At 44.9% G+C, this 106,779-nt stretch overlaps 1 protein-coding gene across 1 annotated transcript; it reads left to right on the top strand.

Moving 5' to 3' along the window:
• Nucleotides 1–5,223: 5,223 nt before the first annotated feature.
• On the top strand, nucleotides 5,224–84,402 carry LOC124024433 (aminopeptidase N-like). The gene is made up of 21 exons (XM_046338326.1): nucleotides 5,224–5,971; nucleotides 12,445–12,587; nucleotides 14,029–14,171; nucleotides 29,193–29,319; nucleotides 30,358–30,512; nucleotides 33,382–33,495; nucleotides 36,029–36,172; nucleotides 50,354–50,419; nucleotides 53,483–53,548; nucleotides 56,783–56,958; nucleotides 66,990–67,066; nucleotides 74,557–74,690; nucleotides 74,786–74,841; nucleotides 74,945–74,986; nucleotides 75,500–75,605; nucleotides 76,411–76,502; nucleotides 76,744–76,854; nucleotides 77,103–77,270; nucleotides 79,342–79,482; nucleotides 82,453–82,534; nucleotides 83,921–84,402. The coding sequence occupies exons 1-21, from the start codon at nucleotides 5,361–5,363 to the stop codon at nucleotides 84,071–84,073; spliced, it is 2,907 nt and encodes a 968-aa protein (XP_046194282.1). The 5' UTR covers nucleotides 5,224–5,360; the 3' UTR covers nucleotides 84,074–84,402.
• The last annotated feature ends 22,377 nt before the right edge of the window (nucleotides 84,403–106,779 follow it).

Below are 106,779 nucleotides of genomic sequence, written 5' to 3'. Positions count from 1 at the left end.
TCTATAGCCAGACTGTCCTCTCTGGGCAGCCAGACTGTCCTCTCTGGGCAGCCAGGTATGTCTGTGACGACCGGTCTCTATAGCCAGACTGTCCTCTCTGGGCAGCCAGACTGTCCTCTCTGGGCAGCCAGGTTTGTCTGTGACGACTGGTCTCTATAGCTAGACTGTCCTCTCTGGGCAGCCAGACTGTCCTCTCTGGGCAGCAGCCAGTTTGTCTGTGACGACGATAGCCAGACTGTCTCTATGGGCAGCCAGACTGTCCTCTCTGGGCAGCCAGTTTTGTCTGGACGACCGGTCTCTATAGCCAGACTGTCCTCTCTGGGCTGCCAGGTTTGTCTGTGATGACCGGTCTCTATAGCCAGACTGTCCTCACTGAGCAGCCAGGTTTGTCTGTGACGACTGGTCTCTATAGCCAGACTGTCCTATCTGGGCAGCCAGACTGTCCTCTCTGGGCAGCCAGATTGTCCTCTCTGGGCAGCCAGACTGTCCTCTCTGGGCAGCCAGGTTTGTCTGTGACGACTGGTCTCTATAGCCAGACTGTCCTCTCTGGGCAGCCAGGTTTGTCTGTGACGACCGGTCTCTACAGCCAGCCTGTCCACTCTGGGCAGCCAGGTTTGTCTGTGACGACCGCTCTCTATATCCAGACTGTCCTCTCTGGGCAGCCAGACTGTTCTCTCTGGGCAGCCAGGTTTGTCTGTGATGACCGGTCTCTATAGCCAGACTCTCCTCTCTGGGCAGCCAGGTTTGTCTGTGACGACCGGTCTCTATATCCAGACTGTCCTCTCTGGGTAGCCAGGTTTGTCTGTGATGACCGGTCTCTATAGCCAGACTCTCCTCTCTGGGCAGCCAGGTTTGTCTGTGACGACCGGTCTCTATATCCAGACTGTCCTCTCTGGGCAGCCAGGTTTGTCTGTAACGACTGGTCTCTATAGCCAGACTGTCCTCTCTGGGCAGCCAGACTGTCCTCTCTGAGCAGCCAGACTGTCCTCTCTGGGCAGCCAGGTTTGCCTGTGATGACCGGTCTCTATAGCCAGACTGTGCTCACTGAGTCTGTACCTAGTCATTGTTTTCTATCAGTCACAGTGGTGAGATAGCCTGACACCATGTACCGTCTGTTTAGAGACAAATAGCATTGAAGTTTACTTCGATTTTTTGTGTGTCTTTCCAAAATTATATATTTTTCATTTTGCTCTATGGGGTTGGTTTGGGTTTGTGAACTGAGCCTCAGAACCAACTGGCTGAGTTCTGTCCTGAGGCTCTATGGGGTTGGTTTGGGTTTGTGAACTGAGCCTCAGAACCAACTGGCTGAGGGGACTCTTCTCTGGTTTCATCTCTTGACATTGTAGAGCTGTGTGATGGATGTTTTGGGGTCACTTGTTTTTAGATGGTTCTACAAATTAATGTCTCTTTTTTATATTTGAATGAGGAGGGCCCAGTTCTGCTCTACATGAGTAATGTTGAGTTTTTCTTTGCACATGCAATTCAGTCTTGCAAAACTCTGCATGGAGTATTTCGATTGGATGTTTGTCCCATTTGGTAAATTCGTTATGTGACGCCCCCCACTCTGTGAAGATCCTCCCACTCTGTGATGCCCCTCCCACTCTGCGATGCCCCTCCCACTCTGTGACACACCTCCCACTCTGTGACGCCCCTCCCACTCTGTGACGCCCCTCCCACTCTGAAGATCCTCCCACTCTGTGAAGATCCTCCCACTCTGTGACGATCCTCCCACTCTGTGACGATCCTCCCACTCTGTGACGATCCTCCCACTCTGTGACGCCCCTCCCACTCTGACGCCCCTCCCACTCTGTGACGCTCCTCCCACTCTCTCTTTTGCTCTTGTTTTCCTGAATAGGAAAATGCAGCTGTTCCCCATTCATTGAGGAGACTCTCCATGCAGACAGACAAATTATGCTCTTCTTGCTTTCTCTCAGCTCGTTCACAGCCATGTGAAAGCTACCTGTGTTGCTGATATTTAGTCCTACATACGTGTAGTTTGTGTGTTCTAATAGAACTGTGTCCAAATATAATTTATTTTTCTAATCCTGATTTCTGGAACATTTTTTTATTTTTAGATTAACGTTCAGAGCCCAGGTCTGACAGACCCTCCTTAGTGGGAGACAGCAGCACCAGGTCATCTGTCTACAACGGACACTTGATTTCAGGGTTGTGTAGGGTGATACCAGGTGACAGTCTTCTGTTTCACAATTTTTATTTTATGTTTAACCTTTATTTAACTAGGCAAGTCAGTTAAGATCAAATGATTATTTTCAATGACGGCCTAGGAACAGTTAACTGCCTTTTTCAGGGGCAGAACGACAGATTTTTACTTTGTCAGCTCGGGGATTTGATCTAGCAACCTTTTGGTTACTGGCCCAACACTATAATCACTAGGCTACCCTGCCGCCTCAAAATGTCGATCTTAAATAGTGTTGGACATATTGCGCAGCCCTGTTTCACTCCACTTCCCTGAGGGAAGAAGTCTGTTTGCTTGTTGCCAATTTGAACCACACATTTGTTTTTAGTGTACATTGATTTAATAACATATGTTTTCCCTCCAATACCACTTTCTGTTAGTTTATAAAAAGAGCCTTGTGCCAAATTGAATCAAATTCTTCAAAGTCAAAGTATTCAAAGTCTAAGTCGCTCTGGATAAGAGCGTCTGCTAAATGACTTAAATGTAAATGTAATGATCACAGTAATACACATTACAGGTCTGATCACATTACAGGTCTGTAAGTCGCTCTGGATAAGAGCGTCTGCTAAATGACTTAAATGTAAATGTAATGATCACAGTAATACACATTACAGGTCTGTAAGTCGCTCTGGATAAGAGCGTCTGCTAAATGACTTAAATGTAAATGTAAATGTACAGATCACGTGTAGATTGTGCCTTTGTTTTGGTTTGTTTGTCAGTTAGTGTGGAGGGTGGAAATGTGGTCTGTTGTACCATCGGTTTCTACAAATCCAATCTGGATCAGTTAGTGTGGAGGGTGGAAATGTGGTCTGCTGTACCATCGGTTTCTACAAATCCAATCTGGATCAGTTAGTGTGGAGGGTGGAAATGTGGTCTGTCGTACCATCGGTTTCTACAAATCCAATCTGGCGTCTGCGTAGGACGTTGTGTTCATTAAGACAATTATGTAGTCTGCTATTTATGATACTGCAGAGAATTTTCCCCAAGTTGCTGTTCATGCAAATTCCTCAAATTATTTAAGTCAAATTTGTCTACATTTTTATTGATTGGTGTGATCTCTCTCAATTCAATTTCAATTGAAGGGGCTTTATTAGCATGGGAATCATATGTTAACACTGCCAAAGCAAGTGAAATAGATAAACAAAAAGTGAAATAAACAATAACAAATTATCAGTGAACATTATACTCACTAAAGTTCCAAAAGAATATAGACATTTCAAATGCCAGTGTTTATGGGTCTGTGTAATCTGAGATAGTCAGGTATTCTATCACGGTGTACTCTGTTTAGGGTCAAATAGCATTCTTGTTTTCTCCTTTTGTTTTGTAAATTCTTTGTAATGTGTCAAGTAATGATCTTTTTGTTTTCTCATGATTTGGTTGGGTCTTATTGTGTTGCTGTCCTGGGGCTCTGTGGGGTCTGTTTGTGTTTGTGAACTGAGCCCCAGGACCAGCTTGCTTAGGGGACTCTTCTCCAGGTTCATCTCTCTGTAGGTGGTGGCTTTGTTACGGAAGGTTTGGGAATCGTTTCCTTTTAGGTGGTTGTAGAATTAACAGCTTTTTTACAGATTTTGATAGCTGGTATCTGCCTAATTCTGCTCTGCATTATTTGATGTTTTACGTTGTACATTTATAATACAGGATATTTTTGTAGAATTCTGCATGCAGTCTCTCAATTTGGTGTTTGTCACATTTAGTGAATTCTTGATTGGTGAGCGGACCCCAGACCCCACACCTCATAAAGGACAGTTATTTAACTCATTCAATTATTTTTAGCCAGATCCTAATTGGTATGTCACATTTAATGTTCCTTTTGATGGCATAGAAGACCCTTCTTGCTTTGTGTCTCAGATCGCTCATAGCTTTTTGGAAGTTACCCGTGGTGCTGATGTTTAGGCCAAGGTATATATCGTTTTTTTGTGTGCTCTAGGGCAATGTTGTCTAGATGGAATTTGTATTTGTGGTCTTGGCGACTGTACCTTTTCTGGAACACAATTATTTGTTATCTTACTGTGATTTACTGTCAGGGCCCAGGTCTGACAGAATCTGTGCAGAAGATCTAGGTGCTGCTGTATGCCCTCCTTGGTTGGGGACAGAAGCACCAGATCATCAGCAAACAGTAGACAATTGACTTGAGATTCTAGTAGGGTGAGGCCGGGTGCTGCCGACTTTTCTAGTGCCCACGCCAATTCATTGATATATTTGTTGAAGAGGGTGGGGCTCAAGCTGCATCCCTGTCTCACCCCACGGCCCTTTGGGAAGAAATGTGTTTTTTTGCCAATTTTAACCAAACAGTTGTTGTTGTGTACGTTCATTTTATAATGTTGTTCCCCCAACAACACTTTCCATCAAATTGTATGGCAGGACCTTATTCCAAATTGAGTCAAAAGCTTTATTGAAATCAACAAAGCATGATAAGTCTTTGCCTATGTTTGAATTTGTTTGTTAATTAGGGTGTGCAGGGTGAATACGTGGTCTGTCATACGGTAATTTCGTAAAAAGCAATTTTACATTTGCTCATTGTTTTCACTTTTTCGCTGAAGAAATGTATGAGTCTGCTGTTAATGATTACGCAGAGGATTTTCCCAAGGTTGCTGTTGACGCATATCCCACAGTAGTTAATGGGGTCAAGTTTGTCTCCACTTTTGTGGATTGGGGTGATCAGCCTTACTTCCAAATATTAGGGAAGAGGCCAGAGCTGAGGATGATGTTAAACAGTTTGGATGTGGAATTTGTGATCTGTATGTTTTATCATTTCATTTAGGATACCATCAACTCCACAGGCCGTTTTGAGTTGGAGACTTTGTATTTTGTCCTGTAGTTCATTTAATGTAATTGGAGAATCCAGTGGGTTCTGGTAGTCTTTAATAGTTCACTTTCTCTCTCTCTCTCTCTCCCTGTCTCTCTCTCTCTCTCTCTCTCTTTCTCTCTCTCTCTCTCTCTCTCCCTCTCTCTCTCTCTCTCTCTCTCTCTCTCTCTCTCTCTCTCTCTCTCTCTCTCTCTCTCTCTCTCTCTCTCTGTCTCTCTAAACTAACACCACAGGTCCACAGACAGGCTAATTGTTGATCCTTTGACAGAGGAGTGAAAAGACAGAGCCTAGCCGAGTCCCGGAGACCACAGGTTGCCCTGCCATCTCCCTGTTACCACCTCCAGCAAGGCATCATCCATGGCTAAAGGCTTCTACATCAGTAAGAACATGGGGCTAGCAGGTCTTCTGATGGGGGCTGTAGCAGTGGTCATCATCATAGCCCTGGCAGCAGTCTACGATAAAGAAAAGACCAAGAACCAGAATAAACCTGTGGATGGTGTGGCCATGTTGACCACTGCCTCTCCAACCACCTCCTCCACCCTCTCCACTCCTAAAGACCCCTGGGAACACTACAGACTGCCTGACTCCCTGTCTCCTGTCTCCTACAACATCACCCTCTGGCCTCGACTGGTTGTCAATGCCTCTACTGGCCTCTACATCTTCACAGGACAGTCAGCTGTGGTGTTCCAGTGTAAGAAGGACACAGATCTGATCATCATCCACTGTAACAAGCTGAACTTGACTCTGCTCAACGGCCACCATGCTAGACTGACTGGCCTGGATGGAGCGACTGCTCCCACCGTAAAGACTAGCTGGCTGCAGGTGAAGACGGAGTACCTGGTCATTCAGCTGAATGGGAAGCTAACTGCTGGGAAGTCCTATAGACTTTCCACAGACTTCCAGGGAGAGCTGGCTGATGACCTGAAAGGATTCTATAGGAGTGAATATACAGAAGATGGTGGTAAAAAGTAAGTACCAACTGATACTAGATACAGTAGACCCCTGGTCCTTCCTCTCTGATACTGGATACAGTAGACCCCTGGATGATACTAGACACAGTAGACCCCTGGTCCTTCCTCTCTGATACTAGATACAGTAGACCCCTGGATGCTACTAGACACAGTAGACCCCTGGATGATACTAGATACAGTAGACCCCTGGATGCTACTAGATACAGTAGACCCCTGGATGATACTAGATACAGTAGACCCCTGGTCCTTCCTCTCTGATACTAGATACAGTAGACCCCTGGATGATACTAGATACAGTAGACCCCTGGATGATACTAGATACAGTAGACCCCTGGATGCTACTAGATACAGTAGACCCCTGGATGCTACTAGATACAGTAGACCCCTGGATGATACTAGATACAGTAGACCCCTGGATGATACTAGATACAGTAGACCCCTGGTCCTTCCTCTCTGATACTGGATACAGTAGACCCCTGGATGATACTAGATACAGTAGACCCCTGGATGATACTAGATACAGTAGACCCCTGGATGATACTAGATACAGTAGACCCCTGGATGATACTAGATACAGTAGACCCCTGGATGATACTAGATACAGTAGACCCCTGGATGATACTAGATACAGTAGACCCCTGGATGATACTGGATACAGTAGACCCCTGGATGATACTGGATACAGTAGACCCCTGGTCCTTCCTCTCTGATACTAGATACAGTAGACCCATGGATGATACTAGATACAGTAGACCCCTGGATGATACTAGATACAGTAGACCCCTGGATGATACTATATACAGTAGACCCCTGGATGATACTAGATACAGTAGACCCCTGGTCCTTCCTCTCTGATACTAGATACAGTAGACCCATGGATGATACTAGATACAGTAGACCCCTGGTCCTTCCTCTCTGATACTGGATACAGTAGACCCATGGATGATACTAGATACAGTAGACCCCTGGATGATACTAGATACAGTAGACCCCTGGATGATACTAGATACGGTAGACCCCTGGATGATACTAGATACAGTAGACCCCTGGATGATACTAGATACAGTAGACCCCTGGATGCTACTAGATACAGTAGACCCCTGGATGATACTAGATACAGTAGACCCCTGGATGATACTAGATACAGTAGACCCCTGGATGATACTAGATACAGTAGACCCCTGGATGATACTAGATACAGTGGACCCCTGGTCCTTCCTCTCTGATACTAGATACAGTAGACCCCTGGTCCTTCCTCTCTGATACTAGATACAGTAGACCCCTGGATGATACTAGATACAGTAGACCCCTGGATGATACTAGATACAGTAGACCCCTGGATGATACTAGATACAGTAGACCCCTGGTCCTTCCTCTCTGATACTAGACACAGTAGACCCCTGGATAATACTAGATACAGTAGACCCCTGGATGATACTAGACACAGTAGACCCCTGGATGATACTAGATACAGTAGACCCCTGGATGATACTAGATACAGTAGACCCCTGGATGATACTAGATACAGTAGACCCCTGGTCCTTCCTCTCTGATACTAGACACAGTAGACCCCTGGATAATACTAGATACAGTAGACCCCTGGATGATACTAGATACAGTAGACCCCTGGATGATACTAGATACAGTAGACCCCTGGATGATACTAGATACAGTAGACCCCTGGATAATACTAGATACAGTAGACCCCTGGATGATACTAGATACAGTAGACCCCTGGATGATACTAGATACAGTAGACCCCTGGATGATACTAGATACAGTAGACCCCTGGATGATACTAGATACAGTAGACCCCTGGATAATACTAGATACAGTAGACCCCTGGATGATACTGGATACAGTAGACCCCTGGATGATACTAGATACAGTAGACCCCTGGATGCTACTAGATACAGTAGACCCCTGGTCCTTCCTCTCTGATACTAGACACAGTAGACCCCTGGATAATACTAGATACAGTAGACCCCTGGATGATACTAGATACAGTAGACCCCTGGATGATACTAGATACAGTAGACCCCTGGTCCTTCCTCTCTGATACTAGATACAGTAGACCCCTGGTCCTTCCTCTCTGATACTAGATACAGTAGACCCCTGGATGATACTAGATACAGTAGACCCCTGGATGATACTAGACACAGTAGACCCCTGGATGATACTAGATACAGTAGACCCCTGGATGATACTAGATACAGTAGACCCCTGGATGATACTAGATACAGTAGACCCCTGGTCCTTCCTCTCTGATACTAGATACAGTAGACCCCTGGATGATACTAGATACAGTAGACCCCTGGATGATACTAGATACAGTAGACCCCTGGATGATACTAGATACAGTAGACCCCTGGATGATACTAGATACAGTAGACCCCTGGTCCTTCCTCTCTGATACTAGATACAGTAGACCCATGGATGATACTAGATACAGTAGACCCCTGGTCCTTCCTCTCTGATACTGGATACAGTAGACCCCTGGATGATACTAGATACAGTAGACCCCTGGATGATACTAGATACAGTAGACCCCTGGATGATACTAGATACAGTAGACCCCTGGATGATACTAGATACAGTAGACCCCTGGATGATACTAGATACAGTAGACCCCTGGATGATACTAGATACAGTAGACCCCTGGTCCTTCCTCTCTGATACTAGATACAGTAGACCCCTGGATGATACTAGATACAGTAGACCCCTGGATGATACTAGATACAGTAGACCCCTGGATGATACTAGATACAGTAGACCCCTGGTCCTTCCTCTCTGATACTAGACACAGTAGACCCCTGGATAATACTAGATACAGTAGACCCCTGGATGATACTAGATACAGTAGACCCCTGGATGATACTAGATACAGTAGACCCCTGGATGATACTAGATACAGTAGACCCCTGGATAATACTAGATACAGTAGACCCTGGATGATACTAGATACAGTAGACCCCTGGATGATACTAGATACAGTAGACCCCTGGATGATACTAGATACAGTAGACCCCTGGATGATACTAGATACAGTAGACCCCTGGATAATACTAGATACAGTAGACCCCTGGATGATACTGGATACAGTAGACCCCTGGATGATACTAGATACAGTAGACCCCTGGATGCTACTAGATACAGTAGACCCCTGGTCCTTCCTCTCTGATACTAGACACAGTAGACCCCTGGATAATACTAGATACAGTAGACCCCTGGATGATACTAGATACAGTAGACCCCTGGATGATACTAGATACAGTAGACCCCTGGTCCTTCCTCTCTGATACTAGATACAGTAGACCCCTGGTCCTTCCTCTCTGATACTAGATACAGTAGACCCCTGGATGATACTAGATACAGTAGACCCCTGGATGATACTAGACACAGTAGACCCCTGGATGATACTAGATACAGTAGACCCCTGGATGATACTAGATACAGTAGACCCCTGGTCCTTCCTCTCTGATACTAGATACAGTAGACCCCTGGATGATACTAGATACAGTAGACCCCTGGATGATACTAGATACAGTAGACCCCTGGATGATACTAGATACAGTAGACCCCTGGATGATACTAGATACAGTAGACCCCTGGTCCTTCCTCTCTGATACTAGATACAGTAGACCCATGGATGATACTAGATACAGTAGACCCCTGGTCCTTCCTCTCTGATACTGGATACAGTAGACCCCTGGATGATACTAGATACAGTAGACCCCTGGATGATACTAGATACAGTAGACCCCTGGATGATACTAGATACAGTAGACCCCTGGATGATACTAGATACAGTAGACCCCTGGATGATACTAGATACAGTAGACCCCTGGATGATACTAGATACAGTAGACCCCTGGTCCTTCCTCTCTGATACTAGATACAGTAGACCCCTGGATGATACTAGATACAGTAGACCCCTGGATGATACTAGATACAGTAGACCCCTGGATGATACTAGATACAGTAGACCCCTGGTCCTTCCTCTCTGATACTAGACACAGTAGACCCCTGGATAATACTAGATACAGTAGACCCCTGGATGATACTAGATACAGTAGACCCCTGGATGCTACTAGATACAGTAGACCCCTGGTCCTTCCTCTCTGATACTAGATACAGTAGACCCTGGATGATACTAGATACAGTAGACCCCTGGATGATACTAGATACAGTAGACCCCTGGATGATACTAGATACAGTAGACCCCTGGATGATACTAGATACAGTAGACCCCTGGATGCTACTAGATACAGTAGACCCCTGGATGATACTAGATACAGTAGACCCCTGGATGATACTAGATACAGTAGACCCCTGGATGATACTAGATACAGTAGACCCCTGGTCCTTCCTCTCTGATACTAGATACAGTAGACCCCTGGATGATACTATATTTACATTACATTTAAGTCATTTAGCAGACGCTCTTATCCAGAGCGACTTACAAATTGGTGCATTCACCTTATGACATCCAGTGGAACAGTCACTTTACAATAGTGCATCTAAATCTTAAAGGGGGGTGAGAGGGATTACTTATCCTATCCTAGGTATTCCTTAAAGAGGTGGGGTTTCAGGTGTCTCCGGAAGGTGGTGATTGACTCCGCTGTCCTGGCGTCGTGAGGGAGTTTGTTCCACCATTGGGGGGCCAGAGCAGCGAACAGTTTTGACTGGGCTGAGCGGGAGCTGTACTTCCTCAGTGGTAGGGAGGCGAGCAGGCCAGAGGTGGATGAATGCAGTACCCTTGTTTGGGTGTAGGGCCTGATCAGAGCCTGGAGGTACTGAGGTGCCGTTCCCCTCACAGCTCCGTAGGCAAGCACCATGGTCTTGTAGCGGATGCGAGCTTCAACTGGAAGCCAGTGGAGAGAACGGAGGAGCGGGGTGACGTGAGAGAACTTGGGAAGGTTGAACACCAGACGGGCTGCGGCGTTCTGGATGAGTTGAAGGGGTTTAATGGCACAGGCAGGGAGCCCAGCCAACAGCAAGTTGCAGTAGTCCAGACGGGAGATGACAAGTGCCCGGATTAGGACCTGCGCCGATTCCTGTGTGAGGCAGGGTCGTACTCTGCGGATGTTGTAGAGCATGAACCTACAGGAACGGGCCACCGCCTTGATGTTGGTTGAGAATGACAGGGTGTTGTCCAGGATCACGCCAAGGTTCTTAGCGCTCTTGGAGGAGGACACAATGGAGTTGTCCACCGTGATGGCGAGATCATGGAACGGGCAGTCCTTCCCCGGGAGGGAGAGCAGCTCCGTCTTGCCGAGGTTCAGCTTGAGGTGGTGATCCGTCATCCACACTGATATGTCTGCCAGACATGCAGAGATGCGATTCGCCACCTGGTCATCAGAAGGGGGAAAGGAGATGATTAATTGTGTGTCGTCTGCATAGCAATGATAGGAGAGACCATGTGAGGTTATGACAGAGCCAAGTGACTTGGTGTATAGCGAGAATAGGAGAGGGCCTAGAACAGAGCCCTGGGGGACACCAGTGGTGAGAGCGCGTGGTGAGGAGACAGATTCTCGCCAGGCCACCTGGTAGGAGCGACCTGTCAGGTAGGACGCAATCCAAGCGTGGGCCGCGCCGGAGATGCCCAACTCGGAGAGGGTGGAGAGGAGGATCTGATGGTTCACAGTATCGAAGGCAGCCGATAGATCTAGAAGGATGAGAGCAGAGGAGAGAGAGTTAGCTTTAGCAGTGCGGAGCGCCTCCGTGATACAGAGGAGAGCAGTCTCAGTTGAATGACTAGTCTTGAAACCTGACTACTAGATACAGTAGACCCTGGATGATACTAGATACAGTAGACCCCTGGATGATACTAGATACAGTAGACCCCTGGATGATACTAGATACAGTAGACCCCTGGATGATACTAGATACAGTAGACCCCTGGATGATACTAGATACAGTAGACCCCTGGATGATACTAGATACAGTAGACCCCTGGATGATACTAGATACAGTAGACCCCTGGTCCTTCCTCTCTGATACTAGATACAGTAGACCCCTGGATGATACTAGATACAGTAGACCCCTGGATGATACTAGATACAGTAGACCCCTGGATGATACTAGATACAGTAGACCCCTGGATGATACTAGATACAGTAGACCCTGGATGATACTAGATACAGTAGACCCCTGGATGATACTAGATACAGTAGACCCCTGGTCCTTCCTCTCTGATACTAGATACAGTAGACCCCTGGATGATACTAGATACAGTAGACCCCTGGATGATACTAGATACAGTAGACCCCTGGTCCTTCCTCTCTGATACTAGATACAGTAGACCCCTGGATGATACTAAATACAGCATATCAGCTGATGTAAGACGGGCTATATAAATACATTTGATTTGATACATACAGTAGACTCCTGGTTTGTATGAATCCTCTCAGTAGCCTGAACAGTTCTTTTCATCCTGTAACATGATATTGAATCTGATCTGTTTCCAGAGTTGTAGCCACGTCTCAGATGCAGGCTACGTTCGCCAGGAAAGCCTTCCCCTGTTTTGATGAACCTGTCATGAAGGCCGTCTTCCACATAACGCTCATCCACCAACGAGGAACTGTAGCTCTGTCCAACGGCCGGGACGTTGGTTAGTTCACAGCCTATACACTACCCTCTTTGGGCTACCTCACCATTCTCCACCCTTTCCCAAAAGTGTTCACTGATACGCTTCCTGTCATGGATTTAACAATGGTGGAAATACCTCCAGCCAATGGTGGGAATACCTCCAGCCAATGGTGGGAATACCTCCAGCCAATGGTGGGAATACCTCCAGCCAATGGTGGGAATACCTCCAGCCAATGGTGGGAATACCTCCAGACAATGGTGGAAATACCTCCAGCCAATGGTGGGAATATCTCCAGCCAATGGTGGAAATACCTCCAGACAATGGTGGAAATACCTCCAGCCAATGCTTATTTCAATCTCAAGGCTTTTCAGTCCTGGAGTGGAAGTGCAAGCTTTGGCAGAAGGGTGGAGAACATGGCTGAAGCCTTGTTATTGATATGTACAGCCCTACTATACATGGACTGGGGAGTTGAAGACATCTCAGAAAGAATGAGTACGCTTGACAACATGTAATGAGAAAATCAACTACAGAATGCTGTTAATGGTTCATGTCTGGTAACATAACACTCTCCCTTTCTCTCTCTCTCTTTCTCCCTCTGCCTCTCTCCCTCACCCTCTATCTGCTCTCCTCTCTCTCTCTCTCTCTCTCTCTCTCTCTCTCTCTCTCTCTCTCTCTCTCTCTCTCTCTCTCTCTCTCTCTCTTTATCTCTCTCTCTCTCTCTCTCTCTCTCTCTCTCTCTCTCTCTCTCTCTCTCTCTCTCTCTCTCTCTCTCTCTCTTTTTATCTCTCCCTCTCTCACTCCCTCTCTCCCTCTTTCTCTGTCTCTGCTCTTCCCTCTCTCCCTCTCTTTATCTCTCCCTCACTCTCTCTGCTCTCCTCTCTCTCTCTCTCTCTCTCTCTCTCTCTCTCTCTCTCTCTCTCTCTCTCTCTCTCTCTCTCTCTCTCTCTCTCTCTCTCTCTCTCTCCCCCTCTCTCTCTCTCTCTCTCTGTCTCTCTCTCTCTCTCTCTCTCTCTCTCTCTCTCTCTCTCTCTCTCTCTCTCTCTCTCTCTCTCTCTCTCTCTGTCTCTCTCTCTCTATCTCTCTCTCTATCTCTCTCTCTATCTCCCCTCTCTCTCTCTTTCTCCCCCTCTCTCTCTCTCTCTCTCTCTCTCTCTCTCTCTCTCTCTCTCTCTCTCTCTCTCTCTCTCTCTCTCTCTCTCTCTCTCTCTCTCTCTCTCTCTCTCTCTCTCTCTCTCTCTCTCTCTCTCTCTCTCTCTCTCTCTCTCTCTCTCTCTCTCTCTCTCTCTCTCTCTCTCTCTCTCTCTCTCTCTCTCTCTCTCTCTCTCTCTCCCTCTCTCTTTCTCTCTCTCTCTCGTTGCTCTTCTCGTCTCTCCCTCTGTCTCTCTTTTTCTCTCTATCTGTCACTGCTCTTCTCTCACCCCTCTCTTTTCCTTCCTTCTCTTCTCTCTCTCCAATGTTTTAGAGACCGTCAACAGCACCATAGACAGCACTGAAGTCACCATCACCAGATTTGAGCCCACTAAAAGAATGTCAACATACCTCCTGGCATTTATCGTCAGTGACTTCGATCATATCACTGGATCGATAGAGAACAACAATGTTTTGGTAATTCAATCCACCACAGAGTGCCTATATAGTACACCACATATCACTCTGGTTATTCCCTATATAGTACACCACATATCACTCTGGTTATTCCCTATATAGTACACCACAGAGGACTCTGGTTATTCCCTATATAGTACACCACATATCACTCTGGTTATTCCCTATATAGTACACCACAGAGGACTCTGGTTATTCCCCATATAGTACACCACATATCACTCTGGTTATTCCCTATATAGTACACAACATATCACTCTGGTTATTCCCTATAAAGTACACCTCAGAGGACTCTGGTTATTCCCTATATAGTACACCACAGAGGACTTTGGTTATTCCCTATATAGTACACCACAAAGGACTCTGGTTATTCCCTATATAGTACACCACAGAGGACTCTGTTATTCCCTATATAGTACACCACATATCACTCTGGGTATTCCCTATATAGTACACCACAGAGGACTTTGGTTATTCCCTATAAAGTACACCACAGAGGACTCTGGTTATTCCCTATAAAGTACACCACAGAGGACTCTGGTTATTCCCTATATAGTACACCACATATCACTCTGGTTATTCCCTATATAGTACACAACATATCACTCTGGTTATTCCCTATATAGTACACCACATATCACTCTGGTTATTCCCTATATAGTACACCACATATCACTCTGGTTATTCCCTATAAAGTACACCACATATCACTCTGGTTATTCCCTATATAGTACACCACATATCACTCTGGTTATTCCCTATATAGTACACCACATATCACTCTGGTTATTCCCTATATAGTACACCACAGAGGACTCTGGTTATTCCCTGTATAGTACACCACAGAGGACTCTGGTTATTCCCTATATAGTACACCACATATCACTCTGGTTATTCCCTATATAGTACACCACATATCACTCTGGTTATTCTCTATATAGTACACCACATATCACTCTGGTTATTCCCTATATAGTACACCACATATCACTCTGGTTATTCCCTATATAGTACACCACATATCACTCTGGTTATTCCCTATATAGTACACCACAGAGGACTCTGGTTATTCCCTGTATAGTACACCACAGAGGACTCTGGTTATTCCCTATAAAGTACACCACATATCACTCTGGTTATTCCCTATATAGTACACCACATATCACTCTGGTTATTCCCTATATAGTACACCACAGAGGACTCTGGTTATTCCCTGTATAGTACACCACAGAGGACTCTGGTTATTCCCTATATAGTACACCACATATCACTCCAGTTATTCCCTATAAAGTACACCACATATCACTCTGGTTATTCCCTATATAGTACACCACATATCACTCTGGTTATTCCCTATATAGTACACCACAGAGGACTCTGGTTATTCCCTATATAGTACACCACATATCACTCTGGTTATTCCCTATATAGTACACCACATATCACTCTGGTTATTCCCTATATAGTACACCACAGAGGACTCTGGTTATTCCCTGTATAGTACACCACAGAGGACTCTGGTTATTCCCTATATAGTACACCACATATCACTCCAGTTATTCCCTATAAAGTACACCACATATCACTCTGGTTATTTCCTATATAGTACACCACAGAGGACTCTGGTTATTCCCTATAAAGTACACCACATATCACTCTGGTTATTCCCTATATAGTACACCACAGAGGACTCTGGTTATTCCCTATATAGTACACCAAAGAGGACTCTGGTTATTCCCTATATAGTACACCACATATCACTCTGGTTATTCCCTATATAGTACACAACATATCACTCTGGCTATTCCCTATAAAGTACACCTCAGAGGACTCTGGTTATTCCCTATATAGTACACCACAGATGACTTTGGTTATTCCCTATATAGTACACCACAAAGGACTCTGGTTATTCCCTATATAGTACACCACAGAGGACTCTGGTTATTCCCTATATAGTACACCACATATCACTCTGGGTATTCCCTATATAGTACACCACAGATGACTTTGGTTATTCCCTATAAAGTACACCACAGAGGACTCTGGTTATTCCCTATAAAGTACACCACAGAGGACTCTGGTTATTCCCTATATAGTACACCACATATCACTCTGGTTATTCCCTATATAGTACACCACATATCACTCTGGTTATTCCCTATATAGTACACCACAGAGGACTCTGGTTATTCCCTGTATAGTACACCACAGAGGACTCTGGTTATTCCCTATAAAGTACACCACATATCACTCTGGTTATTCCCTATATAGTACACCACATATCACTCTGGTTATTCCCTATATAGTACACCACAGAGGACTCTGGTTATTCCCTGTATAGTACACCACAGAGGACTCTGGTTATTCCCTATATAGTACACCACATATCACTCCAGTTATTCCCTATAAAGTACACCACATATCACTCTGGTTATTTCCTATATAGTACACCACAGAGGACTCTGGTTATTCCCTATAAAGTACACCACATATCACTCTGGTTATTCCCTATATAGTACACCACAGAGGACTCTGGTTATTCCCTGTATAGTACACCACAGAGGACTCTGGTTATTCCCTATATAGTACACCACATATCACTCCAGTTATTCCCTATAAAGTACACCACATATCACTCTGGTTATTCCCTATATAGTACACCACAGAGGACTCTGGTTATTCCCTGTATAGTACACCACAGAGGACTCTGGTTATTCCCTATATAGTACACCACATATCACTCCAGTTATTCCCTATAAAGTACACCACATATCACTCTGGTTATTTCCTATATAGTACACCACAGAGGACTCTGGTTATTCCCTATAAAGTACACCACATATCACTCTGGTTATTCCCTATATAGTACACCACAGAGGACTCTGGTTATTCCCTGTATAGTACACCACAGAGGACTCTGGTTATTCCCTATATAGTACACCACATATCACTCTGGTTATTCCCTATATAGTACACCACATATCACTCTGGTTATTCTCTATATAGTACACCACATATCACTCTGGTTATTCCCTATATAGTACACCACATATCACTCTGGTTATTCCCTATATAGTACACCACATATCACTCTGGTTATTCCCTATATAGTACACCACAGAGGACTCTGGTTATTCCCTGTATAGTACACCACAGAGGACTCTGGTTATTCCCTATAAAGTACACCACATATCACTCTGGTTATTCCCTATATAGTACACCACATATCACTCTGGTTATTCCCTATATAGTACACCACAGAGGACTCTGGTTATTCCCTGTATAGTACACCACAGAGGACTCTGGTTATTCCCTATATAGTACACCACATATCACTCCAGTTATTCCCTATAAAGTACACCACATATCACTCTGGTTATTTCCTATATAGTACACCACAGAGGACTCTGGTTATTCCCTATAAAGTACACCACATATCACTCTGGTTATTCCCTATATAGTACACCACAGAGGAATCTGGTTATTCCCTGTATAGTACACCACAGAGGACTCTGGTTATTCCTTATATAGTACACCACATATCACTCCAGTTATTCCCTATAAAGTACACCACATATCACTCTGGTTATTTCCTATATAGTACACCACAGAGGACTCTGGTTATTCCCTATAAAGTACACCACATATCACTCTGGTTATTCCCTATATAGTACACCACAGAGGACTCTGGTTATTCCCTATATAGTACACCACAGAGGACTCTGGTTATTCCCTATATAGTACACCACATATCACTCTGGTTATTCCCTATATAGTACACCACATATCACTCTGGTTATTCCCTATATAGTACACCACATATCACTCTGGTTATTCCCTATAAAGTACACCACATATCACTCTGGTTATTCCCTATATAGTACACCACAGAGGACTCTGGTTATTCCCTGTATAGTACACCACAGAGGACTCTGGTTATTCCCTATATAGTACACCACATATCACTCCAGTTATTCCCTATAAAGTACACCACATATCACTCTGGTTATTCCCTATATAGTACACCACAGAGGACTCTGGTTATTCCCTGTATAGTACACCACAGAGGACTCTGGTTATTCCCTATATAGTACACCACATATCACTCCAGTTATTCCCTATAAAGTACACCACATATCACTCTGGTTATTTCCTATATAGTACACCACAGAGGACTCTGGTTATTCCCTATAAAGTACACCACATATCACTCTGGTTATTCCCTATATAGTACACCACAGAGGACTCTGGTTATTCCCTGTATAGTACACCACAGAGGACTCTGGTTATTCCCTATATAGTACACCACATATCACTCTGGTTATTCCCTATATAGTACACCACATATCACTCTGGTTATTCTCTATATAGTACACCACATATCACTCTGGTTATTCCCTATATAGTACACCACATATCACTCTGGTTATTCCCTATATAGTACACCACATATCACTCTGGTTATTCCCTATATAGTACACCACAGAGGACTCTGGTTATTCCCTGTATAGTACACCACAGAGGACTCTGGTTATTCCCTATAAAGTACACCACATATCACTCTGGTTATTCCCTATATAGTACACCACATATCACTCTGGTTATTCCCTATATAGTACACCACAGAGGACTCTGGTTATTCCCTGTATAGTACACCACAGAGGACTCTGGTTATTCCCTATATAGTACACCACATATCACTCCAGTTATTCCCTATAAAGTACACCACATATCACTCTGGTTATTTCCTATATAGTACACCACAGAGGACTCTGGTTATTCCCTATAAAGTACACCACATATCACTCTGGTTATTCCCTATATAGTACACCACAGAGGAATCTGGTTATTCCCTGTATAGTACACCACAGAGGACTCTGGTTATTCCTTATATAGTACACCACATATCACTCCAGTTATTCCCTATAAAGTACACCACATATCACTCTGGTTATTTCCTATATAGTACACCACAGAGGACTCTGGTTATTCCCTATAAAGTACACCACATATCACTCTGGTTATTCCCTATATAGTACACCACAGAGGACTCTGGTTATTCCCTATATAGTACACCACAGAGGACTCTGGTTATTCCCTATATAGTACACCACATATCACTCTGGTTATTCCCTATATAGTACACCACATATCACTCTGGTTATTCCCTATATAGTACACCACATATCACTCTGGTTATTCCCTATATAGTACACCACATATCACTCTGGTTATTCCCTATATAGTACACCACATATCACTCTGGTTATTCCCTATATAGTACACCACAGAGGACTCTGGTTATTCCCTGTATAGTACACCACAGAGGACTCTGGTTATTCCCTATATAGTACACCACATATCACTCTGGTTATTCCCTATATAGTACACCACATATCACTCTGGTTATTCTCTATATAGTACACCACATATCACTCTGGTTATTCCCTATATAGTACACCACATATCACTCTGGTTATTCCCTATATAGTACACCACATATCACTCTGGTTATTCCCTATATAGTACACCACAGAGGACTCTGGTTATTCCCTGTATAGTACACCACAGAGGACTCTGGTTATTCCCTATAAAGTACACCACATATCACTCTGGTTATTCCCTATATAGTACACCACATATCACTCTGGTTATTCCCTATATAGTACACCACAGAGGACTCTGGTTATTCCCTATAAAGTACACCACATATCACTCTGGTTATTCCCTATATAGTACACCACAGAGGACTCTGGTTATTCCCTATATAGTACACCACAGAGGACTCTGGTTATTCCCTATATAGTACACCACATATCACTCTGGTTATTCCCTATATAGTACACAACATATCACTCTGGTTATTCCCTATAAAGTACACCTCAGAGGACTCTGGTTATTCCCTATATAGTACACCACAGATGACTTTGGTTATTCCCTATATAGTACACCACAAAGGACTCTGGTTATTCCCTATATAGTACACCACAGAGGACTCTGGTTATTCCCTATATAGTACACCACATATCACTCTGGGTATTCCCTATATAGTACACCACAGAGGACTTTGGTTATTCCCTATAAAGTACACCACAGAGGACTCTGGTTATTCCCTATAAAGTACACCACAGAGGACTCTGGTTATTCCCTATATAGTACACCACATATCACTCTGGTTATTCCCTATATAGGACACAACATATCACTCTGGTTATTCCCTATATAGTACACCACATATCACTCTGGTTATTCCCTATATAGTACACCACATATCACTCTGGTTATTCCCTATAAAGTACACCACATATCACTCTGGTTATTCCCTATATAGTACACCACATATCACTCTGGTTATTCCCTATATAGTACACCACATATCACTCTGGTTATTCCCTATATAGTACACCACATATCACTCTGGTTATTCCCTATTTAGTACACCACAGAGGACTCTGGTTATTCCCTGTATAGTACACCACAGAGGACTCTGGTTATTCCCTATATAGTACACCACATATCACTCTGGTTATTCCCTATATAGTACACCACATATCACTCTGGTTATTCCCTATATAGTACACCACATATCACTCTGGTTATTCCCTATATAGTACACCACAGAGGACTCTGGTTATTCCCTGTATAGTACACCACAGAGGACTCTGGTTATTCCCTATAAAGTACACCACATATCACTCTGGTTATTCCCTATATAGTACACCACATATCACTCTGGTTATTCCCTATATAGTACACCACAGAGGACTCTGGTTATTCCCTGTATAGTACACCACAGAGGACTCTGGTTATTCCCTATATAGTACACCACATATCACTCCAGTTATTCCCTATAAAGTACACCACATATCACTCTGGTTATTCCCTATATAGTACACCACAGAGGACTCTGGTTATTCCCTGTATAGTACACCACAGAGGACTCTGGTTATTCCCTATATAGTACACCACATATCACTCCAGTTATTCCCTATAAAGTACACCACATATCACTCTGGTTATTCCCTATATAGTACACCACAGAGGACTCTGGTTATTCCCTGTATAGTACACCACAGAGGACTCTGGTTATTCCCTATATAGTACACCACATATCATTCCAGTTATTCCCTATAAAGTACACCACATATCACTCTGGTTATTCCCTGTATAGTACACCACATATCACTCTGGTTATTCCCTATATAGTACACCACAGAGGACTCTGGTTATTCCCTATAAAGTACACCACATATCACTCTGGTTATTCCCTATATAGTACACCACAGAGGACTCTGGTTATTCCCTATATAGTACACCACAGAGGACTCTGGTTATTCCCTATAAAGTACACCACATATCACTCCAGTTATTCCCTATAAAGTACACCACAGAGGACTCTGGTTATTCCCTGTATAGTACACCACAGAGGACTCTGGTTATTCCCTATATAGTACACCACAGAGGACTCTGGTTATTCCCTATATAGTACACCACATATCACTCTGGTTATTCCCTATAAAGTACACCACATATCACTCCGGTTATTCCCTATATAGTACACCACAGAGGACTCTGGTTATTCCCTATATAGTACACCACATATCACTCTGGTTATTCCCTATATAGTACACCACATATCACTCTGGTTATTCCCTATATAGTACACCACAGAGGACTCTGGTTATTCCCTATAAAGTACACCAAAGAGGACTCTGGTTATTCCCTATATAGTACACAACATATCACTCTGGTTATTCCCTATATAGGACACAACATATCACTCTGGTTATTCCCTATATAGTACACCACATATCACTCTGGTTATTCCCTATATAGTACACCACATATCACTCTGGTTATTCCCTATAAAGTACACCACATATCACTCTGGTTATTCCCTATATAGTACACCACATATCACTCTGGTTATTCCCTATATAGTACACCACATATCACTCTGGTTATTCCCTATATAGTACACCACATATCACTCTGGTTATTCCCTATTTAGTACACCACAGAGGACTCTGGTTATTCCCTGTATAGTACACCACAGAGGACTCTGGTTATTCCCTATATAGTACACCACATATCACTCTGGTTATTCCCTATATAGTACACCACATATCACTCTGGTTATTCCCTATATAGTACACCACATATCACTCTGGTTATTCCCTATATAGTACACCACAGAGGACTCTGGTTATTCCCTGTATAGTACACCACAGAGGACTCTGGTTATTCCCTATAAAGTACACCACATATCACTCTGGTTATTCCCTATATAGTACACCACATATCACTCTGGTTATTCCCTATATAGTACACCACAGAGGACTCTGGTTATTCCCTGTATAGTACACCACAGAGGACTCTGGTTATTCCCTATATAGTACACCACATATCACTCCAGTTATTCCCTATAAAGTACACCACATATCACTCTGGTTATTCCCTATATAGTACACCACAGAGGACTCTGGTTATTCCCTGTATAGTACACCACAGAGGACTCTGGTTATTCCCTATATAGTACACCACATATCACTCCAGTTATTCCCTATAAAGTACACCACATATCACTCTGGTTATTCCCTATATAGTACACCACAGAGGACTCTGGTTATTCCCTGTATAGTACACCACAGAGGACTCTGGTTATTCCCTATATAGTACACCACATATCATTCCAGTTATTCCCTATAAAGTACACCACATATCACTCTGGTTATTCCCTGTATAGTACACCACATATCACTCTGGTTATTCCCTATATAGTACACCACAGAGGACTCTGGTTATTCCCTATAAAGTACACCACATATCACTCTGGTTATTCCCTATATAGTACACCACAGAGGACTCTGGTTATTCCCTATATAGTACACCACAGAGGACTCTGGTTATTCCCTATAAAGTACACCACATATCACTCCAGTTATTCCCTATAAAGTACACCACAGAGGACTCTGGTTATTCCCTGTATAGTACACCACAGAGGACTCTGGTTATTCCCTATATAGTACACCACAGAGGACTCTGGTTATTCCCTATATAGTACACCACATATCACTCTGGTTATTCCCTATAAAGTACACCACATATCACTCCGGTTATTCCCTATATAGTACACCACAGAGGACTCTGGTTATTCCCTATATAGTACACCACATATCACTCTGGTTATTCCCTATATAGTACACCACATATCACTCTGGTTATTCCCTATATAGTACACCACAGAGGACTCTGGTTATTCCCTATAAAGTACACCAAAGAGGACTCTGGTTATTCCCTATATAGTACACCACATATCACTCTGGTTATTCCCTATATAGTACACCACATATCACTCCGGTTATTCCCTATATAGTACACCACAGAGGACTCCGGTTATTCCCTATAAAGTACACCACATATCACTCCGGTTATTCCCTATATAGTACACCACATATCACTCTGGTTATTCCCTATATAGTACACCACATAGGAATTTGGTCCATATCAGTGCACTATATACAGTTGAAGTCAGAAGTTTACATACACCTTAGCCAAATACATTTAAAGTTTTTCACAATTACTGACATTTAATCCTAGTAAACATTCCCTGTCTTAGGTCAGTTAGGATCACCACTTTATTTTAAGAATGTGACATGTTAGAATAATAGTAGAGAGAATGATTTATTTCAGCTTTTATATCTTTCATCACATTCCCAGTGGGTCAGAAGTTCACATACACTCAATTAGTATTTGGTAGCATTGCCTTATAGTTGTTTAGCTTGGGTCAAACGTTTCGGGGAGCCTTCCACAAGCTTCCCACATTAAGTTGGGTGAATTTTGGCCCATTCCTCCTGACAGAGCTAGTGTAACTGAGTCAGGTTTGTAGGGCTCCTTGATCGCACACACTTTTTCAGTTCTGACCACAAATGTTCTATAGGATTGAGGTCAGGGATTTGTGATGGCCACTCCAATGCCTTGACTTTGTTGTCCTTAAGCCATTTTGTCACAACTTTGGAAGTATGTTTGGGGTCATTGTTAATTTGGAAGACCCATTTGTGACCAAGCTTTAACTTCCTGACTGATGTCTTGAGATTTTGCTTCAATATATCCACATACTTTTCCCCGCCTCATGATGCCATCTATTTTGTGAAGTGCACCAGTCCCTCCAGCAGCAAAGCATCCCACAACATGATGATGCCACCCCTGTGTTTCATGGTTGGGATGGTGTTCTTCGGCTCGCAAGCCTCCCCCTTTTTCCTCCAAACATAATGATGGTCATTATGGCCAAACAGTTCTATTTTTGTTTCATCAGACCAGAGGACATTTCTTCAAAAAGTACGATCTTTGTCCCCATGTGCAGTTGCAAACCGTAGTCTGGCTTTTCTTTTCTGGACTCGTTTTACTGTGGATATAGATACTTTTGTACCTGCTTCCTCCAGAATCTTCACAAGGTCCTTTGCTGTTGTTCTGGGATTGATTTACACTTTTCACACCAAAGTACGTTCATCTCTAGGAGACAGAATGTGTCTCCTTCCTGAGCGGTAGGACGGCTGCTTGGTCCCATGGTGTTTATACTTGCGTACTATTGTTTGTACAGATGAACGTGGTACCTTCAGGCATTTGGAAATTGCTCCCAAGGATGAACCAGACTTGTGGAGGTCTACAATTTATTTTCTGAGGTCTTAGCTGATTTCTTTTGATTTTCCCATGATGTCAAACAAAGAGGCACTGAGTTTGAAGGTAGGCCTTGAAATACATTCACAGGTACACCTCCAATTGACTCAAATTATGTCAATTTCTTGGAATTTTCCAAGTTGTTTAAAGACACATTCAACTTAGTGTATATAAACTGACCCAAGGGAATTGTGATACAGTGAAATAATATGTCTGTAAACAATTGTTGGAAATATGACTTGTGTCAGGCACAAAGTAGATGTCCTAACCGACTTGTCAAAACTATAGTTTGTTAACAATTTATTTGTGGAGTGGTTGAAAAACGAGTTTTAATGACTCCAACCTAAGTGTATGTAAACTTCCGACTTCAACTGTAGGTAATAGGGTGCTACAGTTTCCTCTCATTCAGATTCATGACTGATACTGCTGTGGTTAAACTGTAGTGATGACTGATGCTGCTATGGTTAGACTGTAGTGATGACTGATGCTGCTGTGGTTAAACTGTAGTGATGACTGAGTGCTGTGGTTAGACTGTAGTGATGACTGATACTGCTGTGGTTAAACTGTAGTGATGACTGATACTGCTGTGGTTAGACTGTAGTGATGACTGATACTGCTGTGGTTAAACTGTAGTGATGACTGATACTGCTGTGGTTAAACTGTAGTGATGACTGATACTGCTGTGGTTAGATTGTAGTGATGACTGATACTGCTGTGGTTAGACTGTAGTGATGACTGCTACTGCTGTGGTTAGACTGTAGTGATGACTGATGCTGCTGTGGTTAGACTGTAGTGATGACTGATACTGCTGTGGTTAGACTGTAGTGATGACTGATACTGCTGTGGTTAAACTGTAGTGATGACTGATACTGCTGTGGTTAGACTGTAGTGATGACTGATACTGCTGTGGTTAGACTGTAGTGATGACTGATGCTGCTGTGGTTGAACTGTAGTGATGACTGATACTGCTGTGGTTAGACTGTAGTGATGACTGATACTGCTGTGGTTAGACTGTAGTGATGACTGATGCTGCTGTGGTTAGACTGTAGTGATGACTGATACTGCTGTGGTTAAACTGTAGTGATGACTGATACTGCTGTGGTTAGACTGTAGTGATGACTGATACTGCTGTGGTTAAACTGTAGTGATGACTGATACTGCTGTGGTTAAACTGTAGTGATGACTGATACTGCTGTGGTTAAACTGTAGTGATGACTGATACTGCTGTGGTTAGATTGTAGTGATGACTGATACTGCTGTGGTTAGACTGTAGTGATGACTGCTACTGCTGTGGTTAGACTGTAGTGATGACTGATGCTGCTGTGGTTAGACTGTAGTGATGACTGATACTGCTGTGGTTAGACTGTAGTGATGACTGATACTGCTGTGGTTAAACTGTAGTGATGACTGATACTGCTGTGGTTAGACTGTAGTGATGACTGATACTGCTGTGGTTAGACTGTAGTGATGACTGATGCTGCTGTGGTTGAACTGTAGTGATGACTGATACTGCTGTGGTTAGACTGTAGTGATGACTGAGTGCTGTGGTTAGACTGTAGTGATGACTGATGCTGCTGTGGTTAGACTGTAGTGATGACTGATACTGCTGTGGTTAGACTGTAGTGATGACTGATACTGCTGTGGTTAGACTGTAGTGATGACTGATGCTGCTGTGGTTAAACTGTAGTGATGACTGATACTGCTGTGGTTAGACTGTAGTGATGACTGATGCTGCTGTGGTTAAACTGTAGTGATGACTGAGTGCTGTGGTTAGACTGTAGTGATGACTGATACTGCTGTGGTTAGACTGTAGTGATGACTGATGCTGCTGTGGTTAGACTGTAGTGATGACTGATGCTGCTGTGGTTAGACTGTAGTGATGACTGATACTGCTGTGGTTAGACTGTAGTGATGACTGATACTGCTGTGGTTAGACTGTAGTGATGACTGATGCTGCTGTGGTTAGACTGTAGTGATGACTGATACTGCTGTGGTTAGACTGTAGTGATGACTGATACTGCTGTGGTTAAACTGTAGTGATGACTGATACTGCTGTGGTTAGACTGTAGTGATGACTGAGTGCTGTGGTTAGACTGTAGTGATGACTGAGTGCTGTGGTTAAACTGTAGTGATGACTGATGCTGCTGTGGTTAGACTGTAGTGATGACTGAGTGCTGTGGTTAGATTGTAGTGATGACTGATGCTGCTGTGGTTAGACTGTAGTGATGACTGAGTGCCGTGGTTAGACTGTAGTGATGACTGATACTGCTGTGGTTAGACTGTAGTGATGACTGAGTGCTGTGGTTAAACTGTAGTGATGACTGATGCTGCTGTGGTTAGACTGTAGTGATGACTGAGTGCTGTGGTTAGACTGTAGTGATGACTGATGCTGCTGTGGTTAAACTGTAGTGATGACTGATGCTGCTGTGGTTAGACTGTAGTGATGACTGATACTGCTGTGGTTAGACTGTAGTGATGACTGATGCTGCTGTGGTTAGACTGTAGTGATGACTGATACTGCTGTGGTTAGACTGTAGTGATGACTGATACTGCTGTGGTTAGACTGTAGTGATGACTGATGCTGCTGTGGTTAGACTGTAGTGATGACTGATACTGCTGTGGTTAGACTGTAGTGATGACTGATACTGCTGTGGTTAGACTGTAGTGATGACTGAGTGCTGTGGTTAGACTGTAGTGATGACTGATGCTGCTGTGGTTAGACTGTAGTGATGACTGAGTGCTGTGGTTAAACTGTAGTGATGACTGATACTGCTGTGGTTAGACTGTAGTGATGACTGATGCTGCTGTGGTTAGACTGTAGTGATGACTGATACTGCTGTGGTTAGACTGTAGTGATGACTGATGCTGCTGTGGTTAGACTGTAGTGATGACTGAGTGCTGTGGTTAGACTGTAGTGATGACTGATGCTGCTGTGGTTAGACTGTAGTGATGACTGATACTGCTGTGGTTAGACTGTAGTGATGACTGATACTGCTGTGGTTAGACTGTAGTGATGACTGATGCTGCTGTGGTTAGACTGTAGTGATGACTGAGTGCTGTGGTTAGACTGTAGTGATGACTGATGCTGCTGTGGTTAGACTGTAGTGATGACTGATACTGCTGTGGTTAGACTGTAGTGATGACTGATGCTGCTGTGGTTAGACTGTAGTGATGACTGATGCTGCTGTGGTTAGACTGTAGTGATGACTGATACTGCTGTGGTTAGACTGTAGTGATGACTGATGCTGCTGTGGTTAGACTGTAGTGATGACTGATGCTGCTGTGGTTAAACTGTAGTGATGACTGATACTGCTGTGGTTAGACTGTAGTGATGACTGAGTGCTGTGGTTAGACTGTAGTGATGACTGATACTGCTGTGGTTAGACTGTAGTGATGACTGATACTGCTGTGGTTAGACTGTAGTGATGACTGAGTGCTGTGGTTAGACTGTAGTGATGACTGATGCTGCTGTGGTTAGACTGTAGTGATGACTGAGTGCTGTGGTTAAACTGTAGTGATGACTGATACTGCTGTGGTTAGACTGTAGTGATGACTGATGCTGCTGTGGTTAGACTGTAGTGATGACTGATACTGCTGTGGTTAGACTGTAGTGATGACTGATGCTGCTGTGGTTAGACTGTAGTGATGACTGAGTGCTGTGGTTAGACTGTAGTGATGACTGATGCTGCTGTGGTTAGACTGTAGTGATGACTGATACTGCTGTGGTTAGACTGTAGTGATGACTGATACTGCTGTGGTTAGACTGTAGTGATGACTGATGCTGCTGTGGTTAGACTGTAGTGATGACTGATGCTGCTGTGGTTAAACTGTAGTGATGACTGATACTGCTGTGGTTAGACTGTAGTGATGACTGAGTGCTGTGGTTAGACTGTAGTGATGACTGATACTGCTGTGGTTAAACTGTAGTGATGACTGATGCTGCTGTGGTTGGACTGTAGTGATGACTGATGCTGCTGTGGTTAGACTGTAGTGATGACTGATACTGCTGTGGTTAGACTGTAGTGATGACTGATACTGCTGTGGTTAAACTGTAGTGATGACTGATGCTGCTGTGGTTAGACTGTAGTGATGACTGATGCTGCTGTGGTTAAACTGTAGTGATGACTGATACTGCTGTGGTTAGACTGTAGTGATGACTGATACTGCTGTGGTTAGACTGTAGTGATGACTGATACTGCTGTGGTTAGACTGTAGTGATGACTGATGCTGCTGTGGTTAGACTGTAGTGATGACTGATACTGCTGTGGTTAGACTGTAGTGATGACTGATGCTGCTGTGGTTAGACTGTAGTCATGATTGATAGTTGATACTAATTGTTTGCAGGTCCGTATCTGGGCTCGGAGGAAAGCTATAGCTGAGGGACACGGAAACTATGCTCTCAATGTTACAGGACCAATGCTCAAGTTTTTTGAACGATACTACAATGCCAGCTACCCACTGTCCAAGTCAGGTAAGTTAGCTTAGCATTCAGACCTGTCAGGTAAGTTAGCTTAGCATTCAGACCTGTCAGGTAAGTTAGCTTAGCATTCAGACCTGTCAGGTAAGTTAGCTTAGCATTCAGACCTGTCAGGTAAGTTAGCTTAGCATTCCGACCTGTCAGGTAAGTTAGCTTAGCATTCAGACCTGTCAGGTAAATTAGCTTAGCATTCCGACCTGTCAGGTAAGTTAGCTTAGCATTCAGACCTGTCAGGTAAGTTAGCGTTGTATTCAGACCTGTCAGGTAAGTTAGCGTTGTATTCAGACCTGTCAGGTAAGTTAGCGTTGTATTCAGGCCTGTCAGGTAAGTTAGCTTAGCATTCCGACCTGTCAGGTAAGTTAGCTTAGCATGCAGACCTGTCAGGTAAGTCAGCGTTGTATTCCGACCTGTCAGGTAAGTTAGCTTAGCATTCAGACCTGTCAGGTAAGTTAGCTTAGCATGCAGACCTGTCAGGTAAGTTAGCTTAGCATGCAGACCTGTCAGGTAAGTTAGCTTAGCATGCAGACCTGTCAGGTAAGTTAGCTTAGCATTCAGACCTGTCAGGTAAGTTAGCTTAGCATTCAGACCTGTCAGGTAAGTTAGCTTTGCTTTGCATGCAGACCTGTCAGGTAAGTTAGCTTAGCATTCAGACCTGTCAGGTAAGTTAGCTTAGCATTCAGACCTGTCAGGTAAGTTAGCTTAGCATTCAGACCTGTCAGGTAAGTTAGCTTAGCATTCAGACCTGTCAGGTAAGTTAGCTTAGCATTCAGACCTCAGCTCCATGAGTGCATGTGTACACATGTAGGCCTACACTTATATTAAGTCGCTCTGGATAAGAGCGTCTGCTAAATGACTTAAATGTAATGTAAATGTATTATACTCTGTGAAACTAAGTCTCCCAACAGATTGTTGGTTACGTTCCAAATGGCTCCCTATTTCCTATAAAGTGCACTAAGGCTCTGGTCAAGAGTAGTGCACTATAAAGGGAATAGGGTACCATTTAGGCCTCCTTTATTGTCTTTTCCCCTGTAGACCAGATAGCTCTCCCTGACTTCAATGCTGGAGCCATGGAGAACTGGGGTCTGATCACCTACAGAGAGACAGCCCTCCTGTACGATCCAGCCATCTCCTCTGTTGGAAACAAAGAGAGAGTCTTGACTGTGGTGGCTCACGAACTGGCTCATATGGTAGTGTGTTCTCTATGTCATCCCTGTACTTCCTGTCCAACCTATGACATCCCTGTACTTCCTGTCCAACCTATGACATCCCTGTACTTCCTGTCCAACCTATGACATCCCTGTACTTCCTGTCCAACCTATGACATTACTGTACTTCCTGTCCAACCTATGACATTACTGTACTTCCTGTCCAACCTATGACATCCCTGTACTTCCTGTCCAACCTATGACATCCCTGTACTTCTTGTCAAACCAATGACATCACTGTACTGCCTGTCCGACCTATGACATTAATGTACCTAGTGTCCAACCTATGACATCACTATACTTCCTGTCCAACCTATGACATTACTGTACTTCCTGTCCAACCTATGACATCACATCCTGCAAGGAGAAACATTGCTCGAGAGGATGACTAAGGTCCACAACATGAGCGCCAGGTAATGAGAGGAAGCCCAGTTGCCAGTTGCCGGGAGAAGATGGAACGAGATGGATTTTGGCCAGACACAATTTACATTTAAAAAAATAATAATTTTGTTCCCAAAACTAGATTATGTTACTAACAGAGTGGACTAAGTTTAGCAGACTTTAATCTTTGCCAAAGCTTTAAAAAATGGTGTTGTTTAGAAGGAGTGCAAATGGAGTTATTGCACACTCACTTCACAGAGAAGGCGTTCCCTAATGGAAATATGCGCATACATGCTAGAACGCGCTAATAGGATCTCGCTAGCTCCTGCTTGGCTCTGCCCACCTCCTTGCTTGTTCTGCCCACTATGACTAATTGCTTCCCATTTGAAACGACGGGCTAAGGTCTATCTTGGTTTAGATATAAAAATGTTTGGTTAGAGTTTTGGGCTAGTAACCGGCAGGTAGCATAGAGGTTAGAGTGTTGGGCTAATAACCGGCAGGTAGCCTAGTGGTTAGAGTGTTGGGCTAGTAACCGGCAGGTAGCCTAGTGGTTAGTGTTGGGCTAGTTACCGGCAGGTAGCCTAGCGGTTAGAGTGTTGTGCTAGTAACTGGCAGGTAGCCTTGTGGTTAGAGCGTTGGACTAGTAACTGGCAGGTAGCCTAGTGGTTAGAGCGTTGGGCTAGTAACCGGCAGGTAGCATAAATCAAATCAAATCAAATTTATTCATATAGCCCTTCGTACATCAGCTGATATCTCAAAGTGCTGTACAGAAACCCAGCCTAAAACCCCAAACAGCAAGCAATGCAGGTGTAGAAGCACGGTGGCTAGGAAAAACTCCCTAGAAAGGCCAAAACCTAGGAAGAAACCTAGAGAGGAACCAGGCTATGTGGGGTGGCCAGTCCTCTTCTGGCTGTGCCGGGTGGAGATTATAACAGAACATGGCCAAGATGTTCAAATGTTCATAAATGACCAGCATGGTCGAATAATAACAAGGCAGAACAGTTGAAACTGGAGCAGCAGCACAGTCAGGTGGACCGGGGACAGCAAGGAGTCATCATGTCAGGTAGTCCTGGGGCACGGTCCTAGGGCTTAGGTCCTCCGAGAGAGAGAAAGAAAGAGAGAGCATATGTGGGGTGGCCCGTCCTCTTCTGGCTGTGCCGGGTGGAGATTATAACAGAACATGGCCAAGATGTTCAAATGTTCATAAATGACCAGCATGGTCGAATAATAGTAAGGCAGAGCGGTTAGAGCGTTGGGCTAGAAACCAGCAGGTAGCCTAGTGTTTAAAGCGTTGGGCTAGTAACCGGCAGGTAGCATAGCAGTTAGAGTGTTGGGCTAGTAACTGGCAGGTAGCCTTGTGGTTAGAGCATTGGACTAGTAACCGGCAGGTAGCCTAGTGGTTAGAGTGTTGGGCTAGTAACCGGCAGGTAGCCTAGTTGTTAGAGCGTTGGACTAGTAACCGACAGGTAGCCTAGTGGTTAGAGTGTTGGGCTAGTAACCGGCAGGTAGCCTAGCGGTTAGAGTGTTGGGCTAGTAACCGACAGGTAGCCTAGCGGTTAGAGTGTTGGGCTAATCACCGGCAGGTAGCCTAGCGGTTAGAGCGTTGGGCTAGTAACCGGCAGGTAGCCTAGTGGTTAAAGCGTTGGGCTAGTAACCGGCAGGTAGCCTAGTTGTTAGAGCGTTGGACTAGTAACCGGCAGGTAGCCTAGCGGTTAGAACGTTGGGCTAGTAACCAGCAGGTAGCCTAGTGGTTAGAACGTTGGACTAGTAACCGGTAGGTAGCCTAGCGGTTAGAGTGTTGGACTAGTAACCAGCAGGTAGCCTAGTGGTTAGAGTGTTTGGCTAGTAACCGGCAGGTAGCCTAGCGGTTAGAGTGTTGGGCTAGTAACCGGTAGGTAGCTTAGTGGTTAAAGCGTTGGGCTAGTAACCGGCAGGTATTCTTGTGGTTAGAGCGTTGGACTAGTAACCGGCAGATAGCCTAACGGTTAGAGTGTTGGGCTAGTAACTGGCAGGTAGCCTAGTGGTTAGAGTGTTTGGCTAGTAACCGGCAGGTAGCCTAGCGGTTAGAGTGTTGGGCCAGTAACCGAAAGGTCTCTAGTTCAAATCCCCAAGTTTACAAGGTGAAAAATCTGTTGATGTGCCCTTAAACAAGCCACTTAATCCTAATTGCCCCAGGATCACCGTTGATTATGGCAGATCTTGGCCTTGATCACATTCTCCTAGGGTGTCTCAAGGTGAGTTGGGGTATCAAATGTTTTAGTCACAAGCAGCGAATACAGCAGGTGATGAATTTATAATGAAATACGAAAAACATGTTTTCAATTCATACCTTTGTATTAATACGTACTTAACCCACCTAATTATTAATATTGGTCAGAGCTGGCGAAAGGTAATGCACTGCTTCATAGGGAACAGACGGCCATTTTGGATGTGATTGTTCCCGAAGTGTGACATGATCCTGTGTCCACAGTGGTTTGGGAACCTGGTGACTCTGAGATGGTGGAATGACCTGTGGCTGAACGAGGGCTTTGCCAGCTACGTGGAGTATCTAGGAGCTGACTACGCTGAACCCACGTGGAACATCGTAAGACTGATCACCCTCACAGGAGGATTAATCTGATCATATAGAGTACAGTAAGACTGATCTCCCTCACAGGAGGATTAATCTGATCATATAGAGTACAGTAAGACTGATCACCCTCACAGGAGGATTAATCTGATCATATAGAGTACAGTAAGACTGATCACTCTTTCAGGAGGATTAATCTGATCATATAGAGTACAGTAAGACTGATCACCCTTTCAGGAGGATTAATCTGATCATATAGAGTACAGTAAGACTGATCACTAATTCAGGAGGATTAATCTGATCATATAGAGTACAGTAAGACTGATCACCCTCACAGGAGGATTAATCTGATCATATAGAGTACAGTAAGACTGATCACTCTTTCAGGAGGATTAATCTGATCATATAGAGTACAGTAAGACTGATCACTCTTTCAGGAGGATTAATCTGATCATATAGAGTACAGTAAGACTGATCACCCCCACAGGAGGATTAATCTGATCATATAGAGTACAGTAAGACTGATCACTCTTTCAGGAGGATTAATCTGATCATATAGAGTACAGTAAGACTGATCACCCTCACAGGAGGATTAATCTGATCATATAGAGTACAGTAAGACTGATCACCCTCACAGGAGGATTAATCTGATCATATAGAGTACAGTAAGACTGATCACCCTCACAGGAGGATTAATCTGATCATATAGAGTACAGTAAGACTGATCACTAATTCAGGAGGATTAATCTGATCATATAGAGTACAGTAAGACTGATCACTAATTCAGGAGGATTAATCTGATCATATAGAGTACAGTAAGACTGATCACCCTCACAGGAGGATTAATCTGATCATATAGAGTACAGTAAGACTGATCACTAATTCAGGAGGATTAATCTGATCATATAGAGTACAGTAAGACTGATCACTAATTCAGGAGGATTAATCTGATCATATAGAGTACAGTAAGACTGATCACCCTTACAGGAGGATTAATCTGATCATATAGAGTACAGTAAGACTGATCACTCTTTCAGGAGGATTAATCTGATCATATAGAGTACAGTAAGACTGATCACTCTTTCAGGAGGATTAATCTGATCATATAGAGTACAGTAAGACTGATCACCCTCACAGGAGGATTAATCTGATCATATAGAGTACAGTAAGACTGACCACTCTTTCAGGAGGATTAATCTGATCATATAGAGTACAGTAAGACTGATCACCCTCACAGGAGGATTAATCTGATCATATAGAGTACAGTAAGACTGACCACCCTTTCAGGAGGATTAATCTGATCATATAGAGTACAGTAAGACTGATCACCCTCACAGGAGGATTAATCTGATCATATAGAGTACAGTAAGACTGATCACTCTTTCAGGAGGATTAATCTGATCATATAGAGTACAGTAAGACTGATCACCCTTTCAGGAGGATTAATCTGATCATATAGAGTACAGTAAGACTGATCACTAATTCAGGAGGATTAATCTGATCATATAGAGTACAGTAAGACTGATCACCCTCACAGGAGGATTAATCTGATCATATAGAGTACAGTAAGACTGATCACTCTTTCAGGAGGATTAATCTGATCATATAGAGTACAGTAAGACTGATCACTCTTTCAGGAGGATTAATCTGATCATATAGAGTACAGTAAGACTGATCACCCCCACAGGAGGATTAATCTGATCATATAGAGTACAGTAAGACTGATCACTCTTTCAGGAGGATTAATCTGATCATATAGAGTACAGTAAGACTGATCACCCTCACAGGAGGATTAATCTGATCATATAGAGTACAGTAAGACTGATCACCCTCACAGGAGGATTAATCTGATCATATAGAGTACAGTAAGACTGATCACCCTCACAGGAGGATTAATCTGATCATATAGAGTACAGTAAGACTGATCACTAATTCAGGAGGATTAATCTGATCATATAGAGTACAGTAAGACTGATCACTAATTCAGGAGGATTAATCTGATCATATAGAGTACAGTAAGACTGATCACTAATTCAGGAGGATTAATCTGATCATATAGAGTACAGTAAGACTGATCACCCTCACAGGAGGATTAATCTGATCATATAGAGTACAGTAAGACTGATCACTAATTCAGGAGGATTAATCTGATCATATAGAGTACAGTAAGACTGATCACTAATTCAGGAGGATTAATCTGATCATATAGAGTACAGTAAGACTGATCACCCTTACAGGAGGATTAATCTGATCATATAGAGTACAGTAAGACTGATCACCCTTTCAGGAGGATTAATCTGATCATATAGAGTACAGTAAGACTGATCACTCTTTCAGGAGGATTAATCTGATCATATAGAGTACAGTAAGACTGATCACCCTCACAGGAGGATTAATCTGATCATATAGAGTACAGTAAGACTGATCACTCTTTCAGGAGGATTAATCTGATCATATAGAGTACAGTAAGACTGATCACCCTCACAGGAGGATTAATCTGATCATATAGAGTACAGTAAGACTGATCACTCTCCCTCTCTCTCCCTAGAAAGAGCAGACCATCCTGAATGATGTCCACAAGGTGTTTGCTGTGGACGCCCTGGCCTCATCTCATCCTCTGTCCCGGAAAGAGGAGGAAGTCAACCAGCCTGACGAGATCAGTGAGATGTTCAACACCATCTCCTACAGCAAGGTTCTCTATGTTCTAGAACATCTCCTACAGCAAGGTTCTCTATGTTGTAGACCATCTCCTACAGCAAGGTTCTCTATGTTCTAGACCATCTCCTACAGCAATGTTCTCTATTGTTCTCCATGTTCTAGACCATCTCCTACAGCAAGGTTCTCTATGTTCTAGACCATCTCCTGCAGCAATGTTCTCTATTGTTCTCCATGTTCTAGACCATCTCCTACAGCAAGGTTCTCTATGTTCGAGAACATCTCCTACAGCAAGGTTTTCTATGTTGTAGACCATCTATTACAGTAAGGTTCTCTATGTTCGAGAACATCTCCTACAGCAAGGTTCTCTATGTTCTAGACCATCTCCTACAGCAATGTTCTCTATTGTTCTCCATGTTCTAGACCATCTCCTACAGCAAGGTTCTCTATGGTTCTCCATGTTCTGGACCATCTTCTACAGCAAGGTTCACAGCAAGGTTCTCCATGTTTTAGGCCATCTCGTACAGCAAGGTTCTCCATGGTTCTCCATGTTCTAGACCATCTCCTACAGCAAAGTTCTCCATGGTTCTCAACGTTTAAAGACCCGAAGAAAGCATGCCTCCCACCCCTTCCCATCCCACCCAGAAACGAATCAGTGCCCCTCCAACCCATCCATCCCCTGATTCAACCAGTAGATTCCCTCCAATCGCCCCCTCCCTCCCCCACAGTGACCAGACCCCCCCACCCCCCACACACCTTCCCCGTGGGCCTGGAATCAAAGAACATAATAAAAGTTGTAATAAATATCTGTATCTGTTGGGCTTTAGCTGTAATTATTCTTCAAGACACTCCCATTATTCTTCAAGACACTCCCATTATTCTTCAAGACACTCCCATTATTCTTCAAGACACTCCCATTATTCTTCAAGACACTCCCATTATTCTTCAAGACACTCCCATTATTCTTCAAGACACTCCCATTATTCTTCAAGACACTCCCATTATTCTTCAAGACACTCCCATTATTCTTCAAGACACTCCCATTATTCTTCAAGACACTCCCATTATTCTTCAAGACACTCCCATTATTCTTCAAGACACTCCCACATCATATGGAGGAATGTGCCGACCTGATTCAGGGGACACAGTGAACAGTCGGGGACAATTTCCTCGTACCATATTTCCGTGGTGTTAAATACATTCTGTGAACAAACTTAAAATGTATATGTTGATGGTTCGGATTACGGGATGCCAAAATCACATTTTTCCCATGTCCTGTTCCAGTTAAAGGGTGGTTCAGATTAAATTAAATCTGTGGACCAGGTAGAATAGAGTGTTTGTTGAGAACGCGCTAACACAATTAACAAGATGTTCAACACCATCACCTACTGCAAGGTTTTTCTCTGTTCTAGACCACATATACAACAGAGACTCAGAGTATCTCACTGTAAAACACAAGCTGGGAGATGAGTATCTCACTGTAAAACACAAGCTGGGAGATGAGTATCTCACTGTAAAACACAAGCTGGGAGATGAGTATCTCACTGTAAAACACAAGCTGGGAGATGAGTATCTCACTGTAAAACACAAGCTGGGAGATGAGTATCTCACTGTAAAACACAAGCTGGGAGATGAGTATCTCACTGTAAAACACAAGCTGGGAGATGAGTATCTCACTGTAAAACACAAGCTGGGAGATGAGTATCTCACTGTAAAACACAAGCTGGGAGATGATTATCTCACTGTAAAACACAAGCTGGGAGATGAGTATCTCACTGTAAAACACAAGCTGGGAGATGAGTATCTCACTGTAAAACACAAGCTGGGAGATGAGTATCTCACTGTAAAACACAAGCTGGGAGATGAGTATCTCACTGTAAAACACAAGCTGGGAGATGAGTATCTCACTGTAAAACACAAGCTGGGAGATGAGTATCTCACTGTAAAACACAAGCTGGGAGATGAGTATCTCACTGTAAAACACAAGCTGGGAGATGAGTATCTCACTGTAAAACACAAGCTGGGAGATGAGTATCTCACTGTAAAACACAAGCTGGGAGATGAGTATCTCACTGTAAAACACAAGCTGGGAGATGAGTATCTCACTGTAAAACACAAGCTGGGAGATGAGTATCTCACTGTAAAACACAAGCTGGGAGATACATGGTTACACCTTCTCTCTAGTGTAGTAGAGAGCTCCATGGTTACACCTTCTCTCTCTGGTGTAGTAGGGAGATCCATGGTTACACCTTCTCTCTAGTGTAGTAGAGAGCTCCATGGTTACACCTTCTCTCTAGTGTAGTAGAGAGCTCCATGGTTACACCTTCTCTCTCTAGTGTAGTAGGGAGATCCATGGTTACACCTTCTCTCTCTGGTGTAGTAGGGAGATCCATGGTTACACCTTCTCTCTCTGGCGTAGTAGAGAGCTCCATGGTTACACCTTCTCTCTCTGGTGTAGTAGGGAACTCCATGGTTACACCTTCTCTCTGGTGTAGTAGAGAGCTCCATGGTTACACCTTCTCTCTAGTGTAGTAGGGAGATACATGGTTACACCTTCTCTCTCTGGTGTAGTAGGGAGATCCATGGTTACACCTTCTCTCTCTGGTGTAGTAGGGAGAAACATGGTTACACCTTCTCTCTCTGGTGTAGTAGAGAGCTCCATGGTTACACATTCTCTCTCTGGTGTAGTAGGGAGATCCATGGTTACACCTTCTCTCTCTAGTGTAGTAGGGAGCTCCATGGTTACACCTTCTCTCTAGTGTAGTAGAGGGCTCCATGGTTACACCTTCTCTCTCTGGTGTAGTAGGGAGCTCCATGGTTACACCTTCTCTCTAGTGTAGTAGAGGGCTCCATGGTTACACCTTCTCTCTCTAGTGTAGTAGGGAGCTCCATGGTTACACCTTCTCTCTAGTGTAGTAGAGGGCTCCATGGTTACACCTTCTCTCTCTGGTGTAGTAGAGAGCTCCATGGTTACACCTTCTCTCTCTGGTGTAGTAGGGAGATCCATGGTTACACCTTCTCTCTCTGGTGTAGTAGGGAGATCCATGGTTACACCTTCTCTCTCTGGTGTAGTAGGGAGATCCATGGTTACACCTTCTCTCTCTGGTGTAGTAGGGAGATCCATGGTTACACCTTCTCTCTCTGGTGTAGTAGGGAGATCCATGGTTACACCTTCTCTCTCTGGTGTAGTAGGGAGATCCATGGTTACACCTTCTCTCTCTGGTGTAGTAGAGAGATCCATGGTTACACCTTCTCTCTCTGGTGTAGTAGAGAGATCCATGGTTACACCTTCTCTCTCTGGTGTAGTAGAGAGATCCATGGTTACACCTTCTCTCTCTGGTGTAGTAGAGAGATCCATGGTTACACCTTCTCTCTCTGGTGTAGTAGAGAGCTCCATGGTTACACCTTCTCTCTCTAGTGTAGTAGGGAGATCCATGTTTACACCTTCTCTCTAGTGTAGTAGGGAGATCCATGGTTACACATTCTCTCTCTAGTGTAGTAGGGAGATCCATGGTTACACCTTCTCTCTCTAGTGTAGTAGGGAGATCCATGGTTACACCTTCTCTCTAGTGTAGTTGGGAGCTCCATGGTTACACCTTCTCTCTCTGGTGTAGTAGGGAGATCCATGGTTACACCTTCTCTCTCTGGTGTAGTAGGGAGATCCATGGTTACACCTTCTCTCTAGTGTAGTAGGGAGATCCATGGTTACACCTTCTCTCTAGTGTAGTAGGGAGATCCATGGTTACACCTTCTCTCTCTAGTGTAGTAGGGAGATCCATGGTTACACCTTCACTCTCTGGTGTAGTAGGGAGATCCATGGTTACACCTTCTCTCTAGTGTAGTTGGGAGCTCCATGGTTACACCTTCTCTCTCTGGTGTAGTAGGGAGATCCATGGTTACACCTTCTCTCTCTGGTGTAGTAGAGAGCTCCATGGTTACACCTTCTCTCTCTGGTGTAGTAGGGAGATCCATGGTTACACCTTCTCTCTAGTGTAGTAGAGAGCTCCATGGTTACACCTTCTCTCTAGTGTAGTAGAGAGCTCCATGGTTACACCTTCTCTCTCTAGTGTAGTAGGGAGATCCATGGTTACACCTTCTCTCTCTGGTGTAGTAGGGAGATCCATGGTTACACCTTCTCTCTCTGGCGTAGTAGAGAGCTCCATGGTTACACCTTCTCTCTCTGGTGTAGTAGGGAACTCCATGGTTACACCTTCTCTCTGGTGTAGTAGAGAGCTCCATGGTTACACCTTCTCTCTAGTGTAGTAGGGAGATACATGGTTACACCTTCTCTCTCTGGTGTAGTAGGGAGATCCATGGTTACACCTTCTCTCTCTGGTGTAGTAGGGAGAAACATGGTTACACCTTCTCTCTCTGGTGTAGTAGAGAGCTCCATGGTTACACATTCTCTCTCTGGTGTAGTAGGGAGATCCATGGTTACACCTTCTCTCTCTAGTGTAGTAGGGAGCTCCATGGTTACACCTTCTCTCTAGTGTAGTAGAGGGCTCCATGGTTACACCTTCTCTCTCTGGTGTAGTAGGGAGCTCCATGGTTACACCTTCTCTCTAGTGTAGTAGAGGGCTCCATGGTTACACCTTCTCTCTCTAGTGTAGTAGGGAGCTCCATGGTTACACCTTCTCTCTAGTGTAGTAGAGGGCTCCATGGTTACACCTTCTCTCTCTGGTGTAGTAGAGAGCTCCATGGTTACACCTTCTCTCTCTGGTGTAGTAGGGAGATCCATGGTTACACCTTCTCTCTCTGGTGTAGTAGGGAGATCCATGGTTACACCTTCTCTCTCTGGTGTAGTAGGGAGATCCATGGTTACACCTTCTCTCTGGTGTAGTAGGGAGATCCATGGTTACACCTTCTCTCTCTGGTGTAGTAGGGAGATCCATGGTTACACCTTCTCTCTCTGGTGTAGTAGGGAGATCCATGGTTACACCTTCTCTCTCTGGTGTAGTAGAGAGATCCATGGTTACACCTTCTCTCTCTGGTGTAGTAGAGAGATCCATGGTTACACCTTCTCTCTGGTGTAGTAGAGAGATCCATGGTTACACCTTCTCTCTCTGGTGTAGTAGAGAGATCCATGGTTACACCTTCTCTCTCTGGTGTAGTAGAGAGCTCCATGGTTACACCTTCTCTCTCTAGTGTAGTAGGGAGATCCATGTTTACACCTTCTCTCTAGTGTAGTAGGGAGATCCATGGTTACACATTCTCTCTCTAGTGTAGTAGGGAGATCCATGGTTACACCTTCTCTCTCTAGTGTAGTAGGGAGATCCATGGTTACACCTTCTCTCTAGTGTAGTTGGGAGCTCCATGGTTACACCTTCTCTCTCTGGTGTAGTAGGGAGATCCATGGTTACACCTTCTCTCTCTGGTGTAGTAGGGAGATCCATGGTTACACCTTCTCTCTAGTGTAGTAGGGAGATCCATGGTTACACCTTCTCTCTAGTGTAGTAGGGAGATCCATGGTTACACCTTCTCTCTCTAGTGTAGTAGGGAGATCCATGGTTACACCTTCACTCTCTGGTGTAGTAGGGAGATCCATGGTTACACCTTCTCTCTAGTGTAGTTGGGAGCTCCATGGTTACACCTTCTCTCTCTGGTGTAGTAGGGAGATCCATGGTTACACCTTCTCTCTCTGGTGTAGTAGGGAGATCCATGGTTACACCTTCTCTCTCTGGTGTAGTAGGGAGATCCATGGTTACACCTTCTCTCTAGTGTAGTTGGGAGCTCCATGGTTACACCTTCTCTCTCTGGTGTAGTAGGGAGATCCATGGTTACACCTTCTCTCTCTGGTGTAGTAGGGAGATCCATGGTTACACCTTCTCTCTAGTGTAGTTGGGAGATCCATGGTTACACCTTCTCTCTCTGGTGTAGTAGGGAGATCCATGGTTACACCTTCTCTCTCTAGTGTAGTTGGGAGATCCATGGTTACACCTTCTCTCTCTGGTGTAGTAGGGAGATCCATGGTTACACCTTCTCTCTCTAGTGTAGTTGGGAGATCCATGGTTACACATTATCTCTCTGGTGTAGTTGGGAGATCCATGGTTACACCTTCTCTCTCTGGTGTAGTAGGGAGATACATGGTTACACCTTCTCTCTCTGGTGTAGTTGGGAGATCCATGGTTACACCTTCTCTCTCTGGTGTAGTAGAGAGCTCCATGGTTACACCTTCTCTCTCTGGTGTAGTAGGGAGCTCCATGGTTACACCTTCTCTCTAGTGTAGTAGAGAGCTCCATGGTTACACATTCTCTCTCTGGTGTAGTAAAGAGCTCCATGGTTACACCTTCTCTCTCTGGTGTAGTAGGGAGATCCATGGTTACACCTTCTCTCTCTGGTGTAGTAGGGAGCTCCATGGTTACACCTTCTCTCTAGTGTAGTAGAGAGCTCCATGGTTACACCTTCTCTCTAGTGTAGTAGAGGGCTCCATGGTTACACCTTCTCTATAGTGTAGTAGAGAGCTCCATGGTTACACCTTCTCTCTCTGGTGTAGTAGGGAGATCCATGGTTACACCTTCTCTCTCTGGTGTAGTAGGGAGCTCCATGGTTACACCTTCTCTCTAGTGTAGTAGAGAGCTCCATGGTTACACCTTCTCTCTCTGGTGTAGTAGGGAGATCCATGGTTACACCTTCTCTCTCTGGTGTAGTAGGGAGATCCATGGTTACACCTTCTCTCTAGTGTAGTAGGGAGATCCATGGTTACACCTTCTCTCTAGTGTAGTAGGGAGATCCATGGTTACACCTTCTCTCTCTAGTGTAGTAGGGAGATCCATGGTTACACCTTCTCTCTCTGGTGTAGTAGGGAGATCCATGGTTACACCTTCTCTCTAGTGTAGTTGGGAGCTCCATGGTTACACCTTCTCTCTCTGGTGTAGTAGGGAGATCCATGGTTACACCTTCTCTCTCTGGTGTAGTAGGGAGATCCATGGATACACCTTCTCTCTAGTGTAGTAGGGAGATCCATGGTTACACCTTCTCTCTCTGGTGTAGTAGGGAGCTTCATGGTTACACCTTCTCTCTCTGGTGTAGTAGGGAGCTTCATGGTTACACCTTCTCTCTAGTGTAGTAGAGAGCTCCATGGTTACACCTTCTCTCTCTGGTGTAGTAGAGAGCTCCATGGTTACACCTTCTCTCTCTGGTGTAGTAGAGAGCTCCATGGTTACACCTTCTCTCTCTGGTGTAGTAGAGAGCTCCATGGTTACACCTTCTCTCTCTGGTGTAGTAGAGAGCTCCATGGTTACACATTCTCTCTCTGGTGTAGTAGGGAGATCCATGGTTACACCTTCTCTCTCTAGTGTAGTAGGGAGCTCCATGGTTACACCTTCTCTCTAGTGTAGTAGAGGGCTCCATGGTTACACCTTCTCTCTCTGGTGTAGAAGGGAGCTCCATGGTTACACCTTCTCTCTAGTGTAGTAGAGGGCTCCATGGTTACACCTTCTCTCTCTAGTGTAGTAGGGAGCTCCATGGTTACACCTTCTCTCTAGTGTAGTAGAGGGCTCCATGGTTACACCTTCTCTCTCTGGTGTAGTAGAGAGCTCCATGGTTACACCTTCTCTCTCTGGTGTAGTAGGGAGATCCATGGTTACACCTTCTCTCTCTGGTGTAGTAGGGAGATCCATGGTTACACCTTCTCTCTGGTGTAGTAGGGAGATCCATGGTTACACCTTCTCTCTCTGGTGTAGTAGGGAGATCCATGGTTACACCTTCTCTCTCTGGTGTAGTAGGGAGATCCATGGTTACACCTTCTCTCTCTGGTGTAGTAGGGAGATCCATGGTTACACCTTCTCTCTCTGGTGTAGTAGAGAGATCCATGGTTACACCTTCTCTCTCTGGTGTAGTAGAGAGATCCATGGTTACACCTTCTCTCTCTGGTGTAGTAGAGAGATCCATGGTTACACCTTCTCTCTCTGGTGTAGTAGAGAGATCCATGGTTACACCTTCTCTCTCTGGTGTAGTAGAGAGCTCCATGGTTACACCTTCTCTCTCTAGTGTAGTAGGGAGATCCATGTTTACACCTTCTCTCTAGTGTAGTAGGGAGATCCATGGTTACACATTCTCTCTCTAGTGTAGTAGGGAGATCCATGGTTACACCTTCTCTCTCTAGTGTAGTAGGGAGATCCATGGTTACACCTTCTCTCTCTGGTGTAGTAGGGAGATCCATGGTTACACCTTCTCTCTAGTGTAGTAGGGAGATCCATGGTTACACCTTCTCTCTCTAGTGTAGTAGGGAGATCCATGGTTACACCTTCACTCTCTGGTGTAGTAGGGAGATCCATGGTTACACCTTCTCTCTAGTGTAGTAGGGAGATCCATGGTTACACCTTCTCTCTCTAGTGTAGTAGGGAGATCCATGGTTACACCTTCACTCTCTGGTGTAGTAGGGAGATCCATGGTTACACCTTCTCTCTAGTGTAGTTGGGAGCTCCATGGTTACACCTTCTCTCTCTGGTGTAGTAGGGAGATCCATGGTTACACCTTCTCTCTCTGGTGTAGTAGGGAGATCCATGGTTACACCTTCTCTCTAGTGTAGTAGGGAGATCCATGGTTACACCTTCTCTCTCTGGTGTAGTAGGGAGATCCATGGTTACACCTTCTCTCTAGTGTAGTTGGGAGCTCCATGGTTACACCTTCTCTCTCTGGTGTAGTAGGGAGATCCATGGTTACACCTTCTCTCTCTGGTGTAGTAGGGAGATCCATGGTTACACCTTCTCTCTCTGGTGTAGTAGGGAGATCCATGGTTACACCTTCTCTCTAGTGTAGTTGGGAGATCCATGGTTACACCTTCTCTCTCTGGTGTAGTAGGGAGATCCATGGTTACACCTTCTCTCTCTAGTGTAGTTGGGAGATCCATGGTTACACCTTCTCTCTAGTGTAGTAGGGAGCTCCATGGTTACACCTTCTCTCTAGTGTAGTAGAGGGCTCCATGGTTACACCTTCTCTCTCTAGTGTAGTAGGGAGCTCCATGGTTACACCTTCTCTCTAGTGTAGTAGAGGGCTCCATGGTTACACCTTCTCTCTCTGGTGTAGTAGAGAGCTCCATGGTTACACCTTCTCTCTCTGGTGTAGTAGGGAGATCCATGGTTACACCTTCTCTCTCTCGGTGTAGTAGGGAGATCCATGGTTACACCTTCTCTCTCTGGTGTAGTAGGGAGATCCATGGTTACACCTTCTCTCTCTGGTGTAGTAGGGAGATCCATGGTTACACCTTCTCTCTCTGGTGTAGTAGGGAGATCCATGGTTACACCTTCTCTCTCTGGTGTAGTAGAGAGATCCATGGTTACACCTTCTCTCTGGTGTAGTAGAGAGATCCATGGTTACACCTTCTCTCTCTGGTGTAGTAGAGAGATCCATGGTTACACCTTCTCTCTCTGGTGTAGTAGAGAGATCCATGGTTACACCTTCTCTCTCTGGTGTAGTAGAGAGCTCCATGGTTACACCTTCTCTCTCTAGTGTAGTAGGGAGATCCATGTTTACACCTTCTCTCTAGTGTAGTAGGGAGATCCATGGTTACACATTCTCTCTCTAGTGTAGTAGGGAGATCCATGGTTACACCTTCTCTCTCTGGTGTAGTAGGGAGATCCATGGTTACACCTTCTCTCTAGTGTAGTTGGGAGCTCCATGGTTACACCTTCTCTCTCTGGTGTAGTAGGGAGATCCATGGTTACACCTTCTCTCTAGTGTAGTAGGGAGATCCATGGTTACACCTTCTCTCTCTAGTGTAGTAGGGAGATCCATGGTTACACCTTCTCTCTCTGGTGTAGTAGGGAGATCCATGGTTACACCTTCTCTCTAGTGTAGTTGGGAGCTCCATGGTTACACCTTCTCTCTCTGGTGTAGTAGGGAGATCCATGGTTACACCTTCTCTCTCTGGTGTAGTAGGGAGATCCATGGATACACCTTCTCTCTAGTGTAGTAGGGAGATCCATGGTTACACCTTCTCTCTCTGGTGTAGTAGGGAGCTTCATGGTTACACCTTCTCTCTCTGGTGTAGTAGGGAGCTTCATGGTTACACCTTCTCTCTAGTGTAGTAGAGAGCTCCATGGTTACACCTTCTCTCTCTGGTGTAGTAGAGAGCTCCATGGTTACACCTTCTCTCTCTGGTGTAGTAGAGAGCTCCATGGTTACACCTTCTCTCTCTGGTGTAGTAGAGAGCTCCATGGTTACACCTTCTCTCTCTGGTGTAGTAGAGAGCTCCATGGTTACACATTCTCTCTCTGGTGTAGTAGGGAGATCCATGGTTACACCTTCTCTCTCTAGTGTAGTAGGGAGCTCCATGGTTACACCTTCTCTCTAGTGTAGTAGAGGGCTCCATGGTTACACCTTCTCTCTGGTGTAGAAGGGAGCTCCATGGTTACACCTTCTCTCTAGTGTAGTAGAGGGCTCCATGGTTACACCTTCTCTCTCTAGTGTAGTAGGGAGCTCCATGGTTACACCTTCTCTCTAGTGTAGTAGAGGGCTCCATGGTTACACCTTCTCTCTCTGGTGTAGTAGAGAGCTCCATGGTTACACCTTCTCTCTCTGGTGTAGTAGGGAGATCCATGGTTACACCTTCTCTCTCTGGTGTAGTAGGGAGATCCATGGTTACACCTTCTCTCTCTGGTGTAGTAGGGAGATCCATGGTTACACCTTCTCTCTCTGGTGTAGTAGGGAGATCCATGGTTACACCTTCTCTCTCTGGTGTAGTAGGGAGATCCATGGTTACACCTTCTCTCTCTGGTGTAGTAGGGAGATCCATGGTTACACCTTCTCTCTCTGGTGTAGTAGAGAGATCCATGGTTACACCTTCTCTCTCTGGTGTAGTAGAGAGATCCATGGTTACACCTTCTCTCTCTGGTGTAGTAGAGAGATCCATGGTTACACCTTCTCTCTCTGGTGTAGTAGAGAGATCCATGGTTACACCTTCTCTCTGGTGTAGTAGAGAGCTCCATGGTTACACCTTCTCTCTCTAGTGTAGTAGGGAGATCCATGTTTACACCTTCTCTCTAGTGTAGTAGGGAGATCCATGGTTACACATTCTCTCTCTAGTGTAGTAGGGAGATCCATGGTTACACCTTCTCTCTAGTGTAGTAGGGAGATCCATGGTTACACCTTCTCTCTCTGGTGTAGTAGGGAGATCCATGGTTACACCTTCTCTCTAGTGTAGTAGGGAGATCCATGGTTACACCTTCTCTCTCTAGTGTAGTAGGGAGATCCATGGTTACACCTTCACTCTCTGGTGTAGTAGGGAGATCCATGGTTACACCTTCTCTCTAGTGTAGTAGGGAGATCCATGGTTACACCTTCTCTCTCTAGTGTAGTAGGGAGATCCATGGTTACACCTTCACTCTCTGGTGTAGTAGGGAGATCCATGGTTACACCTTCTCTCTAGTGTAGTTGGGAGCTCCATGGTTACACCTTCTCTCTCTGGTGTAGTAGGGAGATCCATGGTTACACCTTCTCTCTCTGGTGTAGTAGGGAGATCCATGGTTACACCTTCTCTCTAGTGTAGTAGGGAGATCCATGGTTACACCTTCTCTCTCTGGTGTAGTAGGGAGATCCATGGTTACACCTTCTCTCTAGTGTAGTTGGGAGCTCCATGGTTACACCTTCTCTCTCTGGTGTAGTAGGGAGATCCATGGTTACACCTTCTCTCTCTGGTGTAGTAGGGAGATCCATGGTTACACCTTCTCTCTCTGGTGTAGTAGGGAGATCCATGGTTACACCTTCTCTCTAGTGTAGTTGGGAGATCCATGGTTACACCTTCTCTCTCTGGTGTAGTAGGGAGATCCATGGTTACACCTTCTCTCTCTAGTGTAGTTGGGAGATCCATGGTTACACCTTCTCTCTAGTGTAGTAGGGAGCTCCATGGTTACACCTTCTCTCTAGTGTAGTAGAGGGCTCCATGGTTACACCTTCTCTCTCTAGTGTAGTAGGGAGCTCCATGGTTACACCTTCTCTCTAGTGTAGTAGAGGGCTCCATGGTTACACCTTCTCTCTCTGGTGTAGTAGAGAGCTCCATGGTTACACCTTCTCTCTCTGGTGTAGTAGGGAGATCCATGGTTACACCTTCTCTCTCTGGTGTAGTAGGGAGATCCATGGTTACACCTTCTCTCTCTGGTGTAGTAGGGAGATCCATGGTTACACCTTCTCTCTCTGGTGTAGTAGGGAGATCCATGGTTACACCTTCTCTCTCTGGTGTAGTAGGGAGATCCATGGTTACACCTTCTCTCTCTGGTGTAGTAGAGAGATCCATGGTTACACCTTCTCTCTCTGGTGTAGTAGAGAGATCCATGGTTACACCTTCTCTCTCTGGTGTAGTAGAGAGATCCATGGTTACACCTTCTCTCTCTGGTGTAGTAGAGAGATCCATGGTTACACCTTCTCTCTCTGGTGTAGTAGAGAGCTCCATGGTTACACCTTCTCTCTCTAGTGTAGTAGGGAGATCCATGTTTACACCTTCTCTCTAGTGTAGTAGGGAGATCCATGGTTACACATTCTCTCTCTAGTGTAGTAGGGAGATCCATGGTTACACCTTCTCTCTCTGGTGTAGTAGGGAGATCCATGGTTACACCTTCTCTCTAGTGTAGTTGGGAGCTCCATGGTTACACCTTCTCTCTCTGGTGTAGTAGGGAGATCCATGGTTACACCTTCTCTCTCTGGTGTAGTAGGGAGATCCATGGTTACACCTTCTCTCTAGTGTAGTAGGGAGATCCATGGTTACACCTTCTCTCTCTAGTGTAGTAGGGAGATCCATGGTTACACCTTCACTCTCTGGTGTAGTAGGGAGATCCATGGTTACACCTTCTCTCTAGTGTAGTAGGGAGATCCATGGTTACACCTTCTCTCTCTAGTGTAGTAGGGAGATCCATGGTTACACCTTCACTCTCTGGTGTAGTAGGGAGATCCATGGTTACACCTTCTCTCTAGTGTAGTAGGGAGCTCCATGGTTACACCTTCTCTCTGGTGTAGTAGGGAGATCCATGGTTACACCTTCTCTCTCTGGTGTAGTAGGGAGATCCATGGTTACACCTTCTCTCTAGTGTAGTAGGGAGATCCATGGTTACACCTTCTCTCTCTGGTGTAGTAGGGAGATCCATGGTTACACCTTCTCTCTAGTGTAGTTGGGAGCTCCATGGTTACACCTTCTCTCTCTGGTGTAGTAGGGAGATCCATGGTTACACCTTCTCTCTCTGGTGTAGTAGGGAGATCCATGGTTACACCTTCTCTCTAGTGTAGTTGGGAGATCCATGGTTACACCTTCTCTCTCTGGTGTAGTAGGGAGATCCATGGTTACACCTTCTCTCTCTAGTGTAGTTGGGAGATCCATGGTTACACCTTCTCTCTCTGGTGTAGTAGGGAGATCCATGGTTACACCTTCTCTCTCTAGTGTAGTTGGGAGATCCATGGTTACACATTATCTCTCTGGTGTAGTTGGGAGATCCATGGTTACACCTTCTCTCTCTGGTGTAGTAGGGAGATACATGGTTACACCTTCTCTCTCTGGTGTAGTTGGGAGATCCATGGTTACACCTTCTCTCTCTGGTGTAGTAGAGAGCTCCATGGTTACACCTTCTCTCTCTGGTGTAGTAGGGAGCTCCATGGTTACACCTTCTCTCTAGTGTAGTAGAGAGCTCCATGGTTACACATTCTCTCTCTGGTGTAGTAAAGAGCTCCATGGTTACACCTTCTCTCTCTGGTGTAGTAGGGAGATCCATGGTTACACCTTCTCTCTCTGGTGTAGTAGGGAGCTCCATGGTTACACCTTCTCTCTAGTGTAGTAGAGAGCTCCATGGTTACACCTTCTCTCTAGTGTAGTAGAGGGCTCCATGGTTACACCTTCTCTATAGTGTAGTAGAGAGTTCCATGGTTACACCTTCTCTCTCTAGTGTAGTAGGGAGATCCATGGTTACACCTTCTCTCTCTGGTGTAGTAGGGAGATCCATGGTTACACCTTCTCTCTCTAGTGTAGTAGGGAGATCCATGGTTACACCTTCTCTCTAGTGTAGTAGGGAGATCCATGGTTACACCTTCTCTCTAGTGTAGTAGAGAGCTCCATGGTTACACCTTCTCTCTCTGGTGTAGTAGGGAGATCCATGGTTACACCTTCTCTCTCTGGTGTAGTAGGGAGATCCATGGTTACATCATGTGACTGTTTTTCTCTTTCTCAAATCCTATGATCTCTTCCACCATGACAAGTCAGACGTTTTATTTCTTATATCCTGTGTTCTCTTCCTCCTAGGGTGCTGCAGTTCTGAGGATGCTTTCTGAGTTCCTGACAGAGCCGGTCTTCGCCAGAGGACTTAGTGTGAGTAATGTTTATGATTATGTACATGTCTAATTACTATATTCTGTTCCACATCATTTTGCTTAGATTTATATACACTGCTCCAAAAAATAAAGGGAACACTAAAATAACACATCCTAGATCTGAATGAATTAAATATTCTTATTGAGCATAAGTTACAGTATATTAACCAGAGGACTTAGTGTGAGTATAGTCACAGTATATTAACCAGAGGACTCACTGTGAGTATAGTCACAGTATATTAACCAGAGGACTCACTGTGAGTATAGTTACAGTATATTAACCAGAGGACTAGCTGTGAGTATAGTTACAGTATATTAACCAGAGGACTCACTGTGAGTATAGTTACAGTATATTAACCAGAGGACTCACTGTGAGTATAGTTACAGTATATTAACCAGAGGACTAGCTGTGAGTGTAGTTACAGTATATTAACCAGAGGTCTCACTGTGAGTGTAGTTACAGTATATTAACCAGAGGACTAGCTGTGAGTATAGTTACAGTATATTAACCAGAGGACTGACTGTTAGTATCGTTACAGTATATTAACCAGAGGACTCACTGTGAGTATATTAACCAGAGGACTAACTGTAAGTATAGAGGACTGGTTAATATCAACCGACATCATGACACTTCCACCACTTCTCTCTCTCGCCCCCTGCCTCTCTCCTCTCTCTCTCTCTCTCTCTCTCTCTCTCTCTCTCTCTCTCTGCCTCTCTCTCCCCTGCCTCTCTCTCTCTCTCTCTCTGCCTCTCTCTCCCTCTGCCTCTCTCTCCCCCTGCCTCTCTCTCTCCCTGCCTCTCTCCCCCTGCCTCTCTCTCCCCCTGCCTCTCTCTCCCCTGCCTCTCTCTCCCCCTGCCTCTCTCCCCCTGCCTCTCTCTCCCCCTGCCTCTCTCTCCCCTGCCTCTCTCTCTCTCTCTCTCTCTGCCTCTCTCTCCCCCTGCCTCTCTCTCTCCCTGCCTCTCTCTCCCCCTGCCTCTCTCCCCCTGCCTCTCTCTCCCCTGCCTCTCTCTCCCCCTGCCTCTCTCCCCCTGCCTCTCTCTCTCCCTGCCTCTCTCTCTCCCTGCCTCTCTCTCCCCTGCCTCTCTCTCCCCTGCCTCTCTCTCTCTGCCTCTCTCTCCCTGCCTCTCTCTCTCCCCCTGCCTCTCTCCCCCTGCCTCTCTCTCTCTGCCTCTCTCTCTCCCCCTGCCTCTCTCCCCCTGCCTCTCTCTCCCCCTGCCTCTCTCTCTCCCTGCCTCTCTCTATCCCTTCCTCTCTCTCCCCCTGCCTCTCTCTCCCTCCCTGCCTCTCTCTCTCCCTGCCTCTCTCTCTCCCTGCCTCTCTCTCTCTCTCTCTCTCTCTCTCTCTCTCTCTCTCTCTCTCTCTCTCTCTCTCTCTCTCTCTCTCTCTCTCGCTCACTCTCACTCTCTCTCTCTCTCCCCTGCCTCTCTCTCTCCCTGCCTCTCTCTCTCTCTCCCTGCCTCTCTCTCTCTCTCTCTCTCTCTCTCTCTCTCTCTCTCTCTCTCTCTCTCTCTCTCTCTCTCTCTCGCTCACTCTCACTCTCTCTCTCTCTCTCTCTCTCTCTCTCTCTCTCTCTCTCCCCCTGCCTCTCTCCCCTGCCTCTCTCTCTCCCTGCCTCTCTCTCTCCCTGCCTCTCTCCCCCTCTCTCTCCCTGCCTCTCTCCCCCTGCCTCTCTCTCCCCTGCCTCTCTCTCTCCCTGCCTCTCTCTCTCTCCCTGCCTCTCTCTCTCCCCCTGCCTCTCTCTGTCCCTGCCTCTCTCTCCCCCTGCCTCTCTCTCTCTCTCTCTCGCTCACTCTCTCTCCCTGCCTCTCTCTCCCCTGCCTCTCTCTCCCCTGCCTCTCTCTCTCTCTCCTCTCTCTCTCTCTCTCTCTCTCTCTCTCTCTCTCTCTCTCTCTCTCTCTCTCTCTCTCTCTCTCTCTCTCCCTCCTCACTCTCTCTCTCTCTCCCCCCTGCCTCTCTCTCTCCCTGCCTCTCTCTCTCTCCTGCCTCTCTCTCTCTCTCTCTCTCTCTCTCTCTCTCTCTCTCTCTCTCTCTCTCTCTCTCTCTCTCTCTCTCTCTCTCTCTCTCCCCCTCTCCTCTCTCCCCCTGCCTCTCTCTCTCTCCCTGCCTCTCTCTCTCCCCTGCCTCTCTCCCCTCCTCTCTCTCCCTCCCTGCCTCTCTCCCCCTGCCTCTCTCTCCCCCTGCCTCTCTCTCTCCCTGCCTCTCTCTCTCTCCCTGCCTCTCTCTCTCCCCTGCCTCTCTCTGTCCCTGCCTCTCTCTCCCCTGCCTCTCTCTCTCTCCTCTCTCGCTCACTCTCTCTCTCCCTGCCTCTCTCTCCCTGCCTCTCTCTCTCCTCTCTCTCTCCCCCTGCCTCTCTCTCCCCCTGCCTATCTCTCTCCCACCTCTCTCTTTCCCTCCCTCTGCCTCTTTACCCTCTCACCCCTCTCTCTCTCCTCTCTCTCTCCCCCCTCTCTCTCTCCTCTCTCTCTCTCCCCCTGCCTCTCTCTCTCCCACCTCTCTCTTTCCCTCCCGCTGCCTCTTCCCCCCTCTCACCCCTCTCTCTCTCCTCTCTCTCCTGTCTCTCTCTCCCCCTGCCTATATTCTGTAGCTCAGTTGGTAGAGCATGGCGCTTGTAACGCCAGGGTAGTGGGTTCGATCCCCGGGACCACCCATACGTAGAATGTATGCACACATGACTGTAAGTCGCTTTGGATAAAAGCGTCTGCTAAATGGCATATATTATTATTCCCTCCCTCTGCCTCTTTACCCCTCTCCCCCCTCTCTCTCTCCTCTCTCTCTCCCCCTGCCTATCTCTCTCCCACCTCTCTCTTTCCCTCCCTCTGCCTCTTTCCCCCTCTCCCCTCTCTCTCTCTCTCTCTCTCTCCCCTGCCTATCTATCCCCCTGCCTATCTCTCTCCCTGCCTCTCTCTCTCCCACCTCTCTCTTTCCCTCCCTCTGCCTCTTTACCCCTCTCCCCCCTCTCTCTCTCCTCTCTCTCTCCCCTGCCTCTCTCTCTCCCACCTCCCTCTTTCCCTCCCTCTGCCTCTTTACCCCTCTCACCCCTCTCTCTCCTCTCTCTCTCAGTCATACCTGAATGAGTTTGCCTTCAACAACACAGTGTATTCAGATCTCTGGGATCATCTTCAGAAAGTAAGTCCTATTCTACCATTTATACAGTATGATAAATAGACCTCGATACTCTCTATGATCTGTATACTATCTCTATGATCTGTCTACTATCTCTATGATCTGTCTACTATCTCTATGATCTGTATACTATCTCTATGATCTGTCTACTATCTCTATGATCTGTCTACTATCTCTATGATCTGTATACTATCTCTATGATCTGTCTACTATCTCTATGATCTGTATACTGTCTCTATGGTCTGTATACTATCTCTATGATCTGTATACTGTCTCTATGATCTGTCTACTATCTCTATGATCTGTATACTATCTCTATGATCTGTCTACTATCTCTATGACCTGTCTACTATCTCTATGATCTGTCTACTATCTCTATGATCTGTCTACTATCTCTATGATCTGTCTACTATCTCTATGATCTGTATACTATCTCTATGATCTGTCTACTATCTCTATGACCTGTCTACTATCTCTATGATCTGTCTACTATCTCTATGATCTGTATACTGTCTCTATGATCTGTCTACTATCTCTATGATCTGTCTACTATCGCTATGGTCTCCCTCTCTCCTCTCTGGGATCATCTTCACCATGGATACAGTATGATAAATAGACCTCTATACTCTCTCTATGATCTGTATACTATCTCTATGATCTGTCTACTATCTCTATGATCTGTCTACTATCTCTATGATCTGTCTACTATCTCTATGATCTGTATACTATCTCTATGATCTGTATACTATCTCTATGATCTGTCTACTATCTCTATGATCTGTCTACTATCTCTATGATCTGTATACTATCTCTATGATCTGTCTACTATCTCTATGATCTGTATACTGTCTCTATGATCTGTCTACTATCTCTATGATCTCCCTCTCTCCTCTCTGGGATCATCTTCACCATGGATACAGTATGATAAATAGACCTCTATACTCTCTCTATGACCTGTCTACTATCTCAATGACCTGTCTACTATCTCTATGATCTGTATACTATCTCTATGATCTGTCTACTATTTCTATGATCTGTCTACTATCTCGATGATCTGTCTACTATCTCTATGATCTGTATACTGTCTCTATGATCTGTCTACTATCTCTATGATCTGTCTACTATCTCTATGATCTGTCTACTATCTCTATGATCTGTATACTATCTCTATGATCTGTATACTATCTCTATGATCTGTCTACTATCTCTATGATCTGTATACTATCTCTATGATCTGTATACTGTCTCTATGATCTGTCTACTATCTCTATGATCTGTATACTATCTCTATGATCTGTATACTGTCTCTATGATCTGTCTACTATCTCTATGATCTGTCTACTATCTCTATGATCTCCCTCTCTCCTCTCTGGGATCATCTTCACCATGGATACAGTATGATAAATAGACCTCTATACTCTCTCTATGACCTGTCTACTATCTCAATGACCTGTCTACTATCTCTATGATCTGTATACTATCTCTATGATCTGTCTACTATTTCTATGATCTGTCTACTATCTCGATGATCTGTCTACTATCTCTATGATCTGTATACTGTCTCTATGATCTGTCTACTATCTCTATGATCTGTCTACTATCTCTATGATCTGTCTACTATCTCTATGATCTGTATACTATCTCTATGATCTGTATACTATCTCTATGATCTGTCTACTATCTCTATGATCTGTCTACTATCTCTATGACCTGTCTACTATCTCTATGATCTGTATACTATCTCTATGATCTGTCTACTATCTCTATGATCTGTCTACTATCTCTATGATCTCCCTCTCTCCTCTCTGGGATCATCTTCACCATGGATACAGTATGATAAATAGACCTCTATACTCTCTCTATGATCTGTCTACTGTCTCTATGATCTGTCTACTATCTCTATGATCTGTATACTATCTCTATGATCTGTCTACTATCTCTATGATCTGTCTACTGTCTCTATGATCTGTCTACTATCTCTATGATCTGTATACTGTCTCTATGATCTGTCTACTGTCTCTATGATCTGTCTACTATCTCTATGATCTGTATACTATCTCTATGATCTGTCTACTCTCTCTATGATCTGTCTCTCTATTATCTCATTTTCAATCTACAATTAGCTTTCTACTAAAATGAGTATGAAATATAATAGGGTATTGTGTGTGGAAAACCCCCTGTGGTTGAAATCTGTTCTGAACGACCCTAGAGATGGTGCCGTTGTACTCTCTATCATTAAATCTGTTCTGAACGACCCTAGAGATGGTGCCGTTGTACTCTCTATCATTAAATCTGTTCTGAACGACCCTAGAGATGGTGCCGTTGTACTCTCTATCATTAAATCTGTTCTGAACGACCCTAGAGCTGGTGCCGTTGTACTCTCTATCATTAAATCTGTTCTGAACGACCCTAGAGATGGTGCCGTTGTACTCTCTATCATTAAATCTGTTCTGAACGACCCTAGAGATGGTGCCGTTGTACTCTCTATCATTAAATCTGTTCTGAACGACCCTAGAGATGGTGCCGTTGTACTCTCTATCATTAAATCTGTTCTGAACCCACCCTAGAGATGGTGCCGTTGTACTCTCTATCATTAAATCTGTTCTGAACGACCCTAGAGATGGTGCCGTTGTACTCTCTATCATTAAATCTGTTCTGAACGACCCTAGAGATGGTGCCGTTGTACTCTCTATCATTAAATCTGTTCTGAACGACCCTAGAGATGGTGCCGTTGTACTCTCTATCATTAAATCTGTTCTGAACGACCCTAGAGATGGTGCCGTTGTACTCTCTATCATTAAATCTGTTCTGAACGACCCTAGAGATGGTGCCGTTGTACTCTCTATCATTAAATCTGTTCTGAACGACCCTAGAGATGGTGCCGTTGTACTCTATCATTAAATCTGTTCTGAACGACCCTAGAGATGGTGCCGTTGTACTCTCTATCATTAAATCTGTTCTGAACGACCCTAGAGATGGTGCCGTTGTACTCTCTATCATTAAATCTGTTCTGAACGACCCTAGAGATGGTGCCGTTGTACTCTCTATCATTAAATCTGTTCTGAACGACCCTAGAGATGGTGCCGTTGTACTCTCTATCATTAAATCTGTTCTGAACGACCCTAGAGATGGTGCCGTTGTACTCTCTATCATTAAATCTGTTCTGAACGACCCTAGAGATGGTGCCGTTGTACTCTCTATCATTAAGGTGTTGTTATGTGTTCCATCCTCTGACAGGCAGTCCTCAGCACTCCAGGGATGAGTCTACCTCACACAGTGCATGACATCATGAACCGCTGGATCCTTCAGATGGGCTTCCCAGTGGTTACCATAGATACGGCCACGGGACACATTACCCAGAAGCACTTCCTCCTGGACCCTGACTCTGTAGTGGACAGACCCTCTCCATACAAGTAAATATTCTTCTTGAGCTCATTTCTGTGATGCTGCTTTACCATAGACAAGGGGTGGCAGGTAGCATAGAGGTTAAGGGGCGTTGGGCCAGTGACTGAAAGGTTGCTGTTTGTAATCCCTGAGCCGTTCTGCCCAGTTAACCCCTAACAACAAGGCAGTTAACCCTCAACAACAAGGCAGTTAACCCCCAACGACAAGGCAGTTAACCCCAAAGACAAGGCAGTTAACCCCAACGACAAGGCAGTTAACCCCAACGACAAGGCAGTTAACCCCAACGACAAGGCAGTTAACCCCCAACGACAAGGCAGTTAACCCCCAACGACAAGGCAAATAACCCCCAGCAGCAAGGCAGTTAACCCCCAACGACAAGGCAGTTAATCCCCAACGACAAGGCAGTTAACCCCCAACGACAAGGGAGTTAACCCCCAACGAAAAGGCAAATAACCCCCAGCAGCAAGGCAGTTAACCCCCAACGACAAGGCAGTTAACCCTGAACAACAAGGCAGTTAACCCCCAACGACAAGGCAGTTAACCCCCAACTACAAGGCAGTTAACCCCCAACGACAAGGCAGTTAACCCCCAACTACAAGGCAGTTAACCCCCCAACTACAAGGCAGTTAACCCTGAACAACAAGGCAGTTAATTCCCAACTACAAGGCAGTTAACCCTGAACAACAAGGCAGTTAACCCCCAACGACAAGGCAAATAACCCCCAGCAGCAAGGCAGTTTGTTAACCCCCAACAACAAGGCAATTGGTTAACCCCCAACAACAAGGCAATTAGTTAACCCCCAACAACAAGGCAATTAGTTAACCCCCAACAAGGCAGTTAACCCCCAACAACAAATCAAATCCAATTTTATTTGTCACATACACATGGTTAGCAGATGTTAATGCGAGTGTAGCGAAATGCTTGTGCTTCTAGTTCCAACAATGCAGTAATAACCAACAAGTAATCTAACGAACAATTCCAAAACTACTGTCTTATACACACACAAGTGTAAGGGGATAATGAATATGTACATAAGGATATATGAATGAGTAATGGTACAGAGCGGCATAGGCAAGATACAGTAGATGGTATCGAGTACAGTATATACATATAAGATGAGTATGTAAACAAAGTGGCATAGTTAAAGTGGCTTGTGATACATGTATTACATAAAGATGCAGTAGATGATATAGAGTACAGTATGTACGTATACATATGAGATGAATAATGTAGGGTATGTAAACATTATATTAGGTAGCATTGTTTAAAGTGGCTAGTGATATATTTTACATCATTTCCCATCAATTCCCATTATTAAAGTGGCTGGAGTTGGGTCAGTGTCAATGACAGTGTGTTGGCAGCAGCCACTCAATGTTAGTGGTGGCTGTTTAACAGTCTGATGGCCTTGAGATAGAAGCTGTTTTTCAGTCTCTCGGTCCCAGCTTTGATGCACCTGTACTGAACTTGCCTTCTGGATGATAGTGGGGTGAACAGGCAGTGGCTCGGGTGGTTGTTGTCCTTGATGATTTTTATGGCCTTCCTGTAACATCGGGTGGTGTAGGTGTCCTGGAGGGCAGGTAGTTTGCCCCCGGTGATGCGTTGTGCAGACCTCACTACCCTCTGGAGAGCCTTACGGTTGTGGGCGGAGCAGTTGCCGTACCAGGCGGTGATACAGCCCGCCAGGATGCTCTCGATTGTGCATCTGTAGAAGTTTGTGAGTGCTTTTGGTGACAAGCCAAATTTCTTCAGCCTCCTGAGGTTGAAGAGGCACTGCTGCGCCTTCTTCACGATGCTGTCTGTGTGGGTGGACCAATTCAGTTTGTCTGTGATGTGTATGCCGAGGAACTTAAAACTTGCTACCCTCTCCACTACTGTTCCATCGATGTGGATAGGGGGGTGTTCCCTCTGCTGTTTCCTGAAGTCCACAATCATCTCCTTAGTTTTGTTGACGTTGAGTGTGAGGTTATTTTCCTGACACCACACTCCAAGGGCCCTCACCTCATCCCTGTAGGCCGTCTCGTCATTGTTGGTAATCAAGCCTACCACTGTTGTGTCGTCCGCAAACTTGATGATTGAGTTGGAGGCGTGCGTGGCCACGCAGTCGTGGGTGAACAGGGAGTACAGGAGAGGGCTCGGAACCAACCCTTGTGGGGCCCCAGTGTTGAGGATCAGCGGGGTGGAGATGTTGTTGCCTACCCTCACCACCTGGGGGCGGCCCGTTAGGAAGTCCAGTACCCAGTTGCACAGAGCGGGGTCGAGACCCAGGGTCTCGAGCTTGATGACGAGCTTGGAGGGTACTATGGTGTTAAATGCCGAGCTGTAGTCGATGAACAGCATTCTCACATAGGTATTCCTCTTGTCCAGATGATTAAAAGCAGTTGTTTGCGCTTTCAGTTTCATGCGAATGCTGCCATCAATCCACGGTTTCAGGTTTGGGAATGTTTTAATCGTTGCTACGGGAACACAGGATCCTCTTCGCAAAAGTCATATTCTTGGTCGTACTGATGGTGAGTTGACGCTGCTCTTATATTCAGTAGTTCTTCTCGACTGTATGTAATGAAACCTAAGATGACCTGGGGTACTAATGTAAGAAAAAACACGTAAAAAAACAAAAAACTGCATAGTTTCCTAGAAACGCGAAGCGAAGCGGCCATTTCTGTCGGCGCCGGAAGTTCAGTTAAACCCCAACAGCAAGGCAGTTAACCCCTAACAGCAAGGCAAATAACCCCCAACACCAAGCCAGCTAAACCCCAACAGCAAGGCAAATAACCCCCAACACCAAGCCAGCTAAACCCCAACAGCAAGGCAGTTAACCAACCACCTGCAGCAAGGGAGTTAGTTAACCCCCTGCAGCAAGGCAGTTAGTTAACCCCCTGCAGAAAGGCAGTTAGTTAACCCCCTGCAGCAAGGCAGTTAACCCCCTGCAGCAAGGCAGTTAGTTAACCCCCTGCAGAAAGGCAGTTAGTTAACCCCCTGCAGAAAGGCAGTTAGTTAACCCCCTGCAGCAAGGCAGTTAGTTAACCCCCTGCAGAAAGGCAGTTAGTTAACCCCCTGCAGCAAGGCAGTTAACCCCCTGCAGCAAGGCAGTTAGTTAACCCCCTGCAGAAAGGCAGTTAGTTAACCCCCTGCAGCAAGGCAGTTAACCCCCTGCAGCAAGGCAGTTAGTTAACCCCCTGCAGCAAGGCAGTTAGTTAACCCCCTGCAGCAAGGCAGTTAGTTCACCCCTGCAGCAAGGCAGTTAGTTCACCCCCTGAAGCAAGGCAGTTAGTTAACCCCCTGCAGCAAGGCAGTTAACCAACCCCCTGCAGCAAGGCAGTTAGTTAACCCCCTGCAGCAAGGCAGTTAGTTAACCCCCTGCAGCAAGGCAGTTAACCAACCCCCTGCAGCAAGGCAGTTAACCAACCCCCTGCAGCAAGGCAGTTAGTTAACCCCCTGCAGCAAGGCAGTTAGTTAACCCCCTGCAGCAAGGCAGTTAGTTAACCCCCTGCAGCAAGGCAGTTAGTTAACCCCCTGCAGCAAGGCAAATAACCCCCAACACCAAGCCAGCTAAACCCCAACAGCAAGGCAGTTAATTAACCCCCTGCAGCAAGGCAGTTAGTTAACCCCCTGCAGCAAGGCAGTTAATTAACCCCCTGCAGCAAGGCAGTTAGTTAACCCCCTGCAGCAAGGCAGTTAGTTAACCCCCTGCAGCAAGGCAGTTAGTTAACCCCCTGCAGCAAGGCAGTTAGTTAACCCCCTGCAGCAAGGCAGTTAGTTAACCCCCTGCAGCAAGGCAGTTAACCAACCCCCTGCAGCAAGGCAGTTAACCAACCCCCTGCAGCAAGGCAGTTAGTTAACCCCCTGCAGCAAGGCAGTTAACCAACCCCCTGCAGCAAGGCAGTTAGTTAACCCCCTGCAGCAAGGCAGTTAGTTAACCCCCTGCAGCAAGGCAGTTAGTTAACCCCCTGCAGCAAGGCAGTTAGTTAACCCCCTGCAGCAAGGCAGTTAGTTAACCCCCTGCAGCAAGGCAGTTAATTAACCCCCTGCAGCAAGGCAGTTAGTTAACCCCCTGCAGCAAGGCAGTTAATTAACCCCCTGCAGCAAGGCAGTTAATTCACCCCCTGCAGCAAGGCAGTTAGTTAACCCCCTGCAGCAAGGCAGTTAGTTCACCCACTGCAGCAAGGCAGATAACCAACCCCATGCAGCAAGGCAGTTAGTTCACCCCTGCAACAAGGCAGTTAGTTCACCCCCTGCAGCAAGGCAGTTAGTTCACCCCCTGCAGCAAGGCAGGTAGTTCACCCCCAACAGCAAGGCAGTTAACCCCCAACAGCAAGGCAAATAACCCCCAACACCAAGCCAGCTAAACCCCAACAGCAAGGCAGTTAACCAACCACCTGCAGCAAGGGAGTTTGTTAACCCCCTGCAGCAAGGCAGGTAGTTCACCCCCAACAGCAAGGCAAATAACCCCCAACACCAAGCCAGCTAAACCCCAACAGCAAGGCAGTTAACCAACCACCTGCAGCAAGGCAGTTAGTTAACCCCCTGCAGCAAGGCAGTTAACCAACCACCTGCAGCAAGGCAGTTAGTTAACCCCCTGCAGCAAGGCAGTTAGTTAACCCCCTGCAGAAAGGCAGTTAACCAACCCCCTGCAGCAAGGCAGTTAGTTAACCCCCTGCAACAAGGCAGTTAGTTAACCCCCTGCAGCAGGGCAGTTAATTAACCCCCTGCAGCAAGGCAGTTAGTTAACCCCCTGCAGCAAGGCAGTTAGTTAACCCCTGCAGCAAGGCAGTTAATTAACCCACCCCCTGCAGCAAGGCAGTTAGTTAACCCCCTGCAGCAAGGCAGTTAATTAACCCCCTGCAGCAAGGCAGTTAGTTCACCCCCTGCAGCAAGGCAGTTAGTTAGTTAACCCCCTGCAGCAAGGCAGTTAACCAACCCCCTGCAGCAAGGCAGTTAGTTAACCCCCTGCAGCAAGGCAGTTAGTTAACCCCCTGCAGCAAGGCAGTTAGTTAACCCCCTGTAGCAAGACTGTAGTACAGTCTGGTGTTAAGGAGGGGTTAGTACAGCCTGGGGTTAGTACAGCCTGGGGTTAAGGAGGGTTGTAGTACAGCCTGGGGTTAAGGAGGGGTTAGTACAGTCTGGGGTTAAGGAGGGGTTAGTACAGTCTGGGGTTAAGGAGGGGTTAGTACAGCCTGGGGTTAAGGAGGGGTTAGTACAGCCTGGGGTTAAGGAGGGGTTAGTACAGCCTGGTGTTAAGGAGGGGTTAGTACAGCCTGGGGTTAAGGAGGGGTTAGTACAGCCTGGGGTTAGTACAGCCTGGGGTTAAGGAGGGGTTAGTACAGCCTGGGGTTAGTACAGCCTGGTGTTAAGGAGGGGGTTAGTACAGCCTGGGGTTAGTACAGTCTGGGGTTAAGGAGGGGTTAGTACAGCCTGGGGTTAAGGAGGGGTTAGTACAGCCTGGGGTTAGTACAGCCTGGGGTTAGTACAGCCTGGGGTTAGTACAGCCTGGTGTTAAGGAGGGGTTAGTACAGCCTGGGGTTAGTACAGCCTGGGGTTAAGGAGGGGTTAGTACAGCCTGGGGTTAGTACAGCCTGGGGTTAAGGAGGGTTAGTACAGCCTGGGGTTAAGGAGGGGTTAGTACAGCCTGGGGTTAGTATAGTCTGGGGTTAAGGAGGGGTTAGTACAGCCTGGGTTAAGGAGGGGTTAGTACAGCCTGGGGTTAGTACAGCCTGGGGTTAAGGAGGGGTTAGTACAGCCTGGTGTTAAGGAGGGGTTAGTACAGCCTGGGGTTAAGGAGGGGTTAGTACAGCCTGGGGTTAAGGAGGGGTTAGTACAGCCTGGGGTTAGTACAGCCTGGGGTTAGTACAGCCTGGTGTTAAGGAGGGGTTAGTACAGTCTGGGGTTAAGGAGGGGTTAGTACAGCCTGGGGTTAAGGAGGGGTTAGTACAGCCTGGGGATAAGGAGGGGTTAGTACAGCCTGGGGTGAAGGAGGGGTTAGTACAGCCTGGTGTTAAGGAGGGGTTAGTACAGCCTCGGCTTAGTACTACCTGGGGTTAGTACAGCCTGGGTATAAGGAGGGGTTAGTACAGCCTGGGGTTAAGGAGGGGTTAGTACAGCCTGGGGTTAGTACAGCCTGGGGTTAAGGAGGGGTTAGTACAGCCTGGGGTTAGTACAGCCTGGGGTTAGTACAGCCTGGGGATAAGGAGGGGTTAGTACAGCCTGGGGTTAAGGAGGGGTTAGTACAGCCTAGGGTTAGTACAGCCTGGGGTTAGTACAGCCTGGGGATAAGGAGGGGTTAGTACAGCCTGGGGTTAGTACAGCCTGGGGATAAGGAGGGGTTAGTACAGCCTGGGGTTAAGGAGGGGTTAGTACAGCCTGGGGTTAAGGAGGGGTTAGTACAGCCTGGGGATAAGGAGCGGTTAGTACAGTCTGGGGTTAGTACAGCCTGGGGTTAGTACAGCCTGGGGTTAAGGAGGGGTTAGTACAGCCTGGGGTTAAGGAGGGGTTAGTACAGCCTGGGTTAAGGAGGGGTTAGTACAGCCTGGGGTTAGTACAGCCTGGGGTTAAGGAGGGGTTAGTACAGCCTGGGGTTAGTACAGCCTGGGGTTAAGGAGGGGTTAGTACAGCCTGGGGTTAAGGAGGGGTTAGTACAGCCTGGGGTTAGTACAGCCTGGGGTTAAGGAGGGGTTAGTACAGCCTGGGGTTAAGGAGGGGTTAGTACAGCCTGGGGTTAGTATAGTCTGGGGTTAAGGAGGGGTTAGTACAGCCTGGGTTAAGGAGGGGTTAGTACAGCCTGGGGTTAGTACAGCCTGGGGTTAAGGAGGGGTTAGTACAGCCTGGTGTTAAGGAGGGGTTAGTACAGCCTGGGGTTAAGGAGGGGTTAGTACAGCCTGGGGTTAAGGAGGGGTTAGTACAGCCTGGGGTTAGTACAGCCTGGGGTTAGTACAGCCTGGTGTTAAGGAGGGGTTAGTACAGTCTGGGGTTAAGGAGGGGTTAGTACAGCCTGGGGTTAAGGAGGGGTTAGTACAGCCTCGGCTTAGTACTACCTGGGGTTAGTACAGCCTGGGGATAAGGAGGGGTTAGTACAGCCTGGGGTTAAGGAGGGGTTAGTACAGCCTGGGGTTAGTACAGCCTGGGGTTAAGGAGGGGTTAGTACAGCCTGGGGTTAGTACAGCCTGGGGTTAGTACAGCCTGGGGATAAGGAGGGGTTAGTACAGCCTGGGGTTAAGGAGGGGTTAGTACAGCCTGGGGTTAGTACAGCCTGGGGTTAGTACAGCCTGGGGATAAGGAGGGGTTAGTACAGCCTGGGGTTAGTACAGCCTGGGGATAAGGAGGGGTTAGTACAGCCTGGGGTTAAGGAGGGGTTAGTACAGCCTGGGGTTAAGGAGGGGTTAGTACAGCCTGGGGATAAGGAGCGGTTAGTACAGTCTGGGGTTAGTACAGTCTGGGGTTAGTACAGCCTGGGGTTAGTACAGCCTGGGGTTAAGGAGGGGTTAGTACAGCCTGGGGTTAAGGAGGGGTTAGTACAGCCTGGGGTTAAGGAGGGGTTAGTACAGCCTGGGGTTAAGGAGGGGTTAGTACAGCCTGGGTTAAGGAGGGGTTAGTACAGCCTGGGGTTAGTACAGCCTGGGGTTAAGGAGGGGTTAGTACAGCCTGGGGTTAGTACAGCCTGGGGTTAAGGAGGGGTTAGTACAGCCTGGGGTTAAGGAGGGGTTAGTACAGCCTGGGGTTAGTATAGTCTGGGGTTAAGGAGGGGTTAGTACAGCCTGGGTTAAGGAGGGGTTAGTACAGCCTGGGGTTAGTACAGCCTGGGGTTAAGGAGGGGTTAGTACAGCCTGGTGTTAAGGAGGGGTTAGTACAGCATGGGGTTAAGGAGGGGTTAGTACAGCCTGGGGTTAAGGAGGGGTTAGTACAGCCTGGGGTTAGTACAGCCTGGGGTTAGTACAGCCTGGTGTTAAGGAGGGGTTAGTACAGTCTGGGGTTAAGGAGGGGTTAGTACAGCCTGGGGTTAAGGAGGGGTTAGTACAGCCTGGGGATAAGGAGGGGTTAGTACAGCCTGGGGTGAAGGAGGGGTTAGTACAGCCTGGTGTTAAGGAGGGTTAGTACAGCCTCGGCTTAGTACTACCTGGGGTTAGTACAGCCTGGGGATAAGGAGGGGTTAGTACAGCCTGGGGTTAAGGAGGGGTTAGTACAGCCTGGGGTTAGTACAGCCTGGGGTTAGTACAGCCTGGGGATAAGGAGGGATTAGTACAGCCTGGGGTTAGTACAGCCTGGGGTTAGTACAGCCTGGGGTTAGTACAGCCTGGGGATAAGGAGGGGTTAGTACAGCCTGGGGTTAAGGAGGGGTTAGTACAGCCTGGGGTTAAGGAGGGGTTAGTACAGCCTGGGGATAAGGAGGGGTTAGTACAGTCTGGGGTTAGTACAGTCTGGGGTTAGTACAGCCTGGGGTTAGTACAGCCTGGGGTTAAGGAGGGGTTAGTACAGCCTGGGGTTAGTACAGCCTGGGGTTAAGGAGGGGTTAGTACAGCCTGGGGTTAGTACAGCCTGGGGTTAAGGAGGGGTTAGTACAGCCTGGGGTTAAGGAGGGGTTAGTACAGCCTGGGGTTAAGGAGGGGTTAGTACAGCCTGGGTTAAGGAGGGGTTAGTACAGCCTGGGGTTAAGGAAGGGTTAGTACAGCCTGGGGTTAAGGAGGGGTTAGTACAGCCTGGGGTTAAGGAGGGGTTAGTACAGCCTGGGGTTAAGGAGGGGTTAGTACAGCCTGGGTTAAGGAGGGGTTAGTACAGCCTGGGGTTAGTACAGCCTGGGGTTAAGGAGGGGTTAGTACAGCCTGGGGTTAGTACAGCCTGGGGTTAAGGAGGGGTTAGTACAGCCTGGGGTTAAGGAGGGGTTAGTACAGCCTGGGGTTAGTATAGTCTGGGGTTAAGGAGGGGTTAGTACAGCCTGGGTTAAGGAGGGGTTAGTACAGCCTGGGGTTAGTACAGCCTGGGGTTAAGGAGGGGTTAGTACAGCCTGGTGTTAAGGAGGGGTTAGTACAGCATGGGGTTAAGGAGGGGTTAGTACAGCCTGGGGTTAAGGAGGGGTTAGTACAGCCTGGGGTTAGTACAGCCTGGGGTTAGTACAGCCTGGTGTTAAGGAGGGGTTAGTACAGTCTGGGGTTAAGGAGGGGTTAGTACAGCCTGGGGTTAAGGAGGGGTTAGTACAGCCTGGGGATAAGGAGGGGTTAGTACAGCCTGGGGTGAAGGAGGGGTTAGTACAGCCTGGTGTTAAGGAGGGGTTAGTACAGCCTCGGCTTAGTACTACCTGGGGTTAGTACAGCCTGGGGATAAGGAGGGGTTAGTACAGCCTGGGGTTAAGGAGGGGTTAGTACAGCCTGGGGTTAGTACAGCCTGGGGTTAGTACAGCCTGGGGATAAGGAGGGATTAGTACAGCCTGGGGTTAGTACAGCCTGGGGTTAGTACAGCCTGGGGTTAGTACAGCCTGGGGATAAGGAGGGGTTAGTACAGCCTGGGGTTAAGGAGGGGTTAGTACAGCCTGGGGTTAAGGAGGGGTTAGTACAGCCTGGGGATAAGGAGGGGTTAGTACAGTCTGGGGTTAGTACAGTCTGGGGTTAGTACAGCCTGGGGTTAGTACAGCCTGGGGTTAAGGAGGGGTTAGTACAGCCTGGGGTTAGTACAGCCTGGGGTTAAGGAGGGGTTAGTACAGCCTGGGGTTAGTACAGCCTGGGGTTAAGGAGGGGTTAGTACAGCCTGGGGTTAAGGAGGGGTTAGTACAGCCTGGGGTTAAGGAGGGGTTAGTACAGCCTGGGTTAAGGAGGGGTTAGTACAGCCTGGGGTTAAGGAAGGGTTAGTACAGCCTGGGGTTAAGGAGGGGTTAGTACAGCCTGGGGTTAAGGAGGGGTTAGTTTAGACTGGGGATAAGGAGGGGTTAGTATAGTCTGGTGTTAAGGAGGGGGGTTCGTTCAGCTTGGGTCATGATCATTCAACAATAAGGACATGATGATAAACCCCCAAATCATCTTTAATTTAGTCACCTGACCATCCTGTTCCCATGTCTTTTTAGTTACACCTGGTTGGTCCCCATCAAATGGATGAAGGGAGGAGTTGAGAGAGAGCAACACTGGCTTCTTCAGGAAACAGGTATTTCTAATGCCAGTGTTTGTGTCAAATGAAGTCCTGCATGGGTATAAGTGGAGATGTCCCTGGACTAATGAACAGGCCCATAGGTATCAGTGGAGATGTCCCTGGACTAATGGACAGGCCCATAGGTATCAGTGGAGATGTCCCTGGACTAATGAACAGGTCCATGGGTATCAGTGGAGATGTCCCTGGACTAATGAACAGGTCCATGGGTATCAGTGGAGATGTCCCTGGACTAATGGACAGGCCCATGACTATCAGTGGAGATGTCCCTGGACTAATGACTAATGAACAGGCCCATGGGTATCAGTGGAGATGTCCCTGGACTAATGAACTGGCTCATGACTATCAGTGGAGATGTCCCTGGACTAATGGACAGGTCCATGACTATCAGTGGAGATGTCCCTGGACTAATGACTAATGGACAGGTCCATGGGTATCAGTGGAGATGTCCCTGGACTAATGACTAATGGACAGGCCCATAGGTATCAGTGGAGATGTCCCTGGACTAATGACTAATGGACAGGTCCATGGGTATCAGTGGAGATGTCCCTGGACTAATGACTAATGGACAGGCCCATGGGTATCAGTGGAGATGTCCCTGGACTAATGAATAATGGACAGGCCCATGGGTATCAGTGGAGATGTCCCTGGACTAATGACTAATGGACAGGCCCATGGGTATCAGTGGAGATGTCCCTGGACTAATGACTAATGGACAGGTCCATGGGTATCAGTGGAGATGTCCCTGGACTAATGACTAATGGACAGGTCCATGGGTATCAGTGGAGATGTCCCTGGACTAATGACTAATGGACAGGCCCATGGGTATCAGTGGAGATGTCCCTGGACTAATGACTATTGGACAGGCCCATGGGTATCAGTGGAGATGTCCCTGGACTAATGACTAATGGACAGGCCCATGGGTATCAGTGGAGATGTCCCTGGACTAATGACTAATGGACAGGTCCATGGGTATCAGTGGAGATGTCCCTGGACTAATGACTAATGGACAGGCCCATGGGTATCAGTGGAGATGTCCCTGGACTAATGGACAGGTCCATAGGTATCAGTGGAGATGTTCCTGGACTAATGGACAGGCCCATGGGTATCAGTGGAGATGTCCCTGGACTAATGGACAGGTCCATAGGTATCAGTGGAGATGTCCCTGGACTAATGGACAGGCCCATGACTATCAGTGGAGATGTCCCTGGACTAATGGACAGGCCCATAGGTATCAGTGGAGATGTCCCTGGACGAATGACTAATGAACAGGTCCATGGGTATCAGTGGAGATGTCCCTGGACTAATGGACAGGTCCATGGGTATCAGTGGAGATGTCCCTGTACTAATGACTAATGAACAGGTCCATGGGTATCAGTGGAGATGTCCCTGGACTAATGACTAATGAACAGGTCCATAGGTATCAGTGGAGATGTCCCTGGACTAATGACTAATGAACAGGTCCATGGGTATCAGTGGAGATGTCCCTGGACTAATGACTAATGAACAGGTCCATGGGTATCAGTGGAGATGTCCCTGGACTAATGACTAATGAACAGGTCCATGGGTATCAGTGGAGATGTCCCTGGACTAATGACTAATGAACAGGTCCATGGGTATCAGTGGAGATGTCCCTGGACTAATGGACAGGCCCATGACTATCAGTGGAGATGTCCCTGGACTAATGAACAGGTCCATAGGTATCAGTGGAGATGTCCTTGGACTAATGAACAGGTCCATAGGTATCAGTGGAGATGTCCCTGGACTAATGACTAATGAACAGGTCCATGGGTATCAGTGGAGATGTCCCTGGACTAATGAACAGGTCCATGGGTATCAGTGGAGATGTCCCTGGACTAATGAACAGGTCCATGGGTATCAGTGGAGATGTCCCTGGACTAATAAACAGGTCCATAGGTATCAGTGGAGATGTCCCTGGACTAATGGACAGGCCCATGACTATCAGTGGAGATGTCCCTGGACTAATGAACAGGTCCATAGGTATCAGTGGAGATGTCCCTGGACTAATGAACAGGTCCATAGGTATCAGTGGAGATGTCCCTGGACTAATGACTAATGGACAGGCCCATAGGTATCAGTGGAGATGTCCCTGGACTAATGACTAATGAACAGGCCCATAGGTATCAGTGGAGATGTCCCTGGACTAATGAACAGGTCCATGGGTATCAGTGGAGATGTCCCTGGACTAATGGACAGGTCCATGGGTATCAGTGGAGATGTCCCTGGACTAATGACTAATGAACAGGTCCATGGGTATCAGTGGAGATGTCCCTGGACTAATGAACAGGTCCATGGGTATCAGTGGAGATGTCCCTGGACTAATGGACAGGCCCATGACTATCAGTGGAGATGTCCCTGGACTAATGACTAATGAACAGGCCCATGGGTATCAGTGGAGATGTCCCTGGACTAATGAACTGGCTCATGACTATCAGTGGAGATGTCCCTGGACTAATGGACAGGTCCATGACTATCAGTGGAGATGTCCCTGGACTAATGACTAATGGACAGGCCCATGGGTATCAGTGGAGATGTCCCTGGACTAATGACTATTGGACAGGCCCATGGGTATCAGTGGAGATGTCCCTGGACTAATGACTAATGGACAGGCCCATGGGTATCAGTGGAGATGTCCCTGGACTAATGACTAATGGACAGGTCCATGGGTATCAGTGGAGATGTCCCTGGACTAATGACTAATGGACAGGCCCATGGGTATCAGTGGAGATGTCCCTGGACTAATGGACAGGTCCATAGGTATCAGTGGAGATGTTCCTGGACTAATGGACAGGCCCATGGGTATCAGTGGAGATGTCCCTGGACTAATGGACAGGTCCATAGGTATCAGTGGAGATGTCCCTGGACTAATGGACAGGCCCATGACTATCAGTGGAGATGTCCCTGGACTAATGGACAGGCCCATAGGTATCAGTGGAGATGTCCCTGGACGAATGACTAATGAACAGGTCCATGGGTATCAGTGGAGATGTCCCTGGACTAATGGACAGGTCCATGGGTATCAGTGGAGATGTCCCTGTACTAATGACTAATGAACAGGTCCATGGGTATCAGTGGAGATGTCCCTGGACTAATGACTAATGAACAGGTCCATAGGTATCAGTGGAGATGTCCCTGGACTAATGACTAATGAACAGGTCCATGGGTATCAGTGGAGATGTCCCTGGACTAATGACTAATGAACAGGTCCATGGGTATCAGTGGAGATGTCCCTGGACTAATGACTAATGAACAGGTCCATGGGTATCAGTGGAGATGTCCCTGGACTAATGACTAATGAACAGGTCCATGGGTATCAGTGGAGATGTCCCTGGACTAATGGACAGGCCCATGACTATCAGTGGAGATGTCCCTGGACTAATGAACAGGTCCATAGGTATCAGTGGAGATGTCCTTGGACTAATGAACAGGTCCATAGGTATCAGTGGAGATGTCCCTGGACTAATGACTAATGAACAGGTCCATGGGTATCAGTGGAGATGTCCCTGGACTAATGAACAGGTCCATGGGTATCAGTGGAGATGTCCCTGGACTAATGAACAGGTCCATGGGTATCAGTGGAGATGTCCCTGGACTAATAAACAGGTCCATAGGTATCAGTGGAGATGTCCCTGGACTAATGAACAGGTCCATGGGTATCAGTGGAGATGTCCCTGGACTAATGAACAGGTCCATGGGTATCAGTGGAGATGTCCCTGGACTAATGACTAATGAACAGGTCCATGGGTATCAGTGGAGATGTCCCTGGACTAATGGACAGGCCCATGACTATCAGTGGAGATGTCCCTGGACTAATGAACAGGTCCATAGGTATCAGTGGAGATGTCCCTGGACTAATGAACAGGTCCATAGGTATCAGTGGAGATGTCCCTGGACTAATGACTAATGGACAGGCCCATAGGTATCAGTGGAGATGTCCCTGGACTAATGACTAATGAACAGGCCCATAGGTATCAGTGGAGATGTCCCTGGACTAATGAACAGGTCCATGGGTATCAGTGGAGATGTCCCTGGACTAATGGACAGGTCCATGGGTATCAGTGGAGATGTCCCTGGACTAATGACTAATGAACAGGTCCATGGGTATCAGTGGAGATGTCCCTGGACTAATGAACAGGTCCATGGGTATCAGTGGAGATGTCCCTGGACTAATGGACAGGCCCATGACTATCAGTGGAGATGTCCCTGGACTAATGACTAATGAACAGGCCCATGGGTATCAGTGGAGATGTCCCTGGACTAATGAACTGGCTCATGACTATCAGTGGAGATGTCCCTGGACTAATGGACAGGTCCATGACTATCAGTGGAGATGTCCCTGGACTAATGACTAATGGACAGGTCCATGGGTATCAGTGGAGATGTCCCTGGACTAATGACTAATGGACAGGCCCATAGGTATCAGTGGAGATGTCCCTGGACTAATGACTAATGGACAGGTCCATGGGTATCAGTGGAGATGTCCCTGGACTAATGACTAATGGACAGGCCCATGGGTATCAGTGGAGATGTCCCTGGACTAATGACTAATGGACAGGCCCATGGGTATCAGTGGAGATGTCCCTGGACTAATGACTAATGGACAGGCCCATGGGTATCAGTGGAGATGTCCCTGGACTAATGACTAATGGACAGGTCCATGGGTATCAGTGGAGATGTCCCTGGACTAATGACTAATGGACAGGTCCATGGGTATCAGTGGAGATGTCCCTGGACTAATGACTAATGGACAGGCCCATGGGTATCAGTGGAGATGTCCCTGGACTAATGACTAATGGACAGGCCCATGGGTATCAGTGGAGATGTCCCTGGACTAATGACTAATGGACAGGCCCATGGGTATCAGTGGAGATGTCCCTGGACTAATGACTAATGGACAGGTCCATGGGTATCAGTGGAGATGTCCCTGGACTAATGACTAATGGACAGGCCCATGGGTATCAGTGGAGATGTCCCTGGACTAATGGACAGGTCCATAGGTATCAGTGGAGATGTTCCTGGACTAATGGACAGGCCCATGGGTATCAGTGGAGATGTCCCTGGACTAATGGACAGGTCCATAGGTATCAGTGGAGATGTCCCTGGACTAATGGACAGGCCCATGACTATCAGTGGAGATGTCCCTGGACTAATGGACAGGCCCATAGGTATCAGTGGAGATGTCCCTGGACGAATGACTAATGAACAGGTCCATGGGTATCAGTGGAGATGTCCCTGGACTAATGGACAGGTCCATGGGTATCAGTGGAGATGTCCCTGTACTAATGACTAATGAACAGGTCCATGGGTATCAGTGGAGATGTCCCTGGACTAATGACTAATGAACAGGTCCATAGGTATCAGTGGAGATGTCCCTGGACTAATGACTAATGAACAGGTCCATGGGTATCAGTGGAGATGTCCCTGGACTAATGACTAATGAACAGGTCCATGGGTATCAGTGGAGATGTCCCTGGACTAATGACTAATGAACAGGTCCATGGGTATCAGTGGAGATGTCCCTGGACTAATGACTAATGAACAGGTCCATGGGTATCAGTGGAGATGTCCCTGGACTAATGGACAGGCCCATGACTATCAGTGGAGATGTCCCTGGACTAATGAACAGGTCCATAGGTATCAGTGGAGATGTCCTTGGACTAATGAACAGGTCCATAGGTATCAGTGGAGATGTCCCTGGACTAATGACTAATGAACAGGTCCATGGGTATCAGTGGAGATGTCCCTGGACTAATGAACAGGTCCATGGGTATCAGTGGAGATGTCCCTGGACTAATGAACAGGTCCATGGGTATCAGTGGAGATGTCCCTGGACTAATAAACAGGTCCATAGGTATCAGTGGAGATGTCCCTGGACTAATGAACAGGTCCATGGGTATCAGTGGAGATGTCCCTGGACTAATGAACAGGTCCATGGGTATCAGTGGAGATGTCCCTGGACTAATGAACAGGTCCATGGGTATCAGTGGAGATGTCCCTGGACTAATGGACAGGCCCAAACTATCAGTGGAGATGTCCCTGGACTAATGAACAGGTCCATAGGTATCAGTGGAGATGTCCCTGGACTAATGAACAGGTCCATAGGTATCAGTGGAGATGTCCCTGGACTAATGACTAATGGACAGGCCCATAGGTATCAGTGGAGATGTCCCTGGACTAATGACTAATGAACAGGCCCATAGGTATCAGTGGAGATGTCCCTGGACTAATGAACAGGTCCATGGGTATCAGTGGAGATGTCCCTGGACTAATGACTAATGAACAGGTCCATGGGTATCAGTGGAGATGTCCATGGACTAATGAACAGGCCCATGGGTATCAGTGGAGATGTCCCTGGACTAATGGACAGGTCCATGGGTATCAGTGGAGATGTCCCTGGACTAATGACTAATGAACAGGTCCATGGGTATCAGTGGAGATGTCCCTGGACTAATGACTAATGAACAGGTCCATGGGTATCAGTGGAGATGTCCCTGGACTAATAAACAGGTCCATAGGTATCAGTGGAGATGTCCCTGGACTAATGACTAATGAACAGGTCCATGGGTATCAGTGGAGATGTCCCTGGACTAATGACTAATGAAGAGGCCCATGGGTATCAGTGGAGATGTCCCTGGACTAATGGACAGGCCCATGGGTATCAGTGGAGATGTTCCTGGACTAATGGACAGGCCCATGGGTATCAGTGGAGATGTCCCTGGACTAATGGACAGGTCCATAGGTATCAGTGGAGATGTCCCTGGACTAATGGACAGGCCCATGGGTATCAGTGGAGATGTTCCTGGACTAATGGACAGGCCCATGGGTATCAGTGGAGATGTCCCTGGACTAATGGACAGGCCCATAGGTATCAGTGGAGATGTCCCTGGACTAATGGACAGGCCCATAGGTATCAGTGGAGATGTCCCTGGACTAATGGACAGGTCCATGGGTATCAGTGGAGATGTCCCTGGACTAATGACTAATGGACAGGCCCATGGGTATCAGTGGAGATGTCCCTGGACTAATGGACAGGTCCATAGGTATCAGTGGAGATGTCCCTGGACTAATGACTAATGAACAGGCCCATAGGTATCAGTGGAGATGTCCCTGGACTAATGGACAGGCCCATAGGTATCAGTGGAGATGTCCCTGGACTAATGACTAATGGACAGGCCCATGGGTATCAGTGGAGATGTCCCTGGACTAATGGACATGGCCAGGTCATGTTATTGTTCATCATAACAGGAAGTTCTGTGTTGAATCCTAACTTGGGACCAAGGTTGTTATGGTAACTTCCCCAAAAAGTCCCTGTTTTCCATAAATCGTGGAGTTTTCATGGAATTCCTTGGGAATTAGTGGGAAGTCAGGGAATCCTCTAACCAGGATATTCTGGAAAACCAGTGAATTTTGTAAAATCTGTCAGAATGTTTCCTTTCTGTGACCAGTGTGTTGAAATCCTCCAACAGATAGACACCCCCCCATGACAACAGCAGGATCTGAGTGGGTTCTGGCCAACCTCAATGTGTCTGGCTATTACAGGGTTAACTACGACATGGACAACTGGGAACGACTCCTCAACCAGCTCACCACAGACCACACGGTCAGTATACGTTATTAATCCAATCGTATGTGGGTATTGCCAATCAGAGTACGATTCCATATGACGCAATGTAACATCAGAACTTCTGTGTGCAGGTCATTCCTTTAATTAACAGAGCTCAAATAGTGGACGATGCCTTTAATCTGGCCAGGTAAAGCTCTTTCTTACCCCCCCCACCTACTGTATTACCTGGTGAACTGTGTGGAAGCTGGAAGCTGATGCGGTTGTGGTGTCATATTGTTGTGTGTTTCCAGGGCCAAGGTGATCAACACGACATTAGCTCTGAGGACCACCAGGTAACTAGAGTAATATATTCTACTATACAGATTTTTTTATATATTTTTTATTTATTTCACCTTTATTTAACCAGGTAGGCTAGTTGAGAACAAGTTCTCATTTGCAACTGCGACCTGGCCAAGATAAAGCATAGCAGTGTGAACAGACAACACAGAGTTACTCATGGAGTAAACAATTAACAAGTCAATAACACAGTAGAAAAAAATGGGCAGTCTATATACAATGTGTGCAAAAGGCATGAGGAGGTAGGCGAATAATACAATTTTGCAGATTAGCACTGGAGTGATAAATGATCAGATGGTCATGTACAGGTAGAGATATTGGTGTGCAAAAGAGCAGAAAAGTAAATAAATAAAAACAGTATAAAAACAGTATGGGAATGAGGTAGGTGAAAATGGGTGGGCTATTTACCTATAGACTATGTACAGCTGCAGATGATATATTACCAGGTACCTGTTTCAGGAGAGAGACTACATCCCCTGGGAGTCAGTTCTTATATTATATATTACCAGGTACCTGTCTCAGGAGAGAGACTACATCCCCTGGGAGTCAGCTCTCAGGAATCTCAACTACTATATCCTCATGTTCGACCGTGGACAGGCATACGGGGTGCTACAGGTGGGTTCTCACTATAATATGATATATCATTCATTTACATTTGCAAAAGATCTGTCGTCCCCCTAAATTCTCATGGTTTTCCAGAAATCCTGTTGGAAGGATTACAGATTCCCTGCAAAACCCGGGAATGTTTGAAAAGGTTACTGTAATTCTGCTACCCTAAATATACAATATACTATAGTAATAATATGATTTAGTCTGAAATATTGGCCTCTAGTGACAGACATGCAGCTCTAGTATCATGTTGAACTGAACATAGTTTTCGTACGTAAGAAAAGGACAGAACAGCTTACAACATGACATTATTTGTCTCACAGGCGAATACAACCACAATATAATCAGATCAGTATGTTCTCTGGAATACTGGAGGCTGATGACAATTGTGAAACACTGCTATTATTGACTATGGTTGTAGTGCATGAGAAAATGACAACAACAACAACACACAGAGGACATAGAGGACGTAACAAAGATCAACATGTCTGATTGGATCATACTGTACTTCTCCCAGGCTTAGCAGAAACAACAGGTCTGATTGGTTCATACTGTACTTCTCTCAGGCTTAGCAGAATCAACAGGTCTGATTGGTTCATACTGTACTTCTCTCAGGCTTAGCAGAATCAACAGGTCTGATTGGTTCATACTGTACTTCTCTCAGGCTTAGCTGAAACAACAGGGCTGATTGGTTCATACTGTACTTCTCTCAGGCTTAGCAGAATCAACAGGGCTGATAGGTTCATACTGTTTGTCTCCCAGGGTTACCTGAAACAACAGGGCTGATTGGTTCATACTGTTTGTCTCCCAGGGTTACCTGAAGATGCAGATCACCCCCCTGTTTGAGTACTTCAGGACCATAACAGTTGATTGGACCAGAGTCCCCACTGGACACAACGACCAGTAACAACTCTGCTTTTCAAATTAAATGTTATTTTAAACTAATTAAGATACATAATTGTATTTGTAAATATATCTTTCTGTCGCTTCTCTTACAACAGTAAATACACATTATCGGTCTGTTTTCAAAAGGAGTGCACTACATAGGGAATAGGGTGCTATTTGGGATGAACCCTTAGATATTACCATCATGTGTTGTAGGCCGTTCCACAGCCCTGTCCCTCTTGTCTCTCCTATCTCTCAGATACAACCAGATCAACGCCATATCTTTTGCGTGTCGTATGGGAGTGGAGCGCTGCAGGGTTCTCACCAGCGATTGGTTCAGAGAGTGGATGCTGAACCCAGACCACAACCCGTGAGTACGAAGCACAATTATTTGGGTTTCCATATCCTGGGTCTTTCCCAAACTTCCCAGGTTTACCAGAAATCCCAGCTGAAGGATTCCTGGAATCAGGAAGGAATAAGTAGGAAAACTGGGACTCCTCCAACTGGTAATTATGGGAAAAGTATACCAGAAACCCTAAGGATGTTTAGAATTAACGTGATTGTTTTCCTTCTCTTCAATGATGCTGATTTTGTGTTTATGCAACTCTTTATGGACAGGATTCACCCCAACCTGAAGACAACAGTGTACTGTAACGCTATCGCAGCAGGAGGGGTGGCGGAATGGGACTTTGCCTGGCAGATGTTCAAGAACGCCACAGTAGCCACAGAGGCTGCCAAGCTGAGGTCCTCCCTGGCCTGTACTAAGGTCCCATGGCTGCTGAACAGGTAGGTACAGAGGCTGCCAAGCTGAGGTCCTCCCTGGTCTGTACTAAGGTCCCTGCTGAACAGGTAGGTACAGAGGCTGCCAAGCTGAGGTCCTCCCTGGTCTGTACTAAGGTCCCTGCTGAACAGGTAGGTACAGAGGCTGCCAAGCTGAGGTCCTCCCTGGCCTGTACTAAGGTCCCCTGCTGAACAGGTAGGTACAGAGGCTGCCAAGCTGAGGTCCTCCCTGGTCTGTACTAAGGTCCCCTGCTGAACAGGTAGGTACAGAGGCTGCCAAGCTGAGGTCCTCCCTGGTCTGTACTAAGGTCCCTGCTGAACAGGTAGGTACAGAGGCTGCCAAGCTGAGGTCCTCCCTGGTCTGTACTAAGGTCCCTGCTGAACAGGTAGGTACAGAATCCTCAGCAGGAGCTAACACTCAGAACCACTTCATACCTAATGGTCACTGTAAAACAATGCTTTCCCTTCTCCGTCCACATCATTGTGTATTCATACCTAATGGTCACTGTAAAGCAATGCTTTCCCTTCTCTGTCCACATCATTGTGTATTCATACCTAATGGTCACTGTAAAACAATGCTTTCCCTTCTCCGTCCACATCATTGTGTATTCATACCTAATGGTCACTGTAAAACAATGCTTTCCCTTCTCCGTCCACATCATTGTGTATTCATACCTAATGGTCACTGTAAAGCAATGCTTTCCCTTCTCTGTCCACATCATCGTGTATTCATCCTCCACGTGTTGATCCGTCTCACTGGTTTACAACAGGAAAAGACACGTGTCCTCACCTGTCTAAGTGTTATTTGGAGATGGTTCACTCTGTAACTCGAAAGGGTCATTTTAAGATGGCAGTCATTTTGGCGCAGTGACTCACTCACTACCCAAAACAGATGCAACTGGTTTCAAGTGGCTAAGACAAGTCATTTGATCTCCTACTGCTATCTAGTGGACAGATTGGGAATGAGACGGGGGATATATTTACATCAATAGATAGGTAGAGATTTCCTCTTTCTCCTCATGTGCCTCCAGAGAGTATTCATACCCCTTCGTCCACATGTTGTTGTTACAGACAGAATTCAAAATGAATTAAAGATTGATTTGTTTCTCACCCATCTACACACAATACCCCACAATGACATTTACATAAGAATTCACACCCCTGAGTCAATGCATGTTAGAATCATCTTTGGCAGCGATTACAGCTGTGTGTCTTTACGGGTAAATGTCTAAGAGCGATTACAGCTGTGTGTCTTTATGGGTCTCTAAGAGCGATTACAGCTGTGTGTCTTTACGGGTAAATATCTAAGAGCGATTACAGCTGTGTGTCTTTATGGGTAAATCTCTAAGAGTGATTACAGCTGTGTGTCTTTATGGGTAAATGTCTAAGAGCGATTACAGCTGTGTGTCTTTACGGGTAAATGTCTAAGAGCGATTACAGCTGTGTGTCTTTATGGATAAATATCTAAGAGCGATTACAGCTGTGTGTCTTTATGGGTAAATATCTAAGAGCGATTACAGCTGTGTGTCTTTATGGGTAAATATCTAAGAGCGATTACAGCTGTGTGTCTTTATGGGTAAATATCTAAGAGCGATTACAGCTGTGTGTCTTTATGGGTAAATATCTAATAGCGATTACAGCTGTGTGTCTTTATGGGTAAATATCTAAGAGCGATTACTGCTGTGAGTCTTTATGGGTCTCCAAGAGCGATTACAGCTGTGTGTAGAGCTTTCCACACCTGGTTTGAAAAACATAATTCCTCTTTGATATTATGGGATATTGTGTGTGGGCCAGTGGCAAAACAATCTAAATGTAATTGACTTTAAATTCAGCCTGTAACACAACAACATTTGTAAAAAGTCAAGGAGTGTGAATACTTTCTGAAGGTACTGTATATCATTCCTGCATGAGAACAATTATTCCTCTAAAAGTAAAAATAAAATCACAAGCCCTGCGCTTTTAAAAGGCTGTGTTTGTGCATGTTTAGAGCAACACCATTAGGTAAAAAATCAGACTTATCGATTCATCAGAATCCCACTCGAGATGATTCACAAATTCCTGTTTTGTGTTGAAACAGGTATCTGGATTATTCCCTGGATCCAGCTAAGATCCGAAAGCAGGACTGCACCTCCACCATCAACTACATCGCTGGTAACGTGGTGGGGATGCCCCTGGCCTGGGACTTCATCAGGGCTAGGTGGAACTACATCTATACAGAGTAAGTCATCAGGGCTAGGTGGAACTACATCTATACAGAGTAAGTCATCAGGGCTAGGTGGAACTGCATCTATGCAGAGTAAGTCATCAGGGCTAGGTGGAACTACATCTATACAGAGTAAGTCATCAGGGCTAGGTGGAACTACATCTATACAGAGTAAGTCTAGGTGGAACTGTAAGTCGCTCTGGATAAGAGCGTCTGCTAAATGACTTAAATGTAAATGTAAATGTAAACTACATCTATACAGAGTAAGACATCAGGGCTAGGTGGAACTACATCTGTACAGAGTAAGTCTAGATGGAACTACATCTATACAGAGTAAGTAATATATAATAATATAATAATAATATAATAATAATATATAATAATAATATAATAATATAATAATAATAATATATGCCATTTAGCAGATGCTTTTATCCAAAGCGACTTACAGTCATGTGTGCATACATTCTACGTATGGGTCGAATCGAACCCACTACCCTGTCGTTACAAGCGCCATGCTCTACCAACTGAGCTACAGAAGGACTTGGTGGAACTACATCTACACAGAGTAAATCTAGGCGAAACTACATCTATACAGAGTAAGTCTAGGTGGAACTACATCTATACAGAGTAAGTCATCAGGGCTAGGTGGAACTACATCTATACAGAGTAAGTCTAGGTGGAACTACATCTATACAGAGTAAGTCATCAGGGCTAGGTGGAACTACATCTGTACAGAGTAAGTCTAGGTGGAACTAAATCTATACAGAGCAAGTCTAGATGGAACTACATCTATGCAGAGGAAGTCATCAGGGCTAGGTGGAACTACATCTATACAGAGTAAGTCATCAGGGCTAGGTGGAACTACATCTGTACAGAGTAAGTCTAGGTGGAACTACATCTATACAGAGTAAGTCTAGATGGAATTACATCTATGCAGAGGAAGTCATCAGGGCTAGGTGGAACTACATCTATACAGAGTAAGTCATCAGGGCTAGGTGGAACTACATCTGTACAGAGTAAGTCTAGGTGGAACTACATCTATACAGAGTAAGTCATCAGGACTAGGTGGAACTAAATCTATGCAGAGTAAGTCATCAGGGCTAGGTGGAACTACATCTATACAGAGTAAGTCATCAGGGCTAGGTGGAACTACATCTATACAGAGTAAGTCTAGGTGGAACTACATCTATGCAGAGTAAGTCTAGGTGGAACTACATCGAGGCAGAGGAAGTCTAGGTGGAACTACATCTATACAGTGTATGTCTATGTGGAACTACATCTATACAGAGTAAGTCATCAGGGCTAGGTGGAACTACATCTATACAGTGTAAGTCTAGGTGGAACTGCATCTATGCAGAGTAAGTCTAGGTGGAACTACATCTATACAGTGTAAGTTTAGGTGGAACTACATCTATACAGAGTAAGTCTAGGTGGAACTACATCTATACAGAGTAAGTCTAGGTGGAACTACATCTATGCAGAGTAAGTCTAGGTGGAACAACATCTGTACAGAGTAAGTCTAGGTGGGGCTATATCTATACAGAGTAAGTCTAGGTGGAACTACATCTATGCAGAGTAAGTCTAGGTGGGGCTATATCTATACAGAGTAAGTCTAGGTAGAACTACATCTATGCAGAGTAAGTCTAGGTGGAACTACATCTATGCAGAGTAAGTCTAGGTGGAACTACATCTATGCAGAGTAAGTCTAGTTGGAACTACATCTATACAGAGTAAGTCTAGGTGGAACTACATCTATGCAGAGTAAGTCTAGGTGGAACTACATCTGTACAGAGTAAGTCTAGGTGGAACTACATCTATACAGTGTAAGTTTAGGTGGAACTACATCTATACAGAGTAAGTCTAGGTGGAACTACATCTATACAGAGTAAGTCTAGGTGAAACTACATCTATACAGAGTAAGTCTAGTTGGAACTACATCTATGCAGAGTAAGTCTAGGTGGAACTACATCTATACAGAGTAAGTCTAGGTGGAACTACATCTGTACAGAGTAAGTCTAGGTGGAACTACATCTATGCAGAGTAAGTCTAGGTGGAACTACATCTATACAGAGTAAGTCTAGGTGGAACTACATCTATGCAGAGTAAGTCTAGGTGGAACAACATCTGTACAGAGTAAGTCTAGGTGGGGCTATATCTATACAGAGTAAGTCTAGGTGGAACTACATCTATGCAGAGTAAGTCTAGGTGGGGCTATATCTATACAGAGTAAGTCTAGGTAGAACTACATCTATGCAGAGTAAGTCTAGGTGGAACTACATCTATGCAGAGTAAGTCTAGGTGGAACTACATCTATACAGTGTAAGTCTAGGTGGAACTACATCTATGCAGAGTAAGTCTAGGTGGAACTACATCTGTACAGAGTAAGTCTAGGTGGAACTACATCTATGCAGAGTAAGTCTAGGTGGAACTACATCTGTACAGAGTAAGTCTAGGTGGAACTACATCTGTACAGAGTAAGTCTAGGTGGAACTACATCTATGCAGAGTAAGTCTAGGTGGAACTACATCTATACAGAGTAAGTCTAGGTGGAACTACATCTATGCAGAGTAAGTCTAGGTGGGGCTATATCTATACAGAGTAAGTCTAGGTAGAACTACATCTATGCAGAGTAAGTCTAGGTGGAACTACATCTATGCAGAGTAAGTCTAGGTGGAACTACATCTATACAGTGTAAGTCTAGGTGGAACTACATCTATGCAGAGTAAGTCTAGGTGGAACTACATCTGTACAGAGTAAGTCTAGGTGGAACTACATCTATGCAGAGTAAGTCTAGGTGGAACTACATCTGTACAGAGTAAGTCTAGGTGGAACTACATCTGTACAGAGTAAGTCTAGGTGGAACTACATCTGTACAGAGTAAGTCTAGGTGGGGCTATTGGACATCATGTAACTGTGAACATGTATCAGAGAAACTGATGTTTATTCACTAAGATAATAATAATCCATCTCTGTACCTGGCAGATATGGTGCTGGATCCTTCTCATTCTCTAACCTCATCAACGGAGTGACCAGGAGATTCTCTACTGACTTTGAGCTGAAGCAGGTTGGTACTGTGGCCTTGAGCTGAATCAGGGCTGTCCAACCCTGTTCCTGGAGAGCTTACCCTCCTGTAAGGTTTTCATCCTAACCCTGTTCCTGGAGAGCTACCCTCCTGTAAGGTTTTCAAAGGGGTGAAAACCTGGGGTGAAACCTACATTACGGTAGCTCTCCAGGAACAGGGTTGGAGTTAAAACCTACAGGACGGTATCTCTACAGGAACAAGGTTGGAGTTAAAATCTACAGGACAGTATCTCTCCAGGAACAGGGTTGAGCAGCCCTGGGCTGTGTGGAACTACATCTACGCAGAGTAAGTCTAGGTGGAACTACATCTATACAGAGTAAGTCTAGGTGGAACTACATCTACACAGAGTAAGTCTAGATGGAACTACATCTATACAGAGTAAGTCATCAGGGATAGGTGGAACTACATCTATACAGTGTACGTCTAGGTGGAACTACATCTATACAGAGTAAGTCTAGGTGGAACTACATCTACACAGAGTAAGTCTAGGTGGAACTACATCTATACAGAGTAAGTCTAGGTGGAACTACATCTATACAGAGTAAGTCATCAGGGATAGGTGGAACTACATCTATACAGTGTACGTCTAGGTGGAACTACATCTATACATAGTAAGTCTAGGTGGAACTACATCTACACAGAGTAAGTCTAGGTGGAACTACATCTATACAGAGTAAGTCTAGGTGGAACTACATCTATACAGAGTAAGTCCAGGTGGAACTACATATATGCAGAGTAAGACTAGGTGGAACTACATCTATGCAGAGTAAGTCTAGGTGGAACTACATCTATACAGAGTAAGTCATCAGGGCTAGGTGGAACTACATCTATAAAGAGCAAGTTATCAGGGCTGAATGGATGAATGGATGGATGGTCTGTTTGTTGGGGGGGGTTTACAGATACAGTTTAATAAGGTATAAATTAGACTAGAGGTATATGTATGGATGGATGGTCTGTTTGTTGGGGGGTGGTTACAGATACAGTTTAATAAGGTATAAATTAGACTAGAGGTATATGAATGGATGGATGGTCTGTTTGTTGGGGGGGTTACAGATACAGTTTAATAAGGTATAATTTAGACTAGAGGTATATGTATGGATGGATGGTCTGTTTGTTGGGGGGGTTACAGATACAGTTTAATAAGGTATAAATTAGACTGGAGGTATATGTATGGATGGATGGTCTGTTTGTTGGGGGGGGTTTACAGATACAGTTTAATAAGGTATAATTTAGACTAGAGGTATATGTATGGATGGATGGTCTGTTTGTTGGGGGGGCAGAGCTTGTTTTCCTCCATCTCAAATGAGTTAGAAACTACAACATTGTTGAGTCAGTATTGTGATTTCTACCATGTTTCTATAATTGCAGCTGAAGCAGTTTAAAGAGGACAATGCCCGTGTGGGGTTTGGCTCGGGGACGCTGGCTCTGGAGCAGGCTATTGAGAGGACTACGGCCAACATCAAATGGGTGGCGGAGAACCAGGAGCATGTTGTGAAGTGGTTGGCCAATGAATGTACGTGAAATACCCCCACTACAGCACCGTGCGACCAGGCCAATGGTGTTACTGCTTACTGAACCATCAGGGATATACAGACTGTATTAAACAGACCACAAACATGGGGCTGTGTGTCCCAAATGGAACCCTATTCCCTGTATAGCGTGCTACATAGGGCTCTGTTTAAAAAGAGTGCACTCCATAGGGAAAAGGGAGCCATTTGGGACAGAGATGTGCTGTATAATGATGAATGGACCAAAATCATGTTGTTACTTTAATCATGTGCATCCATTTTGAATTGTCAGTTTTTCATGTTCTCATGTTAATGTCTGCCAATAAACGCTCAGTTAATATCGTCAGTTTTCAATCTCCACAATATGTTCCTGGTCTTTACCTTCAGTTTCCAATCTCCACAATATGTTCCTGCTCTTTACCTTCAGTTTCTCCCCAATATGTTCCTGCTCTTTACCTTCAGTTTCCAATCTCCACAATATGTTCCTGCTCTTTACCTTCAGTTTCCAATCTCCACAATATGTTCCTGCTCTTTACCTTCAGTTTCTCCACAATATGTTCCTGCTCTTTACCTTCAGTTTCTCCACAATATGTTCCTGCTCTTTACCTTCAGTTTCCAATCTCCACAATATGTTCCTGCTCTTTACCTTCAGTTTCCAATCTCCACAATATGTTCCTGCTCTTTACCTTCAGTTTCTCCACAATATGTTCCTGCTCTTTACCTTCAGTTTCTCCACAATATGTTCCTGCTCTTTACCTTCAGTTTCTCCCCAATGTGTTCCTGCTCTTTACCTTCAGTTTCTCCCCAATGTGTTCCTGCTCTTTACCTTCAGTTTCTCCACAATATGTTCCTGCTCTTTACCTTCAGTTTCTCCACAATATGTTCCTGGTCTTTACCTTCAGTTTCCAATCTCCACAATATGTTCCTGGTCTTTACCTTCAGTTTCCAATCTCTCCAATATGTTCCTGCTCTTTACCTTCAGTTTCTCCCCAATATATTCCTGCTCTTTACCTTCAGTTTCCAATCTCCCCAATGTGTTCCTGCTCTTTACCTTCAGTTTCTCCACAATATGTTCCTGCTCTTTACCTTCAGTTTCTCCACAATATGTTCCTGCTCTTTACCTTCAGTTTCCAATCTCCACAATATGTTCCTGCTCTTTACCTTCAGTTTCCAATCTCCACAATATGTTCCTGCTCTTTACCTTCAGTTTCCAATCTCCACAATATGTTCCTGGTCTTTACCTTCAGTTTCCAATCTCCACAATATGTTCCTGCTCTTTACCGTCAGTTTCCAATCTCCACAATATGTTCCTGGTCTTTACCTTCAGTTTCCAATCTCCACAATATGTTCCTGCTCTTTACCTTCAGTTTCCAATCTCCACAATGTGTTCCTGCTCTTTACCTTCAGTTTCTCCACAATATGTTCCTGCTCTTTACCTTCAGTTTCTCCACAATATGTTCCTGCTCTTTACCTTCAGTTTCCAATCTCCACAATATGTTCCTGCTCTTTACCTTCAGTTTCCAATCTCCACAATATGTTCCTGCTCTTTACCTTCAGTTTCTCCCCAATATGTTCCTGCTCTTTACCTTCAGTATCCAATACGTTCCTGCTCTTTACCTTCAGTTTCCAATCTCCACAATATGTTCCTGCTCTTTACCTTCAGTTTCCAATCTCCACAATATGTTCCTGCTCTTTACCTTCAGTTTCTCCCCAATGTGTTCCTGCTCTTTACCTTCAGTTTCTCCACAATATGTTCCTGCTCTTTACCTTCAGTTTCCAATCTCTCCAATATGTTCCTGCTCTTTACCTTCAGTTTCTCCACAATATGTTCCTGCTCTTTACCTTCAGTTTCTCCCCAATGTGTTCCTGCTCTTTACCTTCAGTTTCCAATCTCCACAATATGTTCCTGCTCTTTACCTTCAGTTTCTCTCCAATGTGTTCCTGCTCTTTACCTTCAGTTTCTCTCCAATATGTTCCTGCTCTTTACCTTCAGTTTCTCCCCAATATGTTCCTGGTCTTTACCTTCAGTTTCTCTCCAATATGTTCCTGGTCTTTACCTTCAGTTTCTCTCCAATATGTTCCTGCTCTTTACCTTCAGTTTCCAATCTCCACAATATGTTCCTCCTCTTTACCTTCAGTTTCCAATCTCCACAATATGTTCCTGCTCTTTACCTTCAGTTTCTCCCCAATATGTTCCTGCTCTTTACCTTCAGTTTCCAATCTCCACAATATGTTCCTGCTCTTTACCTTCAGTTTCTCCACAATATGTTACTGCTCTTTACCTTCAGTTTCTCCCCAATATGTTCCTGCTCTTTACCTTCAGTTTCTCCACAATATGTTCCTGCTCTTTACCTTCAGTTTCTCCACAATATGTTCCTGCTCTTTACCTTCAGTTTCCAATCTCCACAATATGTTCCTGCTCTTTACCTTCAGTTTCTCCCCAATATGTTCCTGCTCTTTACCTTCAGTTTCTCCACAATATGTTCCTGCTCTTTACCTTCAGTTTCTCCACAATATGTTCCTGCTCTTTACCTTCAGTTTCTCCACAATATGTTCCTGCTCTTTACCTTCAGTTTCTCCACAATATGTTCCTGCTCTTTACCTTCAGTTTCCAATCTCCACAATATGTTCCTGCTCTTTACCTTCAGTTTCCAATCTCCACAATATGTTCCTGCTCTTTACCTTCAGTTTCCAATCTCCACAATATGTTCCTGCTCTTTACCTTCAGTTTCCAATCTCTCCAATATGTTCCTGCTCTTTACCTTCAGTTTCTCCACAATATGTTCCTGCTCTTTACCTTCAGTTTCTCCCCAATGTGTTCCTGCTCTTTACCTTCAGTTTCCAATCTCCACAATATGTTCCTGCTCTTTACCTTCAGTTTCCAATCTCTCCAATATGTTCCTGCTCTTTACCTTCAGTTTCTCCACAATATGTTCCTGCTCTTTACCTTCAGTTTCTCCACAATATGTTCCTGCTCTTTACCTTCAGTTTCCAATCTCCACAATATGTTCCTGCTCTTTACCTTCAGTTTCTCTCCAATATGTTCCTGCTCTTTACCTTCAGTTTCTCTCCAATAAGTTCCTGGTCTTTACCTTCAGTTTCTCTCCAATATGTTCCTGCTCTTTACCTTCAGTTTCCAATCTCCACAATATGTTCCTCCTCTTTACCTTCAGTTTCCAATCTCCACAATATGTTCCTGCTCTTTACCTTCAGTTTCTCCACAATGTGTTCCTGCTCTTTACCTTCAGTTTCTCCACAATATGTTCCTGCTCTTTACCTTCAGTTTCTCCACAATATGTTTCTGCTCTTTACCTTCAGTTTCCAATCTCCACAATATGTTCCTGCTCTTTACCTTCAGTTTCTCCACAATATGTTCCTGCTCTTTACCTTCAGTTTCTCTCCAATATGTTCCTGCTCTTTACCTTCAGTTTCTCCCCAATATGTTCCTGGTCTTTACCTTCAGTTTCTCTCCAATATGTTCCTGGTCTTTACCTTCAGTTTCTCTCCAATATGTTCCTGCTCTTTACCTTCAGTTTCCAATCTCCACAATATGTTCCTGCTCTTTACCTTCAGTTTCTCCCCAATATGTTCCTGCTCTTTACCTTCAGTTTCTCCACAATATGTTCCTGCTCTTTACCTTCAGTTTCTCCACAATATGTTCCTGCTCTTTACCTTCAGTTTCCAATCTCCACAATATGTTCCTGCTCTTTACCTTCAGTTTCCAATCTCCACAATATGTTCCTGCTCTTTACCTTCAGTTTCTCCCCAATATGTTCCTGCTCTTTACCTTCAGTTTCCAATACGTTCCTGCTCTTTACCTTCAGTTTCCAATCTCCACAATATGTTCCTGCTCTTTACCTTCAGTTTCCAATCTCCACAATATGTTCCTGCTCTTTACCTTCAGTTTCCAATCTCTCCAATATGTTCCTGCTCTTTACCTTCAGTTTCTCCACAATATGTTCCTGCTCTTTACCTTCAGTTTCTCCACAATATGTTCCTGCTCTTTACCTTCAGTTTCCAATCTCCACAATATGTTCCTGCTCTTTACCTTCAGTTTCTCTCCAATATGTTCCTGCTCTTTACCTTCAGTTTCTCTCCAATATGTTCCTGGTCTTTACCTTCAGTTTCTCTCCAATATGTTCCTGCTCTTTACCTTCAGTTTCCAATCTCCACAATATGTTCCTCCTCTTTACCTTCAGTTTCCAATCTCCACAATATGTTCCTGCTCTTTACCTTCAGTTTCCAATCTCCACAATATGTTCCTGCTCTTTACCTTCAGTTTCTCCACAATGTGTTCCTGCTCTTTACCTTCAGTTTCTCCACAATATGTTCCTGCTCTTTACCTTCAGTTTCCAATACGTTCCTGCTCTTTACCTTCAGTTTCCAATCTCCACAATATGTTCCTGCTCTTTACCTTCAGTTTCCAATACGTTCCTGCTCTTTACCTTCAGTTTCCAATCTCCACAATATGTTCCTGCTCTTTACCTTCAGTTTCCAATCTCCACAATATGTTCCTGCTCTTTACCTTCAGTTTCCAATCTCTCCAATATGTTCCTGCTCTTTACCTTCAGTTTCTCCACAATATGTTCCTGCTCTTTACCTTCAGTTTCTCCACAATATGTTCCTGCTCTTTACCTTCAGTTTCTCCACAATATGTTCCTGCTCTTTACCTTCAGTTTCCAATCTCCACAATATGTTCCTGCTCTTTACCTTCAGTTTCCAAGCTCCACAATATGTTCCTGCTCTTTACCTTCAGTTTCCAATCTCTCCAATATGTTCCTGCTCTTTACCTTCAGTTTCTCCCCAATATGTTCCTGCTCTTTACCTTCAGTTTCTCCACAATATGTTCCTGCTCTTTACCTTCAGTTTCCAATCTCTCCAATATGTTCCTGCTCTTTACCTTCAGTTTCTCCACAATATGATCCTGCTCTTTACCTTCAGTTTCTCCCCAATGTGTTCCTGCTCTTTACCTTCAGTTTCCAATCTCCACAATATGTTCCTGCTCTTTACCTTCAGTTTCCAATCTCCACAATATGTTCCTGGTCTTTACCTTCAGTTTCCAATCTCCACAATATGTTCCTGCTCTTTACCGTCAGTTTCCAATCTCCACAATATGTTCCTGGTCTTTACCTTCAGTTTCCAATCTCCACAATATGTTCCTGCTCTTTACCTTCAGTTTCTCCACAATATGTTCCTGCTCTTTACCTTCAGTTTCTCCCCAATATGTTCCTGCTCTTTACCTTCAGTTTCTCCCCAATATGTTCCTGCTCTTTACCTTCAGTTTCCAATACGTTCCTGTTCTTTACCTTCAGTTTCCAATCTCCACAATATGTTCCTGCTCTTTACCTTCAGTTTCCAATCTCCACAATATGTTCCTGCTCTTTACCTTCAGTTTCCAATCTCTCCAATATGTTCCTGCTCTTTACCTTCAGTTTCTCCACAATATGTTCCTGCTCTTTACCTTCAGTTTCTCCACAATATGTTCCTGCTCTTTACCTTCAGTTTCCAATCTCCACAATATGTTCCTGCTCTTTACCTTCAGTTTCTCCACAATATGTTCCTGCTCTTTACCTTCAGTTTCTCCACAATATGTTCCTGCTCTTTACCTTCAGTTTCTCCACAATATGTTTCTGCTCTTTACCTTCAGTTTCCAATCTCCACAATATGTTCCTGCTCTTTACCTTCAGTTTCTCCACAATATGTTCCTGCTCTTTACCTTCAGTTTCTCTCCAATATGTTCCTGCTCTTTACCTTCAGTTTCTCCCCAATATGTTCCTGGTCTTTACCTTCAGTTTCTCTCCAATATGTTCCTGGTCTTTACCTTCAGTTTCTCTCCAATATGTTCCTGCTCTTTACCTTCAGTTTCCAATCTCCACAATATGTTCCTGCTCTTTACCTTCAGTTTCTCCCCAATATGTTCCTGCTCTTTACCTTCAGTTTCTCCACAATATGTTCCTGCTCTTTACCTTCAGTTTCTCCACAATATGTTCCTGCTCTTTACCTTCAGTTTCCAATCTCCACAATATGTTCCTGCTCTTTACCTTCAGTTTCCAATCTCCACAATATGTTCCTGCTCTTTACCTTCAGTTTCTCCCCAATATGTTCCTGCTCTTTACCTTCAGTTTCCAATACGTTCCTGCTCTTTACCTTCAGTTTCCAATCTCCACAATATGTTCCTGCTCTTTACCTTCAGTTTCCAATCTCCACAATATGTTCCTGCTCTTTACCTTCAGTTTCCAATCTCTCCAATATGTTCCTGCTCTTTACCTTCAGTTTCTCCACAATATGTTCCTGCTCTTTACCTTCAGTTTCTCCACAATATGTTCCTGCTCTTTACCTTCAGTTTCCAATCTCCACAATATGTTCCTGCTCTTTACCTTCAGTTTCTCTCCAATATGTTCCTGCTCTTTACCTTCAGTTTCTCTCCAATATGTTCCTGGTCTTTACCTTCAGTTTCTCTCCAATATGTTCCTGCTCTTTACCTTCAGTTTCCAATCTCCACAATATGTTCCTCCTCTTTACCTTCAGTTTCCAATCTCCACAATATGTTCCTGCTCTTTACCTTCAGTTTCCAATCTCCACAATGTGTTCCTGCTCTTTACCTTCAGTTTCTCCACAATGTGTTCCTGCTCTTTACCTTCAGTTTCTCCACAATATGTTCCTGCTCTTTACCTTCAGTTTCCAATACGTTCCTGCTCTTTACCTTCAGTTTCCAATCTCCACAATATGTTCCTGCTCTTTACCTTCAGTTTCCAATACGTTCCTGCTCTTTACCTTCAGTTTCCAATCTCCACAATATGTTCCTGCTCTTTACCTTCAGTTTCCAATCTCCACAATATGTTCCTGCTCTTTACCTTCAGTTTCCAATCTCTCCAATATGTTCCTGCTCTTTACCTTCAGTTTCTCCACAATATGTTCCTGCTCTTTACCTTCAGTTTCTCCACAATATGTTCCTGCTCTTTACCTTCAGTTTCTCCACAATATGTTCCTGCTCTTTACCTTCAGTTTCCAATCTCCACAATATGTTCCTGCTCTTTACCTTCAGTTTCCAAGCTCCACAATATGTTCCTGCTCTTTACCTTCAGTTTCCAATCTCTCCAATATGTTCCTGCTCTTTACCTTCAGTTTCTCCCCAATATGTTCCTGCTCTTTACCTTCAGTTTCTCCACAATATGTTCCTGCTCTTTACCTTCAGTTTCCAATCTCTCCAATATGTTCCTGCTCTTTACCTTCAGTTTCTCCACAATATGATCCTGCTCTTTACCTTCAGTTTCTCCCCAATGTGTTCCTGCTCTTTACCTTCAGTTTCCAATCTCCACAATATGTTCCTGCTCTTTACCTTCAGTTTCCAATCTCCACAATATGTTCCTGGTCTTTACCTTCAGTTTCCAATCTCCACAATATGTTCCTGCTCTTTACCTTCAGTTTCCAATCTCCACAATATGTTCCTGGTCTTTACCTTCAGTTTCCAATCTCCACAATATGTTCCTGCTCTTTACCTTCAGTTTCTCCACAATATGTTCCTGCTCTTTACCTTCAGTTTCTCCCCAATATGTTCCTGCTCTTTACCTTCAGTTTCTCCCCAATATGTTCCTGCTCTTTACCTTCAGTTTCCAATACGTTCCTGTTCTTTACCTTCAGTTTCCAATCTCCACAATATGTTCCTGCTCTTTACCTTCAGTTTCAATCTCCACAATATGTTCCTGCTCTTTACCTTCAGTTTCCAATCTCTCCAATATGTTCCTGCTCTTTACCTTCAGTTTCTCCACAATATGTTCCTGCTCTTTACCTTCAGTTTCTCCACAATATGTTCCTGCTCTTTACCTTCAGTTTCCAATCTCCACAATATGTTCCTGCTCTTTACCTTCAGTTTCTCCACAATATGTTCCTGCTCTTTACCTTCAGTTTCTCTCCAATATGTTCCTGCTCTTTACCTTCAGTTTCTCCCCAATATGTTCCTGGTCTTTACCTTCAGTTTCTCTCCAATATGTTCCTGCTCTTTACCTTCAGTTTCTCCCCAATATGTTCCTGGTCTTTACCTTCAGTTTCTCTCCAATATGTTCCTGGTCTTTACCTTCAGTTTCTCTCCAATATGTTCCTGCTCTTTACCTTCAGTTTCCAATCTCCACAATATGTTCCTGCTCTTTACCTTCAGTTTCTCCACAATATGTTCCTGCTCTTTACCTTCAGTTTCTCCCCAATATGTTCCTGCTCTTTACCTTCAGTTTCTCCACAATATGTTCCTGCTCTTTACCTTCAGTTTCCAATCTCCACAATATGTTCCTGCTCTTTACCTTCAGTTTCTCCACAATATGTTCCTGCTCTTTACCTTCAGTTTCTCCCAATATGTTCCTGCTCTTTACCTTCAGTTTCTCCACAATATGTTCCTGCTCTTTACCTTCAGTTTCTCCACAATATGTTCCTGCTCTTTACCTTCAGTTTCCAATCTCCACAATATGTTCCCTTCAGTTTCTCCCCAATTGTTCCTGCTCTTTACCTTCAGTTTCCTGCTCTTTACCTTCAGTTTCCAATCTCCACAATATGTTCCTGCTCTTTACCTTCAGTTTCTCTCCACAATATGTTCCTGCTCTTTACCTTCAGTTTCCAATCTCCACAATATGTTCCTGCTCTTTACCTTCAGTTTCTCCACAATATGTTCCTGCTCTTTACCTTCAGTTTCTCCCCAATATGTTCCTGCTCTTTACCTTCAGTTTCCAATCTCCACAATATGTTCCTCCTCTTTACCTTCAGTTTCCAATCTCCACAATATGTTCCTGCTCTTTACCTTCAGTTTCCAATCTCCCCAATGTGTTCCTGCTCTTTACCTTCAGTTTCTCCACAATGTGTTCCTGCTCTTTACCTTCAGTTTCTCCACAATATGTTCCTGCTCTTTACCTTCAGTTTCCAATACGTTCCTGCTCTTTACCTTCAGTTTCCAATCTCCACAATATGTTCCTGCTCTTTACCTTCAGTTTCCAATCCCTGCTCTTTACCTTCAGTTTCCAATCTCCATAATATGTTCCTGCTCTTTACCTTCAGTTTCCAATCTCCACAATATGTTCCTGCTCTTTACCTTCAGTTTCCAATCTCCCCAATATGTTCCTGCTCTTTACCTTCAGTTTCTCCCAATATGTTCCTGCTCTTTACCTTCAGTTTCTCTCCAATATGTTCCTGCTCTTTACCTTCAGTTTCTCCACAATATGTTCCTGCTCTTTACCTTCAGTTTCTCCACAATATGTTCCTGCTCTTTACCTTCAGTTTCCAATCTCCACAATATGTTCCTGCTCTTTACCTTCAGTTTCCAAGCTCCACAATATGTTCCTGCTCTTTACCTTCAGTTTCTCTCCAATATGTTCCTGCTCTTTACCTTCAGTTTCTCCCCAATATGTTCCTGCTCTTTACCTTCAGTTTCTCCCCAATGTGTTCCTGCTCTTTACCTTCAGTTTCCAATCTCTCCAATATGTTCCTGCTCTTTACCTTCAGTTTCTCCACAATATGTTCCTGCTCTTTACCTTCAGTTTCTCCCCAATGTGTTCCTGCTCTTTACCTTCAGTTTCCAATCTCTCCAATATGTTCCTGCTCTTTACCTTCAGTTTCTCCACAATATGTTCCTGCTCTTTACCTTCAGTTTCCAATCTCCACAATATGTTCCTGCTCTTTACCTTCAGTTTCTCCACAATATGTTCCTGCTCTTTACCTTCAGTTTCTCCACAATATGTTCCTGCTCTTTACCTTCAGTTTCCAATCTCCACAATATGTTCCTGCTCTTTACCTTCAGTTTCTCTCCAATATGTTCCTGCTCGTTACCTTCAGTTTCCAATCTCCACAATATGTTCCTGCTCTTTACCTTCAGTTTCCAATCTCCACAATATGTTCCTGCTCTTTACCTTCAGTTTCTCTCCAATATGTTCCCGCTCTTTACCTTCCGTTTCCAATACGTTCCTGCTCTTTACCTTCAGTTTCCAATCTCCACAATATGTTCCTGCTCTTTACCTTCAGTTTCCAATCTCTCCAATATGTTCCTGCTCTTTACCTTCAGTTTCCAATCTCCACAATATGTTCCTGCTCTTTACCTTCTGTTTCTCTCCAATATGTTCCTGCTCTTTACCTTCAGTTTCCAATCTCCACAATATGTTCCTGCTCTTTACCTTCAGTTTCCAACACGTTCCTGCTCTTTACCTTCAGTTTCCAATCTCCACAATATGTTCCTGCTCTTTACCTTCAGTTTCTCCCCAATGTGTTCCTGCTCTTTACCTTCAGTTTCCAATCTCCACAATATGTTCCTGCTCTTTACCTTCAGTTTCTCCCCAATGTGTTCCTGCTCTTTACCTTCAGTTTCCAATCTCCACAATATGTTCCTGCTCTTTACCTTCAGTTTCTCCACAATATGTTCCTGCTCTTTACCTTCAGTTTCTCCACAATATGTTCCTGCTCTTTACCTTCAGTTTCCAATATGTTCCTGCTCTTTACCTTCAGTTTCCAATATGTTCCTGCTCTTTACCTTCAGTTTCCAATATGTTCCTGCTCTTTACCTTCAGTTTCTCCACAATATGTTCCTGCTCTTTACCTTCAGTTTCTCCACAATATGTTCCTGCTCTTTACCTTCAGTTTCCAATACGTTCCTGCTCTTTACCTTCAGTTTCCAATCTCCACAATATGTTCCTGCTCTTTACCTTCAGTTTCTCCCCAATGTGTTCCTGCTCTTTACCTTCAGTTTCAAATCTCCACAATATGTTCCTGCTCTTTACCTTCAGTTTCCAATCTCTCCAATATGTTCCTGCTCTTTACCTTCAGTTTCTCCACAATATGTTCCTGCTCTTTACCTTCAGTTTCTCCACAATATGTTCCTGCTCTTTACCTTCAGTTTCTCCACAATATGTTCCTGCTCTTTACCTTCAGTTTCTCCACAATATGTTCCTGCTCTTTACCTTCAGTTTCCAATCTCCACAATATGTTCCTGCTCTTTACCTTCAGTTTCTCCACAATATGTTCCTGCTCTTTACCTTCAGTTTCTCCCCAATATGTTCCTGCTCTTTACCTTCAGTTTCTCCCCAATATGTTCCTGCTCTTTACCTTCAGTTTCTCCCCAATGTGTTCCTGCTCTTTACCTTCAGTTTCCAATCTCTCCAATATGTTCCTGCTCTTTACCTTCAGTTTCTCCACAATATGTTCCTGCTCTTTACCTTCAGTTTCTCCCCAATGTGTTCCTGCTCTTTACCTTCAGTTTCCAATCTCTCCAATATGTTCCTGCTCTTTACCTTCAGTTTCTCCACAATATGTTCCTGCTCTTTACCTTCAGTTTCCAATCTCCACAATATGTTCCTGCTCTTTACCTTCAGTTTCTCCACAATATGTTCCTGCTCTTTACCTTCAGTTTCTCCACAATATGTTCCTGCTCTTTACCTTCAGTTTCCAATCTCCACAATATGTTCCTGCTCTTTACCTTCAGTTTCTCTCCAATATGTTCCTGCTCGTTACCTTCAGTTTCCAATCTCCACAATATGTTCCTGCTCTTTACCTTCAGTTTCCAATCTCCACAATATGTTCCTGCTCTTTACCTTCAGTTTCTCTCCAATATGTTCCCGCTCTTTACCTTCAGTTTCCAATACGTTCCTGCTCTTTACCTTCAGTTTCCAATCTCCACAATATGTTCCTGCTCTTTACCTTCAGTTTCCAATCTCTCAATATGTTCCTGCTCTTTACCTTCAGTTTCCAATCTCCACAATATGTTCCTGCTCTTTACCTTCAGTTTCTCTCCAATATGTTCCTGCTCTTTACCTTCAGTTTCCAATCTCCACAATATGTTCCTGCTCTTTACCTTCAGTTTCCAATACGTTCCTGCTCTTTACCTTCAGTTTCCAATCTCCACAATATGTTCCTGCTCTTTACCTTCAGTTTCTCCCCAATGTGTTCCTGCTCTTTACCTTCAGTTTCCAATCTCCACAATATGTTCCTGCTCTTTACCTTCAGTTTCTCCCAATGTGTTCCTGCTCTTTACCTTCAGTTTCCAATCTCCACAATATGTTCCTGCTCTTTACCTTCAGTTTCTCCACAATATGTTCCTGCTCTTTACCTTCAGTTTCTCCACAATATGTTCCTGCTCTTTACCTTCAGTTTCCAATATGTTCCTGCTCTTTACCTTCAGTTTCCAATATGTTCCTGCTCTTTACCTTCAGTTTCCAATATGTTCCTGCTCTTTACCTTCAGTTTCTCCACAATATGTTCCTGCTCTTTACCTTCAGTTTCTCCACAATATGTTCCTGCTCTTTACCTTCAGTTTCAATACGTTCCTGCTCTTTACCTTCAGTTTCCAATCTCCACAATATGTTCCTGCTCTTTACCTTCAGTTTCTCCCCAATGTGTTCCTGCTCTTTACCTTCAGTTTCAAATCTCCACAATATGTTCCTGCTCTTTACCTTCAGTTTCCTCTCTCAATATGTTCCTGCTCTTTACCTTCAGTTTCTCCACAATATGTTCCTGCTCTTTACCTTCAGTTTCTCCACAATATGTTCCTGCTCTTTACCTTCAGTTTCTCCACAATATGTTCCTGCTCTTTACCTTCAGTTTCTCTCAATATGTTCCTGCTCTTTACCTTCAGTTTCTCCACAATATGTTCCTGCTCTTTACCTTCAGTTTCTCCACAATATGTTCCTGCTCTTTACCTTCAGTTTCTCCACAATATGTTCCTGCTCTTTACCTTCAGTTTCTCCCCAATATGTTCCTGCTCTTTACCTTCAGTTTCCAATCTCCACAATATGTTCCTGCTCTTTACCTTCAGTTTCTCCACAATATGTTCCTGCTCTTTACCTTCAGTTTCTCCCCAATATGTTCCTGCTCTTTACCTTCAGTTTCTCCCCAATGTGTTCCTGCTCTTTACCTTCAGTTTCCAATCTCCACAATATGTTCCTGCTCTTTACCTTCAGTTTCCAATCTCCACAATATGTTCCTGCTCTTTACCTTCAGTTTCTCCCCAATGTGTTCCTGCTCTTTACCTTCAGTTTCCAATCTCCACAATATGTTCCTGCTCTTTACCTTCAGTTTCCAATCTCCACAATATGTTCCTGCTCTTTACCTTCAGTTTCTCCACAATATGTTCCTGCTCTTTACCTTCAGTTTCTCCCCAATGTGTTCCTGCTCTTTACCTTCAGTTTCCAATACGTTCCTGCTCTTTACCTTCAGTTTCCAATCTCCACAATATGTTCCTGCTCTTTACCTTCAGTTTCTCCCCAATGTGTTCCTGCTCTTTACCTTCAGTTTCCAATCTCCACAATATGTTCCTGCTCTTTACCTTCAGTTTCCAATCTCCACAATATGTTCCTGCTCTTTACCTTCAGTTTCCAATCTCCACAATATGTTCCTGCTCTTTACCTTCAGTTTCTCCACAATATGTTCCTGCTCTTTACCTTCAGTTTCTCCACAATATGTTCCTGCTCTTTACCTTCAGTTTCTCCACAATATGTTCCTGCTCTTTACCTTCAGTTTCTCCACAATATGTTCCTGCTCTTTACCTTCAGTTTCTCTCCAATATGTTCCTGCTCTTTACCTTCAGTTTCTCCACAATATGTTCCTGCTCTTTACCTTCAGTTTCTCCACAATATGTTCCTGCTCTTTACCTTCAGTTTCTCTCCAATATGTTCCTGCTCTTTACCTTCAGTTTCTCCCCAATATGTTCCTGCTCTTTACCTTCAGTTTCCAATCTCCACAATATGTTCCTGCTCTTTACCTTCAGTTTCTCCACAATATGTTCCTGCTCTTTACCTTCAGTTTCTCCACAATATGTTCCTGCTCTTTACCTTCAGTTTCTCCCCAATGTGTTCCTGCTCTTTACCTTCAGTTTCTCCACAATATGTTCCTGCTCTTTACCTTCAGTTTCTCCACAATATGTTCCTGCTCTTTACCTTCAGTTTCTCCCCAATATGTTCCTGCTCTTTACCTTCAGTTTCTCCACAATATGTTCCTGCTCTTTACCTTCAGTTTCTCCACAATATGTTCCTGCTCTTTACCTTCAGTTTCCAATCTCCACAATATGTTCCTGCTCTTTACCTTCAGTTTCCAATACGTTCCTGCTCTTTACCTTCAGTTTCCAATCTCCACAATATGTTCCTGCTCTTTACCTTCAGTTTCCAATCTCCACAATATGTTCCTGCTCTTTACCTTCAGTTTCCAATCTCCACAATATGTTCCTGCTCTTTACCTTCAGTTTCCAATCTCCTCAATATGTTCCTGCTCTTTACCTTCAGTTTCCAATCTCCACAATATGTTCCTGCTCTTTACCTTCAGTTTCCAATCTCCACAATATGTTCCTGCTCTTTACCTTCAGTTTCCAATCTCCTCAATATGTTCCTGCTCTTTACCTTCAGTTTCCAATCTCCACAATATGTTCCTGCTCTTTACCTTCAGTTTCTCCCCAATATGTTCCTGTTCTTTACCTTCAGTTTCTCCACAATATGTTCCTGCTCTTTACCTTCAGTTTCCAATCTCCACAATATGTTCCTGCTCTTTACCTTCAGTTTCCAATCTCCACAATATGTTCCTGCTCTTTACCTTCAGTTTCCAATCTCCACAATATGTTCCTGCTCTTTACCTTCAGTTTCCAATCTCCTCAATATGTTCCTGCTCTTTACCTTCAGTTTCCAATCTCCACAATATGTTCCTGCTCTTTACCTTCAGTTTCCAATCTCCACAATATGTTCCTGCTCTTTACCTTCAGTTTCCAATCTCCTCAATATGTTCCTGCTCTTTACCTTCAGTTTCCAATCTCCACAATATGTTCCTGCTCTTTACCTTCAGTTTCTCCCCAATATGTTCCTGCTCTTTACCTTCAGTTTCTCCACAATATGTTCCTGCTCTTTACCTTCAGTTTCCAATCTCCACAATATGTTCCTGCTCTTTACCTTCAGTTTCCAATCTCCACAATATGTTCCTGCTCTTTACCTTCAGTTTCTCCCCAATATGTTCCTGCTCTTTACCTTCAGTTTCTCCACAATATGTTCCTGCTCTTTACCTTCAGTTTCTCCCCAATATGTTCCTGCTCTTTACCTTCAGTTTCTCCACAATATGTTCCTGCTCTTTACCTTCAGTTTCCAATCTCCACAATATGTTCCTGCTCTTTACCTTCAGTTTCCAATCTCCACAATATGTTTCCTATGTTCTTTTTACCTTCAGTTTCTCCACAATATGTTCCTGCTCTTTTACCTTCAGTTTCTCCACAATATGTTCCTGCTCTTTACCTTCAGTTTCTCCTGCTCTTTACCTTCAGTTTCCAATCTCCACAATATGTTCCTGCTCTTTACCTTCAGTTTCTCCCCAATATGTTCCTGCTCTTTACCTTCAGTTTCTCCACAATATGTTCCTCCTCTTTACCTTCAGTTTCTCTCCAATATGTTCCTGCTCTTTACCTTCAGTTTCTCCACAATATGTTCCTGCTCTTTACCTTCAGTTTCCAATCTCCACAATATGTTCCTGCTCTTTACCTTCAGTTTCCAATCTCCACAATATGTTCCTGCTCTTTACCTTCAGTTTCTCCACAATATGTTCCTGCTCTTTACCTTCAGTTTCCAATCTCCACAATATGTTCCTGCTCTTTACCTTCAGTTTCCAATCTCCACAATATGTTCCTGCTCTTTACCTTCAGTTTCTCCACAATATGTTCCTGCTCTTTACCTTCAGTTTCTCCCCAATATGTTCCTGCTCTTTACCTTCAGTTTCTCCACAATATGTTCCTGCTCTTTACCTTCAGTTTCTCCACAATATGTTCCTGCTCTTTACCTTCAGTTTCCAATCTCCACAATATGTTCCTGCTCTTTACCTTCAGTTTCTCCCCAATATGTTCCTGCTCTTTACCTTCAGTTTCTCCCCAATGTGTTCCTGCTCTTTACCTTCAGTTTCTCTCCAATATGTTCCTGCTCTTTACCTTCAGTTTCTCCACAATATGTTCCTGCTCTTTACCTTCAGTTGGTTATTGGAAATCTGACACAGTTTCCTTCTTTACAGAAGGATGCACTGGATTTCTATAAAAAAAGGACAATATCTCAGTAACTACGGTCAAAATAGAAAATGACTCCTTTTCATTCAATTATATATATATTTTTTAGAACGTGTTGCAGTTGTTATTGTGACTGACCAGCTCGATTTGGACTGATGTAGCAAGCAAATAGTGTTTTTTACATCCGATAAAAGTAGAGATTCAGAACTACTGGTATATCATACACTACAGAGGAACAATGAGAAAGTAATTCTGCTTTGAAAGTTGATAAACTTGAAAACTCACTTTTGAGGAAATGGCTCTTGAATGATTTTTGGTACACCTACTGGAAAGCTCTTCTTGGTCTACACCCATTCAGCGTCGTTCCCACCCTCTTAAGCCCCACCCACCTCTTCAAGGATTCACATGTCGTGTACTAAACAACCAAAGATTTCAAGACTAATGGTTGGTTTATATTACGTCTATCGACAGTTATCCAATGAAATCCTGAATATTCTATAAACACCAGGGAGGGAGGGGCAGTTCCCCTTGCTGTCCTGTAGGAAACACCAGGGAGGGGTGGTTCCCCTTTCAGCCCCGTAGGAAACACCAGGGATGGAGGGCGGTTCCCCTTGCTGCCCCGTGGAAACACCAGGGAGGAGGGGCAGTTCCCTTGCTGCCCTGTAGGAAACACCAGGGAGGGAGGGGCGGTTCCCCTTTCAGCCCCGTAGGAAACACCAGGGAGGGAGGGGCGGTTCACCTTGCTGCCCTGTAGGAAACACCAGGGAGGGAGGGGCGGTTCCCCTTTCAGCCCCGTAGGAAACACCAGGGAGGGAGGGGCGGTTCCCCTTTCAGCCCGTAGGAAACACCAGGGAGGGAGGGTGAGACGGTTCCCCTTCCACTTTATACAGGGAAAGATTTCAACACTTTATACAGGGAAAGATCTTCCATCCAGAAACAGGAAGGAAGGATAAAGTACAACAGCTTGTCAGCAATCTGTTATCCACACATCTTTATGACTATTGATTAGAACTCTCAGGTTGGCTGGGGATCAACTATTAATTAACCCAGCTGATTGGAACTCTCAGGTTGTCCCGGGCTGGGGGATCAACTATTAACCAGGCGTATTGTGGGAGTTCCTCAGAGTGCATAAATAAGAAGCACATTCCCCTCTGGGTCCATCTAGGCCCCCTCTCTCTTTCTGCCTTTCTGTCTATCTGTCAGTCAGTCATTACACTACCCTCAGATAGACAGATATCAGTCTGTTACAGACATGGGGAAAGGGTTCTTCATCAGCAAGACTTTTGGGGATAGTTGGTGTGATCGTGGGACTGGAGTGTGGCCACCATCATCGCTCTGTCAGTGGTCTATAGCCAGGAGAAGGCCAAGATCCATGAGGCAGTGAATCCCCCCACTACTCCCTCCACTCCCTGGGAACACTACAGACTGCCTGACTCCCTGTCTCCTGTCTCCTACAACATCACCCTCTGGCCTCGACTGGTTGTCAACGCCTCTACTGGCCTCTTCATCTTCACAGGACAGTCAGCTGTGGTGTTCCAGTGTAAGAAGGACACAGATCTGATCCTCATCCACTCTAACAAGCTGAACCTGACTCTGCTCAGCCTGATTAGCCGGGATGGAGCTGCACTGCTCCCACCATAAAGAAAAACTGGCTGGAGGTTCCTACTCAGTTCTTAGTGATCCAGCTGAATAGTAATCTGATGGCAGGGAGACAGTATGAGCTGTACACAGAGTTTATAGGAGAACTGGCTGATGACCTGGGAGGCTTCTACAGGAGTGAATATACAGAGGGGACCAGTCCCCGGTGAGAAAGTAAGCAAAACATTAATCATCATTTTCATGTTTAAAACAGTGTTAGATGTTGCCTAACACTGTACAGTTGGTTGCAAGATCGAATCTCCGAGGTAAAAAATCTGACTTAAGTTAAATAAAGGTAAAATAAATAAACCTATTCTATTAAATTTGACTGAAATCAAATAACATCTTTGACAGATCAATGTCATTTTGTTTAACTGAATGAAGCTTCTAAAATGCGTTAATCACCTCATGCGTATCCACATTGAATAGTGTCAGGGTAGTGCAGTGGCGGCAGATTATTCGAAGAGTTGGAGGCTGATTGGGGCCGTGGCTTTCAGGTTGTTATTAGAAGAGTTGGAGGCTGATTGGAGCCGTGGCTTTCAGGTTGTTATTAGAAGAGTTGGAGGCTGATTGGGGCCGTGGCTTTCAGGTTGTTATTAGAAGAGTTGGAGGCTGATTGGGGCCGTGGCTTTCAGGTTGTTATTAGAAGAGTTGGAGGCTGATTGGAGCCGTGGATTTCAGGTTGTTATTAGAAGAGTTGGAGGCTGATTGGAGCCGTGGCTTTCAGGTTGTTATTAGAAGAGTTGGAGGCTGATTGGAGCCGTGGCTTTTCAGGTTGTTATTAGAAGAGTTGGAGGCTGATTGGGGCCGTGGCTTTCAGGTTGTTATTAGAAGAGTTGGAGGCTGATTGGGGCCGTGGCTTTCAGGTTGTTATTAGAAGAGTTGGAGGCTGATTGGGGCCGTGGCTTTCAGGTTGTTATTAGAAGAGTTGGAGGCTGATTGGAGCCGTGGCTTTCAGGTTGTTATTAGAAAGAGTTGGAGGCTGATTGGAGCCGTGGCTTTCAGGTTGTTATTAGAAGAGTTGGAGGCTGATTGGAGGTGGCTTTCAGGTTGTTATTAGAAGAGTTGGAGGCTGATTGGGGCCGTGGCTTTCAGGTTGTTATTAGAAGAGTTGGAGGCTGATTGGGGCCGTGGCTTTCAGGTTGTTATTAGAAAGAGTTGGAGGCTGATTGGGGCCGTGGCTTTCAGGTTGTTATTAGAAGTTGGAGGCTGATTGGAGCCGTGGCTTTCAGGTTGTTATTAGAAGAGTTGGAGGCTGATTGGGCCGTGGCTTTCAGGTTGTTATTAGAAGAGTTGAGGCTGATTGGGGCCGTGGCTTTCAGGTTGTTATTAGAAGAGTTGGAGGCTGATTGGGGCCGTGGCTTTCAGGTTGTTATTAGAAGAGTTGGAGGCTGATTGGGGCCGTGGCTTTCAGGTTGTTATTAGAAGAGTTGGAGGCTGATTGGAGCCGTGGCTTTCAGGTTGTTATTAGAGAAGAGTTGGAGGCTGATTGGAGCCGTGGCTTTCAGGTTGTTATTAGAAGAGTTGGAGGCTGATTGGGGCTGTGGCTTTCAGGTTGTTATTAGAAGAGTTGGAGGCTGATTGGAGCTGTGGCTTTCAGGTTGTTATTAGGAAGAGTTGGAGGCTGATTGGGGCCGTGGCTTTCAGGTTGTTATTAGAAGAGTTGGAGGCTGATTGGAGCCGTGGCTTTCAGGTTGTTATTAGAAGAGTTGGAGGCTGATTGGAGCTGTGGCTTTCAGGTTGTTATTAGAAGAGTTGGAGGCTGATTGGAGCTGTGGCTTTCAGGTTGTTATTAGAAGAGTTGGAGGCTGATTGTGGAGCTGTCGCTTTCATTGGGAAGAGTTGGAGGCTGATTGGAGCCGTGGCTTTCAGGTTGTTATTAGAAGAGTTGGAGGCTGATTGGGGCCGTGGCTTTCAGGTTGTTATTAGAAGAGTTGGAGGCTGATTGGGGCCGTGGCTTTCAGGTTGTTATTAGAAGAGTTGGAGGCTGATTGGGGCCGTGGCTTTCAGGTTGTTATTAGAAGAGTTGGAGGCTGATTGGGGCCGTGGCTTTCAGGTTGTTATTAGAAGAGTTGGAGGCTGATTGGAGCCGTGGCTTTCAGGTTGTTATTAGAAGAGTTGGAGGCTGATTGGGCCGTGGCTTTCAGGTTGTTATTAGAAGAGTTGGAGGCTGATTGGGGCCGTGGCTTTCAGGTTGTTATTAGAAGAGTTGGAGGCTGATTGGGGCCGTGGCTTTCAGGTTGTTATTAGAAGAGTTGGAGGCTGATTGGAGCCGTGGCTTTCAGGTTGTTATTAGAAGAGTTGGAGGCTGATTGGGCTGTGGCTTTCAGGTTGTTATTAGAAGAGTTGGAGGCTGATTGGGGCTTTTTCAGGTTGTTATTAGAAGAGTTGGAGGCTGATTGGAGCTGTGGCTTTCAGGTTGTTATTAGAAGAGTTGGAGGCTGATTGGGCCGTGGCTTTCAGGTTGTTATTAGAAGAGTTGGAGGCTGATTGGGGCCGTGGCTTTCAGGTTGATATTTTTGCACAGCCATCAGAATGAATGTCATTCCAATTCATCTTATTAATTGACATAATCTCGACACAGCCATAATCTGTAATGATACATAAAATACACTGTGAAAACATGACTGATATGTTTTCTTTGTTCATCTGAACTGCTGTTATTGATTGGTAAAGCTTTGGGTTGTTTGAACAACCTATTCAATTTGTCTGAAGTCAAACAATGGTGGGAGATCATTGGTGTGTAAGGGGTGCGTAACTGGTGGCAGGAAGTCAAACGCAGGAAGCAGAACTTGGTGAATAACCAGAGCAGTTTAATATATACAACTAACGGCATATATAAACAACAAACACATGGGTACAAAACCTGTGTGCACCAGTAACACATAACTTACATGGGTACATAACCAGTAACACATAACACATGGGTACAAAACCAGTAACATATATAACACATGGGTACATAACCAGTAACATATAACACATGGGTACAAAACTATTAACACATAACACATGGGTACATAACCAGTAACACATAACACATGGGTACAAAAACCAGTAACATATAACACATGGGTACATAACCAGTAACATATAACACATGGGTACAAAACCAGTAACACATAACACATGGGTACATAACCAGTAACACATAACACATGGGTACATAACCAGTAACACATAACACATGGGTACAAAACCTGTAGCACCAGTAACACATAACACATGGGTACAAAACCAGTAACACATAACACATGGGTACATAACCAGTAACACATAACACATGGGTACAAAACCAGTAACACATAACACATGGGTACATAACCAGTAACACATAACACATGGGTACAAAACCAGTAACATATAACACATGGGTACAAAACCAGTAACATATAACACATGGGTACAAAACCAGTAACATATAACACATGGGTACAAAACCAGTAACACATAACACATGGGTACATAACCAGTAACACATAACACATGGGTACAAAACCTGTAGCACCAGTAACACATGGGTACAAAACCTGTAGCACCAGTAACACATAACACATGGGTACAAAACCAGTAACACATAACACATGGGTACAAAACCAGTAACATATAACACATGGGTACAAAACCAGTTACACATAACACATGGGTACAAAACCAGTAACACATAACACATGGGTACAAAACCCGTAACACATAACACACGGGTACAAAACCAGTAACACATAACACATGGGTACAAAACCAGTAACACATAACACATGGGTACAAAACCAGTAACACATAACACACGGGTACAAAACCAGTAACACATAGCACATGGGTACAAAACCAGTAACACATAACACATGGGTACAAAACCAGTAACACATAACACACGGGTACAAAACCAGTAACACATAACACACGGGTACAAAACCAGTAACACATAACACATGGGTACAAAACCTGTAGCACCAGTAACACATAACACATGGGTACAAAACCAGTAACACATAACACATGGGTACAAAACCAGTAACACATAACACATGGGTACAAAACCAGTTACACATAACACATGGGTACAAAACCTGTAGCGCACCAGTAACACATAACACATGGGTACAAAACCAGTAACACATAACACATGGGTACATAACCAGTAACACATAACACATGGGTACAAAACCAGTAACACATAACACATGGGTACAAAACCAGTAACACATAACACATGGGTACATAACCAGTAACACATAACACATGGGTACAAAACCAGTAACACATAGCATATGGGTACAAAACCTGTAGTGCACCAGTAACACATAACACATGGGTACAAAACCCGTAACACATAGCACAAGTACTTACAAAATAAACCATTCCCGACACGGACATGAGGGAAAATATACAACATGTTATTAGGGAATTGAAACCAGGTGAGTGTGAAAACAAGACAAAACAAATGGAAGATGAAAAATGGATCAGCGATGGCTAGAAGACCGGTGACGTCGACCGCCGAACACCGCCCGAACAAGGAGAGGAACCGACTTCGGAAGAAGTCGTGACATTGTGCTTTTTAGAACTGATTGAAAGTTCTACATTTCTTTCAACCCATCATGCACCTTGCCAACCGTCAGAGTGGATGTCATTCAAGTGAAACGCTTCTTGTACACTGCCTGCACTGAATCTGTAATGATACTTAGAAACCTGGTTAAGGCTTCCCTTGTTAAGATGTCTCCATTTGGCTACAATGGTTTGAATCCCCGAGCCGATTAGGTGATAAATCTGCCGATGTGTCCCTGAGAAACCTGGTTAAGGCTTCCCTTGTTAAGATGTCTCCATTTGGCTACAATGGTTTGAATCCCCGAGCCGATTAGGTGATAAATCTGCCGATGTGTCCCTGAGAAACCTGGTTAAGATGTCTCCATTTGGCTACAATGGTTTGAATCCCCGAGCCGATTAGGTGATAAATCTGCCGATGCGTCCCTGAGAAAGGCCCTTAAAATGATCCGCCCTTTTCTTGCTATTTTTGCTTAAAATTACATACCCAAATGTAACTGCATTTAGCTCAGGCCCTGAAGCATATCATTGGTACCATTTGAAAGGAAACACTT

This window comes from Oncorhynchus gorbuscha, unplaced genomic scaffold (assembly GCF_021184085.1).
Source record: "Oncorhynchus gorbuscha isolate QuinsamMale2020 ecotype Even-year unplaced genomic scaffold, OgorEven_v1.0 Un_scaffold_1852, whole genome shotgun sequence".
Classification (NCBI taxonomy): Eukaryota; Metazoa; Chordata; class Actinopteri; order Salmoniformes; family Salmonidae; genus Oncorhynchus; species Oncorhynchus gorbuscha.
Note: the sequence above shows the minus strand (reverse complement) of the source record. Positions and strands in the feature narration are given on the sequence as shown.

What these genes read in the sequence shown, in the direction of transcription:
- LOC124024433 (XM_046338326.1), top strand. Translation starts at nt 5,361, where the DNA reads ATGGCTAAAGGCTTCTACATCAGTAAGAACATGGGGCTAGCAGGTCTT. An exon ending in ACAGAAGATGGTGGTAAAAA is followed by an intron (nt 5,972 to 12,444) that starts GTAAGTACCAAC and finishes ATCTGTTTCCAG; the next exon opens with AGTTGTAGCCACGTCTCAGA. An exon ending in CTGACTTTGAGCTGAAGCAG is followed by an intron (nt 82,535 to 83,920) that starts GTTGGTACTGTG and finishes CTATAATTGCAG; the next exon opens with CTGAAGCAGTTTAAAGAGGA.